The sequence below is a fragment of the Vitis riparia genome, chromosome 14 (genome assembly GCF_004353265.1).
Source record: "Vitis riparia cultivar Riparia Gloire de Montpellier isolate 1030 chromosome 14, EGFV_Vit.rip_1.0, whole genome shotgun sequence".
In the NCBI taxonomy this organism is placed as follows: domain Eukaryota; kingdom Viridiplantae; phylum Streptophyta; class Magnoliopsida; order Vitales; family Vitaceae; genus Vitis; species Vitis riparia.
The window spans coordinates 584,072-725,013 of NC_048444.1; the positions used below are offsets into that span (position 1 = coordinate 584,072).

Below are 140,942 nucleotides of genomic sequence, written 5' to 3' on the forward strand. Positions count from 1 at the left end.
AGAAGAAGTGAGTGGAAATAGTTAAAAATAGTACGAAATTGCACCCATTATATGCCTTTGCTTGGTCTCTCTAGGTACAAAAATGGCCTCCAATTAAATGACTCAACTGACTCCGAATCAAGATTGCCTATTCATAGGCCAACAAATAGCCACGTGGCATCACTGTGAGGGAGGTCCATGATGTGGGTCCGGAACACGCTCCTCCACCTAAAAGGCGGCGGGTGATGGCATGAATATCCTCCACATTCATTCTTAGAATTCCGGCACGTGGCGCAGAAATATTGCATGGGAAAGGTGACGTGGAACGAGGATATGGGGAGAGACACGCGTCGGGAGACTGTTGGGTGACATCCTAGTAGACGTCACCATTGGAACATAAACCTCGTGTGGAGTGGTGTACGGGCGTGTAGGTGGGCTCCATGGGCTGCTTATGGGCCGTTAGAGACGCGTGCCTAACTCCGTTATCTGAACATGGGCCCACCAATTTTTGGGTTTGGAGATAAGACTTCGATTTCCTAGGTTTACCCTCCTTTTAAAAAAAAATAAAAAATAAAATAGTAAATTTATATAACTAAAATAGATAAGAATTTAATTACTTTATATATATACACACTAATATGTTTATTTTATTATAAAAAAATAAAATTAAGAAAATAAAATAACATACAATATAACTTTAACTAAAAATATTTATGCATAATAATTTATTAATAAACCCAACTCCCAATATCATTTTTTTAAAATACATAATTTTTATATTTCAATATAAAAAGCTTTATATAGAACTACTCCCAAACTTATATTGTAAATAAAATTCAATAATAAATATTTAAAACAAAATGGGTTTTCTAAATATATAAATATATAATTTTGCGGATAAAGTAAAAAAATAATAATAATTAATATATTGTATCCTCAAAGGCCTTCTTCAATCATTCTTATCCCCTCGAGAGACTAGTGGATAGGGATGCAAGAGAATCATATTATTTTAAGAGTGAAGAATCTTATTGTATTTATTGTTTAATACAAGAACCCATCAAAGGAGATAAATCCCCCATGGAATATGAAACAACAATGGACAAAATAGCTCTGTTTTATTGATGGGGGCATTGCTTTAGTGGGGAGCTGTTTGACACTTGCACTGATTTTTTGTCTTTGGCATGCACTGAACGACAAAGAATGACTCCAAAATCATGAAGGGAAAAGAACTATGAGTTTCCATTTTAATAAAAAAGAAGGAAAGAAAAATCTGAGATGGTGAGGTTGATTTCGTGTAGGGGTGGGGCAATTGGAGGTTGAATCATGTGGAGGGAATGGGGGCTACGTTGTAGGGTTACTAAAATATACCTTTTAAATTTGCTCACATTGTTGATCTAGTCCTTGGGTCATAATGGAACATACCAATATTTTTTTTTTTTTTATTCCATTTTAAGAAAATAAAAATTACTCTTTTTGGTCATAAAATCATAACCTCGAGCCTAACATCCACTTTGAGCTTAATGGGAATTTTTACGATTTTAAAACACATTTAAAAAGTTAAAAGAAATCTATACTATATGAAGTATCATAAGAATTATTTTGTATTTTTATTAATATATACAACATCAGTCGTTGATACTAAAAGTTAATAGTTTTTAAAAATGGATTAAATCTTTTGAATTACTTCAAATTTTAAAATGTTTTAAACTAGTTTTCAATGATATATGATAATTTATACATTTTTTCATATTCTATATAAAAGCTTCTTTTTAAAAAAATAAAACAAAAAGGTGTATCGAATGAAGCCTGATTTTAATTATATTTTATTTTTTTTAATTTACATAGTAAATGAAATAAAATATAATATTATTATTATTATTATTTTTTTAGAGAAATAAACATAACCTAAATCTTCTAGTAGAGCTTTTTGGCTGGCCACCCTAAACTTTTACTTTTCAGAGAATCACATTCATATGTCATAGGCCTTGTAGCTCATGGGCATGTTATTATTGATTATTAACTTAACATGATATTGTATTCTTGATGATTTTTAGTGAAAGGAAAAGGGAGAAGAGGACAAGGTGGAAGTTCAAACTACAATTTTTGTCAAATTGGTAGGTTAACAATAATTTAAATATATAAAATATTTTCATTTTAAAATATTTTTCAAATAAATAAGAGGATTCATAAATTTTATTATATTTTTCACCTATTAAGTATAACATCCCTTTTTACATAAATCTTGTAAATGAAAAAGGAAAAGAATGGGTGAAAAATAAATAATAAAAAATAAAAAATTGATTTAAAATCAATAAAGTATTTTAATATATTATTTCAAATTCATTTCACCTATTTTTCTTCTTTTATTTAAATATTAAGATTACATTTAGTTCTCAGAAAGTATTAAAGAAATAAAAAAAAATATTAAAGAAAATGATTTTTTCATATTTGATTTCACAATAAATTTTTTTAAGAAAATTAAATATAATTAAAATTATTTAATCTTTGTATAATATAGGAAATTAAGTAAATAAGTTAGAAAAAAAAATATAAAAATAATTTATTGATTTTGAATCTATTTTTTATTTTCCTTTCTTATACTTTTCTCTCTATTTTTTTTCCTCACATTTTCCCATAAATTTTCTTAGAACCAAACATGACCTTAAATAACTTTAAAATATATATATATTTAATTAATTTTAATCATATTTGATTTTCTTTATTAAAATTCAATATGAAAAGATCATTTTCTATAATTTTTTTTTTTTCATTCATCAATAACTTTGGGGAGCCAAACATAATTTTATTGTTTAAATATCAACTAAGCAATGGAATTAAGGGAAAGCAAGTGAAGACAGGATTTCAATTTTTTTCCATTTTAATTTCATCAAGTTGGCGACAAAAGCAAGGAAGAGAAGATTTCAATATAAGACAATGCGTGAAACAAAAAAATTAATCGACCCATCAACATGGTAGTTGAGAGATGGAATTTGAGGAAAAACGAGCTTATTCTAACTTTGTTTTGTTGCAAAGGGCTTTTACAAGAAGCCATTTTAATGAGAATTATGTCATTTGTTCTTAATCATCTCATCCATTACCCTTCGGTTGGTGGCCTAACGTATGAACCTTAACTCTCATTCCTTCATTAACTAAACAGAAAAAATATTAAAGTGAAAGAGAGATTATAATACATGGATATTCCTAAGATTTTTTATATAATTTAGATTCAGAAAAATCTATACACACACGAACAATAAAAAAGCAGTGATAATCTCTGAATTTTTCATCTTTTTTTTTTTGACTTCTATAATTCTATAGACCATGCTGTTCTGCTTCTTCTTCTTCTTCTTCTTCTTCTTCTTCTTCTTGATTCCATAATTCTTATCATTCAGCTTCAGTAATTCCAGAGGCAATCAATGTCTACAGGCCCGGCTGAAGTGGATGGATCATTTTGATCTTCGAAAGACCTCTGAACCATTTCATGGGTTGATACAACTGAAGAGATATCAGTGTTGATATCAGTACTCAGCCCTGTTTCCTGAGAGAACTCTGCTTTCGAGGATGGTTTCATGTCGGATCCCTGGTTTTCAAGGAGAATCCTCAGTATGGATTGGTCAGGGATGAGAAAGGAGTCTGGAAATTGACAGTTTCCAAGGTTTGGTGGAATTTGGGGAGTGTGGAATGAGTTTGCGAAGGGGAATTTGGAGAAAAGCAGTGAAGCCGGGGAGATATCAGAGGGGTTTGAGGAGGAAGAAGAGGCAGCTAAGAGAGGGTTGTTGAAGCTGTCAATCATGTCCTCCTGGGGCTTTCTGTCCTCCATTTGGTTGGAGAAGCAGGTCACGTGAGAGGAGTCACCGACCGTTCTCGTTTCGCTGCTGAACGGAGAAGAGTCTGTCAATGGAGGCAGCTGTGAAGAAGAGCGTAATTCATCGCCGTAAGGGTCCATTCTCACCAGCCCAGAAATATGTGTTTTCTTCCCACCTGAGCTCTTCTGGAAGACCCTACAGATCACCCACTCATTCTGCAGAAGAACCAAAGAGAAAAACATCAGGAACAGAACACAGAAACAGAGTAAAAGCCCAAGAAAACAGACGAAAACGGAGGAAAACAGGGGAATAGTTTTCGATACCTTGGTTGTTTTAGGGAGATTGTACATGGAATGTTTCCCTTCTAATCTGTATTCATGCATGACCCAGTTGGTCTTTTCACCTTTAGGGGCTCTTCCTTTGTAGAAAACCAAGGTTTTCTTCATCCCCACCAATGTTTTCATCTTGTAAATCTCCTTATCTTTGCCTGTGGCCTTCCAATAACCGGCATCGGTTGCCCTGTTTGTCCTCAAACCAGTGGGATATTTTCTGTCTCTAACACAGAAGAAGTACCATTCTTTCTCACCCATTTTTGCTTTCCCTTCATTTCAACAATAAAAAAAAAAAAGGAAAATATGAAGTCAGAGCCATTGACAACTTGGTTTAAATACTCAAAAACAAAGAGAAAAACGGAGTGGAAACAGAGATTTTGATTTGCAGAACTCACATGGCAAATCCCAGGGTTCACACTTGTTCAAATCCACCTCTCCGATGGCTACAGCGCAGAAACCGCTATTCAGAACCTTTTGGGACAGGTAGTGAGTGATGAGCTCCTCATCTGTAGGATGGAATCGGAACCCAGGAGGCAGTTCCATCATCTCATCATCCCTACTCTGGTCAGGAGCCTTTTCCATTCCTTCAAAATCCTCTCTAAAACCCTGTTTCATTAAACAAAACCAGAACAAAAATTAACAAGAAAACACAAATGGGTTCTACAAATACCATCACAAGTAGGAAAATAATCCAAACAAGCCCCAAAAAAATCTCCAAAAAATCTCCAAAATATCAAATGGGTTCCCACCAAAACTCACCAAATTTCTATAACAATCAGGGGAAAACAGAGGAAGCTAACTGTCAAATGGTGTCAATATTGTTAGAAAGAAAAGATATAAAAACCAAAAAGCTTCTCACTCAGAGATTGAGGCTGTTAGGAAAAGAGAGAGTGTTGTGAGGAACAGAGCCCCATAAATACTGGATTTTGGGGGAAAGAGAGAGAGAAGCGTGGTTTGTAAGGCAACTTGGTGGGTAGTTTCAGGTTTTCAGCTCCTCAATTTTTAACCTTCTTGTGCAATAATTTTTCTTCTTCAATTTGACCAGAAACAACTCATCCCCATCCCCTCCTTTTGAAGCTGAAAACAACCCCTTTTTCTTTAATTTAATGGGTTGTGGCCACAATTATAATTATTAGGTAAGAGATTGAAAGAATACTTAGGTAGTTGTTATCTGTTTAACCAAAGCCATCTGCTTGTGCAAAATTAAATGATTTTAAAAAGGAGAAATGAAAAGCATACACATTTTCCTTGTTTTGTCTCCCGAAGAACATCCCCAAACAAACCTTGTTATCATATCTGTCTGAATGTGGAAAAAGAATACAAAATCCCGCATCCCATCTCTCAAAAATCACAGATGGGCTCTCCTCTGTTCCAGCTCTAACCCCAAAATTCCCTTCCACTCCCCTAGTAAGGGTTGCTTTTTCCTTTCATTTAATCAATTTTTTACTTGGTATTTTTCGAAGGGAAATAAAATGTTGAGGGGATGGTTTGGAAAAATGAAATGAAGAAATAATGAAAGGAAACAAACAAGATATTTAAGACCCGATAAATTTTTCCTGGACTGTGATCATCCAAATTTTTTTCCTTTTCATTTTTTTATGTAAAAAATTAAAATTTTGAAAACATACACATTATTAAATAATTTTTATTATGCATGGTTTTTGGAAGAATTTGAATTCCTTTTTTTCCTATTTTTTTCCCCTTTAAAAATACTTTCTACAAATGAGAAGAGAACAAAGCCACTATTATCTTTTGAGAAAGACCCAAGTTTTTAAAGTCAAACCCTTTTATTTTTCAAGTACCATTTCTCTTTATATCTATTATCCTTTTTAGAATTTAATATTGCAAGTTGAGAGGCTATTAAAAATTAAAAAGTCGTATATACTTAATTTTCCACTTGTTTTGTGACTTGTTGTTATTGGATATTTTACAAATAACATTGAAAATGAGATGTAAAATTGTTAGAACAAAAAAATTATGGGCTTCTAAGTAATAACACATCAAGGAGTTGGGATGAATTTTAAGTAGCATCCATCATTGATTGCTCATTGTATACCACACTAGCACCAAAAGAAACCAAACATATATAAATTTAAATCCTAAGTATACAAATTGGGAGAATGTCCCATTGAGTGAAGGATTCACACCTTACAAGATTAGACAAAAAAATCTTGATTAGGTTTATCACCAATTCATTGTGTTTTATAGTCATAATTTTGATATTAATTATATGTATATAACAATATATAATGATCATATTAATCAAGACCATAAATATTTTTAATTTTATAAAAAAAAAAAATTATAACCTGTCAATAAATTGATTAAAGAAGTATTCTAAAATGGTCAAAATATACATCTAACCCTGATGTGAATTTGTCGATAATTTTATAAGGGAATGTATAATATGATTTAAATTTTTATATTAAATGACAAAAGAAAATTATATTTTAAGGTTTTTCATTTGTTTTGTAAATGTTTGATATTGGGTATTTTATAAATAACATTGGAAATGAGGTACGTAAAAATATAATCATAATGTCAAGACAACCAATCTTATCGTTCACATGATAACCAATTTAAGGAGTAGGGATGAGATTTAAATAAAAATCCATTATTGAGGGAACTCCTACTATACAATATTAGCACAAAAAAGAACCCAACATATATAAATTCAAATGCTAAGTATCCCAATTAGGAGACCTTTTCCCACTCAATGAAGGATTCACACCTTAAAAGGTTGAACAAAAAAATCTTGCTCGAAATTATCAACAATTCACTATTTTTCTTGTTCATAATTTTAATATTATATATATATATATATAAGTGACTATATAAATCAAATCCCTCATAAAAATATATGCATATTTTTTTTATTTCATAAAAAATTATATGTTACTAATATATCGATCAAAAAAGTATTTTAAAATAATTAGAATATGCATCTAACCCGAGTTCGAGCTTCTGTATAATTGCATATGCAAATATATAATATACTTTTAAATTTATATAAAATGACAAAAGAAAATTATATCTTAGAGTCACTTCAATGAATTGTAATTTTTGTTCATAGACAAATGTGAACATGTTTTAATTAGGTGTGTAGATATTTTTAAAAGTCATATTTGTGATTTTTTTTAATAAAAACAAAAAACACATGATAGATTTTTAAAATGACTTTAATTAAAATATATATAAAAGTTTGTTTTAAAAGATATTTTCAACCTTTCAAAATCCATAGTTTAAAAAGACCAAAATACCCTTTCTTGATATTATGTTAAATTTCTTTATCATGTGATTTATTTATTAATAATTAAAATTATTTTTTTATTAATGCCACTAATCAAGCCCTTTCCCTTTCATAAAATAATTAAATATTCAATTACACGTGTCATCGTTAGCTTGTTTAAGGAATTCCGACGTCATTGCCTACATCTATGATCCGACGGCTCCGATTTAACCAATTAGTCAATGTGGCCATCTGCCACGTAGCAGCCACTGCTGCCGACTCGGAGGCAACAAGTACAATTCCACGTGGATGCTTTCCATTGGCTGAGTTGAAAAAAATGTAGAACCTCACCTAATTTTTCAGCTTCAAAGTTGACCAATGACCATTAGCTAACTGATTAGTTGGCTTTGGAACGCCCACGTGGCAGAAAGTGATCGGGTGAAAACTAAAGTTGGAATTTTTTAGGCAAGATTACGGTATGGTCATCTAGTTGAATTTTGAACCCTCACTATAGTGAAATGTGTCAATAGCTAATCCGAACATATCAACTTATGAGACCCTCATATAAAAAATTATTCATATATATATATATATATATATATATATATATATATATATATATATAAAAAAAAAAATAGTAGCATTTAATGCTAATGGGTCTATTCAAGCTTAATTTCTATATGATTGTTAATCTTAATGAAATAAGCATATTCATTTGGAGAAAAGATATATGATTTATTGATAATTGGATCGAATCAAAGCTTAATCTTTGTATGATTATTATTGCCTTTTAGCAAAAATGAAGCAACATAACCTAATTTCGTTTTACCTAAAACATGTGAAGCTTAGAACAATTCTTGACCAAAAAAAATTAGGCAATAGTAGTTACCAGGATTTTGAAAATTTTGGCATAGAACATGTTAGGAAATATCTAGCCAGTTGTCTCGTACGCTTCTATTAAAGATGAAGAAAATAACCTAAACATGTTTAGAAAAATTTGGCAAAAACTATTTCTTTATGTTGATATTTTCTAAAGATTAATTAATTTTTTAGCGTCAAACCTAAATTAACCAACACAAAATCATCTTTCACAGTATTGAACAAGTTTAACGGTACAATCAAGATATAATCCTTGAAAATCTTTGAAAAACTAAATATTATATTATATGGAGAAAGTCAATAATTTGAACAAATGAAAAATATTGATTAAAAAGGATAAGATTAATTATGATCAAGTAAATATTATTTTAAGTACTTGTTCGTACAATTAAGCTAATTTAATAGATTATGTTAATTCTATAAGATGAGATCAATACGCATAAAGTCTAAAGAATTGTATAAACTAAGAAGAAGATGGGAGTTGTAACCAACAACTTGTGTGGAATGGGGAGGATGTGTGAGAGATGGTAGATTATGGTTGGTTTATATTATAACAACCAAAGATCTTAGTCTTTCATAAATTCTTTAATATTTTTTTATTATTATTATTTTAATTTTTAATTTGAACGTGTGTAGCATGGATAAGGGGGTAATTGACTTGATTGTTGATATTGATAGTCACAATATTTTTAAAATATTTTTTATTTTATTTGAGTAGTTGTGGTGGTGTTGATGGATTGATTGTAACACTTTGCTTGTAAACTAAAAATGGCTTGCTTTGATGGATGGATTTTAATATATCCACTCTTTTTTTTTTCTTTTTATTATAAATTTACATATAATTTCACTTGTAAAATTTATTTTTTTTAAAAAAAAACGGATGAATATATATGGAGATATTGGCTGGATGCATTTTAAATCTTCATTTGTTATATGGCATATTATAATAACAATCTAAGGAAATTTTGGTCATTTCATTACTCAATTTTTAAAATAATTTTTCTATTTAATTTTGAAAAAAATAATAATTCTGTGTAAGTTAGTGTCAGCTAAATTCAATTTTAGTTTTACTGAAAAATAAAAAGTAGTTTAAAAATAAACCGTTTTTATTAAAATACACTATTAACATTGTAATAAAATCATAAATAAATTAATTTTTTGTTAAAAAAGATAGATACCATTTTAATGGTTATTGATATTATTATTATTATTTATTACAAAGGTTGAAAATTGAGCTTTGTTTCAGTACTATTTTTTTATTACAAATATACCATGTTATTCAATTAATAATAATAATAATAATAATAATAATAATAATTATTATTATTATTATTATTATTATTATTTTGGATTATGAAAAAATATAAATAATGATTTTATTACCTAGATTATGTGTCACTTAAATTATTGTACCTCAATTATAATTAAGAAAACTCAATTCCCATTCCTATATATACAATCTTGTGAAACAAGGCTAATTAGTTTAGGAAAAACATCAAAGGGGGTGAATTAGGTTTTTTTAAAAAAAATTGAAAATTACTATTAACAAACAATTAGAGAGCAATAAAAATAAAGAGATAAGAATAGGTAAACATTGATTTTATAGTGGTTCCGTCAATTCCACCCGTGTCCACTCTCCTCAAGTTCCCCTAAGTGAGGGCCTCATTAATTTGAATATTCAACCTAGCTCCTAAGTCTTTGCAATTAGATTCCTCCAATTGACACTATAACCAATCCTTCAAGTTTCATCCCAACTTAAAGCTCAACACTCAACTTTAATAAATAAGAATTCAAGGTCACTCGATCATTGCACAATTAATAAACAAATATAAGAAAGTCAGAATGAATAACAAAGGTGTACTAGATGAATTTGTAAGTGAAAGATTTAATGCACTAAGAAATAAAGAGAGCTTTGAATATGAGAAATTAATAGGTAAGAAGTTTAATGTAAGTGTTCTTTATACAATAAATAAATGAAAGCTTTTTATTTTTAGTTTCCAATCTCAAACACTAAAAATTGCTCCAATAGGTTTTTCCCAGTTAAGCTTTAATCGACCAAAATTGTTAGGTATTAAATGTTTAGTAGGTGATTGTTAAGAGTTCGATTAGACCTCGACCTAGAAAAGGGTATCTTTGATCAGGAAATGATACTTATCGACCAAGAAAACAAGGCTACTAGATGAAAGAGAAAATTTTAATGTCCCTTGATGGGACCTCAACTGGGAAAGGGTAACCAATCAAGTGATTCCCTAACCAGTTAAGTTAGTTGAGTCTACTCTTAACCAATTGACCATTTTTTATCCAAAATCTTATCTTTTTCAATTTTAAATCTTTCTACCATTTAGACAACATCTTTTAAGCACTTTTATAAAACCAAAATGAGAGGTTCTTGTCTAAGGTTTTGGATTAAACCTCATGTTTAAACAAATATTACTTTTAAACCTCAACAAGTAGGAAAATGATGCGTAAGTGAATTAAAACTCCCAAGTGCACCTAAGTGAACATCTTACCTCAAGCTCCTAGGGGTGAATGTCCTTTATGCATACTTGATCTTGCATTCTTTTCATCATTTGGTAAATAACTTGTTTTCCATTTGAATTTTTTTTATTAGCACTTGAAATTTTAATCTTATGTATTGTTAATTTTAAATTTTCTTATATATATTAATTTGAATTTTTTTTTTCAAATTGATAATATTACATAAAAACTAAAACTTTATTGGGTGCAACCTACATGTGCCTTGTATGTAGTTTTTTTTTTAATTAAATATTTTTCTCTTATATTTGAAAATTTGAAAAGAAAATAATATAAAAATTATTTGGATAAATATATTTAGTTTTTTAAAAAATAATTTTTCTATTTTGATTTTGTAAAAAAAATATTATTACCTTTAATAATAATAATAATAATAATAATAATAATTACTATTATTATTATTATTATTTAATATTAATTATTCCTCGTGCTAGAGGATGATTCTCACATGACCTAATTCCTTTTATAATTGAAAGGGACATGTACGCATAAAGGTGTCATAACGATTCACCATTCTGACTAACAAACCCAACCGGTTGCCTTGTAATCATTCTCTTTACTTATGTGTAGCCTCTGTGAGCCTTGCATGCAATTTTTATTTTTTTTCTAGTTTATAGAGTTTTGTAATTTTTAGGATTTTTTTTGTTATTCTAATCCTAATTTTTTGTTGTAGGGGTAATTTGGTAATTTTAGGTTTTAGAGTTAAGTTTTTTTTTTCTTTTAATTATTGTCAAGAATTTTAAATATTTTTTTAAATTTATTTTATAAGAATAATTCTAGAATTAAATATTTCTCCGTTGGATAAGGAGCTCTCAATTTTTTAAAATTTTTATAAATCTGAAATTGTCTATTAAGTTTCCAATTTGGACAATAAATATATTGAAAATTTTCATAGAAAATAATTTTATCATTAAAAGACATTAATAAAGAGATTTAAGGAAACTTAGCTTGTAGATGTTGGGTGATCTTTGCTTTGAACTCATTCTTTCTTATGAAAGATCGTTGCGCTTATTTTGGGCATTATTGCATAACGCCATCTACTCCCATTGATTAATTGTTTCATGTGTTAAGATCTTTATGCATTTAAGTGATCTTTATTTGTTTGGCTTTTATCCTATGATTTTTCGATATCCATAGCTCATATATTCATCGTTAGTTTCTTATTTCTTATTAACATGTTTTATTATATATTTTTGCTCTTATTTCTTAATATTTATGATCTACTAGTCAATTGTTATGATTTCCTTCACTTGTTTAATAACCTTTTTAAAATTTAGAAGAGTGTTACCTATGGTACTTTCTCAATAAGTATTTTGACTCCTAAATTTAGATTTGGCCTTTTACATATTAATATTTTATTTATTATTTTTTTTCTTTTAAAAATAAAAAAATAAGTGACAATTCCAACTTTTCAAAAAAAAATATATAATAAAAAATGAGTTTCATCATTGAGTGTGAACCGACATAAAAAAAAAAAAAAAATCGGGTCCACACCAACATATTAAGTCTTGATTTAAATTTAATTTACCTAGTAAAAAATTTAGAAAAGTATAATCATGTGTGAGAGAAACCAGTAACACAATTTTAAGATGATTTTCTAATACTAATTAGATTGATTTTTAAATTTGAAATTAATTTTTGAAAATAAAAAATTCTATACGCTTCTTATTTTTTATTTTTAAATTTTAAAAAAAAAAACTAATCCAATGGTAAGTTATTTTTTTGAATATAATAACTAAGGTTTCCTAGGATGCACTTCTTATTTTTTATTTTTTAAAATATAAATTTCTACATAAAAAGTAGAATTTTTTTTACAAAAAGTATTTATTTAGGTGGTATTTATATTTTATTTGAATAGAAAAAGTCAAAATATTTTTTTTTTATTCAATTAAAAATAACCTATTGATATCAACCAATATAATTAAATTGAACATATTAATAATAAGTTTACTTTAATTATATTGGTTGATATTTACTTTATGTGAATAAAAAAAAAAGTCAAATATTTTAATTTTTTTCATTCAACCAAAAAACAAATACCACCTTATTTTATATATTTAAAAATTATTTTCAAAAATTTAAAATTTAAGGCACTAAATTTAATACCTCAAATTTTTTTAACCACTTTATATTTTTAATATAAACTTTTAAGAGTTATTACATTTTAGACGTTAATATTATTTCTATTTTTAAAAAATAAAAAAATAATCAATTTGAATCTAACTCAATCCAATTTTTAACTCAATGTCCTCAACTCACGTCCCACTCAATGTCATTTTTCTAAATTGAGGTTAAGTTAGTTGAATTAAATTTGTATTAGTAGGTTTGATTAGATTTTATGATTCAAAATTCATTTATAATATTTATAAGAAAAAATGCATATATCTTTATATCAAAATTTAAATAGTAAATATGATAAGATTTTAAGATAATAATACATGTGAAAATAAATTCACATATTTTTATAGAAAAATAAAAAAGCAAATTATATGTATATAAATTATAAATATTATTAAACTAGAGTACGAAATATTCAAAATGATTGTTCAAATCGATAGAGAAAAATGGGATTGGATGGGGCTAATGTGTACAAGTTGCACCCTAACTAACTATACGGAAATAGACACATGATGAGTAATAAAAGCAGTCGGTTGGTTAAATATGTGAATGTAGACAATTGCGAGAGGGACACGATTTCAAAGTATTACAAAACACGTGGACGAAGCTAACTGAATGAGGTGCGTATTTGAATCGAAGAAGATTAAGTCGTTACAGGGCCGCAAGAAAGAGATGCACGTGAAATGATTTGAAAACTACGTGTAATGATAAGAAAGAGGTTGACTGACAAGAGCCCCAGCCGCCAACAACGGTCACAGCTATGGCGGAGTTGCACCACCATCGGAACACTGAAGCAAATCCACGCCTCCATGATCGTCAAGGGCTTCAACTCCAACACCTCTGCTCTCAGAGAGCTCATTTACGCCAGTTCAATCGCCATTTCGGGCACCATGGCTTACGCACATCAATTGTTCCCTCATATTACTGAACCAGACACCTTCATGTGGAACACTATGATCAGAGGATCTGCTCAGAGCCCCATTCCTTTAAACGCTATTTCTCTATATAGCCAGATGGAAAATGGGTGCGTGAGGCCTGACAAGTTCACGTTTCCTTTTGTGCTCAAGGCTTGTACTAGGCTTTGTTGGGTGAAGATGGGGTTTGGGGTTCATGGGAGGGTTTTCAGACTCGGGTTTGAATCGAACACATTTGTGAGGAATACTCTTACATATTTTCATGCCAATTGTGGGGACTTGGCGGTGGCGAGGGCGCTGTTTGATGGTTCGGCGAAGCGGGACGTTGTGGCATGGTCGGCTTTGACTGCGGGTTATGCAAGGAGAGGGGAGCTGGGGGTTGCTAGGCAGCTTTTTGATGAAATGCCGGTGAAGGATTTAGTTTCTTGGAATGTTATGATAACAGGGTATGCAAAAAGGGGGGAGATGGAGAGTGCTCGGAAACTTTTTGATGAAGTCCCTAAGAGGGATGTTGTAACTTGGAATGCGATGATTGCAGGGTATGTGCTTTGCGGGTCTAATCAGCAGGCTTTGGAGATGTTTGAGGAGATGAGGTCCGTGGGAGAATTGCCTGATGAGGTGACCATGTTGAGTCTTTTGTCGGCTTGTACTGATTTGGGAGATTTGGATGCTGGGCAGAGGATACATTGCTGCATTTCAGAGATGGGTTTTAGGGATTTGAGTGTTCTACTTGGGAATGCACTTATAGACATGTATGCAAAGTGTGGGAGCATTGTGAGAGCACTAGAAGTGTTCGAAGGGATGAGAGAGAAAGATGTATCAACTTGGAACTCCGTATTAGGTGGATTAGCTTTCCATGGTCATGCTGAGAAATCAATTCATCTGTTTACTGAGATGCGGAAGCTGAAGATTAGGCCAGACGAGATCACTTTTGTTGGAGTCTTGGTTGCTTGTAGTCATGCTGGAAGAGTTGAAGAGGGTCGTCAATATTTTGATCTTATGATTGATGAGTATAATATTGAACCAAACATAAGGCATTATGGGTGTATGGTGGATTTGCTAGGGCGTGCTGGGCTATTGAACGAAGCATTTGATTTTATAGACACAATGAAGATCGAACCCAATGCCATTGTGTGGAGGACTCTGCTTGGAGCTTGTAGAATTCATGGAAATGTTGAATTAGGGAGACGAGCAAATATGCAGCTACTCAAAATGAGACATGATGAGAGTGGGGATTATGTATTACTTTCTAACATATACGCCTCGCGAGGAGAATGGGATGGGGTTGAGAAGGTGAGGAAATTGATGGATGACAGTGGGGTGAGGAAAGAGGCTGGTTGTAGCTTAATTGAAGGAGATAACAAAGCTCTCATGCATTTCTTGTTTGATTCAAAACCCAAGTTGAATTCAAGAAAGCCATTCCTTGAGCTGCATAGAGGTTAGGAAGTTCTCTTTCATGACATCCTTACATTGTTTCGGAATATCAGTAAGCATTAAACAGATATCAGTCCACAATGTCAATGTCTTTTATTTTATCATCTTTAGAACCATGTTTATATGTATCATTCTGATAATCCTTCTCAGGACCATTGATGAATTCTGAGTTTATTTATCGAAGGAAATGATGACACAAGTTTTGTTTTGAAACAATTGCTGAAAGAAATTATAGTCGGGCTCTAAACTCTGTTCTGAATCGTTTTATTGACACTGAGATTACAAGTTGGTCCCTTGCCTTTTATGGCCCATATCTGTTGTTCCTGGCCAAAATGGATCAGCAACTTCATCTACTTGATTGACAGAAACATTCTGCTCCTTCCATGAGCATTTTGTGAAAACGGTTCCCTCAATCCCTCTATTTCTCAACCATGCTATAGCTTGTTATAAAACCCATGGTTCTAAGTCATCCTCACTAGTCACAAAACATTCTCTTCATTGCTTTTATGTTACAATCTTCACAGAATTTTATCTTGCATAGAGAATGATTCTCGATACTCAAGTCAAAACTATTACATCATATTACATTTGCTAGTGTTGCTATTGCAACTGCAACTACAGCTCTCTGTAGAAAGTGTTAATGCTTGGATGCTTCCCATTTTGTGCTGATTCTTACCACCAGTTAATAAGAATAATTAGATTTCTTAGCTTTCATAAAGTCCTTGTTTAAAGGAAAACACACATGCAGAATCTCTCTAGTTCACACTGTTTGAGAGAAGTAAACTTTCAGTGAAATCCAAATTCCATTACACAGTAAAGGAGAAAGAAACTTGAAAAAAAAGATTACACGAGTGATGCGCATTCACCCTCTCTCTTGCAGTAATGCAAACCAAGAGACACACATGCATGCACTGATCATAGGAAGCCATGATCATCATGCCATATCAACAGCGAGAAATGGACAGCTGACAACAATAGTGCCATGCAACATCAACAGCGGGAAAGGGCAACAGCAGACAACAATACTAGCAGTATAAACAAAATAATTCCTCCAAAAGATCCAATCAAAGAGCCAGAGATGCGCTCACAGAAGGAATTGAATTGTTGGCAGATGGCAAACCAGTTCGCCTGAGCATTGCCCTTGTGCGCCAAGTAGACAATGGCTGATGCTGCAGAAGCTGCAGCCGTCAATAGAGCAAGCATTGCCTTCACAATGGTAAACTCACTTTGGTAAGAGAACTTAGCAAGTATATGCATGAACTACTTTGAAACTTAGAAGCTAAGAACAGTGTTTTTTAGAAGCCACTTCACTCCTACCTATGCTTAGTTCAATTTCATGACAAACATCATGTGTTTATCAGATAGTTCTGTTTTCTCTCCATGTATTGTAAAACTTTTTGTTGGAAATTATCAAGCTTGCTGGTGATATTGAATATTGTTTGTTAAAGTTTCTTCCATACATGGCATAAGCAGGCCATGCAGGTTCATTAAACTGCATATTAACTTAAGCTCTACAAATCAAATTACCGTGTCAAAGAATATCAAGACTATTCTGCTGGCTCTTGCACCACTCCTCACTATATGTAAGATGGACATTGGGAGAGAAAGAACCAGGTAGCCACTTACAATGGAATTTGCTATCACAAAGAACCTGTCATAAGACAAATAAGAAGTTCAATGTACAGCTCGGATAATATTCAGCAAAGAAGAACACCCAACAGCTTAATGAGCAAGTGTACCCACGTGAATGTTGGAAGATCATCATACTCGGCTCTGAACTGAGTGAACTGGGTGAAGAAAGGTAGTGTCTCATCAGTCGTTCCCATGGCTATTGCACTTCCTAACGTGCCAATGATGGCGATGAGCCTCAGAATGAAGTCGAGTATAGAGATCCCTCTGTTCACCCCACCTCTAGGGATGGAAGTCTTGGACCCCTCACCAAGCTCAAGGGCACCAGCCTTCATTTTCCTGAGAGAAAAGAATAGCTTTGAAGCTCTAGGGAGTAGCAAGGAGTTATGCAAGAATCTTGGGCTGTAGGTAGATGATGAGAGGAGAGTGGGATATGCATTTATACATGAGACCAAGGTAAGATGTTCAGCATTCCACCATGTAAAGCGATGAAGGAGCATGGGAGGTTTGTTGGGCATTGGTAGCTGTAGAACCCCACCTCTGCAACTCACGTCGCCATGTGATACAGCGAATGATTGTACTAACTAAAGCAAGTTTAGAGCTTTGTTTTTAGGACTACCTGCCCTCACTTGCTCTGACATCTAGGTATTTTAATCCTCTTCCAAGTTGCAAGTCCACCAAGCTTGGCCCAAATTGGTGAGGTGAAGTGCCTACAAATTTGGTAAGTGTTTGATGAATCCCTTATACCATCCTTATTTGTCCATGTTCTAGGGAGATCTGGCACAATGGGGCAGGTGATATCCTAGGGCATCCAAGTCATAGGAACATATGAAGGTTGAGTTGGTGTATGATTGATGCACTTCACTAAACGAATCCACTTAGTTTTTTACATCATCCACAAGAAAGAACTAAAAAAATCCCTGACAAAGGGGCCTGTAACACTTGGTCCTCCACTTTGTAGGCATTTGGGTATGACTCTGAGCATAATCAATGGGAAACTTTGCCATGAAGAGGCTTTTCTGTGAAATATGAAAGAGATGAGAAATGGGTGGCGTATTTGAAAATTGTTCTTAAAAATGGTTTTTCTATGTTGAAAAGATAAATTTTGAAGTGAATATATTCTAAAATCAGGTGATTCTTAAAGGCAAATACAAATGTTTGTAGGTGTCTCTAAAATTAACTTGAATTATCGTCAAATACTATTCTAAAAAAATAACTTATTTTAAAAAAAAATATTATGAAAAATAAGTAGAGAAATACAACTTTTACATTATACATCAGTATACAATGTCTTTTTCATATTTGAGTTATTAATAAAATAGAATTTTTGTTAAGCACTGAAAACGGATGTTATCCATCAGACCCATAAAAATATTATATTTTCTTCATGATCAATTTCTAGTTTCGTTGATCTACTACCACACTTAGTTCAGATAGTTAGCACAAGAATTCAAATCTTAGAATCTCATTCATAACCCTATCTCAAAAATTTAACTTGATCATTCATGAGGTAGGAAATCCCCCAGATGCTGAACAGAAAAATCATACAGTAGCTTCATCACTCACATACAAGAAAATCAGCATATACCCCACACAAGAAAGCAATGACCTTTTTCCAAAATTGGTTTCCAAAACCCTGCAGGAGATCAAGGACCTAGGCTGGCAGGCATCCTTCCAAGAATACAGGAGGGAAGGAAAAGAATAGGTTTTAAAACCAAAAATCACAAACATATAGACGATAAAGTGTTTGCTTGAGTTCTTCCCACACATGGATATTTAATATTATATGCCTGGCAAAGGAAAAATCGTTAGAAACCCAGAAAGCAGTTGTTTGGAAAAGAAACTTTCATCTATTTGAATTTTTTTATATTTAATTTAATATATACATCGCTTCCTGGAATCAGCAGGATTACAGTCATCTACATTTCACATCATTGGGGAATAAAAAACCCACATTACAGTTCCATCAACTAAGCTAAAAATGAAGGTAAAATCAGAAACCCAGATTGCACAATTTTGTATTACCCTTGTTTGGAGCTCTTTCCTCGACTAAATCCACTTTCAGAAAGTAGCCTTGACAAGAAACCCCGGTTTGCACTGTCCTTGTCTTTAGAGCGGTTTAAGTTGCTTATGAGAGACCAGTGAGTCCCAAAGTCTGGTGCATGACCACTTAGTTGCATTGCCTGCAAGAGCTCAGATGCCTTGCTGAGATTATTCTCAGAGCGGAGCCTGTTAATTAGGGAGGTGTACATCTCCCTGGTTGGAGTTTCACCCATCTGAACCATAGAGACCAATAAACTTTCAGCTTCTGCAGTTCGTCCATCTTGGCAGAACTTATGGGCAAGTGCATCCCATGTTTTGATGCTTGGCCTTAACTTCCTATCCAACATCTCGGTATGAAAATCCATAGCTTCATCCAATCTGTTGACTGTGCAGAAACCTTGGATTACAGAATCATAACTAGAACAATTTGGGAGGTTTCCTTTCTTCAACATTATGTTTAGAAGCTCAACTGCTTTGTTCAGTCTCCCATGCCAACAAAATTGCCTAATTAGACTCTCGTAATTTATATTATCTGGAATTAAACCTTTTTCTACCATCCTGTCTAAAAAGCTTTCTGCTTCTTTAAGCTTACCATGAGAAAGAAGGCACCCAACAATTGCATTTTGAACAATTGAACCATGAATCCAGCCTCTTAATTCCATTTCTCGACTCAACTCCAAGGCCTTTCTAAGCATCCCACTATCACAGAGGCAGCTTATTACTGCCCTCAAGTTGCGGCTGCTCGGCCTAAGTTCCTTAGAAATCATAGCAGTCAGATACTGCACAGAAATTGGCACATCTTTACTTTGCAAAAACCCGTACACAAGAAAATTATAAGTGACTTCATCAAATAGCAATCCTTTCTTATGCAACTCACCCAAAATTACCTTCACAAGCAAACTGTTCCCTGTTTGGAAAAGATGGTAAATTAGAATGTTATAAACAATCAGATGCGGAAAGTTGTTTTCCCTAAGCATAAGCTCTTTCATCCTTAATAAAGGAAGGACCATACCATTCATACACAACAGACGAACCACATTTCGGTACACTGAGATTGAGAAGCCTAAATCCTTTCTTATCATAACACCAATTAACTCAGTGACTTTCTGCACGCTGTTAGCTTGGCAGTATCCAAAAACCAGCATGTTGCAAATTTCAATATCTGGAAGTAGCCCGTTTGACAACATATCCTGAAATAGAATGGCTGCTTCTCCAATTCTCCCTGTCTTACAAAACCCATTCATCAAAGCACTATGCACAGAGAATGAGTCTATGGACTGTTCCCTCAAACTAAGGTCCTTCAAAGCAATAGCTTTCTCAACTCTATTCGCCCTACAAAGTTGAGGAATTAACAGAATAGAAGCATCCAAGCATGGGACCAAGTTCTTAGCTTGCATACTCTCAAATATTGTGAAAGCTTCCGAGAATCTTTTCTCCTTACAGAAACCACTTATAAGATGGCTATGAGCTGTGTGATCCAAGATGCAGCCCTGCTGTAGAAATTCATCCACTAAAGCATGTGCAATACTAGTAAACCCCACAACACAAAGCTTTTCAAGGAACATATTGCAAACATCTAAGCGTAAGTGAGGGTAGGTCACCAGCATGCTTTCAAGGAGCTCTAATGCTTCTTTGAGAAATTTTTGCTGGCATAGACAACCCACAAGGACTTTACAATCTTTCAGTTCAAGTAACCATTTATCTCTTCTTGCAAGATCCCAGCAACATCGGATGGTTCTTGAGTTTCCTTTTTTGCATAAACCTGCTAATAGAGCCACGTATGTCTCACTCTTAACACTGAGATGCCTTTGGAGCATTCCATTCAGTATTATTTTGCCCTTGCCAATGAAGCCTTTTTTGCAGTGTGTTTGGACTAGCAAATTGAGAGTTTCCTCGTCTACCTGATTAACCAACTTTGGCATTTTCTCTAAGAGACCAGTAACTGCCTTGATAGAGAAACAAAATGCACAAAGCCCCTTCAGTAATGCTGAGAAGGCAGACAAAGACAGCTCTTGCCCCCAACGAACCATTTCATCTACCACCATCATTGCAGTTTTTACATTCCCACCAGCACATGCCCTTGTTATAAGCAAGTTAAAATCAGGAACCATTGAATCTTCAAGAATCCCATTTACTTTCTTTTCATACTCATCTAAGTCTGTTTCTAAATAAAGTCCATTCCCAAGATTGTCAAAGAACTCTGTTTTAGAAAATCCAACATCATTGTCCCTTTTTACCCTAATGGCCAGAGGATCAAGCTCCAAAACCATGAAGGCTTTAGAAAGTGGGTCCTCCTGTGAACAGAGTTGAATTAGACCATAATTCACCATCTCACCAACAGTTGCTTTCGCTTCATCAAATCGTCGATCTTTACAATAACCTGCTAAAAGAACTCTAAACGTCAACAGGTCAGGTTTTATCCCCATGTCAACCATTTCATGAAGAATATCTTGGGCATGCTTCCACAAACCCTCCTTAAAAACCCCACTGATAATAGCATTGTATGAACATATATCTGGTTTTAAGTCTCTGGACAAAATTTCAGACAGATAAATGAAGGCATTTTTCAGTTTCCCTTCACGACAACACCAACTAATTAGGATCCCAAAGGTTATTTCATCAGGACTGAAACATAAATGCTCCAATTCCTGTAAGAATAGGTCTGCTCTTTCTGTGCCAAAATCTCTGCATAAAGAATACATAATCTTATTGCCAACTACAACACTGGGTGCACAGTTCATTTCAACAAAGAAACTAAGAGCATCCTCAAAATCCTTCTTCTCACAGTACCCATTAGCAATCTCATCAAGGATTAAACTACTAGGGTTCAAACCTAAACCCATAACCTTCTTAACAAGACTTCTTCCTTCCCGAATCTTTCCGTCCCTACATAGTAGCTTAATGACATTCTCAAGATTAGCCCTTTCTGCGTTGCTCAAATCAAAACCCATCTCCACCATATCCAAGTAAACTCGAAACACCAACTGCTTTTCATTAGTTTGAACTAAATGATCAATAAGAATATTGTAACATGACAATGATGGGACTAAGCCTCGCCCCCTCATTTGATCATACACCGAAATAGCCCTTTCTGATTCACTTACACAAACATACCCTTCAACTAAATCACTGAAAATTTCATGACCATCCAACAGAACTCCTCGACTTTCCATCTCTGCAAGCAAGGATTCAACTTCTCTAAGCAGCCCAACCCGGATAAGCATAGAGGCCATGATCTCACATGACTGAGGCAGATGCTTGAAACCCTTATTCTGATCATTAGACCACTTGAAAATTCCCCATAAAGATTCAACCTTTCCAGATTCAATCTGGGGATTTTCACGATGAAATTGAAAACCCAGTAATATTTCAAGGACATCTTCGGGTTTCAGCTCCGAAACCCTCCGAAATTTACGTGTGGTTTCGGGCGATATGTCAGAAATCCCCAAAAGGTGCTCTTTCAGAGACGAGTAACCAAAGGGCTTAACACTGTTCGTCTCCCAAAGATGTGAACATCTCAGTATAACTGATTTTACAATCCTAGAACAGTCAATAGCAGACAAATCTACGTGGGTTTTGATTGCTTCTTCGTTCACTGAAGAAGAAGATGATGATTGTGATGAATGGTCTGCGAGAGAACTGATGAAGAAGCGGCTCTTGGTAGTGGAAACTATGAGGTGAGAGAAGAGAGAACCAACCTGTTTGATGTGAGGCTTGTGGATATGCGCATTGAAAAAACTCTGAAGCATTCGACTATCGAGAACTGAGGCGGCGGAGGCAGCAGTGATGGCGGCGCACATCTACGGTAGATCACATTTGGTGGATGTCATCGGAACTTCTGCAGAGTGCACAGTCACAGTCACCTTTGTGCCTTACCGTAAAACGACATCGTTCCATTTCTAACACTCTTTCCCAAAACGACGTCGTTCGCTTAGCAACAGTAAGTAAGGGTTGGGCCTACACAAAGCCCAGTTTTCTTTGGGCTTGTTGAGGAAAAAACTCTACCCTTGAGTTTGGGCTGGGCTTTACAGTAATGGGTTGAAAATTCTACAAGAATCTCATATAAAACAAAAAATAATCAGTCAGCTAATTGTTGAATTTTTCTTTTCCTCACATTGAACTTAATTATAATTCATACCTATCTTTTAATTGAGTCAACGCTTGGTGCATGCCATCTTTCTTAATTTACACTTATATTATATAATTGATAAAAGAGTTTGTTTTATTAAAGACAAAAATAAAATAAAATTTACAAAAACAAAAACTAACAATATTCTTGTCAAAAATTTATTAAAAAAAAAGGTTAGTAAGATTCATGCTTCCACCTCTTCTTTTTTTTCAGAAATTCTAAATTCATCGAATTGATACTTACGAAAAAATATAATACAGACCGTTCAAAATATATGATCGAATCTAAATTGTTGAATAAGGATGTAAATAAATGAAATTAAGTGTAGTGGTCCAACATTTGTTTTTCCAAATTTGCTTAAAATAGTAATTTCCATGAACAACTCAGATAGGGAAAAAAAATTAAAATAATCATAATAATAACAGTTTGTGCCACTAAATGTATGAATAATCAAGATCCACACCCTCCAACCCGAGTTGACTTTCTCATCATGTGGGATAGGTTAAAGCTTTCCTAATTCTTTCCTCTTTGAATCATCAAGAACCAGAGAGATAGTCTGACAAAAAGAAAAAGGGAGAGTCTACTCTCATAAACCCTCTCGACTACTCAGATAAAGAAGAGAGAAAAGGAGAAATGAATCAGAACATGAGTGCCTTTGTGATCGGAGTGGTAGGGGCAATAATCACCTTGTCTGCTTATTCACAGACTCTCATCTCTCCCACTCAATGTGTCACCGTTGGTCTCCTTGTTCTCATGTTTGGCCTCCTTGTCAGAGAAGGCTTCATCTCTCTCTAGCTACTTTAATTCCAGATCTTAGATATCTCCATCTCATGTAGATGGAAAAAATAAGAATTTCAGCTATGGGGTTCATTTTGGTTTTTACTGTTTTTTTTTTTTTCTCATCCTTCTACTTGGTTTGATTTATCTTTTCTGATGTAATTTGTCTGTGGTACAATTCTGACCCTTGTTGGGATTTGAGGGAAGAATATATGCTTACTGTTTATCAGATGAGATGTGGTTTTGTTTGCCTAGTGTGATGAAAGTGGAAGGAAACTGGGTTTAAAATGCTTCAAATCTCATGCTAAATTCCCAGTTCTCTCCTTCATAGTTTTTCTTTATTAATTCCTGAATCAAGAAGGTATATCGTATGAATGATTGAATTTCCATACTACTTGAGAGAAACTCAGAAACCCCATTTTCTGGTTCTCTCAGCAACTTCTGAGAAATTCCCATCTAATTTTTCTAAATGGAATGAAACCCAAAAAATCCCACAACTATGCTACACATGATTACAGTATCAGACATAGAGCCGGACAACCCCAAAAACCCATAAAAATGAGCATTGGAAATGCAAAACTGAACCTATTTTATGGCCATTTGTGAATTTTTGAGATTGCCAAAGGAAAAAGAATAGGGAAGAGCATCCAAGGGTACTCTTCACTTTTTCACGTCAGCAGTGGTACTAGTGGGGAAGTGACAACTATTATACAACTGTTACAGTAGATGTTGAGTTACTAGCCATCTCGTCCGTCCACCCATCAGCTTTCTCATTGATTACCCAACAACTGAAGCCTGCATGTGGTGGCCCAGCAGCCGCGGCAAACTGCTGAGCGAAAATCTTTCAGCATATTTGGTGCAGCAGAGCCAGTGGTTTTGAACTTCTGATCAGTTTCATCTTTATTCTATGCCTTCAGTTTCCTCCAAACCCAACATCAATGTGTATGCAAATATATAAAAGATTTAAGAGTGATTGGTATGGTTCTTGCAGATTGTTCATGCTTTTAGTCTCCAAAGTGGGATCATGTCCAATGGAAGAAATGGGAAGTAATAGAATCTTACTTCACTGATAATATTTCAAACAAGAAGTCCTCCTCTGTAACAAAAGAACGGATATAATGAGTCATAAGTGGATGAAATTGGTGATGAATGATGATACACCATAAATAGATGAGAAGATTGTGCAGCCAAACTTCCCAAAAGAGCCAGAAACCAAGAAAGAAACTTCACAACAAAGAGATATGCAGAGAGAATGTAAAGGCCAAAGCCAAGCAGCAGCATGCAACTTGGAAGTCTGCAGACTTTGATGAGAAAAGGCTTCGAAATCTGCAGCAATATAATAAGAATGTTACTTCCTAAAGGAAGAGTTCATAAAAAACAAGAGTGATCACCAGTCCACCATAAATAACAAAAAATATAAAAATAAAAATAAAAACCAAAAAAGAAACAAAAGCTAGAGATCTGCAACATCTCAGTCCTTGTATTAGGCATTATCATCATAAATCTAGCATGAGAAGATGAGGTAGAAATGTAGCTAAGAATGACTCGCCGACCACCATTTTTGCCACTTAAATGATGCCCACAACAGTATAAGTATGAGCATGCATGAGTACAATAAAGGGAGTTGCCGGCAAGTCATCCTTGGCTGCACCACATAACCTCATCCCCACATGCAAGACCTCAGATGAAGGAAAAGAAAAGGCAATCATTTGCATCAACCCAATAGAGAGAATCAATTTCAAAGGTGGGAGGTGGGAATTTTCCCAAAGGAGAAACCCAACATTCCCTCATAAGAAAAAGAAGGAAAAGGAAAAAACTAGCAATGTCCCAAAGAGGGGGTCTGTGAAAACAGGTAGAGAAGAAGAAGTGGATTGGACTGAACCCAATCTTAACAGAGCAATGGACGAATGGGGGGTTTTGGAGATGATAAAATATAGAAATCCCACAAAATTTATAAGGAAAATGGCAATGAGTTGCCATGGAAATCCAAGTATTAATGATGCTGGCTTGTACACAGAGGGGCAGGCTTATATCTATGGAATTAGTGTCCTTAACCAATGGGGCAACTCCAAAAAAGTGAGTAACTTGAAGGAAGCATGGAGGTGGATGTGACCTGGCAATGGGGTGCCAAGCCCAAGATATATGAACCCTAAAGATCTATCTGCATCAACTTTGCTTCTTTCTTATAGGGTCATGGACTTTCTGACTGTTTTCTCAGATCTCCCTTATTAACTCATTAATGGCCCCCCTCTGCATTTCTTATTTATTGACTGACTCCATCCAAAAGCTTGGTACCTTTGGCTCCTGATTGGCCTTGGGTGTTGAGTTTTGATGAATCAGATTTACAGATAGGAAAATTTTTTATTAGTTGAAGTTGATGAATAAATCTTGATGACTGAATAAATGTACACAAAGATATGAAGAAATGTGACTTAAAAACTAGATATAAGTAAACAATTTCTGATTAGGTGTCATATTTCGATATGGTACTCAAAAATGGTTTAATAAACATTTCTTCACAATGTGACAATTTGTAATTAGATTTATTTTTTGTCATGGTATTCAAAATTGGTTTTTCGATACGAAAAATATTTTTTCATTTAGACATCTGGGGAGCAAATTTTTACTGCAAACCTTTCATGTTTGTGTAGAAGGGGTCTCAATAGGAAAATTCTATCAATTCTTTATTTGGAATTTTTCTTTGTTGCCATATGTAGAAGGATGTATTGCCCATCAATAGCCTGCTCTTAATACAAAGGTATTGACTAATGACCCTTTTCTTTTTTTTTTCTTTTTTCTTTTTTGTGGAATAATGTTATATTTGTTACCAATCTCTTGACAAAATACAGTGTGTAAATTTCCCAAATGTGTAAAATTTATCATATTAATCGTTACATCTAAAAAAATGTGATTGAATTTATGCTTTTAGGTAATTATTGATGGGGGAAAGCATTCAGTACCTGGTTGTATCCATGAGGTACAATGCCAACTAGCAAGTTCAGTGAGGTCTGCCTGGCCCAAAAACAAGTGTATTGACCTTTACCTAAATTATCTCAATTATTGTGTTGCTGCAAATCTTGCCATATGAAACGATTATATAAAAATTTTAGGGTTGGAGGTTCATTTAGTAATTTTTTTCATATAAAAGTTGGGAAAAGGAAATTTTTCAGAAAGAATTGAAGCTTTCTTGCTAAGAAAAAAAATAAAACAAAACAAAAATATTTAAAATAGCCATTGGGACTCCTCTTATCATTTCTTTTTATCATCTTTCTTACCTCTTTATTGTCTTAAAACCCATTTACATTTACCTTCAACTTTTTTCCCATCAATTTATTAAATTTAAACATATTTTTCTTTCCTCATATTTTCTCTGAACAATATCACAATTTTTTCCAATTCAATGAAACATGAAGATTCTTGTGCATTTATGAAGTAAAATCATCCGTCTACCAAAGCAGAAATTCCCATGTAAAGAAAATTGAGTAAGAACTTGGAAAAGAATCACGAGTAGAACCACTTCTAAAGATTGGAAGCTCCAACCTCCATACATTCATTCAATATAAATTCAAAGTTTACCAGTTTCATAATCCACTTCGAACAAAAACTAATATTTTTATGATCATCTCCCCCCTCTCCTTAAGCAGGGATGGAGAGAACTTCAAAATGAACCCAGAATCAGGTCAAATACTGCAGTTTAGATTGTGATATGATATCTGCAGCAACCATGATTAACCAAGAAAACAGGGGAAGAGTATAGAATCCACATCCAGGACAGACCCATCAACTGCCCATCGTCTATAATGTGCTGCATCTGAGAGCAAAAAATTGTTGTCATGGTGATTCAGATCGATCACCATCCAGTTAGTATAGGTCATTTAACTGTTTCTTGAGTCGATCTTCAGTTAATCAGAGTCCGCGTCCAGTTCAATGTATCAGCAGCCTGGTGACTTTGCACAAGAGAAACAGACAAAAAGGGTAACAAAAGCAAACAAATAGAAAGAGGCGAATCCACATGCTACCACCAGAGGGCCCAATCTTCGGAAATTTTACAATTTGGTGAGGCATCTGCTTATACAATCAAGCAGCCCAAACAAGCCACTAGAAGGAATAACTCACAGTTCAGCAAGGAACACAATCAGAAACAAAGAGAGGGGGAGGAAGTTGGGGAGAAGGGGTGGGGAGATAAGGGAGAGAGAAGGCACTGACAAACAAAAAAGGAAAAGAAGCAAGAGCAAACCAAAGAAAGGAAAACAAGGCATTCACACAAACAAAAGACCAGGAAAAAGAGCGGGTAAGGGAGCGAGAGGGAGAGAGAGAGCCAAAGAATAGGAAAACTAAAAACAAGGCACTGACACTAACAAAGAAACACATACAGCAAGAGATGGAGAGAGAGAGAGGGGAAGGGTAACAAGCCAAAGAAAGAAAAGAAGGCATCAACACTAACAAAAAGACCGAAGGGTGTGGAGGCAAATCAGCAACAATGACATTCATTCACAGTCACAAGATAGAGGAAGAGAAAGCGAGTACAGGAAATTGGTCAATGCATTCATTTGTAGCCTCAAAAATGACTGGCCTGGTCATGATGTGCTTAACGAAGTGTTACCTGCTCTATATGCCAAGCAGAACATTATTCATTGGACCTGCCAAATTAATTGCACAATATAATCAAAAGACACATACTGTAATGACAATTTAAGCAGATCATAAATATACAGAAAAACCTATTACTTACTGATGGAGTCCCAAGATATAGCTATCCCAATCCAGATCAGCCTCCAACACTGATAAAGCTTCAAGCATGCATCAGAATGGTCCACAACATACCTTTCAAGTGAATCCTTCAAAGGAAATTTTGCTTTATAATTACAAGTATTTCACTCAGATGACGGCCTCAAAAACTAACCTGAACAAGCAGAAAACTGCCGGCACCATGCTGTTTTGAGAAATTTGTCTTTATAACCCTCCTTTAGTAGTCAATTCCATCCCATAAGTATCTAACTTTCAACAAATAACATTTCTGAAGTGATTTTAATTGAAAAGAGAAACACTAACAGTATCCAATTTTTATCTGATTGCATTTGCAAGTCAATAAAACTGCCAACAGCAGTATCTCTTGGAAGCATGGAATACGTCTACTCATAATGCATAACTGAAGTTCAAAGATATAGCACCATCCACAGGCAGATTAAGATTTCAGGAAAAAGAAGCCAAACAGGCAAATCATACCCGGAAATAAGCCACACCACATAGACAGGTTTAATAATAATAATATCCCTATCTGCAATATGAAACTGTTGCTATATTTCAGCCTAAGCCATTAAATATTCCAAAATAAGGCAAACATACAACTTAAAATGACAAGCTGGGAACAGTTTAGACTTAGAGTAAACCAATGCTGATACAACTGCAAGAGAAGGAACTAACATGGTATTGTAGTCACATGGAAGTTTGAGCCAAAAATAAAAGATAAGCTCCATAAAAGCATCAAGGTGTCTATATAGGTTCATGGGAGCACAAGCTATAAAGCTTGGCAAATTTGGTTTCATGGACATGGAAAATCTCAGTAGTAAATAAGTTCTTCAGATAAAGTTGGTCCTCCTAAACAAAAGCATCAAGGTGGGCCAGGAGTTTGTCAGACTCTGGTTCATCTGGTCTTCCGGTTTAGGCAGTAGGCTTCATCAAAAGAGGCAGTAGGCTGGCTTCAGGCTTCATAGATCTCAGCTGTTTTAATGGGAAGGGAAAGGCAACAAAAGGGAAAACAAGAACATCAGAATTCTATATACAGGGAGATTGGATAGGCTATGTTAGCAAACTTTCATATGCTAAAATGTGTCTACCACGTTTCAAGGAATTTCCAGTTAATTTAGTTGATAAGAAAAAAGATTGAGAAAAACAACAGTTTACCTGCAGTTCCCATGTCAAACTCTAGTATCCATAGCTTTTCCGCCGAGAAGCAGGGTTCTGACCAGATACCCTATAAAAATGAGCTAAAATTCAGGATCCATGGGAGTTTAAAAGCACCAAAAGAAATCAAAACGACAAGAAAAATATTGTTCTCACAAACTGCCTTGAAAATGAAAGTTACATGATTAAGGGGATTCTAGCACTTTTTTCACAAGAATAGCCTTATTGAAGTAACAATGTTTAGCTGGATCACAACTAGAAACCCTCCAAAACATGCAGAGGAAAGAATGGATATTGGGAAAACCAGCATTTGAACCCAAAGATACATAAATAACAATTGCCACATATCCAATCAAAATCTCTCCAGATTCATGATCATAAGGGTTTAACTAAAGGCTTCATGCCAGCCATCAACCTAATGCAACCCTCTGTTTTCTAGATCTGGCACTGCATGTCGACCAATAAGAAGTACATCTTAAACAGGCATCCTCAGACCAGGAGAAAGTAGTTAAAGAAGCACATCTTACCCAGAACCACCACCGCGTCCTGAAGAGTAGCCACCATAAGCTCCATAACCACTACCACTACCACCAATCTGTGATAATATACAAATACAGATATAATTATAACCAAAACAAGAAAAAGAAAAGTAGTAGCTGAAGAAAATAACCGAGCAACCGATTAAGCAATAACATTTCTTAAGCAGACTGCAAAGCAGCTTAGAAAGTGCATGGGAAGAAGATGTAAGTTAAAAACATATATGTATTGAACCAGGAGATGAAGCCATAGCCACCAGATACACCAACCACTAACTGAAACATCTTCTTAGAACAGATGTGAAAACAGGATGAGAACAACAGGATCTTTTTCTTTCTTTCTTAGTTTCTTTTCCATATATAAATACACTCTAATAAAGTACCTGTGAGCCATAACCTCCATAGGCATCAGCTGCGGCCAAATCACTTGAGCCACCATATCCACCAGAATAAGAAGGTCCACGTCCATGTCTTTTATTATCTCTGCCATCATATTTTAAACCATCTGAACCATCTGCTGCCATGGGGAGGTATGGAAGAACTGGCACAAATGCAGACACTGCACCCTCCCTATCAAACAGGTTTGCTCTCAATCGTGTTGTTACTTGTATAAGAGCATCCTTAGCAACATCAAGGTCTCCAGCAATCTATTACTCATGAAAAAAATAAAACCCAAAAAAAAGATCCAGTTCTTATATCAACATATTTGCAACCAATTTTAGCCTACAAAAAACAGTGAAATGATAAAATAAAAAAATAAAAAAGTACACATAAAAGCACTATATTGGTGACTACCTGAACCATTTCATCATCTTCAGATGCAACTTTAGGAAGATTTTCTTTAGAGAGTATGCGAATGTTAGCTTTTGTGAGTTTCCTCATCTCAGTAATGATAGCTCCTCCTTTACCAATAAGACAGCCAATCCGTGAGGTTGGCACAAGTAGGCGGGTAGTGAATGAAACAATGCCTGAATCTCTTTCAACTTTCTCACTGCATCGGGGTTGCAGGCGCACTGCTGCTTCAATAGTTGGGGAGAATGTGTCTTCAAAGAACTCTTTTGCTGAAATACCATTGGTTGAAATATTATAAAAAATCATCACAAGATCAGCAGTTCTATGTGCCCACAAAACTTACACATGCAAACAGGATTTATTGCTCACCTCTTTTGCTGAAATAGCTATTAAGCAATCATCTGCTTCAGCAGCTGAAGTACTATCGACTTTTATAGCTGCCCCAGACTCCTGCCTGATCTGATTTATGATGACACCGCCCTTCCCAATCACACCACCAATGTTTCCAATAGGACAAACCAAACGAAGAGAAAATTCCTTTGAAGATGCCTCATCTCGTGGGGCTGAGTAAAGGGAGCGTGACCAGTCTCCACTGTCACCTCTGTACCCTCCATAAGTACCAACCAATGGAGCTAGACCCATGATTGGAGCACCAGAAGTTGGACCCATAAGTGAACCACCAGATGAGTATCCAGTGGGCACAGCAGAAGCAAGCAAGTGTTGGGACCGGGATGGATTGTCATGAAGACGAGATGCAATTTGATAAAGAGCCTTCCTAACAAGGGAGGGTTCTCCGGAAATCTGAAGCCCAACACAAATAAAATAACGGAATAATATGAGGTTCATTTCCTTTGCAAAATCCAAATATAATAGGAAGAAGATCTGAACAAAAAAAGGGCACCCCCAAACCACCCCATCCCTCCAAATGCTATTTGAAATGAAAGCTGATGCATGCATCATCAGCATGGACCAAAACAGGTTTTTGTGACCAAGGACATAAAGTACAAACCCATGAGCAACAACTCATACAAGGATGAGAAGCATGTGCCTTATCTCCAAATATTCTTCCCTCAAAACAATGATCAAGATCTAAACAAAGAATTTAAATTACCGAACATAATGTCCAGCAAGAAGCATGTTACCTTTGATACTCCTAATAAAATACATAGCTTTTAACAGTGTCAAATGTTACAAGAATGGGATAATGCCTAAAGAAGCAGCTTATTGAAAAACCAAAAGATAACAAATTGCCTACACTTCTCATAAATGGTAGCACTATTTCATTCAGCAGGAAACTCTTTTATTATTTGAATCTAAGTGCCTAAATGAGGTGTTATTAGCAATTAAAAAAAGAGCAATGTAATTGCACAAGCAGAATAATGAAAATTGCAACTAAATTTGACCAAATTACCTGAACAAGCTCATCGGAACTCAATGCACAAGAAGGTAAGTGATCATCCTTTAGAATGCGAATTTGTGCACCACTTTCACTGCGTATACTCTGAATTATCTGTCCACCTTTCCCAATAACACATCCTATCTGATCAGATGGCACAAGAAGCCGAACAGTAACTTGGCTTGCTTCTTCAGAATCCTCGCCATGCACCTCCTCTGAAACAACTCTGTCATGCACCCTAAAGAGAGCATCCTGAGCTGGAGAAACAAAAGTATCTGAATCATCAAAGGCATTGGTCTCGTCACTGGAGCTGTAGATAGTGACCACACGCTCCTCACATCCTGGCACAGTCTCACCAATCCTAATCTTAGATTTAGTATCTACCCTCAGTTGCTTGACAATCTCCCCTCCCCGCCCAATTATACTTCCAATCTTTCTTCCAGGGCATAAATACCGATATACAGTATCCTCTGGTTCAATGGTAAATGGGTCCCTATCATCACCAGGATTTCTCCTCTTATTTCCTCCATTATCACCATAATCAGATTGGGAATGGGCTCGCTTTCCATAACTATTCCTCTGACCAGCCATCGTGAAAAAAATGACTTGCTATCTGTTTCCCAATCAAAAACAAAACATCATAACAACAATAAAAGAAACACAACCAGCAATTAATAGCTGAAAACAATGTAAAGATATACAATCAGCGACTTAATGAGTCAGCAATTTCAGCCCACAAACTTCTCTAGCACGAAAAAACAAGGAGTCGACTTTACTCCAAACCAAACTATGACATAGGAATAAAATATAGAATCAAAGAAGAATCTTCTTTAACTCTTGCTTCCTGTTGTAAACCCTAGGGGAAATAAGGGTTCATACATTATCCACACAAAAATCTATGTTCAGAGGAGTTACCCAAACCACATCTCCCCATGAAACAAACCCGAATCGCACACTTCAGTTCCAACAGAAATTTCACCCACATAGACACGACACTTCACCCTCATCCTTCACGGCCCGCATACAAGAAAAATAAAGTAATAAAATAATCACTCGTGAGAAACATTTTCGCTCCGACCAAACAAATGCAAATCACACAACTTTAAAGTCCCAAAATCTCCAAGAGCAGCTCCAAAAAACAAATAATTTTGTAAACATTAGTCAAACAAACAGAACAGCAAAGAACGTTGAGGAATTGCAGATCTGAACAAATAATTAACCTTAAACCCTAAAACAATAAATACGAAACCAAAAATAAATAAAATATATACGAGATAAATGAATAAATACGGTGAAAAAAAAAAAACGAACAAACAAAGAAAAATAATGGATTTGAGTACCTTGAGGTTGGGGATGGAGATGGAACCACAGGGGGTGAGATTTGGGGGAAAATCGGTTTTCTAGGGTTTTGACTGAACTCGTTTTGTTTTTATTTTTATTTATTTTTGGGCTCTGGTTCTCTGCTACCCACTCGGTAATATCGGATGAACCGGCCATCTCATGGCCGTCGGATTAAGCGAAATTGACTATGATGTGGAAATTACTAAATTAGGAAGGAGTAAGTTGACTTATCGCAATTGCTGTATGAATATCTCATTGTATAATAAACATTTTTTCAAGGAAGAAAATCCACAAATTCTATTCTATTTGAAGATATTTCCAAATCTCGAGCCAAAGTTGCCGAACTTTGTAATGTTTTTAGAAAAATTTGACCTTCGAATCGTATACCAAGCTTCGTATATGCTTATTTTAGTTAATAATTTACTAGTTTATTTGCTTTCTTCTAATAAAATAATTAATTATTCATTCTTGGAAATATGATATAAAATAGAAATATAAATTTTTTTAAGAAGCAACTTTTTATAGTATGTTATATAATAGAGAAAAAGTATTTTTTACTAATTCAAAATTCGATTAAAAAAACCTTCAAAAACCTTATAAAATTTGCTTTAAGTAATAGTATATTGTCGTTTCTAATTTGACTTTTAATTATTTTTTAATTCAAATATATATATATATATTCATTTTTTACCAAAATTTTTCTAAAAATAAGCCTTTCCTTCATTTTATCTCCACATTTGAAGATGTGCAACAAGGGATTGGCTTTTTATAATTATGATTTGATCCAATGGTTTATTCTTGATGTATTTAAATAAACAAAATTTGAAAGTGTCTAACACGAAAATAAATAAAGTGAAATCTAATTTTTAATAAAAATCAATCAACGCATTTTATTTAAAATATCTTTATAAGATTGTTGGTACATTAAGGTCACGTATTTCATTTTTACTTAAATACCTAAATTTGTCTAAGTGTTAAATTGTTTTTAATTCATTTATAAATTATATGAAAATTTGAATCGAGGAAAAACCCATGTTTTTCCAAGGTTGATGAGCTATTAGCGAAGGTTTTTCGACCTTAATCTGATTAGGATAGAAGGACCGAAATTGAGCTGAATAAGCTCAATCGATCAAAAATGCTATAAAAAAAATGGCAAAACCTTGGTTTGACCGATCAAGGCTAAACTCAATGAGTTGAGTCAATTGAGCAATGATAACCATAGCAACTAGTAGTTGTTCGAACTCAAATCGCATTCAATGACTAATTAGCTTACAACTCTTATTTAAAAAGCTTAAAACTTCTCGTATTAATGATGAAACGGTTCTAAATTATTTTTTGAATTTTATTTTACCATTGATAGAGTGTTTTTAGGGTACACTTGGTTTTTACTTTAAAATTTGCATCTCATTTTAGTGCACCACTCAACCTTAATTTATTTGTATTTCATTATATCAAATTGTAAACTATGAGTTGTATTCCTATTAAATATGTTGCGACGGCAAAAGCTTTCATGCAAATATCGTTAATCAATAACATATGATGTACACGAAGGTTTTAATATGGTTTAGTCGACCATGTTTACATCAATGGATAAGAGATAATCATAACCAGATACGATTATTAGGTTTCCGAAACATCCCATATTTCCCTACTCTTCGTATTCCTACCATACTGAGATAATAAAAGTTATGCTTAAAGGAGAAAACACTCAAGAGGGGGGTGAATTGGGTTTTTAAATAAACTTTTTCAATACAACAAATTCAAGCACAATGTAAACAAAAAATAAAAATATAGAATTAGAGAATTCAAATTCGAATTTTATAGTGGTTCAGCACTTCTTTGCCTACGTCCACTCTCCTCAATCTCCTAACCGAGTTATGGTTCCACTAGTTCGAAGTTTCAACCAAGCTTCCAATCCTTTACACTTGGGTTTCGGCTCTAATGGGCTATTACACAATCTCTCCAAGATTCACACCACTTGAAGTCTTTGACACTAAAGTTTTACAATAAAAAATCTCTCAACCTAGTTCAAAAATAGCTCAAATACAAAACAAAGCTAGGATGACTCACAAAGGTGCACTAAAAGATATGCAAGTGATGATTTAAATGCACTAATAAAGAAATGAGAGCTTTTAAGCCAAAAATATGTAAGTAGACAATTGATTGTAGGTGTTAACTCTCTCATAAATGAAGTGAAGCTTTCAATTTATAAGTTTATAAGCTTGGGAGCCAAAAACAACAAAAGGCAGCTTCAACCTAGTCAAGTTGGGGATCGATCGGTTCACTAGTCGTTTGAACATTTAATGCTTTGGCAAGTTACCGTTGCCTCGACTAAAGGTCAATCGGGAAGGGGTGAACCTCAACCGATAAGAGAAAGCTACTGGATGAGAGAGAGTGTTTTTGACACTCCTCGATTGGACCTCGACCAGACAAGGGCAACTGGTTAACCGGTTTCCCAACTGGTGAGCCGGTTGGCCAGAGTCTCGACCGCTTCAGCCTTTTGGCCCCAAAAACCTATCATTTTCAATTATTTTATTTTCTAACATTTAGGCAATGTCTTTATGTAAAATAATATGTCAATTTTAAAACGTTTTGCCTAAGGTACATTTGATAAAACTCGAGTTTTAATGAAACTGAAATTTTAAAGAATAAATTGAGTTTTCAAATATGCATGAAAATGTATGAAAAACCCAAGTACACTCATGCATTCATCTTACATTTGTTTCCTATGATAAAAAGTCTTCCAATAGTCTCAATCGTGTATCCCTTTGGTTATTTGATGAATTTCTGAATTTATATATGAGATTTTATATCATTCAAACCAATTAATTACTTAACAATGGTTTATTATCATCAAAATCTGATTAGAAGAACCCCTGGGCTAACACATACCACAAGCCATCTTACTCCACCGGGTACATCTCGTTTTTCCTTATATCTCTATCCACCTCGTATGGTCTTTACAGGTCCATCTCTATCTTATAATTTGTTCCTCTCATGACCTAGAATATTTATAGAGGTATTTCCAACAATTGTTATATTTTATAAGGAAATCTAATATTACATTAATATATTAACTTTAAAATATTCTATATAATATTATTTAAACAGAAAATTACACTAATTAGGAATTTGAAACATTTCCTAACAATCTCTACCTTGGACCAAATTCTATAAAGTTAATATTTAAATTTCCCATGATATAAACTTTTTTGTATCATATTACTAAGAGAGAGCAATCGACTCCACCTTCACTGAAAATTCATTTTGTCTTCATCTTGTGTGCTTTGTGATATTTCATTCTTCCAAAAATCTTCAACCCAAGTTTTGAGACCAATTTGTTACGATGATAGAAGCTTTCATGCAAACATCGTTGATCAATAACACAAAGACAAAATAATAACACATATGGTACACGAGGTTTTAATGTAGTTCAACTAACCATGCCTACGTCAATGAATGAGAGATAATCATTCCACTGTACAATAGAAAACAATGACATAACCAGATACAATTATTAAGTTTTTGAAACATCTCATGTTTCCCCACTCTTCATATCCTTACACTACTATAAGCTATTTCGCTCAACCGAGTTACTCCTGTTATTCCTCACATCTCTATCAACGTCGTATAGTCTTTACAATTTTATCTCCATCTCATAATTTTTTTCCATTATAACCTATACTATTTATAGAAATATTTTCAACAATCTTCCTTATTCTATAAAGAAGTTTGATACTACAATAATATATAAACCTAAAAATATTATATATAGTATTATTTACAAAAAAAATAAAATTATATACTAATTAGGAATTTGAGACACTTCCTAACAAAAATATTTTATTATATAGTTGACTTAAGTATTGGTTATTACTCGGTGAGTTCAAGAGTCAAATATCTTTTGAGAAAATTATAAGTAATAATTAAAATCTATTAGTCAAAGTGTAAAACTTGATTTGATTTAGACGCCTTTGTATAGTGGAATCTCAAATTTATGATTGGAGTTTTAAAAAAGTCGATGTTGATCAAGTTATGACAAACCATTACGAGGTACTGAGTTTTTATGAGTTTTTTTTTCAACTACTTTACATTGGTTTTTATCATATTATCACTTATATTGTCATTTATATCATACGATTGTAAAAAATTATAAAAAAATGACCATCACCCCATTCACTCCCCTATTATAATTATCATAGGTTAGTATAATCATAATCCTAATAAAAAACAATGTAATTCATTCATCACAAAACTTTTTCAAGATAAAACATAATTTGATCGTGTTAAACACATTCATCCCAAACACCAATTATCGTTTCTTTTATTTAATTTTCCTTCATTTATTTATTTTCATGTTACAATTTTTCCTCCATTATTTTTTTTAAGTTATATATATATATAAAATAAAATAATTAATAACACAAATTTTATATAAATTCTAAAAAGGAATTTTCGTTATACTTGATGAATCATATCAAGTTGGACTACACCATTTTGATGACTTATGAAGTACCAAACACCCAAAATTTCATAATAAAATCAAAGGAGATATATATATATATATATATAAAATAAAATAAATTGTTTTTATTATATGAAAAAGGGGAAAAATATGAAGAAAATCCACATTAAATCCAAAAGATCCTATCCTCACAAAAAAGAAAAACAAATCGAGAAAGGCAAAAAGAAAATGTCTATTGTATCCGACCTTTCCTTCAAAATTACCCTCGCCAATTGAGGGTATAAAAGTAATTCAGTATAGAAGATTAAACACCTAACAATGACCTATAAAAGTGCACACAGACAATCCATAGCTCTTTCCAGATAACCAAACAGCCCCACCGCAGCCACCGGCAACCGGACACAGCCACCGTGTAAGAACCCTAATCTGCTGTCTCTGCGTCGGAGCCCTACCCTATCAACCGGAGCGATGTCCACCTCGGGGCAGCCGCAGTTCCGATACACTCAGACCCCGTCGAAGGTCCTCCACCTTCGCAATCTTCCATGGGAGTGCACCGAGGAGGAGCTTGTGGAGCTCTGTAAACCCTTCGGCAAGATCGTCAACACCAAGTGCAATGTCGGCGCCAATCGCAACCAGGCCTTCGTGGAATTCGTGAGTCCCCCCCCTTTTTTTTTTCTTTCTTCCGATTTCATCCGTTTGTTCCACGATATATCTTCATTTATTTTTATTGGAAGGGGTTTCTTCTAGAAAGAATTTCTGACGAATCAAACAAAGGCTTCTTGAATTAGGGTTTTAGAGTACTAGCTCAATGTTTGTGGTGGTGTTTTCCTGTATGTGGATGTGTCTTGAGGATTATAGTTGGGTTTTCTTAATGGTAAACGGTTGATGTTTCGTGGTTCTGTGGTGACGTAGATCCAGGTTATTAAATTTATTTCGAGATGCAGTTTTCTTTTTCTCTTTGGTGGTGGCTATATGCTGACAAAAGGTATATTTCTTTGCAGTTGGACCTTAATCAGGCCATTTCTATGGTTTCATATTATGCTTCATCTTCGGAACCTGCACAGGTTCGTGGTAAGACTGTGTATATCCAATACTCGAACAGACATGAAATTGTCAATAACAAGAGTCCGGGAGATGTTCCTGGAAATGTCTTGCTGGTAACAATTGAGGGTGTAGAAGCTGGCGATGTGAGCATAGATGTTATTCACTTGGTAAGTACTTTTTGCTTGGAAGCTATTTTCATTTGGGCTCTCTATTAGATGTTTCAAATCCTCATATTGTCTAGCTGATATAGTTTGCAAAAACGAGTTATGCACCCTCTTTGATGTTATGTTTTTTGTAAACACGTGTTTATGAGTGTAATTTGACATTCTAACTTTCCATGGCAATTTAGATAATTTAGATGGATCTTCCTTTTCAAGTTTTGTGCTAACCTGAAGGAATCTCGCTCAGTGTATTGCATTGGGAAGTTGTCTCTATTTCTAACTTATTTCCTTCTGTGAATTCACTGAGAAAGAAATCTTTTCATAATACCGGATCGAGGGTATTTCATTCCTACCTGGTGTTCTATACCCACCTCAAGTTTTAGTGTCACCTTGACCTGTTTGGGAATTGTTTTTAAGTCCTGCCAAGAACTATTGTTCCTCATAACTGGGATCTCCTTTGTCCTATTATAATTGATATTCTGTACCTTGGGTGCTCACACCTTTTTAGAGTTCTTTATAGAAGAATAGCTGGGTAGTGTTTTTTCATTAGAACCAATCCGATGTTTTTCTTTTCTTACTTATTGTTTAGAGATCGTGCTCTGATTGATGTATGTGTCAATTTTGATTGAAATCAATTGAATCACAGATGTTGATGCTTCTTATTTAGATTCTTTTGTTGGAGACAGTTTGGAAATATTATCATGTGCGTCATACTCCTTTCTAAGGTCTGTCTTCACGCATATATATACAGGTGTCATTCTGCACTTATTTCCTTATCTGTTGATTTTTTCTTTCCTGCCCCCTTGTATTGATGCCTGGCGTGATTTCTGATGTTTTTATTTTCCCTTTTCATTTTTTTCATGTGGAGGTTTTTATTGATGTTGCCTCATGTCTAACTAAATTTTATTACAGGTGTTCTCTGCTTTTGGATTTGTGCACAAAATTGCTACATTTGAAAAGGCTGCAGGTTTCCAGGTGAGACTTTAGGAAGTTATTTTGGATCTTTTTAAGATTAAACTTTCCATATTGTTCTCAGTTATATAATGTATATGGGCAGGCCTTAATCCAATTCACCGACGCTGAGACTGCTTCTTCAGCAAGGAATGCATTGGATGGAAGAAGTATTCCCAGGCATGCACAGCATCTTTTGTTCCTTCTTCCCTTAATTTTTTTTTTTTTCAGTTTCTAAATTCTGGGCCAGCAGGCTTTGGTTAATGTGGATGATTTTTTAAAATTTCAGGTATTTACTGCCAGAACATGTTGGTTCATGTCACTTGCGTATCTCATATTCTGCACACACAGATCTGAATATCAAGTTCCAGTCTCATCGAAGCAGGTAATAATGGACCCCTTTTACTCATCATATCAAGAAGCTAATGTTTTCTTTCTTTATTGGTTTCCTTCACTTTTTTCTGGTTCCATGCATGATTATGTCAATTGCTCTAATCCTCACTATAATGATTGTGTGCTATTGAAATGGAGGTTTTGTTGATTGATGTGTGCATTATGTCATTTAGGGTTTAGTGTAACCTGATTGACCGGAAACAAAGAGGTGTTTGTCATTGCCACTTTGTAATTTCCTTCATTGTATGATAGTAGTTTGTTTGTTTCTTAATGTCATTGTCATGGAGTACTTAGGAGTTCATTTACTTGTTCTGGAAACTACATTGATTGAACAAAGTACCTGTTTGTTTCTTGCTGCTGAATCTTTTCAATGATCTTGGATTATCATTCTGGAAACACTTCCTCTTTCATATACAATTTGGTTTGGACATGTGTCATTTGAATAACCAAGTTCTTTGCACTTGATTTTTATTTTATGGGATGATTCGTTATTATTGTTTTTAATCAGGTTGCATGAGCAGAATTCCATGCCCAGTTCAAATGGAACAACTTGTGAGATTTCGTCAACTTGATATGGGATCCTTTAATTTGTCTATTAGAATGGTTTGTTAATTTTCAAAACATGGATTTTGTCTTTTGTGTTACTCCTTTTCCACCAAATTCTCAATTTTCTTGGATTGTGATTTGCCACCTTACAAAGTATTTAACACAAGTAGACATTAGCTTTCTTGAGGATTATTATATGCTATGTTGTAAGGATAAAACATAATCTATTTTTTCCACTTCCTTTTCTTCCAAAGCCTTTTATAAATCCTAGATATTAGGGAGTGTCAGGTGACCTTATCTAAGCAGATTTCTTGATGTTTTGCTTAGCTGCTTTGGGTGGCTAAAAAGACTAAGGACCGAGGTCATAGTGGTGGTCTCTCTTTTTTTGGTATTTGATAGGGGACTGTAATCCTCATGGTTTCAGCTTTAACTCAAAGATTTTAGTCCAAGAGTAGATACCCTTTTAGCACTTTCCATATGCACTGCTTTGCTCATAGAGCATTAGGACCTAATTGTTGTCTAACCAAAAAAAACTGCGATATGAAGTTAACTGGTCAGATAATTTTCATGGTTCCCTTTTTCATAGTGGTGGTCTCTCTTTTTTTGGCATTTGACAGGGGACTGTAATCCTCATGGTTTCAGCTTTAACTCAAAGATTTAAGTCCAAGAGTAGATACCCTTTTAGCACTTTCCATATGCACTGCCTTGCTCATAGAGCATTAGGACCTAATTGTTGTCTAACCAAAGAAAAATGCGATATGAAGTTAACTGATCAGATGATTTTCATGGTTCCCTTACATCTAACCAAGATCTGGTTGTTCACTAGCCTATTCTTTATATGATGATTACTTTTTGTTAAGCATTTGAAATCATTTTCAAATTGGTTGGGTTAGGTAGTCAATTCTATGGATGAGAGAATTGAATGAACATACTCTTTCACCTTGTCTAATACTCCAATGAATGGTGATATATTTATATGACTTGGAGTTTTTATATTTAAAAGAAATATTGATAAATCATGGCTAGATAAATTTGTTTATTCTATGGCAAAATTTTATCTTCAATATATCTATATCTATATATATGTATCTTTCTTGATAAATCAAAACCAAATTATTTCTCTTATATGATTGGGGCAATTTGGTTGAGTTCTCGAGCCACCTTATAGGACTCATCTCTTATAGGTGGGTTCCAAAGAGACATACCCTCATAAATAGAGGGTAATGATCCATTTGTTTTGTCTAGTTACATGCACTTGCAATGCTTTTTTGGAAAATAATATATGAGTACTGCCAATGAAGGGTGAACCCACCCTTGTACAATGATGGTATCAAGGAAATTAAAAGGAAAGGAAGGCTAAAGAAAAATTGGAGGCCTACCACAAAAGCTTTAGGCTCATTTCATCATTGCAATGAAAACTAGAGAAATGGAAATTCCTCTCCTAGAGAATCTTTGGACCATAAAAACCAAAACACGAGGTATAAGTCTTCCAAACACCTGCGATTCAAGCTTGGGTATAAGTTCTAACCAAAATAATGATTAACCTTTTAACTTAATGGATATATCATGGATTATCTTGATAGAAGGAACTATACTCATGTTTGTTGGAAGTTCTTCTCACATTTAAAATTAATTTAAATGTTCTTATTAATTTTTTCATGTATTAAATACTAATCATCAACATAAGTGTGAATTTGGTGTATACATACATACATACATACATACATGCATACATACATGCATACATGCATACACATCTAGTTATATGTAAATATGACTATGTAAGTATGTTTGCATTTGTGTATGTATGTATTGGTGGCATCAGGTTTGCTTTTAGGAATTGTCTTGTGTAGGGATACCCATTTGTGTTGGCAATGCCCAAATTCCTTGCTTTCATTGGCTTACAGTTGAGCTTTAGGGGCACTCTGTTTCTTTCCTATTGATAACGTTATTAAGCTTGAAATAGATGTATTAATGGTTTTCTCTGATTTTTGTCATATAACATGAGCGTACATGCTAGGGCTGCAACTCATGTGGGTTGTGTTGGATTGGGGGCTTATTGGTGGCCATCCTAAGCCCCCAATCTAGTCTCACCTCTGGTTGAAAAATTTCAATAATAGGTCTGTTTGGTTTTGGCCTGTTCAGGTTAGATGACAAGTTAGATACATTGCATTCATTAATACTGGAACGATATTTTTAGTTAATTAGAGCTGCCTAAAATCCAGGTTTTTAAAGCAATAGATTTATGTGCAGAAGTTGAAGTGTGAATAGGCAAAACAAAAAAACTTGTAATTGATATGAAATGAAAATAATTAACAATAATAGAAACAATTGATATATCAATTTGAATTAAACTTTCCTTTCATGTTTACAATTTTTTTTGATAAATAAATAATCAAATTGAATTAAAAAGAGCCACCAAAAGAGGGACCCAAGAATCATTTTTATAATGGGGGTGGATCCATTTTGTACTCCTTATTTCCCCTTTTTTTTTTGATAGATAAAAAATCAATTGTATCAAATTCGGTGAAAGTGAAGTTGATTATTTTACTTATTTTGCTTAGTTTACTTATTTGATTCATGTCTTACATGTGGAGAAAGTGAAGTTGATACTTAAATGTAAAACGTAATTCATGGTCTCTAGCAAATTTAAGTTGTTGTTTGTAATTATGCATATATGGGGTTATATATATTAAAAAAAAGAGTAAAATCTTATCGTAGAAGCACCAAACAGACTTTAGACAAAAACGAAAGAATAAAGGAGGGGCTTGAAAAAAGGAGTGAAGGATGAGGTTATGGGTTTCTTAAGAGAATTCCATGAGCATGGTAGATTTGTAAGAAGCTTGAATGCTACATTCTTGGTTTTAGTCCCAAAAAAAGGAGGGACTGTGGCCTTAGAGACTTTAGATCTATTAGTTTGGTGGGAGGCCTGTATAAGTTGTTGGCAAAAGTGTTAGCTAATTGGCTAAAGAAGGTTGTGGGTAAGGTGGTGTCTTCATCCCAAAATGCTTTTGTTGAGGGAAGACAAATTCTTAATGGCACATTAATTGCTAATAAGGCCATAGATTCTATGTTGAAAAGTGATGAGAGTGGAATGTTGTGCAAGTTGGACATAGAAAAGGCGTATGATTACATTAATTGGACATAGAAGTGGGCAGGTTGGATATAATCTGTTGCATTTCTACTTTGACGTTCTCTATTTTGGTTAATGGCACACCATCAAGATTCTTTAACAACACTAAGGGTTTGAGGCAAGGGGATCCTTTCTCACTCTATTTGTTTGTGATTAGGATGGAGGCTTTAAGTAGCCTTATCAACAAATCAACGAGTGAGGGATTTTTGATAGGTTGTAGGGTAAAGGGGAGGGGTGGAGATGGGGCTATAATCACCCATTTGTTGTTTGCTTATGATACACTTTTATTTTGCGAGGCTTCTCAAGATCATATGGCTTACTTGAGCGGGTTGCTAATGTGGTTTGAAGCTATCTCAGGATTGAGAATCAATTTGGACAAGAATGAGATTTTACTGGTTTTGGCCCTCGAGCTTGGTTGCAAGGTAGGGGCGTTTCCTTCCTCTCACTTGGGGCTTTGCTTGGGTGCTCCATATAAATCTATGGTTGTTTGGGATGGGGTAGATGAGAGGTTTCGTAAGAGGCTAGTCACGTGGAAAAGACAATATATGTCTAAAGGAGGGAGAATCACTCTTATTCGGAGCACTTTATCTAGCATGCCCATTTACGTCATGTCTTTGTTGTGTATACCAAGAGTGGTTAGATTGAGATTAAAGCAAATCCAAAAGGACTTTCTATGGGGCGGGGGGGGCTTTGGTGCGGAAGCCTCATCTAGTAAAGTGGGCAGTTGTTTGTTTAGATAAAAGTAAGGGTGGCTTGGGTGTTAGATGCCTTTCTATACTCAATAGGGCCCTTTTGTGTAAATGAAATTGGCGCTTTTGCGGAAGAAATGGGGGCTCTTTCGAAGCAAGTTATTAATAGGAAGTTTGGGATAGAAGAAAGGGGGGGTGGTGTACCCTAGAAGTGGGTGAGGGGTATGGTGTGGGGTTATGGAAGGAGATCAAGAAGGAAAGGTCTTTATTGAGTAACAAAATTGTGTTATCCGTGAGGAATGGTAGAAGAGTGAGATTTTGGAAGGGTAAGTGGTGTGATGACAATGCTTTGTGTGTTTATTTCCTTTCTTTGTATGCCTTGGTGGCTTTAAAAGAGGCATGGGTGGCTGAGGTTTGGGACTCTTCGGTTGAGGAAGGAGGTTGGAATTCTCATTTCTCTAGGCCTTTCAATGATTGGGAAATGGACTTGGTGAAGCGGTTCCTCTTGACAATACAAAGGAAGAAGTTGATTATCGATTTGGAGGATAAGGTGCTATGGAAAATTTTCTGTTAAGTCCCTTTATGGTGCGTTGGAACCTAGAAATGCAGTCCCATTTCCGAGGAGCATCATTTGAGCCCTTGTGCTCCTCCCGCAATGGGCTTTTTTGCTTGGGAAGCTTCGTGGGGTAAGGCCTTAACTTTGGATCAGCTAAAGAGGAGGGGGTGGTCCCTAGCTAACATATGTTTCCTTTGTCTTGCCGAAGAAGAATCTATTGATCACATTTTAATCCATTGCACCAAGGTTGGTGTTTTGTGGGAGTTATTATTTGCTCTTTTTGGTGTGACATGGATCCTTTTTTTGTTGGTTAGAGAGACCCTTCTTGGTTGGCATAGTTTCTTTGTGGGCAAGAAGTGTAAAAAGGTTTGGATGACAACTCTCTTTTTTTTTTAGATGGTTTGGAAGGAAAGAAACATGATTGCCTTTGACAATGAGGAGCTTTCGATTCAAAGGATGAAAAATTCTTTAGCTTGTAGTTATTGGTATTGGACTAAGTTGTTTATAGATGAAGGATCTTTACCTTTAATCAACTTTTTTGATTGGTTGGGTTCTAGATGATGGCAGGTGAGATTTTTTGTATCTCCTTTTCTTTTTTGTTTTTTCTTATAGGGGCTTGTTGTATACTCCATGTATGCTTTGGGTTGGCCTATGAGCGCCCTTTATTCTTTATATACATTTTTTTCTGTGCTTTTACCCATTGAAAAAAAATGACTGTTTACTCCTTAAGCACTACTAAATGAAATTTATGAAAGAAAGACTTCCTTCTCCTACTGACCTTGTTGTCATTCAAAAAAAGAATTCAGTGGCTTTTTTTCCCCAGAATATATATTTTTTTCATCTGCAGTTCTGATCGATCCAAGCCATCAAAGATACTCCTATTGCATTCCTTCCTTCCAAATACTTTCCTTTTCCCCTTTGAGGGACAAATTTTGTGTTCAACTTGGGTTGCCAAGGGCTTGATCCATGCTCAATCCAACTTCAACCTTAGCTCGGTCTTTGTTTTAGGTTTGGGTTTAACTTGTCTTAAGTTTCATTCCTAGTATATTCTTTGTATGGCTAACAAACTGCAGGTTTTTTTTTTCCTTACATGAATATCATTCTATGTTGACCATGCGGGTTGCCTTATTTGGAAAATTGACCATCAAAAGACGACATGAAATGCAGAAATGCTTATATTAGCAATGTTATGCATGTTAGAGGAGGAATGTGCAAGTTTTTCAACAGCTGAAGTTTGCTTGTCTTGTGTGCAAATGGATCAAGCTGTCTTGGAATTCAATAGAGGCTTTTGGACATCCAATCAGTTTTTTCTAGTACCACTCTCTCTGGAGAATTTTCTATCTTGCAAAGAAAAACAGCATCCTGAAGCAAACCAATGACTTCTTCACCTGACTGTTTTTACTTTTTTGTGAATATGTTGCTTCATTTGTTCTTTTGTGACCTATTTACTTTTTATACATGTTTATTCCTATATGTCAGTCTTTGTCTTCAGCTATGAACCAGATATTTTGCTTGTCTCTGATAGTGTCCAAAACTTTCTCCCATGTTATTTTATTTTTTATTTTTTTTGGTTGTTGTGCTTCTTTGTTTATTTTTTGATTTGGATGTTATAGCACAAATTTATGAACAGTGGTTTCTATGATGTTCACTTGATATCTATGGTTTTGTTTATTCAATCATGCAGGGACTACACAAATCCATACCTTCCTGTGAATCCTACTGCAATTGAGGGAATAGCACAGGTAAATTTTTTACAGTTGAATATTTATTGAAATTTTTACCATGTACTAACAGGTTGTTCTATCCAGCCTGCTTTAGGTCCGGATGGCAAGAAAAAAGAACCTGAGAGTAATGTTCTTCTTGCTTCAATTGAGAATATGCAATATGCTGTTACAGTAGATGTTCTTCACACGGTGAGGAATTCTATTTATGATTTCCTCCAATGATCTTTTTTATCATGTGGGATGTACTCATACTGTGATGTCGGATCACCTATTTCAGGTATTCTCTGCATTTGGTACTGTCCAGAAAATTGCCATATTTGAGAAAAATGGTGGGATGCAGGCTCTAATTCAATATCCTGGTAGTTCCTCTATCCCTATGTTAAGCTATCTACCGTTTATCATTTTAGGACATCTTTTGTTCATTTTCATTATCCTGATTCTAAATCAGTGGCTGTTTAGTTTTTGCAATAACTGATTAAGAAGTAGATTTGGATTCTTAGCTTTTTTGGCTCTTCTGTATATTCTAATAACGACATTTTGTCCTGTACTTTAAGAACAATCAAGGATAATATACTAGCCGATATTTTGAGAAATATATAACAAGCATGTTTGGAGATGGAAACAAGTAATAATCTACATAAAAAGCTGTTTTAAAAGAAATCAAAGCAATGAATATTTTTGGTTAGAAAAATAAAAAATAAATTTAACAGGACAAAGGAGAAAATCCCTAAAAGGTAATCCTTCCACCTTGTGCTTTTTGTTCAAACTGCCTAATCTGGTGTAAATGGACCTTGTTTCAGGGGGGTTCTTTTCAAGTGGGCATGCTTTTTTTTAGTAAAATTGTGCTACTGTGAAATATTTATAAAAAAATTACTTAGCATTCTGAACAAAAATTTTGAATAATGGGATTATGAGTGAATGCATCATTGTATTTAGTTGCAAGCTTTGGAGGACTGGAAAAGAGTTGGGCATGTGCCTATGACATGGTTAGCCTAGTTTTTCTAGCATGAATTTGGAAAATAACGAAGGTGCTTGGCACAAATTTAAGAATACTGCCATGAGGTGGTTTAGATCCACTGCCACTGCTGGTAGTAACTTTGTGATTGATGCTGCATAGCTTCAGAGGAGTAAGGTTAAGTTACTACCTAATCTAACTTTGTTGTTTATTGATCTTTTTCCATTTTGGGGGATAGCCATTGGATGCCTAATCTAACTACTGCCTATGGTCATTTACCATAAATGAATGGTTTAGATGCCTGTCTTGAAATTAACAATAGTGGCATGAGGTGTTTTTGGTCCTTGCATATGCTATCAACCTTCTTGTTGGTGCTATACATCAAACATGATTATTCCTAGAGGAGGGAGAAGTGAGGTTAACACATCAATGGTTGACATCTCAACTTGCAAATGGGAGAAATCAACCGGCCAAAACCCTTCCTTTTGCATGTTGGAAATTTGAACTTTCTTCACATACTGCAAGAGAAGCAACAGTGTAAATTCATGTCATTTCATGGCATTGAAATGGGTATTATAAAGTTCTGTTTTTTTTTTTTTTTTTGTATGATTTTCTAAAACCTAACTCATACGGTGACTCCACCTTACTAACATGAACACAGTTGTTCATATTTAACATTTCATGGCAGATTTTATATGGTCCGTCTTTCTTCTTCCTAGTCAATTTTATTTCTACCACCATAGGGAATGGTTGGCAATTTTATTTATATCTCATCCCTCCACTGCTGGGCAGACAAATGATCTGTTGTTTTCTTTCCAGATGTCACAACTGCAGCAGTTGCCAAAGAAGCTCTAGAGGGACACTGCATATATGATGGTGGCTATTGTAAGCTTCATCTATCATACTCTCGTCATACTGATCTCAATGTAAAGGTATAAATGTGATTTTGATTAATATTCATGAGAAAAAAATAAGAGGGGAAAAAATGTAAAGTCTTCCTTGGAAGAAAAGTGGATCCGTTGATCGAAAAAAGATTTGGTCCTTAAAATGTATGCTTCTTAACACTTAATGTCCCTTCTAATTTTTGGAGCATTATTTTTTATTTGTTTATGCAACTCTTGTTAGTGACTTGATTGGTTTTTTATGTCTTTGTAGGCACATAGTGATAGAAGTAGAGATTATACAATCCCAGATTCAGGTCTGCTTGCAGTGCAACAAGCACCTGGTCACCCAGGTGCTACAACTGTATGGCAGAATCCTCAGGCTGCTCCATTGTATACTGGGCATGATGCCGCTGCTGTGCAAGTGCCATCATGGGACCCGAACATGCAGGCAGGTAGATCAACCTTTGCTTCAGCTGCTAGCGCATTTCCCAGTCAACCATTTGCATCATCTTCTATTTCTGCTTATCCGGCTCCCCCTGGTTCATCACCCTTGACACCAGCTGTTCCGCCGAATGTGCGACCTGGTGGTGCTTCACCTCCAGGCCGTCCTCCTTATTTTGGTCAGTAAGTTGTATGCTTTAACTACCAAAGAAAGGGGGAAAAATGGTAGCCTGCTCTGCATTTGTTTTTCTGGAGCACACAAAGTTCATTATACCTGAATCCATCTTGCAGTAGCTTGATTCCAGCACGGCTTTCTTACTTTTTCATGTGTGGACCATTCAAGCTGTATTTGTGTTGAAATTGAAATGTAGCATTAGAAATTTTGCTAACACTGCCTTTTCTCCTCTATTCTGGTGGAAATGAAATGAATTTGGTTTCTTAGCAATCTGGGCTGTTACTTCGTCTGGTCCTTCCTAGATTGATGTACCCCTTGATATTCCAGGGTAAGGTTGTGGGTTTTCTCGGGCTTGGCCCCTCACCAAACCAATGAAGGAAATTGCCTTGAAGTATATGAGATCGTAATTGACACTGAGCCATGCTCTGGTGGCAGAAAGCCATTATGTCCTCAGGTTAAGTAATTCTGATAGTAGAGAACCATTAGGTTGTCTCCTCAACTTCTTCCCTATTAAGTCTTTTAAAATAGATCCCCTCGACTGTGTTAACAGTTTCGAGGGGTTTCTCTGAAATCTTTTGCTGGAAAAAAAAGAAGCTTTCCTTCACTTAGGTATTGATTCTACTCTCCAGGGAAAATAAAATGAAGATAAAAAAACCCTAACCTCCTCTCAGTTTAGTCTCTAAGAATTGCAACGAGGTTGGCCAAGCTCTTCCTCTCTTTTGTATCAAGATCTGAAGTTGAAACAATTTCAGATTCTACTGTTAATTTTGGTTGCTAACAAGGATGGGTGAGCCTAGGCTCGAATTATAATACTGTCTTAGCAGGTGATGTATGCTTGGTACAAGATTATTGATTCTTGAGTTTTTGGGGTGCTACTTTAATGATTACAGGGAGAGACTATTGTTTGTTCAAGTACATATTCTCATTCTTATTCTCTTTTTTACTGGATTGAATCTTGGTGCTTCTCCTACCATGCCAGCTGCCAAAATTACCATGTCAACTCATAGTAGCAGTTTAAAAGTTGAGAACACTGAAGCCTATTCTTTGCTGTTCTTGTGACAAATAATGTGTTTTGGCATCTCTACTGTGGCCTTAATGACAACTTTGTGTTACACGTATTACACGTATCGCTTTCCTATTATTCTGCTAACTCCTAAAGTTTGATTATTGAAGGCCTTTTAGTTGGTGACAAACAGAGGTGGCTCTATTGCTTGGCCATGTCACAAGCCACAAGCCACAAGCCGAATGCCCTGGAGATTGCTGGGTCTCTGAATGAAAAAGGAGGATATCACAGTACCCTTAGAATCTCACATGAGATCTCTGGGGTCCATGCCCATATAGAGACAGCCACATATCTTTTCCTAAAAGGTTTGTGCACTTTCTACTGGAGACTTTTGGACATTCTATATGGGTAGAGTAATCTGGAGGTGACACATGTCTAACATACCACTTGGGCAGTGCTGAAATTAATTTAGATTTTACTATTCCATGAAGGAGAGGGTGTTGAGTTGGTTAGAGAGAGAGAGAGAGAGAGAGAGAATGGTTCATATATTCATTGTAGAAGGCGTTTTCTTCAACGAATGGATCCAAATGGGGTTGTCCCTTGTAAAGACCTTCCCAAAGTAACCTACTGAAAAATGCTTGAATTGAAAGATGAGGGACTTGGTGGGCCAGATATTCGGAGCTCTGACTATAAATTCATTCACTGTAGCCATGTGACCTCCCATGTGCCTCTGTGGGTTGGTTCTGAAATGTACCCTGTTTACTACACACACAGGATTAAAAAAATAATAATATAAATAATCAAGCAGTAAACAAATGTACTATTTTAAAATTCAACAAACAATTATGAACCCCTATCATTAGAAAAATATCTCAACTTTTCTGGTGTAGAATACGTGAGACCCCCTTTTTTTTTCTTCCATTTAAATAGGTGTTGTGGCAAGTTTTTGGTAGTGATTTTTGAAGATATAAAATGTCTTTTATTTTTTATATAGAAGTTTTTATTTTTATTTTAAAAAAGTGTAGCTAAAAGAAATTAGCCCAAATTTTTGCCATAGCCTTATGTTGTGTCATGACTCATGAGTGATGACAATCCTCTATGTGAAGCGTTACTTGGTTCGTCAAATAGAAAGTAAATCCAAACGGAAATGTAGGTCTTCACTTATAGCTTTTGCAATTGGTTTCGGTTATTAGCTTTAATTAAAAACGGAAGTAGAAATCAATTGAAAGGGGATTTTCTCTTTTTGACTTTTCAAAAATCAATTCTTGATATTGGTATTTATGAAGGTAAAGTTTAGTGGGCATGATAGTGGGGTTGGGTGGTGGGTTGCTCATGAATTATTACATGAAAATCCGTGACATTAAGAAGATAATAGTCGAGAATCGGAGAATTTGATTTTGAAAACTCAAGTCAATATCATTGGGGAAGACATGTGTTGTTGTCTCCTCGATGTTACGTCAACAGTGATATATAGAGAGCTGGACTCCTTGATGGTCTTATCAAAATGTGTTACCACTTCTCAATGTCCATGTCTCCTCGATCTTTACTTACGAGACTACAAACATCTTTCTTTCAAGGGGATCTTTAAATTTCTTTTTTTTTTTTTTCTTTTAGAAAATACCCTGGTTTCATTGCACACATGTCAAATATTTAAAGATCGATAAATTTGGAGTTATATTAAGTATCAATGATTTTGAACAATCTCTTGCTTTCTATTTGTTCATTTGTTCTTTCAAATTTTTTTAAAAAGAAAATTATTAAGATATTTTTGGAATTTAGTTTTTCCAATATCTAAATCATATTATTCTGGTTACTATCTGTGCAATTAATAAAAATAAATAAATAAATAATAATATTTTTTATTCATTTTTATAGGGGTCCATCCCTCAACACTTCCACTTTACTCCCCATGTGCCTACTTAAGTATGTAGTGCCCCCCTTTTGGTGGTGGTTGTCATCTTTATAGTGTATGGTCCATGCTGTTATCCCAAACAAAGAAAATTTTCTTCACATTTAACTCTTTAAACATCAAAATACATCTTATTCATAGAGAGAAGAATGCTTCTCTGATGTTGGGGGGTGGGCAGACCACATTCAAATGAGGACTGATCCTATGGCCCTGTATTTAGTATCAAGGGTCATATGTTAGAACCCTACTTGTGCCCTTTTTATTTATTTATTTTAAACCCATAAAAGTTTTCATGTAAATTATTTTTTTTCCTCATTTTATTTTTCTAGATAGAGAAATTTGAAGCCTGACATTTGATGTGTGGTGGTGGATGGTCCATAGCATGAGAGTATAGTTCACAGAGGACCTGTAAAAATCACAAGAATTTAAGGGTAGTACTGAATAATTTCTCAGAAGTACTTGTTCCTATGCTCAAAACCAGCAGGCATGTGCAGATGCAAGAATGAATTATTGTTCATATGTACCAAATAGAAGCCATGATGGATGCAAGTCCATTTCTGGTCCCTTTTGTTTGATCCAATTCATTAAAAACCCCAAGGCAAGGTCATTTTCTATGACAGCATCTTCTCACAGCTTAGGATCAAGGGGGACGGGTCATTTTCCACAGTGGCACACTGGCCATAGCTACTATTGCTTAAGAGCATTGGCCCTCCTTTCCTATGTGTGTACTAGATCGAGTTGGTGGGTGAAATGCCCTGAAAATCAAAGCCCCTCATGTTATGATTTTTAATGAGAAATAGGGTTATGTTGTGGAGCTCTCAAGGCAAGCTGGATGAGAGGGACAGAGATGGAGATGGTGAAGTGTGTGTTTGACAGTTGGCTCTCCATTATAGCCTAACACAAACCTCATTTTGCAATTCTCCCCTTTTTGTATCATCCTCATATGGTTCATTGATGGAGGACTTTGTATCCAAGGGCTCATTGTTAAAGTAGAATCTAACCGTAAATTATGGATTATAGATAAATAGATGAGGAATGGATAGACAGAGATTTGAGCTTGACACCTGTAATCACTTAGAGTTCTCATACTACATTAATTTATTAATTTGAGCTCAAGACCTTGATGAACAAGATTAACGTGATCTTGATATCATGTCAAGTAATACGACCATGACACCTAGAAATATTGTCGATTGTTAAATTCAATGAAGATCATGATGTGTGAACAAAAATAGTTTAACTCTAATATCATATTAGATTACCAATTTTACCTTAAAACTTAAGATGTTAGATAATAAGACAATATTCCTCCTATACTTTGGTGTTGGATACTTCATGCAAACCCTAAAAAAATTCAAAAGTTCATGAGCCTTTGCTCTTTCCCTCTTTTCCAATTGAAATTCCAGTGCTTTTACAAGACCCAAAAGGTAACTAAAATCACAAAAATCTAATAATGCCTTCAAATTTCTCATAATAGGGGGTGGTTAGTGAATTATTACTAAGGCCCACTCAATCTAGTACCAAATATTCACCTTTTTATTTGTATGTCTTTTCTTCTCTGAATACTAGGCAAGGGCAAAAGGCTTTCCCCTGATCACGGGCTTCCATGAAATCCAAGCATTCCAGGACAAAACCACTTTTTTGTCTCTCTATCTCCTTTTTAATCAAATCTTTATACCTTTTTGTTCTTTGTTAAGTTTTTGAATATTTAAAAGGAATTGTTTATTTTAAAATCATAAGACCCGTAGATCCAAATTGGATTATTTATTTAGATTATGAAAAATGACAGATGATATAACACCACATCCTTCTGTCCAAAGCCCCAATATGGTTAATATATATTATTCATCAACTTTTTAATAATTTAAGTTTTTAAAAAGTTGATTTGTCTAGCATAATATCACGGTCGAAGGCTTTAATTTAAATTTTATCAAATAATTTATTTTCCTCGTGACTCTCGTGGATAACATTTTTCGTGGGACGGGTGTTGAGGCTAACGCTGAAATATTAGAAATATAAGGTATTATGATTAGAGAACGTCGTGTTTGTATAAAAGGGTGTAATATTAATTTTAAGTTAAAATAATTTTTGAATGATTGATAGGTGGAGAGGGTAATTTCATTTTCAAGAATTCAGAGAGCAGCAACTGACTATTTATCAGTCAACTCTCAGAAACATTGATAAGAGACCACCAGAGGAAAGAAAAAAAAAGAAGCAAAATCCTTTCCAAGAATTATGTCCATCAAAAAGCAGAAGTGCAAAACCCTTTTTGGATCTTCCAGGGTAATAAAGGGGGTGATGTTTAATTTGAGTCACCTATCAATTATCATTCCCTTGGGTCCATCCTGTGAGAATTACCTGATGTATATTGTTGGGATTGAACATTTAATAGTAAAAGATTTTGGCTCAATTTATAGTTTTAATATAGTATTATAACTTTGGTCCCAATGTGGAGCTTCCCTTGTCTTTTTACTCAATTTCCAACAAAGAAAGATAAGTAAATTGATAGATTTGTAGTTTGCTCACTCATTTGTGGGTGATCCATTCTTTGTCTCTCCATCTTGGAACATGATAATTTAAGCTTTTGGGTAATGGTAGTTTTCTTCAAATAAAATTAGGGTGAAAATTTTTGCAAACTTGATTAGTTGTACAACTTGCAGAATATATATCTCATATTGGTGAATTATTTGAATTAATCAAAACCATTTGATCCACACCAGAGGAGGATGTAATAAAATCTTATGTTCGATTTTATAAATCATCTTGGTGTTTGTTATTGACAAATTGTTACTTGGAGATTGAAGCTAATATCATTTTATATGATTGAAGTCAAATTTAATATGATTTAAAAATATATCTATACAATTAAGAGGAATCTATTACATATATTCTGTTAGAATTTTGCTTTTTGTGACCGATGTAAGATCATGTATGCATATGAAGAATTTGATTGAATGAAATGGAAGAATCATTTAGATCAACTTAAGAATGAATTGGAGTTTGACATGGATGCTAATATAGTCTACAAACGGCATTGTGTAACTTGAAAGATAAATATTAACAAAGGGGATTTATGTATGGCAAAACTTGAAATAGGCCACAAACTCATATGTCTAATGGTGTATAAGAATGTATATATGATTCCCGTAAAATGATCTTTAAGGTTATGATTGGTTTTCAGAAAATTTGAAGGAAAATGTGAGGAAAAAAAAAAGAAAAAAGAAAAAAGAAAAAAGAAAAAAGAAGAAAGTTAAAATAAAAAGATTTAAAATTAATGAATTATTTTTATATGATATTTTAAATTCATTTCATTTAATTTAACTCTTTTATATAGAGTTTAAACAAGTAAATTTTTAACTAATTTTGATTATATTTATATAATTTAACCCTTATATATATATATATATACAAGGTTAATTAATAATTTAACTCTTTTATATATATATATATATATATTTCTTAATACTTCCCCAAAACTAGCCTAAGAATTTTTGAAAGATCAACTGCAGAATCAGAAGTTTTCAAGTTTTAGAAAGTGTAAGGCAACAAGCTACAGTGTGTAGATACTACATTTTCCTTGCAACAGTGGCATACATTGCATGACAAATTCAGGGTGATCAATGTTGAAGAACCCAAATCCTTGTCATTAAGCCAAGAGATCAATGGTGATCTCCTATCACCCAAAAAAAGCTATGACACCCTTGTCTAGGACTCTAGTGCCCTTTAAGATTTCATTGTCTCAAGGCCCTATTCTTTTTCCTGATTTAATTTTCACTCTCATCATATTACTGCATGCTGCAATCTAGCCTAGGATGAAAACCATAGTCACATAATTCAATGGGGGTAATGTGCCTAATTTCAAGATACCAATTGAGTAAAAATATGTCGGAATACTAGAGTTGAATACCAACAGGAAACTTTCATGAATCCTTTTTACCAGTAGAATTGCTCATGGGGAAGCAACAGTCTACAGGAAGTTACCTCCTTTTGATATTCAGCCAGAACAGCAGTAATGTCTTGTTTCTAAACTGGTCCTATATATGAAGTTTCCGTTTGCCATGTGGGAAAAACAATGAGAAACTTTAAGTTTCTGTTCTTGTGTAGGAAATTCAATTGATAACAGTTCTGCCCTTTCACAAATAATGGCATGGTCTCGTTGTTTTTGGGATGTGGTTGGACATAGCCAGCATCTTTTCACGATTATGTGATTTCTTTTATAGAATAAGTTAATGAGTAATACTGCAAAATCTCGATGATAAACACTTCTTTCTACTTGAATAAATTTCTTCGATATTAAATGAAATTCATTAAATGACGCTTCTATGTTTCATTTTTGTCGCCAAGAAAACAGGGGTGGCCATACATTTGGGGCAGTTACTTGTTAGCAACTGAGAGAGCTTTTGATCTCTCACTCTGTGCCCCACTTTTTGGATTGAAGAGATTTCCCAAATGGACAGCTACAAAACCACGCGGTTTCATCCCACAAGTCCGCTTTCAACCCCATAAATATGAATTTTTCTCCACATATCACTGCCTCAAAACCACTACACTTAGCAGTTTCAATGGTCCCAACCGCTTCAAAGATGTCAGATGATCAGCCATCTATGATGTTGACTGATATCTATTTATTCCCCTCAAACCCCCCTCTCCATTTCCTCACAAACTCCCCTCAACAAGGTTCATCCTCCTCCATTAGTCTTCTCTTTCCCTTTTCTTGTCTTTCCACTCTTATCTTCGCCCACTTCAAAGAAAGGTCAACTTCAGTAGCATGTCAAGAAAATGCTCATTATCTGATTTCCTTTTTGCAGGAAAATGGCTCTTCTCGGGTTTCTCTTGGTGGGCATTCTCTCAATGGTCTCAGCTGTGAATGGGTATTATGGTGGTTGGATTAATGCCCATGCCACCTTCTATGGAGGTGGTGATGCTTCTGGGACAATGGGTGGGTTACAGTTTACACAACTGAGTTCATCAATAAATTTGGTGTTACTTTCATACATAAAGATAAATATCTGCTCCCTTTGTCACTTCAATATTGGTATTTGGCAATTGTCTTTTGTAGGTGGAGCTTGTGGATATGGAAACCTGTACAGCCAGGGGTATGGGACCAACACTGCAGCATTGAGCACAGCTCTTTTCAACAATGGCCTCAGCTGTGGCGCCTGTTTTGAGCTTAGGTGTGTGAATGATCCCCAGTGGTGCCTCCCTGGCACCATTGTCGTCACTGCCACTAACTTCTGCCCACCAGGAGGCTGGTGTGATCCTCCCCAGCAACACTTTGATCTCTCTCAGCCTGTCTTCCAACACATTGCTCAGTACAGAGCTGGGATTGTCCCTGTCGCTTACAGAAGGTATGCCAACCGCCCAATGCCCCCAATTCACCGTTCCAGCATTTCTTGTACTGATTTCTCTTTACTGGCGAGCTCACAATGCTTCTTCCTTCATGGGTTTTGTAGGGTTCCCTGCAGAAAATCAGGAGGCATCAGGTTCACCGTCAATGGCCATTCCTACTTCAACCTTGTCCTCGTCACCAACGTGGGGGGCGCCGGCGATGTCCATGCTGTTTCCATCAAGGGTTCAAGAACTGCCTGGCAGCCCATGTCAAGGAACTGGGGCCAAAACTGGCAAAGCAACTCCTACCTCAATGGCCAAAGCCTCTCCTTCAGAGTAGTCACCAGCGATGGCCGCGCCATAGTCTCCTACAATGTTGCCCCTGCAGGCTGGTCCTTTGGCCAGACCTACACTGGAGGCCAATTCCGCTAGAAAATCAAACTAAGTTAAAAACTTTTAGCAGGTTTTTCACCATATAAATAAATATATATAAAGATTGCTATATATATATATATATATATATATGCTGATATTTATATGCCTAAGCTAAGGGTATGGCATAAAGACTAAGGTTGGATAAAGCAAATGTATAGTAGAATAGCTTCATATATGTAAAAAATGAAAAGGGTCAATTTTGAATGGCCCTTTTTTCCATTGTAATTTGCTTGTGGCTTTTTGCAGTTCATGGCTGGCTTTGTGCTGAAAGCCCCTGCCACTGCTGAGGAGGTAGACGTTAATTTTATTATCAGTAAATGTTCCCTACTAAATGCTCTAGTAAAGAGTGTTTTTGCTTAGTCTATGTGAGGTCATTGTAATGCATATGACTCTGTTGTACTTGAGCCATTATGAGAATGTGAAAGTGAAAATCTTCAATTTGGTTAATGATATTTCAAAGATTTATCTATCTTCTCCACTTGCTATAACCCTACCTACTCATCGGGAGTATTTATGTGTTGTGTTTTAACAAATAACGTCTCATAGAATTTTGAAGGTGGATACACCGACAAGGTATGAGGTAGGAACAAGTAGGGAAGAGAAACATAAACATAAATGTTCGGGTTCATCTATCTGCTATGCAACTTCTCTGGGGGAAGTTTCGTTAATTTCTTTGTTGAATCCTCTCGGAAGTTGTTGGATCTGCAGCCCTCTCATGAAAAACCAACCATGCCATTTATGATTGAGATCTCAAAACAGCACTCTCTCAAATTTACCGTGATTTTCTTTTGAGATTTAAACCATCACAGAAGGAAAAGCAGACACAAGAAATTCATAGATGGACAGTGCCTGATCTTTTGGTTCTTTTTCCTACAGATCAATTTAGAATTCACAGTTTAGAGGTAAACTAACCATTCAAACACATTTTATAGGCATGAGCTTGTTGTCCTTTCAAATTGGACTTTACATCAGCTGGTGGCCCTCATCTGTAAATGAGACCGACCAAGTGGCATATAAAAAGCCGCGACTACATTAATGGAGTGTGAAAAAGACGTCTCAACGCTTCGCCTTCGCCCTCTCTCGTCTCTCCATGTCTGCAGATACTCCAAGCTCTCTATATCCATGTTTTCACCTTGTCGGCGACCAATCTCCCTCATACTAGCCAGCATTTTTACTAGGCCTTAATGATTCAACCATGTTAATCAGATAACCTTATTGCTGATTTGATTAATTAGTGCTATTATGACGTTTGTCTAATGCATAATCACTAAATTCTTTCAAATCAGAGACAGCAGCCTAGTAGCAGCATCAGCATCTAGGCCAAGCTGTGAACACTCCAAATTGTTGCATGGTTGTTGCAATGTCACCGAGTCCATGCGCCTGCTGGCTTCAACTGGGGATTTTCTTTCACCAATTCAGCAGTGAGTTTCTCCGCTGATCATGGGTGCCTTTTCTGTTTGGTTGCCTAGAATTTGACTGGGTGCAATGTAGAGAAAGTGTGGAGAAAAAGAATTGTGATCCTTCACGGGTTGCATTGTTATCTGATTGACCATAGCATGAGGTCATTTTATTGGACCATTTGTTAGTTAGGTTACAATTACAGTCAAGCAATGATGGCTTATAGAGAATTGTGGGTTGGTGCCCAACTGCTCATTCAACCTATATTTGTCCTCTACACCTACAAATATTTAAGGTTATTTATCCTACTTCTTCAAAACAATTGGGACTTTTTCGCAATATAAGGGTTGCTCCCCGACATTTTCAAAAAATATTCCTAAAAAATAATTTTTAAGAATAATTATTATAATAGTTCTTAATTTTTTTGTTTTTGTTTCGAGAACTAAAATACTAAGAATAGTACTTGTGCGATTCAAAAATATTTTTAAAAATAGTCTATTTACAATATATATATTTCGATAAAAAAAAAAAATTCAACAAAGAGACACCATGGGTTGGTAGAGGAAATCATGGTTCGCATTAGAGCTTGAGTATGAACAATACCCACCATAATGTTGAAAATCCTCAAGGGCCTAAAGGTTTATCTAGAAGTTGGATAAAGTCTACTTAAACCTGCCCTGGTTCATCTCGTTATCTCCTGTCAGGTTGTCTTGAAATTTATTAAAAATAATCTTATAAAGTGGCAATTTTCTAAACATATATCCTTTTTCTTGTAAAAGGGTGATTTAGGAATTATTTTAGGTAAGACTCGATGTTTCTTGTGTCGTCAAACTTTGATATCATATTAAACTATTAATTAAACTCAAAAATTTAGTCTGTTGGGTGATTAGGGGTCTTAACAATTTTCTCATATGAAGATGAGTCGGATCCATTTTGGAGGGGAAATTTAATTAAAAGGATAAAACAGTTGTATATATAGAAGGATAAGATCCTTTTTTTTTTTAAGACATGGGAGGCCCAGGCCAGCCCAGGCCAGTCCAGCCCAGTCCAGTCAAGGTTCAATGGGTTGGTATTTGAAGTTTAAGCTGGGCAACCTATGGGCTGGGTTACTCTGATATTGTGGGCCTCATTCAAGGCTGACCACACCAAAAAAAGAAGAAAAAAAAGGTGAAAGTAGGACTAGAAAGCATTGCCCATAGAGGCTCCGGAATGAGATGAGTTCATTTTGCCTTATTGTCACATTTTTTTTGGGGGGCTCGAACAATGCCAAGAAAATAATTGAAACAAAATTCTTCAAAATATCGGCATTGTTGCACCTCTAATAATCATTTTTTTTTTTACGCTCTCATGGGCCAAGACTATCATTCTTGGTTTAATTATTGGACTCGGCTTTAACCATTTTATCTACAAACTAATTGATATCTAATAAGAATAGATTAAATTTTTTATAAGATAATATATCTTTCGATTATATTTTAAGAATCATTATTTGAATGACCCATTTTTCGAACTTATGAACAACTTTTATGCACCAAAAATGAATTACAAAGAGAGAATAAGCACCTGATTGTAAGGATGAAAACTATAAGCCCCAACAAATTATTGGACACAAATATGGTATAAAAAATTTAGAAACAAATAAGCAAATATTACATGGTGCCCTTTGATAATAAATCAAACTTCTGATTTTACCGGTTCTTGTATTGAAGTTGTGTAGGATAGAGAGATGGACTCATATAACCAGGGGATTAACCCCCCTTCATGGGTGTGTTCCCTCCCATCAAATTGCAAAGTTTCAATTACCTCATAAAAACTGAGTCCATTTAAGAGAAGTGAACAGCAATGGACTCAAACTATGATAAAGTACCAAAAAATTTATGAGATGGGTGCTTCAATTAAGTTGTGGTAGCAGCTGAATGAATGGACATTTTGGATGGAAATGCCATTAGAATTCTACCATTAGTTACTTGCTTCAGATTCTTTTATCCAGTATGGGAATTCACAACTTTTAAGTTTTACCACACTTTCCCTTTCCTCCCCTTTGTCTACATCTGTACTGTACATGGAAAGGACAAAGGTGGCACAAAACCCACCTTTCTAATCCCATTAATGTTTGATAGTACTGTTTTTAAAGAACAATCAAGTCTCTCATACACTTTCTTCTTTTCCTTTTTTATTTTTATTTTTTATACCCTCACTTTAATTATCACCTATGTATGAATGTTGTAGTCTATCATATCAGTCTATGACCCTTGTTTCATTCCTTTTCTAGATAAGTTTTTTATTATAAATCAGGAAACCCATTTGCAATCCATCGATATATTCTCATTTACCCCATTCTCTCTCTCCCTCTCCTCCCCCCTCTCTCTCTCTGACCTGCTAGGGGGGGAGCTGTGACTCTGCAGTTTTGTACTGTTGATAGCTGTGTGGTGTCCTTGACCTGGTCTAGTGTAATGTACAAGTAACAGTGCAAAGATACAAGCTTTGTGACTTCGAATACTTAAATGCTTTTTGTGACCCCATTTAAAGAAAACAAAATCACATGTTGCTTTGACAGTTTTGGTGAGGACACTGTAACTTTCTATTGTTAAAATTAATAATGCTTGTGGACTGAGAATGGGGACATTTGATAAAGATGGAGGATTTGATGTGTTCCATTTAAAAGAAGTTGAGGTGGAAAAACACACCTACTTCCACTTCTTCATTTTCAATCATTTACTTTCTAATAAATAAAAGCTGACTAGAATATGGGACATGATCATGAAACCAATAAGATTTTAAATGAAAAGGAGAATTACAGCAATAATCCAATCAAACTCTAATAGTGTGGGAGCTGCTGAGGAAAGTTCTCATAGTTTTTATTTAGTACCGTGTCCCATTTTGCATCTAAATCCTCCTTTATGTGATTAGAGCTTTCAACAAATTAGCTCCTGAGGAAAGTTCTCATAGTTTTTATTTAGCTTTGTGTCCCATTTTGCATCTAAATCCTCTTTATATGATTAGAGCTTTCAACAAATTATTAAGTGTTGGGTGTCTAATCTTAAGTTTGAAGATAGATTGTCTAAATAATGGCTCTTAAAAGAAACATGTGGAATGTGATATTGAATGTCATAAAAGTTTGACTTACTCTCATTGAACATCAATTGATTTTCAAAGTTTGATCATAACATTAGTATAAGAGTTAAAAGGATGCCGATTCAAGTTATATAAATATCATATTAGGAGGGAGATTGTTGAATACTAATTGATTTTTGGATACAAAGATACAAAAAAATGAGACTTTAGTTATAAGATATGAGAATTAAATTCCAAGTAATAAAATTATTTATTAGGTAGAGAGCAATGGTATTGTTTTGGTCATGTCTTAGAGACCCTTTTCCCTGTTCTCAAATAGATTTTCAGAGGAGGTAAAACTGAGAATGAGAACTTCAGCATATTATTACTATTCTTTTTTTCTCACCGAGGGGTGAAATTTTTTAGGAAATGTGAGTGGAAGCTAAAAAACATTCCTGCGAATCTGAGATGTGCCAATCCTTTTACTGTTGTTGAGGAGTTGGTTTACTATTTTGAGCTCTGTGGAGCTTTAATTAGCAGTTACCAACCATGTTTTCTTTTACCTTGGAAATGGTCTTGCTGGAAAATAACAGTGGAAATGTACAAGAAAGGAAACATAGGACTTGTGTTACAGAAAGGGAAATACAGGAGGAAATGGAAAGTGATGCACCCCATGGAGAGGTTTTCCAAGATTACTTCTTAAATGCATATCTTCTTACACCCCTTTAATAAAATCTTTTGTAAAATGGACACTTAAACAGACTTGAAAACTTCTCTTTTTCTGATTTTCTGAGAAGCAATAAGTTATATCTTATCTCAGATAAAAAGCTTGAATCTTCTCACATTGCTTTAAGAAACCCAACAAGGGGGAGCAATATCTCTCACTTTGTGAACAGTATGAGTGAGATACTCACAGTAAAACAAACAAGACAAAAGCGAAATTTATTATCCTGCAGAACAACCATGTGGGGTAGTCCAAAAATCAGAAAAATGAAATCCATGAAGATGGGTTGGTGGTTTAAACTTTAAACTGAGCATGACTTGAATGCAGAAGTTTGGACTTTGGAGTACCTTTTAAGGGCAAGGCTCAATGACTCTGTAGGAAGAACATGAAAAAATGCATAATGTAGGGGGCAGTTGCTGCCTTGCTAGTTTGGTTACGGCCCTTATGGGGCATTTGATGTAGGGTCCCCTTCAGGTGGTTAACTGATTAGCCCCAGGTTTAGGGTAGCTCTAGCCCTCTGTTCTGACCCAAACCTAAAGGAGAGATGGGCTGATGGAGATTGAAAGCTACATGTTATTTATTATTGTTGAGGTGGGTTTGTGTGACAGAAGGTGTTTTGTCATGCTCTTTTATTTCCTGCCATTCACTCTCAATTGGTGTATATAAGCCTTTTGCAGTCCCCAACCTTTGCAGCCTCTCACAGTACCCTTCTTTTGCCATCCCAGAGAGGGACAGCCCTGAGACTCAGAGCTGATCAGAAGGGGGCGTGAGTAAGAGTGGAGGTTGTGGTGGTGGCTCTATCAGCCTCTTCCCTCAGCCTTTCACACGTGACATGAGGTGACACCACACGTGGGAGTGGAGAAAGAGAATCTTTCACAAGAAATGGAGGTACCACTTGCTTTTCAGGTGTGTGAGCCACACTTTCTTGTGGGTGTAATGGGTGTGGGGATCACGTACTTTGAGGTGGTTCTGATGTTGCAGCCCTCAGAAGGAGTCAAAATAGAGGTCAGGGCCAGTCAGGGTGGTGAAGAAGTGAAGGGCAGAGAAGAGAAAAGAGGAGAAGGAAGCGTAGTCGTGTGGGTTTCTGTTAAAAAACCAACACTAGTGCTAGCTGCTTCTAAGGTTTTTTCACTTCACTCTGCGACTCTTCTCCTTTCCCTTAAGCCCTCTCTTTTCTCTCTTTCTTGGTTTCTCTTCCACTTTCTTTTATTTTTTCTTTTTTCCAGTCATGAATGTGACATTGCAACAGTTAGACAGCACCTTCTGTCACCAAGAAAACGATGGCATGGCTAAACAATGTCATATTTACAAGCCGTTCTCTCCCTCTTCATCAATGGGAGTGTTTGAGGACATGGGTTCTCTCTCCATTAGCCCAAGCTACGGAGCTTACTGTTGTAAGAGTTCTGATCAGAGGGGGCTGCACATGGGTTTTCCATTAATGGGGAACTGCAGCAGTAGTTTGGATGACACCCAGAACAGTGAGGGTGGTGGTGGAGATGGCAAGGGGTCTGAAACCAGTGATGGGTTTGGGGAAAACAGTGGCGTTGCCATGGAAATCATCAACAAGGGCATCAACTTAAATGAAGAGAGACCAAATGAGAGCTCTGGATTAGATGGTGGCCAGTCAAAGCTATGTGCCAGAGGGCATTGGAGGCCTGCAGAAGACTCTAAACTCAGAGAACTTGTTGCTCTTTATGGCCCACAGAACTGGAACCTTATAGCAGAGAAGTTGGAAGGAAGATCAGGTAGGTTCAGTTGAAGCAAACCCCAAAGCTTCTTCTTTTGAATACAACTAACTAGTTTTACCCATATATATTTCTTTTGTAAAGTTATAACCTTTTGTTTGATTGAAGGTAAGAGCTGCAGATTAAGATGGTTTAACCAGTTGGACCCAAGAATCAATAGAAGAGCTTTCACTGAGGAAGAAGAAGAGAGGCTAATGGCAGCTCATAGATGGTATGGTAACAAATGGGCCATGATTGCTAGACTCTTCCCAGGAAGGACTGATAATGCAGTAAAAAATCACTGGCATGTTATAATGGCAAGGAAATACAGAGAGCAGTCTAGTGCTTATAGGAGGAGAAAGATGAATCAAGCTGCTCACAAAAAGTTGGAGGTGGGTGGTGGGAGCTATGTGTGCAGAGATACATCCATTAGAACTGAACACAACTCTCTCAATGTCTGCAATGGCAACAACTTCATCAAATCTTCTCACCACTTCCCATTTGCAGCTCATATGGGTGGTGGTGGGTCTATTATCAATGGCTCCCACATGACCAGTAGTGAAGAAGCAGTGTCAAGTGGTGGTGGTGATTGGTTGGTGGGTGCTTCTTCAAGCAGCAACACTATGTTGCCTCCTCACCACACTGGACCTTGTCCAAGCCAGACACCTTTTCATTTCCTTTCTGGTTTGTCCTTTTGATCCCTCCATTGCCTACATTCTCTTATGCTATATATATATGCTGTTTGTGCATTTGGGTTTCTGTGCTTTTTCTCATTGGCTTCTTATTTTAAATCCCACCAACATCCTTTTATCTTTCCTGGTGTCCATGTCCCTGCTTGCCCATTTCCTTCTTGGATTTTCAATCATGCTCCGCTGCAAAGATTAGCTTTTTGTATGGCTTTTAGGTTTTAACACACTTAAATTACTCTCCCTGTAAAAGACTAACTTCTTCATTATTTCCCTTGCTTTGTCTTTCTAAGTGTCAAACAACAGACAGAGGAACCGTTCTTAAATCTCTCTTTTTTGTTCTAAATTTTTGTGGATTTCTAGCATTTTTTTTTGGAAATCTTTTTTTAAAATCTTTGTGAATGGGCCATTGATAGTGTATCTTTGTTGTTTCTCAGACTCTGTTGCATCAACATCACAAGTCTCAGTCAGTGAACCATCATCATCAACATCAGCTGCAGAGAACATGGCAAACACCCATTTTGAGGCCACCATATCACCACCATTTATAGACTTCCTTGGAGTAGGAGCCACATGAAGGAAAAGAGTTTCCAAAAGCTAGTTAAAAAAAGATTTAGAAGACGTAGTTCAGACAGGTGACACTCCCCCAAAAGAAAAAAAGAAAAAAGAAAAAGAAAATCATCATCTGTTTCCTTGTACCCATTCCCACAAGAAACCATTTCCAAAGCTGAAACAATAAACTTTATCTTCATCATCACTTCTTCATGTTCCTCATTCTTCCTTTGTTTTATTATATAGATTAGTTTAGGTTCAAGAAGTACCCAAAACAAAGTATTCTTTATAATATTGATTTGGGCAATGCTCTAAAGTCCTATCTCTGTGTGGAGGGAACCTTTTGAACATCCCCTTCTCATGGGCCTGCAAGATTCAGGCAGAGGTTTTACTTGTGAGCACCAACTTTCTCCCATGCATTAATGATGGTGGCATATCTTCAGCCTCTTCCAAAGGGGCTCTCGCCACCATATTGTCCTCCCAACTCATGCCCATCACATGGGTGTTGGGCCAGACTATTTGAATGCTTTTGTCAGAAAAAATAAAATAAAAAGGAGTACCCTTTGTGAAGTGGGTGGGTTGACGTGGTCCCATACACCAGGATCTCCTCTAAAATCCATGCAGCACTTGGACAGCTTTCAGAGGGTGTATCACCTTTTGTTCCAAGTTGACATCCACCTACTGAAGTGGACTCAAATTAAGAATAAGAAAAATGTCTTTTGATTAACATTCATTACTTGAGATTGGGTCAGCTTTACCTCCTATATGAAAGCATTATTTGAATATTCTAAGAAGATGCTTTTTGACTGGCTTTCATTTTTTTGATAGGAACTTTTTATTGGCATTCCTTGGCATGTGGGTTTTTGAGTTGGGCCAAAATCAAAACCCAAAACCATCACCTCCTTTTGAACCCAAAACAGAAAAGGATTTGGGCTTAAACCCTTCTTCCTGAGGGGTTCATCAAGGTGGGAAGGTGAGTGTTTAGGTGACCTCAAGGTGAAGCCATTATTGGCTTCTCAAAATTATTCTTTCCAGTAAGTTGGAGCACAAATTTCTTGGCCTTTGATAAAAGCCATAAATGGGTTGGAATTGGAAAACCCTTGCCTGTAATGAACTAGAAGTAATCTAGGGTTTAGGGACCAAGGATAGGTCAAATTGATACCATAATAATTCAAAACCGAAAGTAAACATGTAAAGTTTATTATTCTCCATATGATATTAAGAATTTTGTTGAACAAATATTATAAATAAAAAAAGAAAAAAGAAAAGTTAAAGGATGAATTTGTTAGTTCAGATGAGGCAATTCTCTGTGAATTTTACAAATTCATTGAAATCAATCCTTCCATCTCTATTTTCATCATGAGAGCTGATCATCTTCTTGCAATCTTCAATCCCAGTTCCTTGTCTGAAGCCCAAATTCCGAAGAACTCCCTGCAACTCCTTTGCATCAATAAACCCATCCCTGTTCGCATCAAACACAAGGAAGGCTTCATTCAGCTCCTCCAAGCTAGGCTCCTTCTCCTCAAACAACCCTGCTAGCTCCTCAGGACGCAGTCTCTCCTGAAGCTTTTCCCCTTCCGGGTTGCAAAAAATCCCCAGCCTTTCCATCACTGTCTCCATATCTTCTCTGCATAAGCTTCTATCATCCACCTTTACATTCTGGCTAAGTGGCCTGCTGGGCACCTCAAAGTCCTGGCTCTTCCTCTCGGCCCAAAGCTCTGTGTTGCAGAAGAAGCTGAATTGGGACTGGAAGAAGGACATAGACCTTGAGAAAAACCCCTGAATTATTGTGACCCACAAGCAGATTACTTCAAATCTTAATATATCATCCAATATAGATGATGAAAAAAATGGTTGGATCATTTCTGGTGATGATCTCTCCCCCATTATGTACTGAATTCTTCTAATTGAGGTACTTCACAATTATCCACAAAAGGCACTCGGAGCAATATGAATATGATATGGAGGATGGAGGAGGGGAGTATATTTATACTGGATTGAGATTAGCCTCAGTTTGAAGCCACCAAGAATATTGTGGTCAGCCTTTGTAAGGAGGTGGGGAAAGTGCTTGCGGGCTGCAGCAAAAGGGCTTGGAAACAACATGAAAAGAAATGGTCACTTGAGAAAATGTCAAAGGAAGTTTCTCTACTCCTGCAGCCAATGGAAATATCCTCTGTTTTGTTTTCCCATGTGGGACACAGGTTTGGAGGCAGGCTGGCCTGCCTTTCATTTACTGGTCTTCCTTTGTGCAGTTACTTGGTCTTTGCCAGGAATCTCCAAGTGATGTGGGGAGAAACAACGTATGACCCTTCTTGGAAGTGAGACTTTTCTATTGACCCTTCTTTCCTTTTTGCATGGATACATTTTCTTTGCCTTGACCAAGGCAATTTCACCATTGATATTAGGTACATATGCGCGGTATCAAATACTTGTAATCAATCATACCTCTTATACCTTGTTAAGATACCAGTTTTAATTAAAAGCTTAAATTATTAGGTAATAGATCAACGAATATATAATACTACATTAAGATATTAGTTCAATATACACACTTAAAATTATTAAGTAGCATAGGCAAAATAATTTGTTTTCTCAAGCCCTTTTACTTATTTGTTTTAATTTTTTTATTTTTATGGATAAGCAAGTAATATATAAATATTTTTATTTAAAAAAGAAAAAAGAAAAAGGAGGTGGTCTTTGGAAAATTCTGACCCTATTGAAAAGATAAGTGGAAGTGGAAAAACATGGGCATGTATCTTTCATAACAAACCAAGGTTGGAATATGTAAAATCATAATAATAGTGTAGATGGAATAAACCATTGCAAATCTTCCAAAACATGTCAAATGGGGTCTAGACTCTGAACGTGAAAGAAGGGGGCTTATTTATTCTCTCCTTGATTCAATTCACATTTGGGCTTGGAATTCGTTGCCCTATGCGTGGAAGCCGGCCGGTAGGGATCCTTTGATGAGGTTGCTATCACAACGGCTTCCTTGAAAGGAAACACAAGGAAAATTTCTTCCATCATTACTTTTCATTGAAGTATAGATTACAACATTCCTTGATAAAGCTTTAAGAATTCTCTCTTCTTCATTTTGTCAAGTCATCTAATTTTTTTCTTTTCCACGTTTCTATCAAAATAATTAACCCTATTTACAAATGAAAATTCATATCAACTTAGATGTTACGAAACCATCTCCTAACTATTTCCCATTTATTCCGAAATAATCCTTTTAGGGGGGACAATTTTACATATTTCTACCAAATTCTTCTTAAGAACATACTATTAATGAAAGATTATTTTTTATTTTGTCTATGGTTCTTGGTATGTGAAAGGGCTTCCAATGACTTTTACTTATGTTAGAATTAAAATATCGAAGAAAAAAAATATTTCTACATAATAAAAATATTTCTAGTTTTAATTGTTTTTGGTGATAACATTTTGTAAAAAATGTTAGTATTTGGATATAAACAACAATTTTTATTTTATTTTTATAATTTCCTACATAATAAAAAATAATTTTAAAAAGAAACACCTATTTTTCTCTATTCAAAATCACTTATGTAATTAATTAAACACAATAAATGGCTAGAAAACACCCAACTATTGGGCTGCAATAGAACAAGTTGGCCCACCACTGAGAAACCAAAACAGCTCATGGGCTGGTTTGGTGGGTTGGTTCAAAAAAGGTTGGGCTTCTGTTAGAATTACCAAACGACATTAGAATTCTGCCTCAAGCCGCCTCATCAAAATTTTTTGTCATAGAGTGTTTGATAATAATTTTAAAAATTATTTTTAGTCTTTCTAACACTTCAATGATAAAATTTTTCAAATGTTAGAAAGGCTAAAAACATTTTATAAAAATAACTGTCAAACAAATTCTAACTTTTTAATGAGAGATAACATTTTATTTCCATTGTGGATCAAAATTTGAATTCGAACCCAAAATCATAATTAATAGATAATATTGATATTATAAAATTTTTATTAAATATTAAATATATATTTAGTATAAGTTAAAATATATACTTTATGAAGAAAAATCACAAAAATTTATGCTATAGTATTCCACCTATATATATATATATTTTTTTTTTATTTTTTTTTTTATTTTTTATTTTACTTAAATGTGATGTAAGAAGCAAATTTTATTATTAAATAAAAATATTTTTAAAATATAGCTCATAAATGTAAAAGAAAGAAAAAAAGAAAAAAAAGAAAAAAAAATTAAAGTTAATAAATTATTTTATTTTTTTAAACACATATTATTTTTTTTATATAAAGATTAAATAAATAATATAATTTTTTAATTAATTTTAATTCTATTTATATTTTTCATATTTTTTTCTATGATAAATCAAATGTAAAAAAAATCATTTTCCTTCTATTATATTTGTTTTCTCAACAATTTGAAAAAAAATATAAAAAAACTATAATAAAGAGAACAAATGAAATAAAAAATAAATTTAAAATTAATAAATTATTTTTATATACTATTTCAATATTATTATTATTACTTTTCTTTCCTTAGTGCCTAGTAGGAACCAAACACAATCTTAAGAAAAAAAAAAAAAATCAAAACTATATAAAAAAAAACCATTTTTATTTTCATTCCCAATTGCAAATAATGGAGGGTATCCATGTCGGTCACACTCATAGCTAAAAAAATGTTTAATACATAAAATAAAATTGTCAAAATGCATTTAAAAATAATAAATCCTTAAAAATTATGAAAAGAAAAAAAGAAAAAAAGAAAAATTAAGAAAAATCATAAGAAGATTGGATACAACTCATATAGGAATTAAAAAAACATTATGCTTAGTAAATTAACAAACATTAATTAAAGAAAAACAAAATTTAAGTGATTCAACAAGATACAGAGAGGACAAATCCATATAATTTTTTTTTTTTTCTCATAACATGATTAATATTCCTAATCACAAATTACAATTGGTCACAAACATTAATCAACAGGCACTATACTTCACCCATCAAGCTCAACCAAAACATAAAAAAATAAAATAAAAAATAAAAAAATACATTTAAACTTCCTTATTATTTGGAGAGTTATCCTCAATCAGCCCTGTGGAGGAGGGCTGAGGTAGTAACCGGATTTAGGGTTGGTGTTTGGCACCGGTTCTTCATAATCCATCATCTGGATCATCACCCTTGCTTTTCCTGCACTTTCCTGGGAAACAAACAAACAAACAAATAATGATGATTTTATGCCCTGGAAAATGGAAAAGAATGTTCAAAGAAAAAAAGATATGCAACCAACCTTTACAAGAACGGTGGAAGAATCTTTAAGCTCAAAACTTTCCATGGCTTTTCTCCCGAATCCTTAAAATTGAATGGAGAAAGTGTAAGAAAGGGAATCAGAGAAAAGACAGCACCAACCAGAAAAGAAGATTCCTGGAAGGGAAAAATAAGTACTGAAAACAGTAATAAATGAGCTGGCAATAGCAATACCCACCATGAGAGGAGGAGAGAAGCAGAAGAGCTGAAAGAAACAGCGCCCTAAGGAAACAAGACCGACCCATGATTCTTCTCACAGTTCTAGGAAATGGGTTGCTATCAGATTTCTGAATCTCAGCTTGGATTTTATAGGTGCTGAAAATCTCAGAAAGAAAAAAGAAAACCGCCTTTGAGTTTCCAGGAAAACCGCTTCAGCTTCAGATCCAATGAAGCCTTTAATGTTTATACGGTGGAAAATAAAAGCAACTTCTTTTTTTTTTTTGGGTTGCAGACAATATGGGCAGTGGCCTAGTGGGTACACACAAACAGGAGTCTTAAGGTTCCAATTTATACCGCCCCTTTCAATTCACAAAACCACTTTTCAGCCATTTGAAACCACTTTTGGTAGTTTGGGTCAACTGATATAAAAATTAGCTTCCAAATTTTGAGCTCTTTAAAAAAAAAAAAAAGTTTATCAAATTTGCTCTTGTGGTTAGAGTAGGAAGAAGGTAGTGTCTTAAATTTGAAGCATTAGATACAAATTTTTTAAGATTCCGATGCTTCAAATATGATTTCATTATTCATGCTCTTGGTTATATTTTTTGTATTGTGATGATATTTCCTTTTTAATCTTTAGTCACATTCCTTATCATTTTGATGATTTTTTTTTTTGATCTTTTTCTAATAATTTTAGATATTTGATGCAATCTTGAAGATAAATCTCTAAAGTAAGAAGGTGGCAAAATACTTAAAAGAAAAATGGCTCTACATAGACTACATACTTTATAGAAGGCAAGGTGGGATTCACATGTATTAAACCTAAAAATGATAAAGTAGAAGAGTTATCACATGAATTGACCTTTGAGACTACTTTATTTAGGATACAGTTTTCCTTTTACATTAAATTTTGCCAATTTTCTTTTCTTTTCTTTTCTCCCCGTCAAAACTTCTGTGATTTCAAATCAGTGTGATGTGATTTTACATTCACTTCAAATGGGCTTTAGATAGCAATTCTTTTGTGACCTCCACCCCACCTAATATTATGCTGCCATCACTTTCCTAACCATTTACAAAGTAGTAATCCAATATTGATGTGGTGGTACACCCCAATTTTTGTGAATTTTGTTTTTATTTATTTATTTTTTATGGATACCCAAATCTAAAAAACAGTTTCAAAATGTCAACTAAATAAGCCAGGATTAAAAAAAAAAAAAAAAGGAAAATTTGTTTTGAAAAAAAAAAATTGTTATTAGAAAATCTCATGCATAATAATTAATTTGAATTTGATGTATTTTTTTTTAGTTTGATTGGTTGGCTCTTTATTGATAGTTTATGCACCAAGGCAACCTAATTTTAGGCATCAAGTCAAATGCTCAAAACTAATGGTTTATCATTTCTTTTCCCTACCCTTTTTTCCATAAATAAATAAGATTGATAAACTAACTAGAAGGGTAACACCATCCTCTTCTTTTTCTATCTTTTTGCCCCCTCTTTTTAGATATGGAAGACAACTCATTTCTCCCTCACATTAGGTATCATTGCATTATAGAAATATTTTGTCTTTATCCTCATGAGCTTTTCATACTTAAAGGAAAAATGGGTTGTATTCAAATGGTTTTCCATTCTAAACATTATGGACTTGAAACAACCAAAATAATCTTAAATTTATTTAATGTGAGACTTATGAGAATGGAGAGTGAAAGTAGCAATATGCATCTCCCTAAACAACTATGGAGTAGTTTATTTTGTTTGATTGTGGTGAAAGAAATGAAAATGAGATAGAAATTAGATAAACTTTAAGCATATTTGGCATGTGGAAATAAGAAATATTTTTTGTTCAAAGAAAAGGATAAAAATTATGTTAGGTAATTTTAATTTAAAATTTGGTTTATGAAAATATTTTTAAAGAAATTTTCATTTCCAGAAAATATTGTAATATTATTGTTCATGCGTATGTTTTTATATTTTCATTCAAAACAAGTTTCATATAAATATTATTGACTTTAAGTCGTTACAACCCTTATGACTTTAAAATGAATTTATATATGTTAAATGAATTATCTAAATATTGAAAACTTCTCTCCCTCAAGAGGTAGGAAATATCATATTCACCCTCTCTCGTGAAGACATGATGTTTTAATTGTAAATATGAGGATTAATGGGTAATTAAATTTTATATATATATAATTGTAAATATGACTCTAATATCCTTTCTCACAATCCTTGTAGATATTATCTTTGATCGTATTAATTCTCAAAGCTTAAAACTTCTTATATATATATATAAAATAATGAACAATTTTTTTTTAATAATTTTTTATTCTATCATCTCTTCACAAATTTTTTATATAATTAGAATTTGGATCAATCCAAGATGCATGAAAGAAGAAAATACATAGAATATTATAGACACATTCTTGAAAGTGCCTCCATGTGCCCTAGAGTAAAGCACTAAGCACTACTAATTAAACAAGAAGAAAAATTTAGTTTCAAGTTGATAAAGCTTTCTTATTTCTTTTGCATTGTTAATATCTTAGGATTAGCTTTATATAAACAAGAATACATAATGGACTTTGTGTGATGAGGTTTGTGAACTTCCCAATAATAACATTGAATTGCTAAAGTACCAACTTTTACATGGCAAAGAGTTTGGTGTTCTAGCACTAACCTTGAAAAAAAAGCAACTTGAAATTAAAGTCTACTCTTTGGAAAGTGGAGATTAGTGAGGTTTCTCATTCCCACTTTTCATTTGTGAAATGGTTTTGATGGGAAGTTCTTTTATTTTGTGTTTGTGAATATATATTTTAATTTTTTTCTATGACACTTTTGTTTAAAATAAGATCATATGATTTTAATTAACTTAGTGCCCATCACCCTCAATAGATCACATCTAGGGTTTCAATCACCCACTCATGTGGAAATTGGGTGGAAGTGGGGAATGGGGATGCATATGAGATCATGGAGTTTGCTTGTTGGCCATGAAAGCTACATGTTCCCTATCTATGCAAGCATGGTCCTTTATAGTAAAAGAGGTTTTTGAAATTGCCATTAATAGTTATATTTTTTCTTTTATGTAATGGAAAATGAGTTAAAAACTTATATATTTTTAAATTATTTAATATAAAAGAATTTTAAAAAATGAAATGTGTTTGAAATTGTATATAAAATTATTTTATTGATTTCAAATTTATTTTTAATTTTCGTTCATTATCACATATTTTTTTTTCCTATTTTTAGTATTGTTCTAAATCAAATATAACATTAACAATAATAATATTTGAGCAATGTGTCTTCTTTGGATTACTAATCATACCTTGATGACATAAAAAGAATCGCACTTGAAATGAGATAAGAAGTGGAGGGTTGACCGAGTCGTCCCAAATCTCAATATTTAGGTCTATTTTAAAGAACCTCAATTATGGTAGTGTCTAGAGCTTGCCAAACCTAATTAATTATTTTCTTTATCTTTCTTATAATGATGTTGTACATGACAAATAGATGGACATAAATTTTAATGGCTTCATATATTGTCTAAAACTATAAAGAGAAAGAATAGAAAAAAAGTGATATGAAGTTCGATATTAAAAACGCATCTCATTTTCTGAAAAATTATAAGACATATCATTGTATTTAATAAGCAAATAATTTAAAATTTATTCAAATATATTATCATTTTTTAAAATAAAAGTATAGAGCTAAAAATGAAAATAGGTTATTAAGGTTTTTTTTTTTATGTATATATATAATTCAAGGTTGAAAATGAGTCTTAACGTTTGTGTGAGATAAGATGAGTATAGAGGTGTTTGCTATTTGGTAAAACTTAAAATTTATTATTTAATGATTAAGTTGATTTTATATTAAATTGTTTACTTTAAATATTAAGGTTAATTGATAATGTTGACTTAAAATTTATTTTAAATTATCAAATTGATATAATTACTTTTACTAATATTTGTATTTTCACTAATTTTAAGTAATAAAATTATTTATTTTACATGAATAAAATAACCATAAGAATATTTATTATAAACGATGAGTTGTACATACATGAGTTATAGTTGTAAAATATGTTCTCACTACACATAGGTAAATAAGGTAAAAGAAATTTAATATTAAGAATAAATTGTCTATTTTAATTTAATACTTAAAGTAATTTTTTATTTCAAATCATGTTATTAAGTTAATTTATTTAATAACTTAAATTAAGTTTTTAAATCATACTCAATTATCAAGTTAATTTACCCTACACTCTCTAAACTTAAGAATCAATAGGATCAAAATCACAGGATTTGTAAGTAGATATTGATTGAATAGCTAGAATTTAAACCAGTCTCCCTTAAACAATTATCACTAGATTTCTTTTACAATTCTTAAAACTGAAATTGAGCACCCATAAGAAAATGGAAGAGGTTCACTGAATGTCGAGGGCCGAAAAAATTGAAAAACGATGAGAGAAAAGTAGCAGAAGAGCCAAGAGAATTCATGGCATCACATGCTTTGGGTCCCATAAAACAACTCATCTTATAGAAAAGCAACACATAGCCCATAGCAAAAAATGTATGAAAATGTTTTCTATTGGCAGCATGCTCAGGGAACACATAATCATTCGATTTGGAGAAAATAAGCTTCAACACTTACGATTATATATAGATAAGTTTTAAAGTCGTAAAAATAACAAATTTTAGACCAATCATATCTATACAAATAGAAAGTACGGTTCTAATATTTTAGGATCGACCTATTTTATTGTAGCCTATAACAAATAAAGATAGACTAAGCTTTCACCGTAAAGTATTTTAGACTTAGAAGCACATAAAAAACCAAAAGAGTTTGATTTTTATTTCCAAATTTATTTTATTATGGTACATAAAATCACTTTGTTTTAAATTTTAATACACCACAGAAAATGAGAAACATTTTTTTTTTACTTCTTTATTACCCAATGATAACAAGATTACAAAACTTTCCCTAATCCCTAAGTATCCCAACACTTAGATTTTTTTTGCCTAAAGTCACAGAATTGAGATGCCACCAATCTCCTACACCCTTTCAAGGAGATGAGAGGGCCTACTTATATCAAAGGCTACCTCCCTTGGCTTCAATTTGAATTCAAATTTTGATGGTTACGTAACCACCCAACTGGCCGGCCACACCCCTTCCCCCTTGAGGTGTCTCTTCATGTCTCACACAGCCCACCCGCAGCCCTCTTTGTTGAAACTTGAAACCCTCTCAAGTTTAAAAATAAAATCTTAAATCCACATCCAACCGTTAATATGTTTTTCGAAATCACTCCTATTAGCTACAAGACGGAACTTAGAATACCGTGACGCTAAAGTACAACTTTGCACTTTATATGACGATGCTTTGGGTGCTTTAGCACTTAAAAACCCCTACTTGTTTTGGCAAAGTGGAGAAGAATTAGGTTCTAAATGAGATTTCATTTTTTTAATGGTTTTGATTAGAACTTCAATTATTTTATTATAAAAATTTTAGAATCGAGATTTTAGCATATTTATGTATTAAACATGTTGAATGTGTTTTTGAGATAACCAACTTATTAGAAGTTACAACTATATTAAATAAGTCCTTATACTTGTTGCAAGAGAAGTTTATGTAATATTTCTAGTAATTAAAGTATTTTTAAAAATTATTTTTAAAAATAGTTTTATGTTTAGTAAATTTTAAGTTAAAATTAGTTTTTTTTAACAATTTATTATAAAAAAAAAATGTTTTTTTAAAACACATATTTGAGGTATTTTTTTGGGGTGTTTTGTAGAATATTTTTAGAAATAATTGAAAATATGATGAAAAATAAGTCAAGAAACTTATTTTTCAAATCTGAATTAACCATTCTCAAAAAGCTAATTTTTAAGATTTTTTTTTAAAAAAACCTTAATAATATGCAAGATTTGGATGTTTTTGTAAAACATGTTACATGGATGCTACTTTTAAATATTAATTTTATTAAATATACTTCAGTGGAAACTAAAGATGGCCCTAAACCATTAACAATTTATTTTTTAGATGGCTTACTTTTTGAGAGTTGGATTAGCAAATTAAGAATGGGAATCTTGATCTTATGTGCCTTTCCAAGCAAGGGAGACATGAACTTTAATAGTAATAATAATAATAATAATGGAGCAATATATCTTGTTTGGATGACTTATACCTTGATGACATGGAAGAATTGCCCATAGAATGAGATAAAGAAGTGGAGGGTTGACCTAGGAGTCCCAAATCTCATTGTTTAGGCCTACTTTATTAAAGAAACTCAATTGTATATGGTTATGCCTCAAGCATGGCAAACCAAATTTACATGGTCCCTAGTTATCTAAGGGTCTTTTTCTTTATTACAGTGATGTTGGAAATAATGAAACGGAATGACCTAGATTTCGACAAATGGATTCATTTTATGAAACATCGAAAGGTAAAAAAACAAAAAAGTAGTATATTATTTCACGTTCAACTTTAATCACATAATTTAAATGAGAAATATGATGAGTCTTTATTCAGTTTAAAAAACACATCTAACTTTCTCATAAAATATTTGAACATTATATAAGCTTTGTTTGGATAAAGTTGGTTTTCATGTTTAACGGTGAAAAAAGCATGATGGTGGTTTTTAAAATTTTAAATAAAAAAAAATACGATTTTTGCTTTGTATTACCTTAAACGAAAAGTAAAAGTCTTGCTATTTGTCCAAAATGTGAATAAATCATATTGGAAATTATGAAGCCTTGGTGGAGAGTCTTATTCAAACACTTTTATAAATTATGAAAAAATCTATAAAGCTCTCCCGAATAGGGTTATATTATCAAACCCTATACTATTTGTGGTAGTCGGATCAACTTGACCCGATGATATGGTGCTCAAATCGACCTATCATGCTCGATGCCATGTGTCACCCAAAGGGAGAGTATCCTTTCAATGTATTAGTTGGGTGCAAAGGTGCAAACCACATCATTAGAGAAGTAAATCACTAGAGGAGAGCCACATGATTTACAAGTGAGGTTTGAAGAGGGGTTGCCATCAAGTATTACAAGATGGGCATTAAGCCTTAAGACAACAGGGTCAAAACCACAAATTTTTTTGGCAGATATGGATTGAATGGCTAGTATCAAAACCCACCTGCCTACCTTGAACAAACTTCACTAAATGTCTATTAAAGGTCTTAAAACTGAAATGAGCATACATACGAAAAAGGAAGGAGATTCACCCAATGTAAAAAGCCAAAGAAAACACATGAAAATGGAAGAAAAGTAAGGGAGGAGGCCAAGAGAATTAATGGTATCACATGCATTGGGTCCCATAAACAGCTCACCTTATACAAAAGATGGTTGCCTTCTTAGTCTATAGCAACACAGTCCCAGACACAAAATATCTGAAATGTTTTCTCTTGGCCTAAACCTCAGGGAACACGACCATTCTATTCTGAAAAACAGACCAAATGAAGTAATTTGACATGAAAACCGCAGCCTCATTAGTCAGAAACATCATTTATAAGCTAAAAATGAAATCCCACTCCTCAAATCTATCAGGGTTTTAACAGGGTTTAAGGATCATGATTGTGTGTGTTTGCTGTTAATTGCTCTATTCCATAGAAAATAAGAGGTATAAAAGGAACCCAAAAAGAGGAGAGGACAAAAGCAAGAAGAAATGGAAAAAGAAAGGAAGACTTTATGATCAGCTTTCCACCTTTTGGTGCTGGTTGCTTGGATTCTTTGTTGTGGAAAGAGAAAGGTGCTTGTCCATTTGTGATAGAATTCAAGCCTATCCAAAGCAGCAGACCCCACAAGCACTTTTCTATCTTTTGAATCAACCCCTCTGCCCATTTCCTTTATGCTCAACTATAGGTAATGGAGTTCACTCCTTTGGCTTCATTCAGGTCTGTTTTAACTGTAGTCTTGATTCTTTTCAAACGCATGCACGAGGAACAATCCTCAATCCTCAATTTTCCATCCTCCTATGAGCTGAAATTAAGATAGATACCAGTCTAGGAAAATTAAGGTAGAATGATTTGTCTGTTATTCGATTCCTATTAGAAGCACATAAGAAGAAATGTTTAACTTATAGTCCAAATTTATTTTATTACATCTGGGATTTTGGTACACAAGCTCACTCTGTTCTAGCTCTCACTATTCATATATATAAGTATGTACACAAACTAAAAGCTCAGCAAACCATCTACAGGAAAACAGAAGGCACTTTTCATACAGTCATCCAAAAGAATCAGTGGCTACTTCAGCTAAAACTAAGATAGCTCTTTTCACCTAAGAGGGAATTACAGAAGAATCCACCGCTCTGCTCTTATGGTCTGTTGGACTGCTTTGCGAGTTGTTTGCTTAGAATCGAGGCTGGTGATTCAATATTGACCAAGTGGCATACAGAGTTGGTGTGGTTGTGTGAACATTGAGCACCATGCTCTTCCTGTTGCACTAAAGAGCACCATAGGTAACAGTTACAGGTTTTTAGCCTATCCAATTATGAGCTCTCATGGAAGTTGAGTGACCTAGACAATGCTGCAGGATTGGCTTGCAGTACTGGAGAGGTTTCAGCTATGTGATTCTTTTCATCAGCTTTTGATTGGAAAGACTTAAAGAGTCGGCCCCCGCTAATTGGATCAGCCTTGTCATTCTTGATTCCTAGCGTTGCCCATATAGAGCTCCTTGCAGCTTCTCCTGGATCATCAATCCTCAAGGTCTTTGGAATCCAAAGACACCTCTCAGAATTGTTCTCTTTCTGTGGTTCCTCTTCCCCAAAGTTGCTTGCTTTAAGCATATTCTCGTCCCTTGAATGCTTACCTAAGGTCGGAGAGTTAGGACCAGAGCTTGGGGCTGTGTGGTTTAGCGCAGATGGCTGAGGAACCCATGGGATATTCCAAGCTCCAGGTACTGTACAACCCCAATAAGCAGCTGCAGGGTAGAATGGCATAGGAAAACCTGAAGGACAGAAAGCAGGAGGGGGTACTGGAGGGATGGCAGGTACTGGAGGGCTCCACTGAGCTGAATTCCAAGGGTAAGGCCAAGGAGCCCCAGGAAAGCATGGTATCTGAGGAGGAAACCCATGACAATTTCGCATCACTTGATCTGGCAAGGCAGTTTTGCCTGCCTCCTCCTTTGAATTTGAAGCCGTGACTGAAGATTTGCTCAAGTGATCATCACCATTTTCTCCACCTCCATAAGGAACTGGAATTCTTAGCTTTTCTGGTTTATGAAATCCATTTGGAGTGCAGTTTCTCATTGTCTTTTCAGCAAGGTTCAAAACAGAAGCCATTGATTCACAAAGGGGGGTGTCTGAGCCAAAAGTCAGGACGGTGCCATTGGTTTTCAATGCAGGGTGGTGGATTCCATTGGGAACTTCAGTTCGAGCACTCTGAAGAGCTTCAGAGACAGTTATGTGCCGATAGTGAGAGGTTGAATTCTTGTTCTTACGACGACCTGCACCCACAGGCACGTTCCTCATGGTTCCCCCGGCTGTCCAATATCTCTGACAGTTCTTGCAGAAGTGTCGGGGTTGGTTGACATTGTAGTTGTTGTAATAACAGAACTTGGTGTCCATACTATTACAGCGGGGGCATGGAAGTATCTTGTCTGGTTTCTTCAGGGTCTTCTCTTGTGAGATACTTGTCTCACTCTGTTCCTCTTCATTCTTCGAACACTTTAATGTTGCAGTTTCTTTGTCGGCTGATGGTGTTTTAGGATTTTCATTTACCCCTGAATTTGCATCCGGATCTGTAAACTCTTCTGACGTAGAAGATCGAGCTCCATCTTCCTGTCTAGTGTCAGTAACTTTTCCTCCTGAAGTGTCCTGAAACGATCATAGAAATCATTGACAAACACAAGCGTTAGAGCTCATTTTTTCCAGAAATATGAACACAACCATCTTATATTAACATGAAAAACACTCTCACAAAATTGACTATACGATGAACAACTACAGGGATTGACCATGAACTGAAATCCATATAACTGCAGAATATTAAATTTGAGTGACATCACATTCCGGTAACCCAAGTTATTAACTAAAAGCTTTCCAAAGTTGCAAGAAACTTGTTTCAAGAAATCCATAACTGTTTGGGGTCAACCACACAAATCTTAAAGAAAAAAAAAGAAGGAAAACCCGGAATATTAAAGACTTGAGCATTCCTCAATGCTCCATTGGATCGAAATAAAAACCAAGGAAAACATATGAAAATCCGAAATTTTACATGTTGCCCAACAGAACTAAAAGAAGAAGCAAGTTCAGAAGCATAAAGGTTGAAACTACCGGTATTCGAGAATCAAGAAAAACATGCATGAGAAATATAAATTCGAGCTTAAAACCCTGTATCTAGTTGATCATACTCTAAATTAAGAAATCAGAACTTCCACGTAAAACTTAAAGAGACTTGTATTGAAGAACAATCTTCTACAGCGGCCGCTACTAAAAACCGAATTTTTCGTGGTTTAATTGTGAGGCAGGGAAATTAACAACACCAAACTCCAAAAGATTGCTCTTCAAATCCAATTAAATACAAAGGATAATGAAACGCCCCAATAAAATCACTAAAGAAGAAGGCAGGACCTGAAAGCCAGCAAATGAAAAAAAAGGGATCTAATTGAAATAGCGAAAAGTTCAACTCCAATTGAGGAATCAGATAGCTTGAAATTAAGCAAATCCATGAACTTGGATCAGCACTCTCTTAAACCAGTTAAAATAAAAAATGCTTGTTTCGAAAAAACCTCAATAATAAAACACTCTAAAAAAAGCAATTAAACTAACTTAAATTCCCAAAAACCTGAAATTCTTTCCAAAATCAAACCGACCCTTAACAAAACACCTCGAATTCTGAAACTAGCCGACAAATTACCACCTAGTAACCCCAAAAATCAGGACACCAGCACCTGGAAACAAACCAGGACACACATAGGCAGGTCAACAAAATTGCCAAACCGCGCCTAACAAAGATTGACCCATCATTCCTCTCACTCTTCCAAACAATGGGTACCTTTCACAACCAAACCTAATCAATCCAATCCAATTCAATCCCTTACCTTATCCACTTCCCGCCCTTCCTCTCCGGCTCTGACGCAGTCCTCCTCCGGCGAAGAGTTCGTCGCCCGATTCTGATCCATCCAATCCTCACCTCCCCCACCACCGCCGCCAACAGTAGCACCGGAAGGAGAGTCGTTGCATGCCGCGGCCGCTACCTCCGGCAGCGGAATCGTCTTCCCAAACAGCTTAATCGCGGGGTCTTTTGCTTCCGCCATTTTCTCCCCTCAGAGAGAGAAAAGAAATATAAAGAAAGAGATCTGACAAGGGTGTGGGTGTGTCCAAAGAGGAGTGTCTTCGTGCCCTCGTGGTTTGGGAGAGAAGAGAGAGAGTTCGTCTTCTTCGTCGTCAATTCGAAGTTTTTTCCTTTTTTTTTTTCTTTTCCCTCCGTTTAACCAGGTGGGGGTGCCACGTCATTGCCCAAATCGATTCTCAGCCACAAATTCTATGTGGCCTTGAGATCTTCTCTTTTCTTCTTCTTTCTTTTCTATTCTTTCTCTTTTGATATTCTCACACCTATTGGATGTATCCTGTATCCACCCGTCTTCACGTCCACGTCAGCACTTTCAATTCCTCGCCTCCCCCCAACCCACCACACAGCCTCAATTACTCGCCTCACCTTTTCCTAATCACCTTTTCCTTTTTGTACTTTCACTTTTTTTTTCTTTTATCTATTTAATTTGTGGATGGGAATTGACGATGTTTTTATAAAATCAAAAGCATTTTTTTTTAAAAAAATGTTTAATTATAATCGATTGCATAGCTCTCTTTAATTTTTTTTTTGCTTTTATTTTATATTTCATATTTCATATTTCATTGTACACATCAACAACTCTTAAAAATCGGACAAATTTTCCTTGACACGCTGGCTTTCCAAAAAATTAAAATATATTATTTTGACTTTAATCTTTGCTTTATCTAAAGTTAAAACACAAAAGTGAGCTAAAAACTCTTTTTAGGGATTTGATTTGAAAAGGGGTTAAAGGGAAGATGTGGAATGTGTAGCTGGGAAAGTGATGTGCAATAAAGATTATGTTGGAGAGGGCAAAGAAAAATGAAACCAATACTTTCTTATCAAACAAGTCAATAAGATGAGATAACACTTCAATATCCAAAAATTGATATTTTAATGTTATCTTTCACATGAGATGTAAAGGGACTTACAATTCCGTATTCAATTATTATTATTATTATTATTATTCAAGAAATTAAAAAAAAATTGTTTTATTATTTACTTGCTTTTGCATAATACTAATTTTCAATAAGTTTTTAATAATAATTTAAAAACAATTCTCAATTATTCTTATAAATAAAATTTTGAAAATACAATATATTTACGTTTAAAAAAAGATGTTATCATAATATATTTTCAATTATTTCAGGATAAAACTAGTTTTTTTAAAAGGTAATTTATTTTTAAAAATTATATTTAAAAAATTGAAAGTCAAATGATTCCCAAACAGGTTCTTTATATTATAAATTTACATGTTAAAGGCGATCTAAGCGACCTTTTCGTTCAATAAAAAATTAAACATCTATATCCATTTTTAGGGAGTTTTTGGGCCGAAAAAAGAAAAAAGAAAACACAAACAAGAGAGAGAAGGGTGGGGTGGCGGTGGGGGAGCAAGTCAATTGAGGCCATGGAAGTCCACGTCAACATCTGGTACAGAAACGACACGTGGGGCATGGCCCCACCAAAACCCTTATCAGACTGCAAAGCAGTTAATGAGGCTTTGTGCCATGTCAGATCCATATTCCACGTGGGCCACCACCATCGCCCCCCACCCCAAAAAGTAAACTGAAAAGCCCCCCTTACGCCATCCTCTCCATACAAATCCCACACGTGTCCCTCCCGCCCTCTTTTTCAACCTTCACACGTGCGGAGCATCTGAATCTCCCCTCCAGTGGCTTTACTTTTGCCTGGTTTTCATCGCCTATCTGACACGTGTCCCCTCTGATCAAAAGCTGGAGCATATCTTTTTCTTTCTTCGTGTTTCCTTTTCATTTGGCTTTTATTTTTTAAAAATTTAATTTAAATAAGTGGTACTCCTTTCAGTAACAGCGGGTGCGTGGATTTTCTGTGCAACCGTCTCATGCCGACACGTGGGGATAGGTTAGTTGCAGTGGACAATACCTTTCAATAAAATAATATATTATTTAGGGCACGATTTTTTTTCTAATTAATATTTTATTGTAAGGATTTTTAAAAAATAATAACAATTTTTTATGACTACCTGCAGAAGTGGGCCAAGGGATGAGGTTGGACTTTTTTTTTTTTGTACTTTTAGCCATAGATTGGAAGTAGTATGGAGGAAAGATCAAGAGTTAAGGTTTAGGGAATACGAGAAAATGCGAGAAGAAAATTAATATGTATAAGAAAAAGTTAAGAGTGGAAAAAAAAGAGTATATTTATTTATTTATTCCTAAAAAATATAAGGAAAATTAAGAGAAAAGAAATGAGAAAATTCATTTTGAATATTAATTCTTTCATTTATTTTATTATTAAAATATACTATAAATTATGAAATTTTTTTAAATTTAAAATAACAATATTAAATTTTAGCACGACACTCTAATACAAGATGTTAGATAAAATACTATTCTTATAGCATAGTTACGAACCATTGTTGTTTAGAAATAGTACCTTCAAGAATGATGCAAAAATTGACATTAGAAATATCACTATCATATGGTGGTAACTCCTATTGATTTAAGAATACTAAAAGATTATGGTATTTTTCTTTTAAGAATATGGGTATTTTTAGCTTTTGGAGGTGCTCTAATGGGCCAGAGCCTCGAAGGTTGAAGCTTACATGGGCTTTTAATTTAGATGGGGCTTAAGGTTTGGAGTTGAAGCCCAACAAGATGGACAAGGCCAAATGGGCTTATGGGTGAAACCAAATTTGATGTTCGCACGCCAACCTTCCCCCTCTATTTGGTTTTGGTTAGCTTTTCACACATTTTGAAAGCCCAACATACCAAATTAAAAGTAAAATGTCCAAATTGTGGGAGGTTCCCTCCACGTGTCCCTTTCAAGCTCAAGATCCCTTGATCGTTTGAGACAATTATGTAACTCTTCTAGGATCATTTCGCTCAGGCCAAAATAAGTTATGTCTGGTACTAGAAGTGAGAGGGTTCCTTTCCCCCATAGAGTCAAACGATATCGAGAGTCTGAACTCTCAGACAGGAAGATTTGTCCAATAAAATATTTAAGACTTTTGGTATGCGTGATCAATCATACCTGACATCCAAGTGGTCGATGAGATTCAATTTAGCTTATAAGTCTATGTTAATTAATTGCTGCACATAATATCAGATGTTGACAGACTAAATAAACATATAGTTGTACAGTCCGAGATATTGGCACGTCAGCAGATGACAGTTACCAGCCACCCTTAACTGAGATGATTACCTAGCTATCCTAAGGACAATCATTATTATAAAAAATGTTAGAGTGCATTGTCAACACTACAATGGCGATATCATCAACTCTATATAAACCCTCCAAAAAGTACGAACAAAGTACGTGCGCACATATACTCACTATCTCCCACAAAATAATTAGTGATACTCTTGTTTGACTTAAGCTTCGGAGAGACATACCTAGGCCACCCATTCAGACATTCTTTTGTGTAGAAAAGAAGATCGTCTGACTCCATTATAGTTGGACGGACTCTTCAAGGGCACGAAGTGAGGAAGAGGTCCTTTTAACTTCAACGAAGCTAAACAGACCTAACTCTAGTTGACTTCGCTTCAACACAAATTAAATTTCTTAAGTTATTAATTTGACTTAAAAATTCATCATATAACAAAAAATCAATAATATATATATAAGTGATTTGAGTCATCAATAATATTTTTAACTTTTTAATAAATTATTTTCTCTTTATTATTATTTTTTTAATCTCAAAACTCCTTTGCCTCAAAACTATTGGCCCACATGGGCCAATCATGGCATTGGTTGTGAGGAAAGGACAAGCTAAGATGAGAAAAATCAATGAAAATTATGATTCAACTACAAGTTTGAGAGTTTTAAGGTTCTTATACTTTCTTGGTATGGAAAAATTGAGAAAAAAAAGAAAATAAGAGTTGAGAGTTAGTGGAAAAGTACTGGAATTTTTATTTTTTATTTTTTTATGATTAAGACCCTTCCAATTTGCCTATGATTCCCACTTGAGTCAACCATTTTCCCTTCTCATACTTGGATCTCCAAGGCCTTGAAAGTACTTTTAATTAAAAAAAGAAAAAAGAAATACAGGACACCAATCACACAAACCATATGGGACTAGTGCTTCAAACTGGGTTTTAGAAAGAAAGTTGGTTCAACCACTTAGAGGAACGAGTCAAGATATGACCCTAGTGGAGGAAATGGTGTATCAACTGAGTCAAGCATTTCCACACACACTTCTAATTTTAGTTTTGGGTTTGCAAATGTGGAATAGCGCAAAACATAATATGGCACTTTGACAGTTCATGGGTATTTTTTTACTTTAATAAAAAAAATTAAAAATATAATTTACAAATGTAACGTGAATTTGTATTCTAACTTCTTGTTAATTTTTCATATAACTTTATAATAGACGAATACTTATTTGATACAAAATTTATTTAAATATTTTCTTAATTATTATACCATTTTAATGGTTTTCGACAGATAAGATCGATATGCAAAAGTCTAGATATTTGTCTCCTCCTAACTTGCCCCGGATATGACAGTCAGCAGAGATTATTTGAGCCAAGCATTATCATAATCAACCCTTAGGAAAATGTTGGAACTTTCTCAAGAAAATTTGCTCAATATGTCTTTAATTTCATCACCAAACCCTTCCTGTGACTCATGATTTTAACTTGTGAATGGCCGTCTTCCTAAAAAATGATGGGTATGGACCTAAATTTCTAGGGCTTATGACACTGTGAGCCCCATTTGAGGACTTTTTGCAATTGCCCAAAATAGTTAATGGGAGGGTGGGTTGACACTGTGCCACCATCTTCTTTATGTCTCCATAGCTTGAAAGCTCCACACTTTCTTTGACAAAAATCCCAACCCTAACAGCTAACACCCATGAATTCCATGTATTCATGTCAAAGGTAGGCTCATCATTCAATTTTTTCAACTCATGCTCAAAATGAAAGGAAAAAAAAAAAAAATTAAAAAGTTTTTTAGACAAAGGTTATCTTTATTATTTTGTTGAAAGTCGAAATAATAAAATAATATTTTATATTATTGTTTAAGAATAATATATGCAATTTTTGGCTCAATGATCCCATAACTTCTCATTTTATGATATTATTATTATTATTTTTTTTTGAAAACTCTAATCTATGTTTAATTCACCGTTTGACCTTGAAATAAGCTTAATTTGATGAATTTTAGCCATGTCTAATTTGAAATTTAATATTTTCTTGGATGATAAAAATGAAGAAATTGAGGTGGGCCAGGCCCAAGAAAGTGGCCCACAATGAAAATGCTGTAGTCTATTGTGGCCCAAAACGAAGTGACGAGTCCAACCCAGATAAGGGGGATTTTGCATTTCCGTGTGAGACCCTCTCTATAAACGAAGCAATGAGATGGAATTGGCTTCACACAGAAGATTGTGATAACTCGATGACTCTTCCTTGTCCTCTCTGCTTCTTCCTCTGCCTTGGAACCATTCAAGCCGGCCTAACCCCATAATTCACTTTTTTCTAGATTGTGAAGATCCCCGAGAGCCTATATTTTCTGGGGTTAATTCAGTTTCTAAATCCTATATTCAATTCCGGGATTGATTTGAGTTCTGAAATTGAGGAATTTTGCTGCCACCGACAGGGCTCAAACCCTCCAATTTGCGGTTCTTTGATAGGTGGGTCGATCTGGGTTTAGCACAATTGATCCATTTTGGAGGTTTGATTGGTGGGCTCGCGGCAGAAACTGGTTTTCATTTGTGGGTTTTGTTTGAAATGGTCTATTTCCATAGTTCAATTTCGGTCTGCAACTCCGTTGACCAATCGGGAATCATGGCAAGTTCTTTGAATTCTGGCGAGGCTTGTTCTAAATCGAGGCAGAATAATCATGCATGCAGGAATAGGAAGACGCCCAATTCTCCTAATTCTGCGAAAATTCCGGATTGCAGTCGATCTCGATCGGCTGTGATAGATTTGGTGATGTTGATTGCGGTGGTTGGTGCTTGTGGGTTTTTGTTATTCCCCTATGTGAAGGTTGCAGCTAATGAATTTGTTAAGCTTGTTGGAGCAATCATATATCTGACGAAGGAGGAAGTCTCTCGTGCTCCAATGGTTTATGGGTCCCTTGGAGTTAGCGTTTTGTTTGCAGCGATTGCTGTGTGGGGAATTATGATATGCACTACTAGGAAATGTGGAAAACCCAATTGCAGGGGGCTTAGGAAGGCGGCTGAATTCGATATTCAGTTGGAGACAGAGGAGTGTGTGAAGAATTCAAGTTCTTTGGTGAAAGATGGTCTGAAGAAGGGCTTGTTCGAATTGCCTCGCGATCATCATAGAGAGTTGGAGGCTGAGCTCAAGAAAATGGCACCCCCTAATGGAAGAGCTGTTCTAGTGTTTCGAGCAAGGTGTGGATGTTCAGTTGGCAGAATGGAAGTCCCGGGTCCGAAGAAGCTTCGAAAGTTTAAGAAGTAGGGTTGATATGATTGTTAATTGATAGGAAGGGATATTCACAGGTCTTAATATAATGGGGAGGAGTGCCTTCTATGGCGATCTTCTCAGGAACTATAGTCTTTAAAATAAGCTCATGGCAATAAGATGTAAGGATTATACACCATTGGTTATACAGGGAATATAAGAATCCTTTCTTTCATCAACTTTACTATTTTGTAATAATTTCTTCCTATGAATTATTGCTTAGGTTCTGAAATTTATTCTTATATTCTTGAATATCATTATTCTCGAATATCACTGTTTGCGGTTCTGCAGATGCTAGCGTCTCTATAGATTAACAACTTTGTTGAAGTTAGGAACTACAACCTGGGTTCCAAATTGTTTCTAATTTCATATATTCCATTCTGAAGTATAAAATAGGCAGATTTGGTGAAAAGTGAACCATGGTAATCCTCCATCCAATAGTTTGTTTTGTGCAATTCCCTTTTGGCATGAATTAAAACCATTTTTTATGCTTTCAATCATGAAGCTTTGAACATTCTTTAGATTTGTCATATGAGTATTAAAGCTTGAGTCATCTCAAAAAGCGCCCACTGTGACATTGAGGATCATTCAATCACACTTCTTCTGCTGTGAGGAGAACTTTCTTTGTAGCAATTTAGTCTTGTTGTTTGAGATGTGGTAAGAGTTATATAGTTATGAAGGTAAGGGCATGCCAAGCCATGCCACACTGTTTTTCTTGAATTGCTTCTATGATATGTTGAAACACAGTTGTTTGCAGCTTATGTGCTTGCAGCTCTGTAGCCAATCGATATGTTAGAACATTCTCTATACCTGCACTTCTGCATATGGACTGAACATATGCACTTGCAGCTCTGTAGCCTATTGATATGCTAAGACATTGGTAATTGAAATCTGTAAACTTCATGATATGATTTGCAGGTTGTAGGGGTAGTGAATTCAGCTCATGGTTGAGTTGTTGGTTCTCTGCAGGCATCAAATCAAATTTGTGCTCTTCATGATGGACTACTGTTCTTTTTGTGGAAAATTATCTGTAGTATGTTTTCTTTTAAATCTGTTAGGTGGGAACCATTTCCATTCTTTCTTGTTTGGCTGGAAAATTTTTAATGTGTTCTTGATGCCTGCAAGGAGAAAAAAGGTTCTTAAATTAAGAACAGCGTGCTAAGCCACTTTAAATGAGAATAGCTTTGAAAGTTTGAGAGAATTTTCCTATACTCACCTAAGAAGGCATATTTATTTATTGTCTGAAATTGGAGGGTTCAGTTGATATCTCCTTGACCTCAAGCTGCTACGAGCACGATTATTTTCTTGAGTATTATTTGCACTATGTCATAGTGAACGTGCAATGATTCATTCTCAGGTCCAGAAGAACCTGACATGTTTCTGTAGTCTCCTATGAATACTTCAAGATGAATTCTCTTTCCTTTGATTTAGAATTCCACTTGAAGAATCTTCCTTAAGTATACTCTAAATTGAGAGTGGCTCTAAGCTTGTAACTGAAGCAAATATGAAATTATTTCTTTTTCTAATGGTTTTAGGTTTCCACAGAAGATCTCATTTCAAGAGTGAAAGAAGTTTAGCTGAGCCAGTAAAAGCCTGTCCCTTTGGCTGTCAACCAAATTAATTCATGCATATTTTTGTGATTCTCAATTTCTAGTTTGTATGCATCCCTTTGAGATTGTAGTTCTGGCGATATTTCGTTTCATTTTTCTTGAATTTCTGAAACTATGCCCCATTACACTCATTCTTGCTCTTCTCCTCCCACCCACCCACCAACCATAAACCAAATTAGTGTCTTTATGCTTTTATATTTCTAAGCCTGATACTCTAAAGTCTAAACATTTTAAGGTGAAAATCATTTGGGCAATATATATTATAAATTCATTTATTCATGCTGAGGTCACTTACAGAATTCAACAGGGCCTGCATGTGCCGTGTTCATTCAATCAAGGCATCGCTATGTTCTGAATTTGATTCTTTTCCTCTCATTGACACCAAGTTTGACTTTGATTCTCTTTATTCTGGAGCTCCTAATGAACAGGCTCAATTCTGGAGGGTTTAAATCCCAAAACCACAGTAGTTGGATCATCCCAGGTTGAAGTACTGTGAGAGTCATTTTCTTATCAGTGACCTACATTCACATCATTGCAAAATGAGTGGCTGAATGCCATCCATGAATTGCGGTTATATATTTGAGTTTATTTCCTTTCTGTGTTTTTTGTGGGACACCATATCTGGTCCAGTTACTTTCTTGCTCCTGATTCTTGCATCCTCATCTTTTGCATTTAGTTACATCACAACTTGTGGACCCTTTGGAGATATAATTAATAGATTGCTTTTTCTAAGCTTTCGATTTTCTGGGCCTTCACTTCCCAAACTAAAAGTAGGATGGTCATCCCGCACCATCCCAGAATCCACTGTTCTTGTTTTGAAATATATTAAAGCAGGAAAGGCGCAGAACAGGAAGTTAAAGAGAAAGGTATTTCAGTTACTCTCCTTTTTCCCTCTCTTGGTCCCTCATAATTGTGATCCTGTCAAAATCCAATTGCTTTTCCGCTGAGGAATAATGAAACAGAGGATTATTGGTCATTACCATCCATACTCAATTTCTTATTAGCTATTATATTGTGCTAAGAGATACTGTTAGGAATTTTTGTCATTCTAGCTTGGCATATTTTCTATGTATGTCCAGTGAACTAATATTTATTTGAACATCGATACATGATATGATTTATGACATTAATTTTCTGTTCTGGATGCTCTCTGTTTTATCACCCGGACTTCATAAAATGTCCTTCATCAGATTGTCACTTGAAGCCGATTGGACAGGAATCAGCTGAATACTCTTCAATCCAGTGTGAGTTTTTGATACACTTTTGAATCCTCAAACTTTTCCTCAGTGCAGAAAATCAATGAATTTATGTTGAAATAACCATACTCTTCGCTAAAATCAATTCACAGGACACCATTTTGACATAAAACAGTGCAGGTTTACTAAAAAGCCGGCTATATTGTAATAGAAGCAGAAGCGATGCGGATTATTCAAGACCCAAAGTCGTTTTACCTTATAAAAAGAAGATATTTCAATGAACTTATTTGAAATGATTTCACGGGAATCAACCAATTGTTTTGCTCGTTGAATATCATTGACAAATAGGAATCCATGTTATGAAAGGATTTCATTTTTAAATTCTCATATGACTAATTTCTTAGGTAGATTTGCTTGTAGATCATGGTTTGAATTATAATATTTTAAACTCTTTATTTGAATTGAATTCAACGACTCCTCAGTCCTTTATTTCTATTTCCAATTCTTTAATTTTCAATTTTGAAAAATTTCCTTTCAAGTCCTTTTTCGTAATGGTTTTAGAGAGAGAAAAAGTTGATACATTTAACATCTCTCATCCTTTTGTCATCACAAAAAACCACAAGGGGTCAATATTTTTCCTTTTTTTATACCATTTAAATTTCATTTTTATAAGCAAGTAATAAGTTGATGTCATGCTTAAAAGGACAATAAGGAATAGAGACAAATGTAGCCGAATGAGATGCAGAATATAAAAAATAAATAAAAAGACAAAAGTGAAGAAATAAATGACAAATGTAGTCAGGCTCAAGATTGTCTCTATTCTAATATTAAGGGGAAATCATTCAAAATATTTTAAAATAAAATGTTGAAAAAAATCATCTGATTTTTTTTATAGAGAGAGAGAGATTTAAAACCTTCAAAATAAGACTGTTTCCCAAACTAACAAAGAATAAACTCCCCCAACTAAAGACATATATGTTCTTAAAATATATATATATATATATATATATATATATATATATATATATATATATATATATATATATATTTGCCTTTGTTAATTTATGTGGGAGAATAGGAGCTGGATTTTTCTGAGAGTTCTGAATTTGAGAAGGGGAAAGACATCTCATGGAAATAAATCTTACTTTAAAAAATAAGCGCAAGATCAAAATATTTGATATATTTTTAAAATTGAATTTCTTTTTGTTATATGAGTGGAGAGTAGGTGTGAAAATTTTGTAATGAAAGTATAATATTTTGAAATTTATTTCATTGTGTGAAGAAGGATTTTATTGGTTAAAAAAAGGGAAAAGATCGAGTTATATGTTAGGAAAATTTTTGTAGGTTTTGTACCGTTTGTTTGGTTGGTGGGAAAATGGAAGGCTAATTCTGTGAGATTTTTATTTTTCTTGAATTAAAAATTATACATGATAACGAAGTCCTACGGTTAAATAGAAGGAAAATTTTACATTTCGCATGTAAACATATTTGAAAGAGGAGGTGTCATATTCAAAATTAATTAGGAAATTTTATAAGGATCAAATGATCCCAGAGGACTAGTTGATTGATTTTGATATATAATTAGACTTGTCACTTAGTTTCAAACTTGCCTACTAATATGTCAGCCCTATGCTAAATCCAATATGATTGTGTTAGAAATTTTCAATCCACGCCAAGTTCATAGGCAACTCGAATTCCTATGAGTTTTTACGAGTTACCAAGTAAAAGGTCTATCATGGAATCTTCAAACGAATAAAATACTTATTTAAAAATATAAATATAAATCATATTCTAAAATCCGAATGTCTCAAAGTCAAAAAGCATATTATTAATTACCAATTTAATACAAATGAGAACTCTAAACTCAAGTTTTGATATTTAAAAATACTTTAATAATTAAAGAAAAGCGATGAACTTATTAGTCTAATATAATTAACATAGAAAAAGGTTAGAGTTCTTTTACTAATTTTTTTTATTTTATGTTTTCATATTTTAAATAAAATAATTTAATAAATAACTATATATGAGTTTGATTTTGACAAGTTGCTTACACCTTAATTAGTGTCAACCCTAATATCTTAAGACTGATATTTTTCTAACCCAAGTCCAACCGTAATTGATTCACACCTATTAGCCAAGTTCCTCTTGGTTTTAATTCGATGATTACAAAATGAAGTTAATATATCTAATGTGCTTTTAAGCTCCTTGGTTTTAGTTTTTAAAGAATATCAATATGTCATGACTCAAGAGTTGAAGGAGATGAAAAATTCATTATGGAGTTTTCTATCAAGTTGAAAGTCTTTTTAGAATACAATTTTTTGTAAGGTTGATTGGTATACAAGGTTCATGTTGCATTTCACCTTCTTTTTTTCAAAGCACCTTAATTCATCCAAATGATCTTAAATTGATTTTATATTTTTATAAATTGAATAAAAATTATTTTGAAGAAAAACCTACCAAATAGATCAAGAATATCTTTAAAAAGGTTTTTCAAACATGATCTAGAGTTCCATAATTGATTTTTCCATTGGATTTGAGCTAAAAATTGAAAAACATTCAAAACCTTCAAAGTGGCAAGGGGATTAGTCGATTGTTCACGTCAACCAGTTATGGTGGTTTGATATGTCTCTCGACAATGACCGTTGGTTAATAGGAAGACTTCAATTAGTAAGGCACCAATTGATCGGTACTCCAACTAGTTAAGACAGTTTTTTTCCCAATTATTACCTTTTATATCTCATATCATAAAGAGTAAGTGAATTAGTTGACCACCAAGTCAACCAATCGCGCTTTGAAATGTACTTAATGACTATTTTGTGATTTGAACTCATATATAAGGCCTCTAAACTTCATTTAATGCTGAAAGAACAACCTATTTTCATTTTTCATTGAGTTTAAGAGTTATTACAATTGTTCTTTTGAGTGCCTTGATCCACATTTGCATATATTTGAGTGCATTATTTTAATCATAATTTTCAATTGTATTCATTTGGACCACATTTGTTGCTAGGATGTTGTCCCTTTGTTTTCTTCTTTTGCAAACCTTATCAAAATGACTAATCCATTAAGCTAACCTGATCATATGATAGGGTTCTCAATCAACATAACCTCTCATTCTTTACTAGTAATCTTTAGAATGTCATTCAAAATGACTCTCACTTGCTAACCAAATAGAGAATAGAGTGGGTATTAGTAAGCCAAACAAAGAATAGATTGGGCTATATAACAAAAAAACTCAATTGAATATATGAGTCATTTATTATCTTTATTGTGTCATAGATAGAATAAGTAAAATAGAGTGTCAATGTGAAATCACTAAGAACATATGGAGGCTTTTATAGATCACTCATGAAGGAACAAGTCAAATTAAAGAATCTAAGATGAACATCTTTGTGCATAGTTATGAGTTATTTACTATGAAAGATAATGACTATTATTGAGATATTTAATTACAAGGTTCAATGATATAGTAAATAGTCTTCAAGCCTCAGGTAATATTTCCATCAAATTCAAGAGAAGCCAAAGTCATTATCACACAAGAAGCCAAAGATCTTATCAAACTCCCATTTGAAAAGCTCTTTCAGTAATTCATAACTCACGAAATAATCATACATGAAAAGTTTCAAAAGGTTAAAGAAGAAAAACTTTCAAAATTAATAAAAAAAAATCGTTATGCAACAATGAATCTTTACAAACTAAATACAAAGTAACAATCTAACAACATTTCCAAACCTATTGTAGAAAGTTAGTACAAAAATTCACTAAATAAATTAAAAATAACAATGATATAAAATAACAATCTTTTCAAATAAAATCCACGAAATAATCTAAAATTGCAATTCTTTTTTTGGAACCTTCAATCAAAATATGAACACCAAAGCTCGCTAATAAAATAAAATTCACTCTTAACCTTCGATCATATTATATTTATCAAGTAAACTAAAAATTTTGAAATTCTTTCATACCCTAGGTGACAAAGTAAGCACAAGATTCACTAATTAAGTAAAGTTAATCAATTAAAATAAAATTTTAGTAGCCTTTGAAAAATAACTCCTCTAGCCAAACTTAAAAGTCTAACCATGCATCTTGTCCAACCTTACATGAGAAAGTGGGCAACCACACTAAAATTTTAGTGGTCTCTAAAAACTAAGTAAACTAACTAAATTAAAAACCTAACCATATTTCTAAGCATTACTTAAAATCATTCACCCAACTCAACTAAATGTTTGAGTCTTTCCATGCTAAATTAAAATTCTAATAATCAATGAACCCGGGTTCGAAATCATTCACCCAACTCAACTCAACGATGCTCCCTCTGGCATCGTTCACTCCGTCCGTACTCAGATTCGACAGCGAACCCGGGTTCCTCCCAAGATCTTCACGGCGGATGACCCTCGATAGAAAGCTCCTCCGACCGGTCACCCTATCCAGCGGTATCATGCGCCGGAAAACTGGGCAGGACCCGTGAATTCCCAGCCATCTGAGGATGCAGTGGGAGTGAAATCGATGCCCGCAGGGCATCTCCCGAACCTCGCCACCCACCGGGACCAGCTCCAAACATATCACGCAGTCGGTGGCTTCGGAAAAGACCACCGTGGGCGTCGCGTTTATCACCTCCGCAGGTGCCACCCTCGGCCCGTTTCAGCTTCCGGCCCCCACCATCAGGGTCTCAGCCGCACCTGTCTCGAAGACCACAATGTTCCTGTTACCCGAGCTTATCAGGAAAACCCTGGACCGATTCTCCGGTCCCTCACCTCGAAGCGCAACTCCCTGAAACGGCATGACAATAGCGAAGGCATCGCTGTTTCTCCTCAGGTAATCCTCGAGGGACCAGTCTCCAGAATTCCCTTCACCTCCATATGCCATTGCTGAAAGCAACTGAGATCTGATGGTGAAGGAATGAAGGAGTGAAGGAGTGAAAGGGTTGAAGTGTGAAGGGAGAAGAAAACGAGGGCAAATGTGAGAGAAAAGGAGAGAAAATGAGATAAAATGGAGTGTGTGTTGCACTGGTGCAGAAACTGAAGTGGGGTGAGGGCAGATATAAAAGGAGACAAGGGGCACTAGTGCAATAATATCATCTTATTTTCTAGAAATCCTTATCACGTAGCGTAAAAGAGGCCTCATCACTACATGGATACACAAGAATTTGTGCATTAATTAATGGGTTTCTTTATTATTATTTTTTAAATTAAATTTCTGATTTATTGTAATTGTGATTTGAGGGCAAGTTATTAAATTTGTGTCTAATTGAAGAAGGGGTCTGAATTCATTGAGGTTTCATTTGAGTTATTTTAATAGGTTTTGCTATGTTTGGTTGGAAAAAGAAAAAATATGGATTCAAAGGTGGGTTGAATTGTATGTTTTTTTGGTTAATGAAAAGTTAAGAGCTGGTTTGGCCTTGTGATTTAAAAAAAGTTTTTTTGTTTGTAATAACATAAAACTATTTAAAAAAAAAAATCAACATAATTTTTAAAGCATAAGTAAAAGTTATTTTCATTGGTTTTTTCTTTTTTTTTTTTTTAAAAAAAAGAAAACAGAGACGGCTTGGTTATGTTTCCCGAAACTTGTTTTTAATAACTTTTTTTATATTCTTTAATTTAAAAATAGCTTTTAAAAACAAGTTTAAAGAAATATAGTCAAATGAGCCATAAGAATTTCCCATTATTCTTTGAGAAAACAAAGACTATGCTTAGTTAAGAAAAACACCCAAAAAGGGGGGGGGGGGTGAATTGGGTGTTTAAAAATTTTTTCAATCACAACAAATTTAAACAAATTATAAGCAAAGTAAAGAGATAGAATTTAGAGAAATCAAACTCGGGTTTATAGTGGTTCGACACTTCCTTGCCTACGTTCACTCTCCTCAACCTCCTAACCGAGTGAGGGTTCCACTAACTTGAAACTTCAACCAAGCTTTCAATCTTCTTACACTTGGATTCCGACTCTAATGGGCTCTTACACAACCTTTTCAAGATTCAACTCTCTTGAATGCTTTAACACTCGGATTGTTACAAGATATAATCACTCAACCTAACTTAAAGATGACTCAAATACAAGATAAGGCTAGGATGACAAACAAGAGTGCACTAAAGGATATGCAAGTGGTGATTTAATGCACTTAAGAAAGAAATGAGAGCTTTTTGATTAAGAACAAGTAGGTAGGCTTTGAATGCAATTCTTCTCTTGTCAATAAATGAAGCGGAGCTCTCAATTTATAGGTTTTTAAGTTCGGGAGTCAAAATCAGCAAAAGGCAACCTCGTCCGGTCGAGCTAAGGGTCGACCGGTTCACTAGTCGTTGGAGCATTTAATGCATGACAGGTTACCGTTGCCTCAACCGGACCTCGACCGGTCCTCGACTTGAACTCGACCGGTAAAGGAATCACCTCGACCAGGAAGAGAAGGCTACTGGGAGAGAGAGAAGGTTTTTAACCTTCCTCGACCGGACGACCTCAACTCGTCGACCGGTTGGCCATAGCCTTGACCAGTTGATCATTTTTTACCCCGAAAAACCTATTTTTTGATTCCTTTCTTTTCTAACACTTAGACAAGGTCTTTAGGTAAATTATTAATCCAATTTTGAAACATTTTGCCTAAGGTAAATTAGTTAAAAACTCGGGTTTTAATGAAGTCGACGTTTTAAAGAATAAACCAAGTTTTCTAAGATGCATGAAAACGTATGAAAATCCTAAGTGCATTCATGCATTCATCTTACATTAGTTTCCTATGATCTCAAGTCTTCCAAGCGTCTCGATCTTGTATCCATTTGGTCATTTAATGAATTTTCAAGTTTATACCTGAAATTCTTAAACATTAAACCAATTAATTACTTAACTGTGGTTTGTTATCATCAAAACCCGATTAGGAGAACCCTTGGGCTAACATTCTTTATATCTCTATTTATGCTATATAGTTTTTACAAGTTCATCTCTATCTCATGATTTTTTCATCTAGAATATTTATAAAAATATTTTTAATAATATTCTTTATTGTATAAAAAAACTAATATTATAATAATAAATCAATTTTAAAAATATTTTATATAATATTCTTTACAATAATGAATGTATACTTATAATTTGAAACACTTTCCTCTAATAGGTATCATTATTTATTTAATTGTAAAGTCTTTTACATGTAATTAAGATTTGGGTAAGCGAGGAGTCAATAATTTTCTCCATTTTGATAGCAAAATAAGCTCTAATTGGGTGAACATTTCCTTTTGATACCATCATTTTGGTCATAGTTTGACGAACCAGGAGTTCCATTAGGCCCATTTTGGTTAAGGTGGGTTTGGGTCTTTAGTTTAAACCAAAGTACATAGTCTTGGCCCAGCCCAATCTCTCTCTCTCTCTCTCTCTATATATATATATATATATATATTTTAAATCCTCCTCTTCTATTTTTTTTATACTATTAAATTAGGGAAATGGTCCATATAATTCAGGCTTAATTTTTAGTCAAATTTAACTAACTGTAAAATTATAGTCACAAGGACAAACTACTGGGCCAAACTATTGGGCCAATTTGGCCCATTTTATGTATTTTGGGCTGATTATATAAGAAGTCAATGAAACCTGTTAAATGACTTTGGGAATGACTAAAATGTATAAATATTTCTAATTTTATAAAATATTACATATAATTATCTATATATTAAATATATGAATATATTTAATTTAATAATAATTACACATTATTATATTTATATTAAAAATAATCTGACAATATAATAATAAACTTATCAAAATCATCTTTGTTACGAGAGTTTTTCACCCTACTAGGAACTCAAGAAAATTTCAAATCTATTTCTCCAAATTTATGAAAACTTCTTAAAATTAGTTTTTGAAAACATTTTTTAAAAATAATTTTTAATTATTAAAAAAATTAAATATGAAAAAGCCTACTTTATGAATAATACCAAAAATATCCAAAACACCTATAATTTTACTATACAAAATCATCATAATTTAATAATGAATTCTTAAAAAATTGTTTTCAATTAAAAGTGATGAAACATGATTTAAAAAAATTATTTTTAAAAACAATTTCCAAACAAAGTTTCCGGTTATGTTTGTTCCATTCTCAAGTGCTTGAATTTATGAAATCTCCCTTTTGCAGGGACCTATCATCGACATACCATTGAGTCATTTTTATTATTAATATAATGACACCAAGCTTTTATTGTAGCTTGTGTTGTTGAATTCATTGTTTTATTTTTTATACCAACAATTAAGAATTGTTTTTCCTACTTGTTGCATAAAAAACTAAATATTAAGAAAAAAATTAAAAGAAAATAGTTTTTTATGTCTAATTTTACTATAAAAAAAATGGGAAAGAAAATCATAACTAAAAACATTTTTTAAAATAATCGTCAAACGCACTTGTTGTTGTAAGAGTTTAAAGTATATTTCATACTTAAAAATAAACCAAACAAAATTCAAATTATTCTTTTGACCCCATTTTAATTAAAGAACAAAAAATTTTAATGTGCAAATTATCTTAAAAAGAGGATAAAAAATGCTATAAAACTAAAAAGTAAATATACAACTAGAGAATTTAAATTTAGAAGGCAAATAACCATGGTTTTTAAAACTGTACCAGATCGGCCGGTGTGACCGGTTTGATTGTCGGTCGATTAGGGTTCCGGTTTGATCCAACCCAATTGGACCGAAAAGTAATCAAACTGGAATCAGATCGTTTGAACCAATGGTCCAACTGACCAACCGGTCGATTCCCTTCGGATCAGCAGCTCATTTTCCTTCTCTTTCCCCATGTGGCTGGTATCTCCATTGTCGCCTGGAGCATCATCCCACCGGCATCACCCCACGACATTGGGAACCCCACCCCCCAAAACACCGCAAATCCCACCATCCCATCAGCAACACCCTCTAGCACTGGGAGCCCCGCCCCACATTCCCCCACTGTGCTATGAAAAGCCCTCCCATTTCGCCCCAAAAAAGTTGCAAATCTCGTCGTCCCATCAACAGCACCCCCCAGCCCTGGAACCCCCCTCCCCGAGCCACGCTATAAAGCCCTGTCACCTCCTACCCCTGACGACGCATTGGAAAGCTTCCCCCCTCCCCATGGCAAAGAGCCCTCCCATAAAGAAATATGAAACTTCCCATTCTTGAGCTAAAACATTTGTGATGATCCACCTGCATGCATCCTTCCCTTTGGGCTCTTAATGGGAAGTCGGGCCTTTCCACTTTTTTGTTTCATAATTTCTTTCATGGGCCTCCTCTTGACTTCTCTTAACTTGTTTATGTTGATGATGTGTGTTGATAAGTTTAATATTTAATTTTTTTATTTTTATTTTATTTATTGTACATTGAAATTTTAATTTATTGAAATTATTAAAAATATTAGATTGATTGATATTTACAAGTAAAAAATTTTGTGAAAAAACTCAATAAATATAATAAATAATATCAAAATTTAGATATAATTTATTATTTTTATATAAAATATATATTTATGACCGTAAATTGATCGCCAGTTCGACCAATGAATCGTGAACCGATAATTTTTCCGGTTCGATGACTTGTATGGTTACGAAAACATTGCAAATAACAACAATGAAAAAAAAGAAAAAATATTTATGAAACAGATCTCATGATCTCATATGTGGAGCTCAGTGTGTATATATAAATACATATGTGAGTCATTACCGATAAGTTATGAGCCAAAAAAACCGAAAACTTGGCCGGACCGACATATAGATCCGATTCGCTCCGATATTTCGCTAGAAACAGTGGCAACTCCTCATCTCTCCCTTTCTAGTTCTCTATCCTGCTGCGTGTGATATACACAGACGAGAAAACATCTGCCTCTGGTTTCTGTGTTTTCGAGCTCCGTCTAGGGTTTCACCGGGTCCCAAATTCTCTCTCTTATATCTCTTCTCGAAACCCTAGCTCCCCCGATTGCGTCCTCTCATGGATTCCTCCGGTTCTCGCGGCTTCGATGTCTTTGAAATTTACAGAAGCTACTGCGGTAACCTTTCTTTCTTTTTATTTCTTTTTTATTTTTATTTTTTTGTGCTTCGAATTTTCTTGCTTTTTTAATAATTTTTTTGATGTGTGGGTGGGGTTTCCGTGATTTTCTCGATGAGTGTTTCTTTGAGGATCTCCAGTTCTTGGTTAGTTTGTGGTGTTTGTTTGATCGATTTGGACGGTGATTTTTGAATTTCGGTGTGTGGAGGAGTGGGATTTTTATTTATTTATTTATTTTGGGTGTGTTTTGATGTGTGGAGAAGAGGTTTTAGGGAAACTATTAAGACTTTTTTTTTTTTTGCATTTGATGATTTGGGCATTTTTGGTTGCTGATAGAACTGAAAAGAGGAGAGGAAGAAAACGGAAGCAACTTGGAGTGCCTTTGCTTTTTCTTTAAATGTTCTTTCTCTTTTTGGTTGTTGCATGAAGTGAAAAACTCATTTTTATTGCGTTTCGTAGATTGTATGGTTCAGGGCATCAGCCATGGAATTCAGTGAATCAGTTCTCGAATTTCATCAAAGATTTGGAAGGGGATGGATTGTAGTTCAATTTTGGTGGTTAAGTTTGATTTTTCTGTTTCCCTTTTCTTTTCATTTTTAGCAGCTATTTGCAGTGTTAGGACTAAGGTTTATATGAAACTGCAAGACACATGGATGGTATCGACTTTTGATTCTATCTGCCAAGGTTTTGTAATATCCCGGTTACTCAAATGCAGGGGACCCTTTTGTTACTCCTAAAAAAAAAAAAATTAAATCCTCAGTTGATTTAGAGAGCACTAGTTAGAATCTTCAAGCTCAATCATGCTTCAATAACTTTTCTCCCCCACCACACCCTGCGCAGCCGCACCCACCCCCAACCCCACTTTATAAATGTTTTTATTTATTTATGCTCACATGTATATGACTATTCTGTTTTTTGGTTTGAATACTGGATTCTATTTGGTGAGATGCATTGACCTTATTAAGTTACTTAGCTTGTCGATGAAATCAAGATTTTCCTTAAAGACATTGTTTGATTTGTGATTAGACCAATGAAGAAAGATGATTTGATTATGAACTCTTTCTTTCAGACATTATATCAGGAAATGCATACATATGTGTGGAGGAAGGCTGCCAAGGGGATGAGGAGTTGCAAAGGGCTAAGTTCTTAAGGGAGGGATTGGCTCAACTTTTAAAATTGGTGGAATCAAGGGTTTATACAGGGTATCGTCTCTTTGAGCCATATATGCGATATCTTGAAATTTTGAAGTACAACTAAGGCAGGAGGAGGCTAATTGAGCCCAAACCTGATGTTTTTACAATGTGCATGTAGCTTAATTTGGTGACATGAGTTAAAAGTTGGTTTTAGGAGCTTTGCAGTTGATGTGAGTTTATATCCGTAGTCATATAATAGATAAAAGTCTAGATTAATATGACCCTGTTTGATAATTGTTTTTGAAAATAGTTATGAAAAATAGTTTTTGAAAACTATTTTTTAATGTTTTGTGGAACAAAAGTCTGTTTAACAACTTGGAATATTGTTAACCTGTTTTTAATATTCTTAAATATATTTTAAAAATAATTTTATATTTGTTGCTTTATTTTTAATTATTCTACATGTTTGTATAATTATTTTTTAAAACAATCCTAAAAAAACAAGTGAAAACAACTAAAAGATGTTATTTGAAAATACTTTGTTATCTGTTCTTAAGAATAGAAAACAAAAAATAATTTTTTGGTTATCAAACATGTTTTTCATTTTTTTTTTCCTTCCGGAGAACAAAAAACTGTTCTAAAAACAGTTGCTAAAGACCCTATCATTCTGCAAATTTTATGTGGAAAGAGTGGGATCTCTAGTTACTTGGAGGACCTAGGTTGGTTGAGAGAAAAGGCTGGAGTTTGAAAGGCTGTCTTGCATCTTAGCTGTTTTTCTGAATCTCAATTCCTTTGTTATTGAGCTAGAAGTTGATTGCATTGTTGAACATCTTTTCTGTTATTCCCAGATATATGAAAATATGGTATTTTCTATGGCAGGGTTTCAATTTTCGATGAACTTCTAAGGCTCATGTTACGCCTAGACTTGACGGTGAGATAAATTTTATTTTGAAGATTCACATTCCGTATTTTCTCTCATTTTTATTTTGTGTTTGAATGAGCATTGTCACTGTTAATTGAAGTGTATCCACTTTTACGTGCAGTTGCTTTGTTGATTGTATCCTCTTATTTTTGTGATCAGCATATTAGAGATTCTATGTTAGCTGTTTTTTCTCAAGCATTCTTTCTAATCTTGTATGCTTTTGTTTTCTCTTTTGTAGGTGGACTTCTCTGAATTCTCACGCTTCTATGATTTCGTCTTCTTTATGTGCCGTGAAAATAGTCAAAAGAACATCAGTAAGTAATCTTATCAAACCAATGTAGACATCAAATTGAAATCTCTCTCTTTCAATACAGGCATAGAGCATGTGCTTAGCATGCTTACACACACGGGTTAACATTTCCTTTTTAAATTATTGTCAGCTGTAAGCAGGGCCATTACTGCCTGGAGAATAGCTTTAGCAGGAAGGTTTCGACTGCTTAATCAGTGGTGTGACTTTGTTGAGGTACTACTGTTCATGCTTTATCTTGTAAAAGTGGGTGATGCTGTATATCAGTTTAAATATATGTAGCTCTTGTTTCTGTTAAAGATGATTAAAACCAAGAAGTCTAAATTTTATTTTTCAAACAGTTCTTGCAGAGTTTCATTAGGGAAGCGATTTCTTGCTCTTATTCTTTTCCTACCAATCACTAATCCATCATTGTAGGGTCTTAGTTATACAATAACAAACTTGTAACTCTGCTTGGTTCTTCTTGTATACATTGTTATAATTTTGGATGATATCTTAATAATGTTGATTTATGTATGAGTGAGATAACTAAAATAGAAGCTTTTGCATGACATAACAATTCAGTACTAAAATAGAAGCTCTTGTAGATTATTCCTTCTGTATCATTAACAAGAGCCTGCATCTTCTTTTATAGATCTCATTCCTGACAGGAGAATAACATTCTCAGGATGAAAGATTTTCAGCGTCAGGAGTCTTGTGCCTGGTCTTGACAAATATCATAATCAAAGAAGTGCTTGAAGATATTATTTTATTCTTTGGGTTCTTTTTTAATCAAGAATGGAGACATTTTTTTTCTGTTGTTCTGATAACCAATGGATGTGTGGAGGATTTTAAGAATCTGATGAATCATGGGTGGCATTGAGTTTAGGTTTTAGGAGAGCTGGTAAGATTGTAGATTGGACCTTCCAATATAGGTCTGATCTTCCTATGCTATAGGTTGTGCAAGAAGGTTTTGGTTTTCTGTGAAGGTAGATTTATGATTTTGTCTCTTTTTGCAGTTCTTGTCAAGCAAGAAACTAAAGTCGGTTTCAAGAAACTAGGGCCTTTTATGCAGGCAATCTCCTCACTTGTGTTGTTTGTGTTAGTAGTGGACATCCTTAGTAGAATGCTTTGTTGATTGGTTGAGTTCCAAGTAAGGAGAGGAAGCTTGTTTTTTGTTCGATTGGTTGAGCTCCAAGTGAGGAGAGGAAGCTTGTTTTTTGTTCTCTCTTTTGTTGGATAGCCTATTGACACATTGTATACATTGTGTGTACTTCGGTGTGCCATTTCTAAGGCACTGTTAATATATTCTCTTTTATTGCCTATCAAAAAAGTAAAAATAAAAATAAAAATAAAGAAAAAGAAAAATCCTTTGTAGAATGCTTCGAAAGGCTCAAAGTTAGGGATTAGATGTAGTGCTTTCGGTCTGAAGGAGCTATCTCTTTGTGGACAATTGTTCTATGGCCAAGCATATGATCAGATTGATACTTTTATTTTCTTCCTTTTATTTGAAGTGTTTTCAAATTAAAAAATCAATCTTGCAGAGTTGATTCTGGTAATTGTTGATGTCAGCAGTTCAGTCTTGGCTCTTTTAATGAGTCCTGAGTTGTGCAACGAACAGGAATGGAAAGAACCTGGATTTTTCAGGTAAACTCACCCAGCTTGAATCCACCTGGCTCTGCATGGGGTGGGATGGGGTAACTATAAGTGAATAGGGGTTGTGATATGAATTATGGTGTAAACCATACTTGGTTTAATTAGGAGTTAGGATTTGGGTCTCCTTAGCACAAACCCTATGACACAAGGCCTTTGACCAGGCTTGTTCAGGTAAACCCACCCAGCTTGAATCCACCCGACTCTTCATGGGCCGGGATGGGCCAAGTATAAATGGGTAGGAATTGTGATATGATTTCTGATGTAAACCATATTGGATTCAATTATGAGCTAGGATTTGGAGTCTCCTTGGTACAAACCCCAATGACACAAGGCCTTCTTCAAAATTGATATATGAACTTTTGGTCACATTTTTTATTTAATTTTTTTAATTTTTATTTGTTCCTCTAATGGGGTCTCCTTGTTGTAACCATACTTTTGTAATATACAGAAGTGATGCACTGTTTGGTTCCTTAATCATCTAGATAGTGACTCATATGGCATGCCATTCTTTATGTCAATTTGGAAAGTTCTATGAGTTTGATCTATCATTGTTTCTTTTGTTGAGCCTATAAATTTGATGTTTGAATGGGAAGGGTTTAGCCTCTAAGTTCTCGTATTGTATTCCTCTATTTTATTCTTTTAATTTATTTAAGGCAACTAATCATTGGATTCTTCTTAGAAAAATCAGCGACATAATATCTCTGAAGATACTTGGCGGCAAGTTCTAGCCTTCAGCCGTTGTGTACATGAAAACCTTGAAGGCTATGATCCAGAAGGTATTAATTTCTCCAAATATGTGTTGTTACTTCCATCACAAGCATGTAGTTGCAATGAATATTTAATCTTCCATAGTATACATTTTATTGTATTTATCCTAGTCATTGAGTTTGGCATGGATAATTTTGTTTTATTATCAAATGCGTAATCACATTGTCATGGTATTTGTTGTTCAGTTATTGATGTTTGATTTTTATTGTGGGGATCACTTGGATTAGTGGGTATTAGGAATAAGATATTATCAATGAGCAAAAATTGTAAAAATGAAAGCAAACATTATAAAGTTTTGAAACTCAATCTGTGTTTTAACAGCCTTCTGGGGACTTAACCAACAGGCTAGTTGACCCCTTCAGGTTCATGATAGGAAGAGGCTGCCTGGATAAAAATTTTGGCATCTTTCAGATGTAACATGCAAGTCTTAGCTGTCTCTCTAATGCTTGTTAATTTTGATTCTATTGCAGGTGCTTGGCCTGTTTTAATTGATGATTTTGTTGAGCACATGTACAGGTTTGATTTGCTTCCCTGGAATTACTTTTCATGGAATCTTCTAGATATTTCTTTATCATCGTTATTAATAATATTATTACTTTTCATCTGAAACTTTTTATCAGCCGTTTCATTTGAAATTCAATCAGAAATTCTCTTCAAATTGGAATTGTTCAACTAGTTGGCACTGACATTGGTAAAAAAGGATGATGGTACTTGGGTATGTTGTATCTACAGTTGTATGATGAACCAGAATCTATAATAATTGTTTATTTGTGAGAGGGCTTGTTGAATGTTATTCATGAAATTGCCTTGAAGGTAATTGAATGTGTCTTCTTGCCAAACTTGATAGGGGATTTTGATCTTGAAGGCTATAGGTGTATTGAATTTTGTTGGAAAAAATATGTGTACTAGTTGTCCTCATGTTGTCTGGTGTTTCTCAGCACATCCCTCATCTTTCCCTTGTGGGATGGGCTGTATGAAGAGAAAGCATTAAATAGGCAGAGGTACCAAACATCTGAAATACAATCTTAATTGTTATCAATCTGTCTCCATTCTGGTGGTTAAACAGTTCTAGAATATGGTTCGTAAAACAGATAAGATGTTCGCAAAAAAATTTAAAATTAAATTTCTTTCTGTTAAAGAACCTGGAATTATTAGAATTCCTTTCTTAGTGGTTTAACATGAGTCACCACATTTTCTTTTGACTACAATGATTTTGAAGTCATGATTGGATTCTGAAACAGGACTGCCTTTTGAGCATGCATGAACTTCCTTGTTTTGAAGATCATCAAGGGTTCAGAGTATAGATTATTAAAAAACATGGAGTGGCTTGATGTGATTTGTAGAGTTGGGAGGCGCATAAGAGTAGTGAAGGGTCTGAATTCCTAATTCCTGGTGTTTGCCCATCTCCTAGGAGAAATGAAGTTTGGCCCCCTTCTCTATTTTTATTTTATTTCTGCAGGAATGCTGGGAGGTTGGAGTGCATGGAAAAAGAGAAAGTGCATAGGTTTTCATGTAGGGGTTGTTTTTAAGAGTTGATTGGAATGGGAATTGTATTTCCATTGAACATAACCTGACATCAGATTATTGCCTTAAAAAAAGAAAAAGAAAAAGAAAAAGAAAAATCCTGATTAGATTAGAAGATATCCCCTCATCAGAAGGGTGTGTTAGTTTGAACTCACTGGGTATCTTAGGGAAGTGTAAACTGTGTGCCTTTCCCCCTCTCCACCACACCCACCCCCCCCCCCCCCCCCCCCCCCCCCCCATTTTTTTTCTGGCTATGCTATCAGAAAAAGAGCAAATTTTCCATTCCAGATCTATCATTTGCTATGACATTGACATTTCACATTGAACATATCTATCATCTTCCTTGCAGGATTGCTGGATCCGATGACAATGCCAAGTTCTTCTGTAATTGTGGTGATTCAGAAGGCCAGTCATGTGAATATGATGACTCCCTCCCTGGTATGTCAATCGCTTAGGAACACTGGTTCCTTATATTTTTCAAAACTTTTACATTATGTTTGGCTCCTAGAAAATTTGAGGGAAAGTAAATAGAAAGGAAAAGTGGGAGGAAAGAAAAAATGAAGATGAAAAAATAAATTTAAAGTTAAAAAATTATTTTTGTATGTTATTTTAAACTCATTTAACTTATTTTAACCCCTTGATATAAAGATTAAGTAATTTGAAAATATATAAATTTCTAATTAATCTTGATTATATTTAATATTTTTGGTTTTTTCCATAAGATAATTAAATATGAGAAAATAATTTTTCTTATCATTTTTTTTCCTTCGTACTTTTTGGAACCAAACATAACCTTAATGAATTCAAATCATGTGAAACAGTCTGACCTCTGATTGTTTGGTGGTTCGATTGCAGGATTGAAATTCTACCCTGGCTTGAAGAGAAAGTTGCACGAGGACTCTCAAAGACATGAACTGGTGTTGTCAGATACCCGCTTCCGTGACTCCATAGACTTGAATGACAAGTTGAATTCTAAGAGAAGCAAGCAAAGCCTCATTGCCGGCAGATCTGTGTACTCGGAGAATCCACCAGGAGCTGCTACTGATGACTGCATGGAAATAGTAAAACATAGCCCATTGAGTTCCTCTAAGTCTCCATGTGCAGTTGAAGGTTGTCTGTCAAAGGGCTTTGCAGGGCTCTTCTCAACTCCATCCTGCCTGCACTTTGACCGAGAAAGGAGAGTATCCTACATATAGAGCTCCCACCATCATAAAGACAAACATGGCAAGGTATCCCATTGTGAGTTTGGTATGATTTGATATATTTGCACGCCTTTGCTTGGGTTTTCAATTTCATATTCCCCCATTTTCTTATGGTTGTCCAGCAGGTTGTATTGGTTTCATAGTTGCAATTGATAAGGTCAATAAAAGAATAATCCGATTTCTTTGTTTTCCTTCAGTTTAATCAACGTATTTTTGAAACATGATTTGTCAATGAGTTTGGTTGTGGTCCTTGTGGAGGCCCATAGAAAATAAGAATCTGTTTGGCAACGTTTTCAGAGTTGGTTTTGGTGACAGTTTTTAAAATTAGCTTTTAATTATTTTTACCTTAAATATGAAAAACGCCTTCTCATTACCCCTGAAGCAGTAACGAGTTTGATCTCGGTAATGGAAGCCACGGAAAATAAGAATAATTTTCAAAATTCCGGTTTTGAGAATAGTTTTAATGAGTAAAAAATCTGTTTAAAAACTCCAAAATTGAAAACACTCCCTCAAATTTTCATATTTTTAATTATTTTTCGGAATACTAAAGAAAAATGCAGCAAATCACTCTTGAATTCTCAAAAAGCCGTTTTTATCACATAATTTATCAGAGTCTCCAAGCAAGCCTTTTTATGCCATGTTTGGCTAATCCAGAAATGGATTTAGCTCGAATGGGTGAAGCCGCTATCAAATGACGATGGTATTGTTAAGAGTTATAATTCGAGAAACACTTACCATTTGAGAATGGTTGAACTCTAAATGTTACGAAGACTTGTTCAATTGTAGTACCATGTTATGCTGTGCTCTGTTTGGTTGGTGAGAGAACACAGGAAACAAGAACCAGAATATTAGACACAATAATATTTTTTACCCAAGACAAAAAAAAAACAGCAATGATTTGTTTGGTTGCCGTGAAAATGGGCCAAACAATTGGGATTTTGTTTTTAATCCCTTGTATACACGAGACAAAGACATGCATCATGAAGAAGTGATAAATGGAGCAAATGAATTCAAATACATGCTTAAATCCTATTCACAAAATGATTATTGTTTATTCACAGCAACTCAAAAGTCAAAACCACTAAGTAGAGAACATATTCTGGCTTTAGGGACTAAAAGTTCAGCCATTGCATTCAACCTCTGGACTTAAGGATTAATTCAACTAGAGAAATGAGAAATAACGGAAATCAGAATCTAATCCCAACTAATCCAAAAAAGCAAGAGTGAAGAAATACTGACTGCTGAGAAAACAACTTCGAAGCTTCTTTCCCCTAATGAGCAGGGGCATTGGCATGTCTCTAGTATGGATGAACCCCAAATGCAACAGCCTGTTCAGGAAGTGTTTGCAGAAGTTGAGATATTATACACACCAAGGGTCAAAAGACTCACCACTGGTACTTGGCAGCAACAAGGACTTCCTCATAATTCTGTGCAGCATGGTCCCAGCTGAGGTCTTGCATCATCCCTCGTCTCTGGAGACCTTCCCAGCTCTGTTTGTACTGTCGGTAAGTCAGCAAGCAATTCCCCAGCGCATGTATCAATCTGTTTGCCTCAGCCCTGTCAAATGTCCAACCTAATCCTGATTCATTATACGGATCAAAAGGCTGCACAGTGTCTCTCAGCCCGCCAACAGCATGAACAACTGGGATGGTTCCATAGTTCATAGCATATAGTTGGTTCAGTCCACAAGGCTCAAATCTAGATGGCATAAGCAAAATGTCTGCACCAGCAGTTATTCGGTGAGCCATCTTGACAGAAAAACCAACCCATCCCCTGATTTTGCCCTGGTGTTGGCTCTCAAACTGCCTCAGCATCTGTTCCAGGTCATTTCTCCCTGTGCCCAACATGACCAGCTGCACGTCCTGACCCACCATCCAAGGAACTGCCTCAGCTATGAGATCAACACCTTTCTGATGGTCCAACCTACCAATGAACCCGATTAATGGGACATCCTCACGGATGGGCAAACCAAGCTCCTTCTGTAATGCTGCCTTGCACTGGGGCTTCCCAGTGTGAAGTGTCTCGAGGGAGTAGTTAACATAACCATCAGATTTTAAGTAAATGTCCAACTCGGGGTTCCAGTCTTTCACATCAATCCCATTCACAATACCCCTCAGTTTCCAGTCATTCTCATTTATGATCTGATGCAAGCCCCAACCACCTTCTGAAGTTTTCAGCTCCCAGGCATATCCATGACTGACAGTAACCACACGATCTGCTGTCTTTAGCCCAGCTGCGAAGATGTTGAAGTGCTCACCTCCGACAGGGTCGTACATTTTGAAAAGGTCCAAGTAGTGCTCAGGAAGATCTGTATAGATGAATTCTTTCACTGGTCCACGTCCCTGAATATTTTTGCATGTGTTGAATATAATTCAGAACACCTCCATTTTAATTACAGAGAAGAGCTGGATACTAGACAATGATAGTTAAATTGTAAGATGACCAAACTATTTTTTTTTTTTCTTGATAGGTAAATTTTTTTCCCCATTGGGACTTGAACATGGAACCTCCCACAAACCCTCCTTACCACTCGAGTCAGGCCTCAAGGGTGTATGATGACCAAACTATATAACATCATAGTTTGTAATACTTGGTATTTTGAACTTAGGATGCTTGATAATTAACAAGTGTATCTAAAGTTCACAGTCAACTTGAGAACCACAACAATTTAATCAACATTCTACCTCAAGGTTTTTTGCATCTAAATGTAACGCAAGGTCAAGTGGAATGACTGAATTCCAATGGGACAAATGGATGGCAAAACTAGCTCTCCATTTATAACTGAAAAACAGGTTACAGCATAACATCCATTTCAACAGATTTCCACAGTAAATCAAGATATTTGAGCATTTACCTATTTATTTAAACTACCTATTTTTTGACGGTTTTGGAAAAAAAATGTTGTAGCATGATTAAGCCAAACAATGATTATTCTTGTGTTGATCACTCATGAGATTAACTTGCTATCTAGCATCCAGAAAAGATTTCAACAAAAAGCATCAAGATCATATCATCTCCTTATTGACAAGTGAGGAGTCCATTTTTGGCTTTGAAACACATCAGTTAAGGAAATATCCATGAATGATAAAATGGGGAAAAAATCCTACTAAAAATTTAAAATTGTGAGCAAAAATGGGATGAGGTATATGGAAGAATATCATTTATGACTAGGCATCTTCACTCCATGTTCATGCAATTTAGATATACACCTGTTTTCCCACTCATGAAACTAAAAATTGAACTGTGGAATATTAGAAAATATGGAGAATAGAACCAGTATTTTCCTACAAAAAATAATGTGTGCCCACAAACCAATGTAAATAGGAACTGACACACACCCACTTGATATAGACTTAAGCATTGCAACTTGACTTATATTTTCACTCATCAAGGTAGAAATGAACTGCAGGGTATCATTAAAAACTATGTTTGATTTCCTCATTTAGGTTTTCAACTTGGCAAAATATATAAAATGATTCTAAGCCAGACAAAACAGCTTATTGGTGCAAACTTCAGGCATTAAATTAAGTAATTGCAAGACTTAGAGAGCATACCTGATGGGCTATGTTATGAATTACAAGAGCTGATCTTGTATATTGCATTAAACCATTGTCCCGATAATATGCCTTCAAATATACTGGCAACAATGCAGTATGCCAATCATTGGCAATGAAAACTAGATTCCCATCTCCATAGCAGACACCACCACATGGGACATACCAAGGAACCTAAAAATTCACCAGCTTCTCAACTTTATACACCATTTGAAATGAATTTCAATTAATCAATCTGTTGCTACTGTTACCAAAACTTAAACAAGTCAAAAAACAACATTTTCATTGCCATATTTCAAATCATTTTTTGTGGCATATTTCCTTAATTATATTAAAATTATTTTTTCTGATATTTACTTTTGTTAGTTTGATATACATTGATCACTATAGAAGATTTATTGTTTTTCTAGACCATATCTAGTACCTTTATTTTAACTGCATGGTTCTGCTTATGTGAAAGTACTATGAACTACTCTGTGGGATATATTACTAATTTTAAGAAACAGGTTTTACTGTGATGGACAAACTAAATGGACAATCGGTCAATTTCTTGAACCATTCTTCTCAAGGCCGTGTCAGAAATCATACCTCAACAGCTGCCTTGCAAAATAAAATCATGCGCTTTAAAATGTCCTGCATCAGTCAAAAGATACTTACAACTGAGAGTGCTTACAACTAGTAATATAAGAAATGCTATCCTACTAAAATGGTAATTTACGTAACACTTATTAACATCAAAGGTCTCTGTTTCCTATAAATGGAACCCAACCAGTGCAGGCATACAAGAACTCATAAACAAATAGATGCTTGTAGATATCTTATATCACCCTTTAAGATGTTTAAAATAAGCAACAAACAATTGTAAGAGCTTGAAAACTAGGTAGCACATGGTTACAACCATTATAGGTAAGATATTTAAGTCGAGAATTCTTTAGTGATCAAGTGTCAAATGATGGATTTGCAAGGGTTTATCATTATCATAAATTCTATTTACTAAATTAACTTTAATTTTAAAAAAAGAACCATCTTGCATTATGATGATTAAATCTCCAAAAAAACTTATTTAAACTTACATAGTAAAACATGGGATAGAGAACATTAAAAATGCAAGAATAAAAATTGATGACTGACGAGCCATTATGTAATTGTCTCTAATTTTAACTTAAGAAGTGCCCGTATTTCAGAAAATAAAATTAAGAGTGTTTGCATTTTATTAAGAAAAATTCTGAAGTGAATAATATTGCAAAAATCAATGACTCAAGATTTAACAATTTTATATTTCATTTCATGGATATTCAAGCATGTTCAAACTTTAACAACAACAATAATAATAATAATAGAAACTTCTCACCAAAATGAATTCTAACTCGTGATACATTGTCAATTATGAAGAAAGGATTGAAAACCTACTTAAAATTCATCAAATACCTCTTACTATTGGTGCTTTTCAGTTTTTCATTATTTAACATTCTTATATGTGATGACATGAAATTCAAATGAAGTTGTACAAGTAAACAGAGGTAGCTAAATTGAAATTTTCCTTTTGAAAAGACAAAGCTGCAATTCATTTACATTCTGATCGATTTATCAAAGATAAAGTTGGAATTGATTAGTTTTCTAAAGAGATGAAGTTGTAACCAGCTCGTTCTTTTGACTTGATGAAGATTTGTTAATGATAATATTAACATTATGGAAACTTTGTACATGGCTCAAACACTAAAATAGGTGGAATGGCAATGGAACAACCATTCTCAATACTTGATTCCATAATCAATGTGGCCTAACATTAATCATCCATCAGACCTATTATGATTGTCCCTCTTGAAAACTAACTGAAGCTGAAACCATGGGAAAAATATCTTACCATTCGGTTTCCTCCATATATATTCTTTTCAATATGGCGAAACATGGGACTATCGATAAAAACAAAATCCACACCATCGATATAGGCGTGGAAGTAAGTTACTTCCATGTCCTGCAAAGTTTGACATTGTTAAAGACTTGCAAAGTAACATAATCATAGGGTTCAAGTAGGAAATAAAAATAGCTAAGATGCTGCTACCGCTGGATACCTGCCCATCCACTTTATACTTCTTCCGAACTCCAGTTTCTTGGGCCTCAGCATAATTACCATATCGAGGTGCCACAACCTATCATTAGTAAGAACAGAAAAAAATAATAATAATAAGCAAAGGATGAAGATACAAAAGCCTTCTTAACTAAACCAAGAAACTCATGGGTTTTCATGGCCATGGGTATGCAAATTACAAAGTCAAATATACCTAAAAGACTAAAATATTTAAATGCAAGTGATTTAAAGGCCTTAAATCTCTAAATTCTTATCATGGGGAGCTGATAAAGAGGAACTGATGAGATGCAAAGAATTTTCTGTTTAGTAACAGATTTCAAGAAGAAAAAACTACTGCTTTTAGAAATGAAGACAGATCTGCTAAACCTAGAGCAGTCCAGGTCAGTCCCCCAGCAGAAAGTATAAGAATTTGGATATTATCTAGGTTAGAGCATCGCATTTGTAATGCGATGGTCATCGGTTCGATTCCGATAGCTGGCTTTTCTCTATTTGTTTGGTTATTGATAATGTCTCTTTAAAATCAAAGAATAAAGATTATTCTCCTTTCTCCAAAACCGATCTATTATGTCGTAGGAACTTACAACTATGAATCAAAATAGAAGGAGTTAGATCTCTGCAGAACAAATCAAGAACAATACAAAAGGGTCTGGATATTGAGACAATTCATCTCATTATTCTTTGTAGCTGAATGGAGCTGCTTTGTAGAACAGGGAAATTTGGGGACAAGTTTTCTGGTTCATTATTAATGCTCCCATGTTTAGTTCACTGTATGAAAAAAAAATTACCATGACTCTATGCCCACGCCGAGCCAAAGCCTTTGGCAAAGCCCCAGCAACATCTCCAAGCCCACCTATGAGAATTCACCATAATCAGTCTTTTGATCAGATATAAATGTGTGTGCATGTGTATGTCTGTTTTTCGTTCTTCCTCTTCTATTTTTTCCTCTCTTTCAGCCAAGCCCATTATTGAACTATGTGACTTTGTGACCCTAAAGCCTCATAGTTAACATTTGGTCTGGAGGAATTACTGCCACATATATAAAAAGAAGATCTTTCCTAGAAATGGTATCCAAACTCATGATTCATGGTAAACACCTGTTTTAGACCAAGGAGCACATTCAGCAGCTACCAATATTATATTCATGACATTGGTCCCTGCCAAAGGAGGGGGCTTAACATCTTCACCCATAGAAACAGCTGCCTCATTATTCACCTCCTCTGAACTCAATTCTCTAAAATCTTCTTGCTTTTCCTCTTTTGGACTGGCTGTTTCCACGGATTTTGAAAGAAATGATGGAAGAGGATCAGACCAAACTGTCTTTGGACTAGTGTCTTTCAACTGTTTGGGGGCCTCTAAATCCAAGGAAGGATTTTCAAGAGACAAGTCTTTTCCAAGTTCCTTCTCGCCTTCCCCAAAACCTCTACTAGTAGCTGAAGACAGGGCTGCTGGCACCTTGTCTGCATTTGAATGAACATAGTTTCCAGAAAGAATGCCGCCATTATAGTCTTCATCGCCACCACTGTCACCAGTTGAGGTCAGATCCATATTTGGAAAAGAGCTGTCTCTGTCTTTATAAGAAACTTCATTGTCTTCTGGGTTAATTATACTACTTTTTATAGATGAAACCAGTTTCCTTCTTTCAGCAATCTGCATAGGAAGAATAAGTTGAACAAGAACATTCAGTTTCAACCATTTATGAAAAAAGGCTCATCCAATGACGATAAGATAGACTGTGAAGTTATAAGATTCAATTACCTAATACGGTAATACCATATAGAGACACATTATTCAAATGAAGCAGATTTGAATTCTATGGTAGATGATCACAAGTTTATGTAATCTATTATAATAATAAACATATCAAACTTTCACCACAAATTTCCTATGAGGCTAATCATACTGGTGTAGCTTGCAACAACTCTAGGCAATCCCTAATGACCTTTCTATGGCCACTTTCAATAATGAAACCACTTTAAAGGGGTAAAAAGAAGAGAAAAGTCACTTTGTAAAATATAATTCCAAAAATCAGGTATTTGCACAATTTCATAATTAGCCCCTTTATTGGCCCAAAAATACTGAAATTAAGGCAGGTATTAAATGAAACTGGAAATCTAACACTAAAAATGTGTTAGTAAATAATGGCATTAAAGACTTCAAGCTCCTGAAAAGAAAAAAATCGCCATTAGGCTAATGAATGAGGCAAAATTTGTCATTTTGACTTGACAATAAAAAAAATTACAAATAGGAAGTGGATTCAATATTCAATAATAAGTAATTGGGCTCCTTAATTTTTAGCTCAATCCTGTGAAAATGGAAATTTTAGTGATTGCCATAATAAGTTATCACATTCGATCTCCAGCACTCAATGGACTCTTTAATTTTCAGCTCAATCCTGTGAAATGGAAATCTTAGTGGTTGCCGCAATATGTTATCACATTCATGAATGGGAATTTTCAATAGTTAGCAGTCAATTGTGTATCATACATTCCCAAATAAACCTAAACATACTATATCAAATATAAGATACTAGAATCCTAATAATTTTTTTTGATAGGCAAATAGTTAATTTATTAAAAGCGCCTAAAAGGAGGCACCCCAAAATACATACGAAGTATACAAAAGATGCCTACCCTAGGCAAGAATAAGATATACATAGCAACCTTCTCCTTGAAGCTCAACCAAAACTAGAACCCTAATAATGATAACGAAGAAAAGTTAAAGCTCATTTTTACCATAATGATTAAACTCAAACCCCTTTATCAATAAATATTAGTACAATACAATAAATGAAGATATACTCTCCATGGTCTCTCCTCTTTCTCTTGAATGCCATCTCTTCCAGTATCAGTAATTGGATCTACAGAATCTCTACAAAAGGTAAAAGACAACTTAAAGCTCTTCTTTGTATACTGCTAATGTGCCATTTTAGTGTGACTTCATGATCCACAATTGTTCATGCTTTATGGCAAAGAACATTGGGCAGTTCCATTGAAGGAACCTAGCTGACATGAGGATGTTGGGATGCAAAGAAGAAAAGTGAAAAGAATAGAATAAATGAATGTGTTTTTTAGAAGCTAGGGGACAGCGGTAACCAAGTGGAAGATTAGAGAAGTGCACTACAATGTTTTGGTTGTACACAACAAAGATCAGTTGCTCACCAGGGTCACCAATGAAAACCATCTAGGTATAAGGTACAACTGATAGATATTGGGCCATGAGTAAATGGGAGTTGGGGTGGTAAGACCAACAACAAAAAGGGATCTACAAAAACTGAGGAGATAGCTTGCCAATACATCTTGCATTTCAGTGAGCTATGGCCCACTTAAGAGACTTTTGGCAATACTTACAAATGAGATGGTCTCTTTCTCAACAAAGAAGTTCTTTTTTCCTTTGAACACCAATCCATCTTATTAAGTTACAGCAGTGCATATTGGAAAATATACTGGTAAATGTTTTTCCTAAACTTCTTAATTCCCCCCCTCCCCATTCTTTTAAAAGTCAGGCTGGCTGTGCACATATATTTGCCCTCTGAAAGTTGGTCCGTGTTTGTCAGTTCTGGTAAACTGTATTAACATACCAGTAAGGACTTTATTTTTGGCAAACCTAGTTCCCTTTTAAGATTAAATTGTACATATACATGCCTACAATACAAATGTACACATAGTTCTTTTTCAAAAAAGAACTAACTGATATATTAAAAGTAACACTAACAGAAGTAGCCCCAACATCAAAATCTTGCTCCCTTCCAACTTTTGGATCCTCATGTCCTTCATTCTACAAACAACCAAAAGCATGGCTCCATCAATCCACCTATAATGCCAGAATATTTTGCATTATTTAAAGTTTGTTGGTATGAATAATAGGCAACGTGGATCAGTTTTTAAATCATAGAAACACAAAAGGGATGTAGTTAACTGTTAAATTGATGGTAGGGATAGTTTCTTCCGTTCTTTTTCTAATTAAATTCATTCTGTACATTAAAAAGAGTTACAAAATTATATACAAATGTAATTTTGGAAATTTAGTGTGGATACTAAGGTGGAGAGTGAAGTGGGTCCTCACACAAAAATATAGACTATATATGGTATATGTAGGTTCTAATCAGAGGGTATTCATTGCAAGGAACTACAGCTCAACTCTTTATTGGCATACTTATTTTTCCAAGCCAAAAAAAAAAAAAGAAAAGGAAAAGAAAGGCAATGCTCCATGCCATATGTTACTTTGTGCAGGGTTTTTTCCACGAAAATAGCATTTTCTCCCATGCTTCCAATTATGCTCTAACCTTCTGAGACAATGGCCATGACATAACATTTTACCTTAGAATCAAGAAAACCAACATTTCATCAAAGATAGCAAAAAATTAAAAATCCCATTTCAAGCATCTAATGGTACCTAAAAAGATGGACATCTTAACTAAGATGTTGTAAATGAGGTTATTTAGCTACGTCATACTCAATCTGAGTAGCCTATTAAGGCCACAGGTAAGAGGAAGCATTATAGAACACTTTCAACAGAAAGTTCCATGTCACTTGTTGAAGCAAGAACTAATTGAAGAGCCACGAATTAGCATCCAATAATTCCCTTTTATAAGTCAATCCATTTTTCTCTATAGAGTGCAGACATTCAAGATATTCATACCTAAAAACTTAACAATTATAACAAATTGGAAGCAGCGCTTTACTTTTAGGTATTGGTTTCATAAAGAATCAACCCAAAAATCCCCATAATATAAAACACAAAGAAACGCAAAACCCAGAACCGGAATTCCAATCCAGACAAATACTAAACACTCTAAACAAAAACAATGAAGAAAATTACCTGTTGAAGCAGGTCCCTTTGCATAGCAAGAACCTTCTTGCTCTTCTCAATTGTGGCGTCAAAAGCATCTTCTAACCTGTCACCATCCTCTCCTTCCACAGAGCCCTCACCCCTCGCTCTCACACCCCTACTCCCCAAAACCTGCCTTCTGCTGCATAAAGAAAACCTCATACAATCTTCCCTCGAATACCCAAATATCGAATCCTTCGAAACAGCACAACCCGGAGACATTCTCAGCCTATACACCGGGAAAGAAAACCTGGGTCGACGATCCCTTCCACTCCAAATCGATGCAGCCCTCTCTGTCACAAAACTCACACACCCCACTGAGGCCATTGACGTGTTCGACATTTGCCTCTCCGAACAAAAATAAAGGAAAATCACAGAATCCAACCAACTGACACGAATTCACTGGGAAATGAAGCAGCAAGCCCAGAAGTTAGGAGCTTCGAAACTGCAAAATTAAGGAACAACAAAACGGCATGGGACCCAGAAACGGGGAAGTCATGGAGAAATTTATGAGTTTGAGATTGGATGAGAATATGCAAACATGGACAAAATTTGGGGAAGATTTGGATGATACCAGATATCATTCACCACAAAATTTGGGGAGACGGTTCACAAAGCTCAACGTGTTGCTCCACACAGTACACTAGTGGGCCTTACCTACGAGATTCAAGAATTAGGCTCCGCCATAAAACTTTTTTCCACATTTTTTTCCTCCTTTTTCTTCTTCTTTTTTGTGAACATTGCACGTGTAAGATATAGAATAATTTTTTTTAATAGTTATCCGATCTCCGATCTCCCAAGTTGATGAACTGAGAAAAGTATTTTTATTTTTATAAATGTTAGGAATCCGAGGAGGTCAGAGATGGATGTTTAAGCTCAGGGGTGGTTAAACCTCCTGCGTTATGTTGGAAAGGTTGGGGATGGTTAAATCTTGAAATAATGTGACAAGATTTAGGGTGTGGTAAGTTTTAAGACACTGTTTTGGAAACATTTTGTTTTTTTAAAGTAGTCCGAGGTGTTTTAAAATTAAAGAATTAATGAAATTCTTATGATATATTATTTATTATCTTTTAAGAATTATGACTTTAACGTTAATTTTTAGTTTTTATAAAACTTTAATAATTATTTTTAAAAGTAAAATTTTATTTGAGAATTCAAATATGGAAAAGAGTCTTCTCTTTTCAAAATATTTTTCATATATATTTTTTATTATTATTCAAAATATTCAATAAAAAATAATGAAAAATACCTTTAAAAAATAATATATTTTCAAAATAAATGTTTAAAACCTTTTTTTTTTTTTTTGGTCAAAAGTTAGAAAAAAAACTTGTTTTTTAAATTAGAAAATTATTTTGTATTTTAAAAAAAATGTTTTAAAAAATCAAATAGGCTATTGCCCTTCTTATAGTGGATAGATTCAAGTTGGATTGGGATATGAGGGGACAAAGATTGATGGACAATGAAAGAAATTGAGAGAAAAACAAAAAGATAAATTTTAATATTCAAAGTGGTCTCTTTCAAGAGGAAATCATTTTATGTAATTATTTTGGTTTTTAGTATGGATTATTAGGATTGGTAGGAATGCAGCTGTCACGGCTATAGTAATATATAAGAATATGAATAAAAATATAATAGGCATGGTGATGACTAGTAGGATTTAATTTTTATATTAATAAATAAATTTTTATGTCATCGTTATTTTAAAAAAATAATTTAAATATATTTATTGCCGTCTATTCTAATATTTAAAACGTGAATTTAGTGATTAAAACTATATTTGACAATGATTTTAAAAAATATTTTTAATATTTAAATAATAAAATATTTTTAAAAATTACTATCATTTTAATATTATATTTATAAGTATTTTTACTATTTTTATTAAAAGTAGCATTTTAAGAGAATCACTTATCTAACGTTTTTTCAAAAAAATATTACAACTGATTTTTCAGTACCAAAAATAATGTTTTATAATTTAAAAAATGTTTTTAAAATTTTTTGAGACACCTAATTTTTATTTTTATTGTTTTAAAAGGCTTTTACGCTAATTTATTTTAATATTTGATATATTAAAAATCCATTTACTATCTCTTTAGTGAGGGGTTAGTCACGTGGATGAATGACACATCATGGACAATTTCTAATGTCCTAGATTTGTGCACCTTTGGGTTCCCTAGATTGAGTCATTCCAATCTATGAAGACTTAGGTTCCAACTGAAAAAAGGATTAAAAAATTATTCACATTTTAAGTTATTTCATACATCACATTTTCCATGTTTTAAATTATTGTCTTAATATTTATCACATTTTTCATACATTTTTAAATTCACTTATCTCCCTATGATAGTGCTTTTAAAAAAGATTTTTACCATAAAAAACTTTTTTGAAGAATATTTAAGTATTTGATATTTTTTTTTTATAATTCTTGAAGAATAACGCAATAGATGATTATCTAAATAAACTATTTCAATTAAAAATACTTTGAATATAAATATTTTTAAATACATTTTAAAAGTTTGATTAATGATGTTTTCAAATAGCAGTTCTAAAATTAATTTTTTTTTTATAAAAAAATCATATTTAGCAAAACTTAAAAGTACTTTTAAAAAGTTGAAAAGTCACTTATAATTTTTTTTTAAAGAAGAATATAATAGATATTTCTATAAAAACACTTTTAAAAAATATTTTCATTAAAAATATTTGGAATAAAAATACTATCGCAAACACTTTAAAATTCATGGTGTTGTGCCCTTCAAACAATCGACCTTGTTTACCGGGGTACATCTTCTAAAGCTGTTGAAATTAAATGAAAGAAAAGGGCAACTCTTCAATTATCGGGGTACATCTTCATTCGCGATTCATGATAGATCAATGGGTTGACATAAACATACACAAGCAGACTAACTTAGTCTTCTTTCTTTACTTTATTATTCCTTATATGGTTAATACAATTTGAATAATTCAAAGCCACTTTATAACAATTGTATTTTTCATGCTTGACTAGTACCATAGTCTATGCATTGCCTTTTATCGAGAGAAAGACCAACCATCAATCACGAGATTTCTTGTTTTGATGTGTAAAACATGTTAGCTAATCTGTTTCATATGAAAAAAACTATTAAAAAATGGGATAGTTTATCAAGCCACTAATATCTCCGGAGTTTGCTCTCTAATGAAATCCGTCTTTTTTTGTTGGATTCAATTTTTATATATTCCACCTAACTCATATATTCCACCTAACTCATGTTGTACCCAAGAGAGGATTTCAGATGGTTCAACATAGCATTTCAATACGTTATATTTTTTATTTTACATATATTTAAATAGGATTGAACACAAATGTTCCATACAAGATATGATCAACACTCATATTATTAGACAATTTTTATTTCCAAAATTATATTACATAACATCACTTATTCACTATCACTTGAACTTTATATACATTATTAGTTAATTTCATTCACCTTCCGTTAGGTTTTGATTAAATACACTTAGTTTTTATTGATTTGAAATTCCATCAAATACCTTTCTTATCATTTTCACTCACTTCTCCTATCATTCAAAATAAGAAAGGTGGTTGATAAATTTTCAAACCAATGAAAATAAAGGTATGCAACTAAAACCTCTAAGAAAGTGAATGAAATTATTCCTTTTTATCTTAAATGAAACCCCTAAAATTGGATTTCATTTTTCTTGGAATACTCATCAAGATGATGGGAATAAAGGACTAGTGCATTCCCTGATAACATTTCCTTCCTTGAACTCTATGTTATCAAGCTTCTCTTGGCACCAGTTAAGTTGAGAAGATGAGATGAGAGACATGTGGAGCACCCTTGACACTAGCTTCATGTCTATCATTGTAAACAACATCTCCTTCTTTTGAGATTCTCCAAGAGGGTTTGCCATTGATCTCTTCAACCAACACCGCTTCTTCCCTTGTAAATCTTTCATCCATAGCTCCTTCTGATTCATTACAAAAAAAAGAAAAAAAGAAAAAAAGCCCACTTTAATTGGTTTCTAATCAAATCTTATGATAAAGAAAAATAGATAAAGAAAAAAATGAGGAATTTAGCCCAATGATAGCACTTTGGCCTTTGATATCGATTCATTGGCTACCTGATAATAAATCACAGGTCCTGAGTTTCCCATAGAGGGACGGGTCCATATCACCAAAAGTTTGTTTCACGACAATGAAGACAAATGTCTCTCTCCAGACACAGTCAGATTTGAAAATTTACTAACATTTTTGTGGAATTTACCTTTTGGAGTCTTTTGGAGAGGTCAGCTAATAGCTCCAAATCTCTTGGGTCTTCCACAGGTGGATGAGTCCACAAAAGACTTCTAAACTTGGGCCAACACTTCTTGTTGTCTGTTTTTACAAACACCCAAAAAGCCTTTATGCACTTCTCTATGGCCTTCAACACTTCTCTTGGCCTCATTGCTTCTCCCCTAACACCTTCCTTCTCTGCCTCCACAAAGCCTTCCAACAACCATAAAACAACAAATTTGGTCATGGGTTGTCATGGAATGCATCAAATCTGCAAACTCAAAAGGAATATATACTAAAGAAGATAAAGAGAATCCTTCTAGATCTCATTCTTTTTTCCAAACAAAACAACAAATCTTGTCAAATTACGAATGAGGATACTCTTAATATGTTGTGATTGATGGCTAAATTTTGATTACTTTAATAGTCAATTTGCCCTCTTGAAGGTCTTGGTCCATTGCATATGATTTTAGTATTATACCAAATGGAGGTTTGAGCAAGGAAGAGCTTAGAATTAGTACCTGAAACCTCTGGAACTTGGAGAAGACTCTTGAGGGAAAACCTCCCTCGAGCATAATTGGTGAACCTTTTGCCCTCACACCTTTCATCCTCCATGAACCTCTCTAACAGCACTTGAAACTTCTGAAATTTCCCAGCTACATTGTTGTAGAAAAAACCAGTTTGGGAGCATGCAAGAGCCTCAACTCTTCGGTATTGGTGATGGAGGGCCTCCCAGGACAAGCAGGACTGAGCCACATAAACCATTTCAAAGTCACTCTCTAGGCTTCTCAGCAGTTTTCTTCTAGACATTTTGCTCCATGACATGAAGGGAATAGAGAAATCCACAGGCTCTATGCTCTCAAATGAATTAGGAGCTCCCAACTGCTTATTCAACATAGCACCTACAATGACCAGACCCAGTAGAATGTTGATACAAATTTAAATGTCTTGTTCTAGTGAAAAAAATAAAAATAAAATAAAAATAATAATGAATGGCATGGCTTGGAAGATGATGCATGGAATGAATTACACACTTATTCCACAGGTTCTTTCGTTGTTGAGGACATCAAACCATCCCATTCTTTCAGTGTACTTGTTGTAGAAAGGATCTGATTCTTCGTTGTCGTCTACCCCATGGGATACTAATTCCCTTTCCATGACAGGCAAGTTGGTGCAACAATCTGATGGAAAATACACATTCATCTCTGGATCATTTGCAGGTGAATTAGAACTAGAAATGGATGAGAAATCCTCGACTAGATACTCATCTTTGAGTGGGGAATTGGAGCTACAAACTGAAGACAAGTCCTCATTCAAGTTTGTATCTTCATGATCAATAGGAAGGACTGGTGGGTCTTCTTCATAATCATCTTCCTGATCATCTAACTCAATTCTGTAGAGTACTTCAATGTCCTTAATGTTTCTCTCTATGGTTGCTACCCTAGACCAGCTATACTGAAGAAAAACTACTTGATTTTGACTACAAATTTGTGGAGTTTCAAACCTCTCAATCTCCTGTACAGGTACTTCAGCATCGACCAATCCAGAAAATGAGAGAAAAGAGAAGACTAAATGCCTTAAAGATCTAAAAATACGCAAACCAACAAAGAAAATGAATCTAAGAGGAGAAAAAACTAAAAGGAAAAGCCATTTTTTTAGCAGTATGAGCCAGAGGAAAATCCGGCAGAAGAAAAGCAGAATAGGATGGATGAAGAAGCTCAGAGAAATCCACTTCTGAAATCCATCACGGATGATGACAGATTCAACTATAAACCAACAAGATGTGAGCGGAGTCATACTCAAAACTCACCCCACCATGGGAGGCCTAGACCACTAGAGAAGTACTGCTAGAGGCAGAGGGGAATTGGCTCAGTTTTCCTACCATACTATATATAAACTTGAAAAGGTCGTTAATCAATTGAAATATCCAAGGAGGTAAAGTATGGAAAAGTTGTCCCTTAAACATTAAAAATAATAGTAGTTAATGGGTCATCCAGGGATTCAATTGGGAGTTTCACTTCCTTTTCAATATGACCAAAACTTGGCTTATAATATACTTCTGTGTAATATTCTTTGTTCTAGCTCCTCTGGACTGATTTCCTTTCTTGATAATGTTTCAACAATTAATTACTTTTTTGCTTACTTGGATCCTATCTAACCGCAATTCACCACCAGACACTACCAAGAAAACCCTTAATTACCCTTAATTTATTTCTCTAATCGCTGTCGATATCGACATATTTGTGCTAAAAACAATGTGGGGCGTCATCATTTGGACACAAATGCAGCAGATTGTGTGTTTCGTGAGGGATTCGAATGAATCAGATGAGAGTTTTGGCTTCATTTTCGCCTTATTATAATCTGAAAAATGTAAGACCATGTAGCAAATCTTTGATTAAGAAAATGCAACAAGGCATGAAGGGTTGGAAGGCGCTGCGTCATGGCCTATGTCTGAGCTTACCTCACTGTTTTTAGAGGATAAACATGAATAAGTCAATGGCTTCTACGATGATAACAACCCACCGATTCCTGTCCCCGGAGTCTCTGTTCACACACACACAAATCCATTCAATGCAAAAGTAGAAAACTGACCAGTCCAGCCGGCATAGCCATTGATCAGAAGTCATTGGTGGAAATTAAGAGCACATGCAAATGCCTGGAAGCTTCAAGGATTTGACACCAACCCTTGTATTACTTTGGTGCGCTGAGAAAATTTCTCAGAAACTCAAAATTGGATTTTTTTGAGTTTCAGGAATATTCTCATTTATAGGGTCCATTAAATCATTCATTTGAAAGGAAAAAGAAAAAGACAAAAAAGAAAGAAGAAAACTCTTCTTATTGAATGATCACATGTTCAGCAAAAATCAAAATTCTTGATCAATGAAAAAACAATATTATCTTAAGAGACATATTTTTCTCATTCATGAACCTTGAAAAGAAAAAAGTGTTAGGAAAAAAATTGCAAGTGTCATAGTCTCAACTACTTGTGTCTTAAATTAAATTGGACAGTGTAATTAATTCCAACGCATTAAGCTCGTTTACGTATCATCAGAGCTATGGTTTTTATCAAGGAAAAAAATAAATAAATAAAACAACTCGGGTTTTAAAAACATTCATTTGACCTAATTCCCAGTTTTGGTGATCACTCGATAAGTTATGGCTCAGTGGTACCCACGAGCTTGCTAATTACTATGATGTTGCTATGAATTTTTTTTTTCTTTTTCCATCATCTTTTGGGTTTGAGTTCATGCATGACAAAGACCCTCAGAAACAAGTTGGTCTTTAATCGAAGTCTGGTGGTCCTGTTTGGAAATCATGAAAAATGCATAGAAAATTTGCTAATTACTATGATGTTGCTATGAATTTTTTTTTTTCTTTTTCCATCTTCTTTTGGGTTTGAGTTCATGGATGACAAAGACCCTCAGAAACAAGTTGGTCTTTAATCAAAGTCTGGTGGTCCTGTTTGGAAATCACGAAAAAATGCGTAGAAAATTTGCTAATTACTATGATATTGCTATGAGTTTTTTTTTTTCTTTTTCCATTTTCTTTTGGGTTTGAGTTCATGCATGACAAAGACCCTCAGAAACAAGTTGGTCTTTAATCAAAGTCTGGTGGTCCTGTTTGGAAATCACGAAAAAATGCGTAGAAAATTTGCTAATTACTATGATGTTGCTATGATTTTTTTTTTCTTTTTCCATCTTCTTTTGGGTTTGAGTTCATGCATGACAAAGACCCTCAGAAACAAGTTGGTCTTTAATCAAAGTCTGGTGGTCCTGTTTGGAAATCATGAAAAATGCATAGAAAATTAATTCTTCTGAAACCGTACTTTTTGACATAACTACCCCCCTCTTTCAACTAAAACTCCAGAAAAACCCATCACAACAGTACCAACGGCTAGGATCAATTAGTAACCGTCAATAACTGCATCAAGTTCAAATTCAAATGGGTTAGACAAAACCCTCCTTATATATCAAACCCTCAGAAACTAAGAAGCCAAAACTCCTCCAACCCATAACTGAGATCAATTCAAATTCAAGGGATGGAGCAACTTGAAGATCTAGGAATCAAAGTCTACAATGCAACCCCACAAGAGGCCTCTCCATGCCCATCTTCCTCTCCTCGGTTGGCTCCTGAACCAGGCCGGAAAAGGCGTGCAGTCGCAAAGGGAGTGCAGAAAACACTCTCCAAAACCTCCATGCTTGTCAACTTTCTTCCCACTGGAACACTTCTCACATTTGAAATGGTGCTCCCTTCCATATACCGCAATGGAGAATGCAGTTCAGTCAGCATTCTGATGATCCACATGCTGTTGGGACTGTGCTGCCTCTCATGTTTCTTCTTCCACTTTACCGACGGTTTCCGGGGGCCCGACGGGAAGGTGTACTATGGCTTTGTGACAACAAAAGGGTTGGCTGTGTTCAAGCCTGGACTTGAAGTGGAGGTTCCAAAGGATGAGAGGTTCAAGGTTGGGCTGACGGACTTTGTACATGCGACAATGTCGGTTATGGTGTTCATAGCCATAGCCTTTTCGGATCACAGGATTACGGACTGTTTGTTTCCTGGACATGAGAAGGACATGGATGAGGTGATGGAGAGTTTTCCATTGATGGTGGGGATAGTTTGCAGTGGCCTGTTTCTTGTGTTTCCCAATACTAGATATGGTATTGGGTGCATGGCTGCATGATCATGAGAATATGCAGACCAATTACTGTAAATGAAATCACCTTGATTTGATTGATTCAGAAGTAGTTTCAAGATCTGTGGATTCTTAGCAATAATTAATTATGCTATCAAATTTGTATTGGGTTCTTATTATTAGGTTCTTTTATTTGGAAATTTTTTGGGCTAATAATATATCTGTTAGATCTCATCGTAAGGTTATACATGGTATAATAAAAGTATAGAATACTCTCCTAAGAAAATACTCATTTGCCTCAAGTCCTTGTGTGTTTCCATTTGAATTCACGACCAAAATTTAAACTTTTAAAAAATTTAATAGCTTTCTCAAAATTCATATTACTTTTTCTTACTGATGTATTTACTAATTAAAGGGACTTACCAAAATTTTTAGCCATGATTTGAGGATTCTGCCCACTTGAATCCAAGTTCAACAACATTAGCATAATTGGTTCTTTTTCTTTAATTTATAGAAAAATTTAAAAATAAGCCAATAATATTCCAAAAACCAATCAGTCAGACATATACCCACTCGTGGAATTTACCGTATTTGCATTCCATTGTCTTTTTTATAAATGTGGGGTCTGCATATCCTTTTAATCAAAAATAAATCTAAATATAATATGAGATATGTTATGTCATATTTATATTTAATTTTCAAAATAAATAAATTCAATAATTATTTAAAATAAAAATTATGTTGCATTTTAATATTTCTTATTAGAAAAATATGAAATTTCTCCTACATTTAGCATTATTTGGAAATTTTTCAATAATTTAATATGTGGTAAATAATTATTTATATATTTATCAACTATATTTATGATTAAAATATTTAAAATTTAAAAATAATTTTTTTAATGTTATATTATTTAATATATAAAAATAATTTATATGTACTAAATAATACATACATTAGTATTATTTTACAATATATTTTATAAATATTTCTTTTTTGTTTTTTTAACTACAAATTAAATTTTTTAATGAAATTTTTTATTTTTTAAAATAACTAATATAAATATATATATATATATATATATATATTTATAATACATGAAATATATATATAAATATATTTCATCTTATCTCATCTTTAGTTGAACATTTGATATGATAAGTGTGAGGACAACTTATTATATTCCATTGTCAATTAAATATGAAATAAGATATGTTATTCTTTTATTATTATTTTTTTTATCTCATGTTATATCAAGTCTACCAAATATGATCTTAATATTTTAATTGAATATTTAAGGTAAAAAATAATCAAATTTCGTAATAAAGAAAATTTTAAAAATCCTTTTCATTTTCCATATTCTTCTTCACTTTCTTAAGTTAATGATTTTCTAATTAGTTAAATCCTTTAATAAAAGAAATCATTATAAAGAAATACTAGTTCATAAGTTTGCTAATTTTGTTGACTTTCTTATTGAGAATAGTTAGCATGAAATTCATATTCTATATTATACTTTCTAAATATTTATATTTCTTTTAATGTAATTTTATTTTTTTATCATTAAACATATGTTCTTCTTAGATAATATATGTCATTATAAGGAGTTGTTTTAGTCGAATTAATTAAAACTTAGATCGAAGGAACAAAAATAATTAAGACGAAAATAAGAAACCTTTCAATTATTAAAATATTGATTCTAAAATTTTTTGTAATCCTTAAAACATGAATATGGTCTAATCCCATTGTAATGATCTACCTTAAGTCCTTGTGTTAATATTTCAAGTGGCAAGCAAAATTTAAACTTTGTAACTTGAAAATAATTGTTTATGACCATTTTTTTCTATATAAAATATTTTTACCCTCCATTCAACCAGCAATGATTTGAGGATCCTACCCACTTGAATCCAGCAACATAACCATAATTGGTTCTTTCTTTTTAGTTTATAGAAAATTTTAAAACTTACCCAATATTAATATTCCAAAGACAAATCATGACGTGTATCCAACTGTACAGTTTACCACATTTGCATATCACTGCTCTTTTTAAATGTGGGGTTCCCCCAAACACCTCTGCATATCCTGCAAACTGAAAATGGCTGCAACTACTAGAATGGTGTTCTTGTTGCTCCTGGTGTTCTTCGCTTCCTCCATGCTCAAGGCTGAAGCCAACCCTCGCCTTCCATATGTCATCAAGGCATCTTCATCTACTACTGGAATTGTAACAGGTTTGATCACATATATATCATCTCCAATTAACCAAAGTTTCTAGTTCTAATATACATGTATATCTTCATTTGATTCCATTTTTTTTTCCTAAATGTAGGCTGTGGTGACACATGTGATGCTTGCTGCCTGTGTGTGTATCTTCCGAAGCCTCACTGCTTTGAGTGCTGTTCCACATAACTGAAGCCCTGAGTAATCTATGCTGCATGGACTTGTAATTAGAAAAAGGTGTATCTACCATATAAAAAATAAATGGAGAAATGTTATCACCAATATATAAATAAAACTAAAATTTGATTATTATTTTGGGATCATTATGTTCGATAATTTATTTCTCTATCGTGGTTCAAAGTCACGATCATGGTCATTGACTCGGAGGGTCCCAAAACATATTGATCTCAATGTTTCAACTCGATATCAGATGATATGTAAAATAAAATTAAAAAAACTAAAAATTAACAAAATCATCAACTATATATACATATTCTAAGAATTTTAAAAACTAAAATTGAAAATAAACTCAATTAAAAAAGAAATGATAAGTAGTCATGTGCTCCTTAGTGAACTTCTCAACTATTTGAAGAGATGAAGTCAACCATTTCGAACAATTGCACTTAAAGCATGGGCTAATTGGGAATATATAGAGAATAATGACAATAAATTGTAGAGTGTTCGTGTGTCAAAAGCACGATTAAAAGGTGTATTGTAAAAACTTTAGTGGGTTGGGTAAGGATAATTTCAAGAACTCTAAATAAAATAAGTTAATCACAAAAAAATTCATTACAAACCCTTGAGAGCCCTTCAAAATCACTTGAATGCTCCCACTAAAATTGTTATATTTTTCAACCCACTGCATGACATTATTCACCAAACATATTCAATTATACTTATGTATATCATTTTATGCATGAATTCAGCATGATCTTGCGTTTTCAAGGGCGATGTAAAATCTAATAAGTATATGAAGTCAAATCTAAAAATGTTTGAAATAAAATTGTCAACTTAAACTAACTAGTTTGGGTAGCTAACAATCCCCTCATTTTGACCATTTTGTAATAAAATAATAATTATATAAGCCTTACAATACTCTCAAAATGATTTCATACATCATGCAATTTCTCTTGCCTAAAAGAAATGACTTATAGGTAAACAACAATAAAAAGCATTGTATAGGAAAAAAAAATGTATAAACCATGATAAATAATAAAAGTCACTATCTAATCATGATGTGATAAATAATCAAATATAATCACAACCATAATCAAAATAAATCATCAAAAGTAGTTTCAAGAGCCGTGGATTCTTAACAATATTTAATTGTGCTATCAAATTTGTATTGGGTTCTTTGATTAGGAGAATTTTTAGGCTAATAATATATCTTTTAGATCTCATTATAAGGTTATATCATAATATATTGATATGGTACAATAAAAAGTATAGAACACTCTCCTACGAAAATACTCATTTGCCTTAAGTCCTTATGTTTCCATTTAAAGTTACGGCCAAATTTAAACTTTTAAAAAAATTAATAAGTTTCTTAAAATTCATATTACTTTTTCTTATCAATGTTTATTAAAAGGAACATACCAAAATTTTTAGTCCGTTCAACTAGATAATGATTTAAGGATTCTATCCACTTGATCAATCCAAGTTCAACAACATTAGCATAATTAGTTCTTTCTCTCTAATTTATAGAAAAATTAAAAAATTACCCAATAATATTCCAAAAGCACATCAATCGGAGTACAACAAATAAAATCATGACATATACCTACTTAAACAATTTACAACATTTGCGCACCACTTTATATATATATATAAATGGGGTTTGCATATCCTTTTAATTGAGAATAAATGGAAATATATTATCTTACTTAGATATAATGAAATATGTTATGTCAAATTTATATTTAATTTCTAAAGTGAATAAATTCAACATTTGATAATTATTTAAAATAAAAATTATGTTGTATTCTAATATTTCTTATTAGAAAAATATGAAATTTCTTATTACTAATAAAAAAACATATTTTGGATAATAATTCTCATGAGTTTCACATATTTTGAGTAGTAATTATACCTAAAATACCCGATTAACATGTTGTTATCCTTGCAAGAGTTACTAACAAGTTTTGTGAAGTTTGAAGACATTTTAAGGTGTGATTTTGATGAATTGAGTTAACAAAGAGATTAATCGATTTGAAGAAAGCAAATAATATTGATGATGATTCAAATGCATAATGAAAGAAGTAATGAAATTGGTTTGGATTAGGATTTGGACTTATTGGAGGTAATTAACTTAGAGTTAAAAGAAGAAAATTGAAGAATTGACAAAGAAGAGCTAAAAACCTTATATTGCAATTTTGCATGACTATGTGAATCAAACTAGAAAGAGGAATGCAATGAATTTGTTATAGTGAAAATAATGGATTTCGCACCACTATGCAAAATTTTGCTTGATGTTGCGAAACAATCTAGAAAACCTTTATTGCTACTATTGCTTGACTGAATTTCACACAATCATGCAAAATTGATAGTTCTCGTGCAAATTGGCCAAAGTTCATGCGAAATCTTGATTTTGATGATAAACTCCAAATTTGTAAATCTGGAAGGTTCTAGAAGACCAATGAGAGGTTGCCAAGTGTCCACTTGACCTTGGCTTATAAATTGAAACTTGAATTTCTCATGTAAAGGGGTTTTTTTTTTTTACACTTTTGATTATAGAGTTTTCTAGATTCTCTTTCTTAATAGAATTCTCTATTTTCCTTCATTTTCCCAAATTTTCTCACTAGCCAAACATGCCTTGTGAGATTAAATCTCCAAGGATGAGTAACTAATTCTTGTTTTCTCAAAGAAAGGAAAATCTAAAAGCAAGATCTATGGTGAATTAGAGAAATGAGTTTTAATTTCTAAAGTAATTTGATCCAATTGATTGATTACTTGGATTTTGAGGATTTTTCTTTTCAAATTATCTTAAATGACTATTATATTGCAAACTAAGTAAATTTATTAAATTCTTAAAATTATATTTGATGAGATCAAATAATTGCATTGTATGAATCATTGGAAGATGATTTAAGATGAATTGAATATATAGTTTAAATTGATCTTTTAGATTAAATAACATAATTTGAAGAGAAATTAGGTTTAGACTTAAAGTTAAATCTAAAATTAGTTTAGATGTAAATCTAGGTTTTCAATCTAACTTGATGAAAAATATATCTCAACATCTATTCACCATAGATATTGTTTTCTAAAAAATCCTAACTCCGAGAATTTCTTTTCCTATTAATTTTCTCTTGTTTTACATTTTATTGTTCTTCTCAATTAGAAATTATTGTTATTTTGATTTTTCATCATGAATTGCACTTTATCACAACCATTTCTTTTCCTCCATTTAAGCCTTAATTACCGAGAATAATTTATCCTAATGGATGACACCTAAAAACCACTATATTATGATAGTTTGTATTAAAACCAGTTTTGGTTGGGTACAAATTATTATAGAATAGTGAATTTGGTTATAAATTGTGTTTTGATGCGGTAAAAGATGAAAAATCAATAAATCAATTTTCATTACATTTAATGTTATTTAAAAATTGTTCAATAATTTAAAATGTAGTAAATAATTATTTATTTATTTATTCATCAACAATATTTATGATTAAAATATTTAAAATTTATAAATAAAATTTTTTATGTCATATTATTTAATATATAAAAATAATTTATATGTACTAAAAATAATACATACATTAGTATTATTTTATAATATATTTATTAAATATTTTATTAGTTTCTTTTTTAACTACAAATTAAATTTTTTAATAATTTTTTTAGATAACTAATATAAAAATAATAAAAAATATATTTATAATACATATTTATCGTATTCTATTGTCAATCAAACATAAAATAAGATATATTATCCTTTGTTTTATCTTATGTCATATTGTATCCCTTTTACCAAATATGACCTTAGTATTTTAATTGAATATGAAGGAAAAAATAATCAAATTTCATGATATAGAAAATTTTCAAAAATCCTTTTCATTTTCCATATTCTTGTTCACTTTCTTATATTAATGATTTTCTAATTAGTTAAATCCTTTAATAAAAGAAATCATCATAAAGAAATACTAGCTCATAAGTTTGCTAAATTTTTTTAATTATCTTATTGGGAATAGTTACCATGAAATTCATATTCTTTATTATACTTTCTAAATATTTATTTTTCTTTTAATATAATTTTATTTTTTTATCATTAAACATATGTTCTTCTTAGATAATATATTTCCTTTTAAGGAGTTGTTTTAGTCGAATTAATTAAAACATAAAAGGAAAAAAAATTAAGACTGAAAATAAGAAAACTTTCTATTATAAAAAAATTGATTCTAAAAAATTTTGTAATCCTTAAAACATGAATATGGTCTAATCCCATTGTAATGATCTGCGTTAATATTTCAAGTGGCGAGCAAAATTTAAACTTTGTAACTTAAAAATTATTGTTTATGACCATTTTTTTCTTTATAAAATATTTTTAGCCTCCATTCAACCAGACAATGATTTGAGGATTCTACCCACTTGAATCCAGCAACATAACCATAATTAGTTCTTTCTTTTTAGTTTATAGAAAATTTTAAAAATTACCCAATATTAATATTCCAAAGACAAATCATGACATGTACCCAACTGTACAGTTTACCACATTTGCATACCACTGCTCTTTATAAATGTGGGTTTCCCCAAAACACCTCTGCATATCCTGCAAACTGAAAATGGCTGCAACTACTAGAATGGTGTTCTTGTTGCTCCTGGTGTTCTTCGCTTCCTCCATGCTCAAGGCTGAAGCCAACCCTCGCCTTCCATATGTCATCAAGACATCTTCATCTGCTATTGGAATTGAAGCAGGTTTGATCACATATATATCATCTCCAATTAACGAAAGTTTCTAGTTCTAATATACATGAATATCTTCATTTGATTCCATTTTTTTTTTCTGAATGTAGGCTGTCAAGGTATATGTAGATGTGGTCCTTGCTGCCTGTGTGTGTATGATCCGATGCCTTCCTGCAAAGAGTGCTGTGCATCCTGTGATCCAAAACTAAAGCCCTGAGTAATGTATGCTGCGTGGACTAGTAATTAGAAGGTGTATCTACCATATAAAAAATATATGGAGAAACTTTATCACCGATATATAAATAAAACTAAATTTTGATTATTATTATTATGCAATTGCTATTCGAAACACCATTTTTACTAATACAACATTTTACATTCCTAAATTACCTTCTCTCCTCTCTCCTCTCCCCTCTCATCCCCAACCTCACGTCCCAACTACATCCTTTTTTGATTTTTTTTTTTCCCAACCCCCCACCCCATGTAAACTTTGTTTTGTTTTTTTTTCATTTCTTTTATTTTTTTCACACTCAATTGTTTTTCATATTCTTCTTATATTTTAAAACAAAATAATTTATTTAAATAATAAATTATAAAATGATTTTTTCACTAAAAGTATATTATGTAAAATGATTTTATTATATTCAATGTTTTAATGTGAAATAAACAATAAAAAAATTCAATTTTTATAATTATTATAAGCAAAAAATTTAGCCCAACTATTGCCGCTGGTGGTCGCTGACTTTCATTCATGCTCCAAACCCTAACTGATGCCTCCCAGGACACTGGAGCCCCACCCAGGTTGCCTGTTTATTTTTTTTTAATTATTTTATAAATATATATGTTTCTTTATAAAAAAAAAAATGAAAGTTATAAATCTTATCTGAAAATTGTCATCAAATAATTAAATTTCGTCATTCATTGTATTTCGTATGTGACAATGAATATATATGTTTTTTTAATTCATTGTATTTTATAAATATATAGGTTTAATACGTTGAGAGAAGGTTAGAGAGAGTTCTTTATTAAAAAAAGTATATATGGAAAAATATGATAAAAAAGTGTTACGTTTAATAAAATGGATGTTGCAAATAACAACCCCCTTATTAATATTATTGATGTTTGATAATTTATTTCTTTCTCTCGTGGTTCAAAGTCACAATTGTGGTCATTGACTTAGGCGACCTCAAGACAAATTAGTCTTAATGTTTTGACTCGGTATGAGACTATACACAAAATAAAATAAATAAATAATTTTAATTATCAAAATTATTTAAAAAATAAATAATTAAATAAGTTTTAAAACTTAATAAAATAAAATCTTAGGAAAATTAAAATTATTCAGAGAATTTTAAATATTAAATATTACAAACCTTAAATAAAATAAAATAAAAACACTCATATTCAAGTTCATGATGTACATTGTACCCATGTACTCAGAACTCCTCAACTATTTGAAAGGATGGGGTAAACCATTTTGAACAATTTCGGTGGAAGCATGGGCTAATTGGAAATACACATAGAGTAATGAGTCTAATGACAATAAACTCTGAAGTGTTCATTTGTCAAGATCACAATTACAAGGTGTATTGTAAAAACTTTAATGGGTTGGGCAAAAATAAATTCAAAACTCTAGATAAAGTAGTCTCCTTTGCTGATATAATGATTAGATGAGTTTGTAATAATAGCATATTTATTGTATTATCTTCTTTTTCTCAACCTTAGTAAACTTCACCTCATTTTGTAATTATCAAAATTTGATTAGAACAATCTTTGGGCTAATAATATATTTGTTCGATTTCATTGTAAGGTCATACCATGATAAATTGATATGGCACCATAAAAGTATAAAATACTATCCTAAGAAAATACTCATTTGCGTGAGTCCTTGTGTTTTCATTTGAAATCACGATCAAATTTTGAATTTTTAAGAAAATTAGTAGCTTTCTTAAAATTCATATTACTTTTTCTCACCAATGTTTACTAAAAAGGACATACCAAAATTTTTAGCATGTTCAACTAGAAGATGATTTGAGGATTCTACCCACTTGATGAATCCAAGTTCAATGACATTAGCATAATTGGTTCTTTCTCTTCAATTTATAGAAAAATTAAAAAATTACCCAATCATATTCCAACAACAAATCAGTCACAGTATAACAAATAAAATTATGGCATGTACCCACTTATACAATTTATAACATTTGTATACCACTATTTTTTTTATATAAGTGGGGTTTGATCGAAAATAATTGCAAATATATTATCATAGTATATCTAATGGAATATGTTATATCATATTTAGATTTAATTTCTAGAATGAAGAAATTCAATATTCGATAATTATTTGAAATAAAAATTATGTTGCATTATAATATTTCTTATTAGAAAAATATGAAATTTCTCTTATATTTAATGTTATTTATAAATTTTTCAATAATTTAAAATGTAGTAAATAATTATTTATTTATTCATCAACAATATTTATGATTAAAATATTTAAAATTCATAAATAAAATTTTTATGTTATGTTATTTAATATATAAAAATAATTTATATATACTAAATAATACATATATTAGTATTATTTTACAATATATTTTATAAATATTTTCTTAGTTTCTTTTATAACTATGAATTAAATTTTTTAATAAAATTTGTTGTTTTTAAGATAACTCATATAAAAAATAATGAAAAATTATGTTTATAATACATGTATATCCTATATTTCAAATTAAGATATACATGTATTATCTCATATCAATCAAACATGGAATGATTTCATATTATGAACTTAGTATTTTAATTGAATATTTAAAATAAAAAATAATCAAATTTCATTATAAAGAAAATTTTTAAAAATCCTTTTCATTTTCCATATTCTTCTACACTTTCTTATGTTAATAATTTTCTAATTAGTTAAATCCATTAATAAAAGAAATCATTATAAAGAAATAGTAGTTAATATGTTTGCTAAATTTTTTTGACTCTATCTTATTGGGAATAGTTACCATGAAATTTATATTCTTCATTATACCTTTTAAATATTTATATTTCTATCAATATAAATTTATTTTTTTTGATAATTAAACATTTGTTCTTCTTAGATAATATATTTCATTAAAAGGAGTGGCTTTAGTTGAATTAATTAAAACATAAAAGGAAAAAAAATTAAGACTGAAAATAAGAACTTTCTATTATTAAAATATTGATTCTAAAAAATTTTGTAATCCTTAAAACATGAATATCGTCTAATCCCATTGTAAGTCCTTATGTTAATATTTCAAGTGGCAAGCAAAATTTGAACTTTGTAACTTAAAAAATCATTGTTTATGACTATTTTGTTCTATATAAAAATTTTTTAGCCTCCATTCAAACCGACAATGATTTGAGGATTCTACCCACTTGAATCCAGCAACATTAGCATAATTGGTTCTTTCTCTTAAGTTTATAGAAAATTTTAAAACTTACCCAATATTAATATTCCAGAGACAAATCATGACATGTACCCAACTGTACAGATCACCACATTTGCATACCTCTGCTCTTTATAAATGTGGGGTTCCCCCAAACACCTCTGCATATCCTGGAAGTTGAAAATGGGTGCAACTACTAGAATGGTGTTCTTGTTGCTCCTGGTGTTCTTCGCTTCCTCCATGTTCAAGGCTGAAGCCAACCCTCGCCTTCCATATGTCATCAAGGGATCTTCATCTACTACTGGAATTGTAACAGGTTTGATCACATATATATCATCTCCAATTAACCAAAGTTTCTAGTTCTAATATACATGTATATCTTAATTTGATTCCATTTTTTTTCCTTAATGTAGGCTGTGGTGACACATGTGATGCTTGCTGCCTGTGTGTGTATGATCCGAAGCCTTACTGCGTTGAGTGCTGTTCCCCATAACTGAAGCCCTGAGTAATCTATGCTGCATGGACTTGTAATTAGAAGAAGGTGTATCTACCATATCAAAAATAAATGGAGAAATGTTATCACCAATATATAAATAAAACTAAAATTTGATTATTATTATAGGATCATTATGTTTGATAATTTATTTCTCTCTCTCATGATTCAAAGTCATAATAAGGGTCATTGACTCAAAGGATCCCAAGGCAAATTAGTCTTAATGTTTTGACTCAGTATGAGATTATACAAAATAAAATAAATAAAATTTAAAAGGTATCAAAATTATTAAATGAATAAATAAGTTTTAAAAACTAATAAAATAAAATATTAGAAAAATTAAAACTATATATTGAGAGAATTTTAAATATTAAAATTGAAAATAAACAAAAAAATTTATTACAAACCTTAAATAAAGAAAAACTAA

At 33.8% G+C, this 140,942-nt stretch overlaps 17 protein-coding genes across 32 annotated transcripts; 8 read left to right on the top strand and 9 right to left on the bottom strand.

The window, feature by feature from the left end:
• Nucleotides 1-3,100: 3,100 nt before the first annotated feature.
• LOC117929674 (NAC domain-containing protein 100-like) lies at nt 3,101-5,111 on the bottom strand. Its single transcript, XM_034850039.1, has 4 exons — nt 4,877-5,111; nt 4,513-4,723; nt 4,109-4,386; nt 3,101-4,000 (listed from the first exon to the last, which is right to left on the bottom strand). The coding sequence occupies exons 2-4, from the start codon at nt 4,697-4,699 to the stop codon at nt 3,374-3,376; spliced, it is 1,092 nt and encodes a 363-aa protein (XP_034705930.1). The 5' UTR covers nt 4,700-4,723; nt 4,877-5,111; the 3' UTR covers nt 3,101-3,373.
• Nucleotides 5,112-13,439: 8,328 nt separating this feature from the next.
• LOC117929750 (pentatricopeptide repeat-containing protein At5g15300) lies at nt 13,440-16,659 on the top strand. The gene is made up of 2 exons (XM_034850147.1): nt 13,440-15,230; nt 16,107-16,659. The coding sequence occupies exons 1-2, from the start codon at nt 13,583-13,585 to the stop codon at nt 16,139-16,141; spliced, it is 1,683 nt and encodes a 560-aa protein (XP_034706038.1). The 5' UTR covers nt 13,440-13,582; the 3' UTR covers nt 16,142-16,659.
• LOC117929751 (casparian strip membrane protein 3) lies at nt 16,134-17,324 on the bottom strand. The gene is made up of 3 exons (XM_034850148.1): nt 16,970-17,324; nt 16,754-16,877; nt 16,134-16,432 (listed from the first exon to the last, which is right to left on the bottom strand). Exons 1-3 carry the CDS (start codon nt 17,188-17,190, stop codon nt 16,217-16,219), a joined length of 561 nt encoding a protein of 186 aa, XP_034706039.1. The 5' UTR covers nt 17,191-17,324; the 3' UTR covers nt 16,134-16,216.
• A 1,382-nt stretch (nt 17,325-18,706) lies between these two features.
• On the bottom strand, nt 18,707-22,728 carry LOC117929534 (pentatricopeptide repeat-containing protein At5g15280, mitochondrial). Of its 2 annotated transcripts, XM_034849844.1 has the most exons (2): nt 19,911-22,728; nt 18,707-19,805 (listed from the first exon to the last, which is right to left on the bottom strand). In XM_034849844.1, the coding sequence occupies exons 1-2, from the start codon at nt 22,696-22,698 to the stop codon at nt 18,877-18,879; spliced, it is 3,717 nt and encodes a 1,238-aa protein (XP_034705735.1). In that variant the 5' UTR covers nt 22,699-22,728; the 3' UTR covers nt 18,707-18,876. The 2 variants fall into 2 exon arrangements, with proteins under 2 accessions (XP_034705735.1, XP_034705733.1); XM_034849842.1 differs by having other exon boundaries at nt 18,707-22,728.
• Nucleotides 22,729-23,532: 804 nt separating this feature from the next.
• On the top strand, nt 23,533-24,052 carry LOC117929899. The gene has a single exon (XM_034850345.1). It carries the CDS (start codon nt 23,661-23,663, stop codon nt 23,820-23,822), a length of 162 nt encoding a protein of 53 aa, XP_034706236.1. The 5' UTR covers nt 23,533-23,660; the 3' UTR covers nt 23,823-24,052.
• A 3,258-nt stretch (nt 24,053-27,310) lies between these two features.
• Nucleotides 27,311-33,874, bottom strand: LOC117930387 (KH domain-containing protein At4g18375). 9 transcript variants are annotated; one of them, XR_004653920.1, is made up of 10 exons: nt 33,773-33,874; nt 32,448-33,045; nt 31,406-31,837; nt 31,040-31,297; nt 30,628-30,891; nt 30,236-30,303; nt 29,709-29,778; nt 28,708-28,768; nt 28,537-28,585; nt 27,311-28,444 (listed from the first exon to the last, which is right to left on the bottom strand). XR_004653920.1 is itself a non-coding variant. In XM_034851021.1 (8 exons), the coding sequence occupies exons 2-7, from the start codon at nt 33,021-33,023 to the stop codon at nt 29,730-29,732; spliced, it is 1,647 nt and encodes a 548-aa protein (XP_034706912.1). In that variant the 5' UTR covers nt 33,024-33,045; nt 33,773-33,874; the 3' UTR covers nt 28,996-29,095; nt 29,709-29,729. The 9 variants fall into 9 exon arrangements, 2 of the variants coding, with proteins under 2 accessions (XP_034706912.1, XP_034706911.1); XR_004653921.1 differs by having other exon boundaries at nt 28,537-28,594; XR_004653918.1 differs by having other exon boundaries at nt 28,708-28,798.
• Nucleotides 33,875-38,593: 4,719 nt separating this feature from the next.
• On the top strand, nt 38,594-51,583 carry LOC117930388 (polypyrimidine tract-binding protein homolog 1). Of its 4 annotated transcripts, none has more exons than XM_034851022.1 (11): nt 38,594-38,889; nt 39,240-39,449; nt 40,130-40,168; nt 40,356-40,418; nt 40,501-40,574; nt 40,684-40,779; nt 47,396-47,453; nt 47,520-47,624; nt 47,713-47,794; nt 49,210-49,322; nt 49,546-51,583. In XM_034851022.1, the coding sequence occupies exons 1-11, from the start codon at nt 38,707-38,709 to the stop codon at nt 49,900-49,902; spliced, it is 1,380 nt and encodes a 459-aa protein (XP_034706913.1). In that variant the 5' UTR covers nt 38,594-38,706; the 3' UTR covers nt 49,903-51,583. The 4 variants fall into 4 exon arrangements, with proteins under 4 accessions (XP_034706913.1, XP_034706915.1, XP_034706914.1 ...); XM_034851024.1 differs by having other exon boundaries at nt 49,210-49,275; nt 49,546-49,636; XM_034851023.1 differs by lacking the exon at nt 40,130-40,168.
• Nucleotides 51,584-57,407: 5,824 nt separating this feature from the next.
• Nucleotides 57,408-59,034, top strand: LOC117929504 (expansin-A10). Of its 2 annotated transcripts, XM_034849809.1 has the most exons (4): nt 57,408-57,479; nt 57,611-57,741; nt 57,862-58,150; nt 58,256-59,034. In XM_034849809.1, exons 2-4 carry the CDS (start codon nt 57,615-57,617, stop codon nt 58,560-58,562), a joined length of 723 nt encoding a protein of 240 aa, XP_034705700.1. In that variant the 5' UTR covers nt 57,408-57,479; nt 57,611-57,614; the 3' UTR covers nt 58,563-59,034. The 2 variants fall into 2 exon arrangements, with proteins under 2 accessions (XP_034705700.1, XP_034705699.1); XM_034849808.1 differs by lacking the exon at nt 57,408-57,479 and having other exon boundaries at nt 57,526-57,741.
• A 5,813-nt stretch (nt 59,035-64,847) lies between these two features.
• Nucleotides 64,848-66,908, top strand: LOC117931072 (transcription factor MYB117). The gene is made up of 3 exons (XM_034851928.1): nt 64,848-65,486; nt 65,595-66,149; nt 66,589-66,908. Exons 1-3 carry the CDS (start codon nt 64,970-64,972, stop codon nt 66,726-66,728), a joined length of 1,212 nt encoding a protein of 403 aa, XP_034707819.1. The 5' UTR covers nt 64,848-64,969; the 3' UTR covers nt 66,729-66,908.
• A 965-nt stretch (nt 66,909-67,873) lies between these two features.
• On the bottom strand, nt 67,874-68,705 carry LOC117930904 (probable calcium-binding protein CML46). Its single transcript, XM_034851691.1, has one exon. The coding sequence runs from the start codon at nt 68,588-68,590 to the stop codon at nt 67,994-67,996; it is 597 nt and encodes a 198-aa protein (XP_034707582.1). The 5' UTR covers nt 68,591-68,705; the 3' UTR covers nt 67,874-67,993.
• Nucleotides 68,706-80,195: 11,490 nt separating this feature from the next.
• Nucleotides 80,196-83,572, bottom strand: LOC117930850 (cyclic dof factor 2). The gene is made up of 2 exons (XM_034851606.1): nt 83,191-83,572; nt 80,196-81,964 (listed from the first exon to the last, which is right to left on the bottom strand). Exons 1-2 carry the CDS (start codon nt 83,404-83,406, stop codon nt 80,639-80,641), a joined length of 1,542 nt encoding a protein of 513 aa, XP_034707497.1. The 5' UTR covers nt 83,407-83,572; the 3' UTR covers nt 80,196-80,638.
• Nucleotides 83,573-88,765: 5,193 nt separating this feature from the next.
• LOC117929587 (uncharacterized protein At5g19025) lies at nt 88,766-90,092 on the top strand. The gene has a single exon (XM_034849913.1). The coding sequence runs from the start codon at nt 89,126-89,128 to the stop codon at nt 89,819-89,821; it is 696 nt and encodes a 231-aa protein (XP_034705804.1). The 5' UTR covers nt 88,766-89,125; the 3' UTR covers nt 89,822-90,092.
• A 6,792-nt stretch (nt 90,093-96,884) lies between these two features.
• LOC117929938 (probable E3 ubiquitin-protein ligase RHC1A) lies at nt 96,885-97,496 on the bottom strand. Its single transcript, XM_034850386.1, has 2 exons — nt 97,310-97,496; nt 96,885-97,207 (listed from the first exon to the last, which is right to left on the bottom strand). The coding sequence occupies exons 1-2, from the start codon at nt 97,494-97,496 to the stop codon at nt 96,885-96,887; spliced, it is 510 nt and encodes a 169-aa protein (XP_034706277.1).
• A 4,795-nt stretch (nt 97,497-102,291) lies between these two features.
• On the top strand, nt 102,292-110,310 carry LOC117931243. The gene is made up of 9 exons (XM_034852173.1): nt 102,292-102,618; nt 103,687-103,819; nt 104,630-104,681; nt 104,911-104,986; nt 105,113-105,195; nt 107,294-107,390; nt 107,853-107,898; nt 109,256-109,344; nt 109,762-110,310. The coding sequence occupies exons 1-9, from the start codon at nt 102,561-102,563 to the stop codon at nt 110,100-110,102; spliced, it is 975 nt and encodes a 324-aa protein (XP_034708064.1). The 5' UTR covers nt 102,292-102,560; the 3' UTR covers nt 110,103-110,310.
• A 776-nt stretch (nt 110,311-111,086) lies between these two features.
• LOC117931242 (granule-bound starch synthase 2, chloroplastic/amyloplastic) lies at nt 111,087-121,345 on the bottom strand. 3 transcript variants are annotated; one of them, XM_034852170.1, is made up of 10 exons: nt 121,153-121,345; nt 120,570-121,023; nt 119,439-119,525; nt 116,846-117,398; nt 116,537-116,601; nt 115,735-115,812; nt 115,527-115,637; nt 114,251-114,295; nt 113,663-113,836; nt 111,087-112,450 (listed from the first exon to the last, which is right to left on the bottom strand). In XM_034852170.1, exons 2-10 carry the CDS (start codon nt 120,918-120,920, stop codon nt 111,494-111,496), a joined length of 2,421 nt encoding a protein of 806 aa, XP_034708061.1. In that variant the 5' UTR covers nt 120,921-121,023; nt 121,153-121,345; the 3' UTR covers nt 111,087-111,493. The 3 variants fall into 3 exon arrangements, with proteins under 3 accessions (XP_034708061.1, XP_034708060.1, XP_034708062.1); XM_034852169.1 differs by lacking the exon at nt 121,153-121,345 and having other exon boundaries at nt 120,570-121,146; XM_034852171.1 differs by lacking the exons at nt 119,439-119,525; nt 121,153-121,345 and having other exon boundaries at nt 120,570-121,146.
• A 2,575-nt stretch (nt 121,346-123,920) lies between these two features.
• Nucleotides 123,921-126,720, bottom strand: LOC117929614. The gene is made up of 4 exons (XM_034849953.1): nt 125,883-126,720; nt 125,370-125,750; nt 124,841-125,061; nt 123,921-124,544 (listed from the first exon to the last, which is right to left on the bottom strand). The coding sequence occupies exons 1-4, from the start codon at nt 126,643-126,645 to the stop codon at nt 124,287-124,289; spliced, it is 1,623 nt and encodes a 540-aa protein (XP_034705844.1). The 5' UTR covers nt 126,646-126,720; the 3' UTR covers nt 123,921-124,286.
• Nucleotides 126,721-128,863: 2,143 nt separating this feature from the next.
• Nucleotides 128,864-129,590, top strand: LOC117931334 (protein DMP9-like). The gene has a single exon (XM_034852281.1). It carries the CDS (start codon nt 128,888-128,890, stop codon nt 129,530-129,532), a length of 645 nt encoding a protein of 214 aa, XP_034708172.1. The 5' UTR covers nt 128,864-128,887; the 3' UTR covers nt 129,533-129,590.
• Nucleotides 129,591-140,942: the final 11,352 nt, after the last annotated feature.

Bases quoted from the DNA above. Each gene is read 5' to 3' on its own strand.
- LOC117929674 (XM_034850039.1), bottom strand. From the start codon at position 4,699: ATGGAAAAGGCTCCTGACCAGAGTAGGGATGATGAGATGATGGAACTG. The intron at 4,387-4,512 runs GTGAGTTCTGCA...GTTGAAATGAAG, and splicing joins TGAACCCTGGGATTTGCCAT to GGAAAGCAAAAATGGGTGAG. The intron at 4,001-4,108 runs GTATCGAAAACT...GTTCTTCTGCAG, and splicing joins ATCTCCCTAAAACAACCAAG to AATGAGTGGGTGATCTGTAG.
- LOC117929750 (XM_034850147.1), top strand. From the start codon at position 13,583: ATGATAAGAAAGAGGTTGACTGACAAGAGCCCCAGCCGCCAACAACGG. The intron at 15,231-16,106 runs GTTAGGAAGTTC...TCTCTCTTGCAG, and splicing joins ATTCCTTGAGCTGCATAGAG to TAATGCAAACCAAGAGACAC.
- LOC117929751 (XM_034850148.1), bottom strand. From the start codon at position 17,190: ATGAAGGCTGGTGCCCTTGAGCTTGGTGAGGGGTCCAAGACTTCCATC. The intron at 16,878-16,969 runs GTGGGTACACTT...GTCTTATGACAG, and splicing joins GATGATCTTCCAACATTCAC to GTTCTTTGTGATAGCAAATT. The intron at 16,433-16,753 runs GTAATTTGATTT...ACCATTGTGAAG, and splicing joins TCTTGATATTCTTTGACACG to GCAATGCTTGCTCTATTGAC.
- LOC117929534 (XM_034849842.1), bottom strand. From the start codon at position 22,698: ATGTGCGCCGCCATCACTGCTGCCTCCGCCGCCTCAGTTCTCGATAGT.
- LOC117929899 (XM_034850345.1), top strand. From the start codon at position 23,661: ATGAATCAGAACATGAGTGCCTTTGTGATCGGAGTGGTAGGGGCAATA.
- LOC117930387 (XM_034851021.1), bottom strand. From the start codon at position 33,023: ATGGCTGGTCAGAGGAATAGTTATGGAAAGCGAGCCCATTCCCAATCT. The intron at 30,892-31,039 runs GTAGTCACCAAT...CATGAGTAATAG, and splicing joins AAGATGATGAAATGGTTCAG to ATTGCTGGAGACCTTGATGT. The intron at 29,779-30,235 runs GTAAGATGTGCT...TCATTTTTATAG, and splicing joins GGACGCGGTGGTGGTTCTGG to GGTATCTGGTCAGAACCCTG.
- LOC117930388 (XM_034851022.1), top strand. From the start codon at position 38,707: ATGTCCACCTCGGGGCAGCCGCAGTTCCGATACACTCAGACCCCGTCG. The intron at 40,575-40,683 runs GCATGCACAGCA...TTAAAATTTCAG, and splicing joins GATGGAAGAAGTATTCCCAG to GTATTTACTGCCAGAACATG. The intron at 47,625-47,712 runs GTGAGGAATTCT...CACCTATTTCAG, and splicing joins CAGTAGATGTTCTTCACACG to GTATTCTCTGCATTTGGTAC.
- LOC117929504 (XM_034849809.1), top strand. From the start codon at position 57,615: ATGGCTCTTCTCGGGTTTCTCTTGGTGGGCATTCTCTCAATGGTCTCA. The intron at 57,742-57,861 runs GTGGGTTACAGT...TGTCTTTTGTAG, and splicing joins TGATGCTTCTGGGACAATGG to GTGGAGCTTGTGGATATGGA. The intron at 58,151-58,255 runs GTATGCCAACCG...TGGGTTTTGTAG, and splicing joins GTCCCTGTCGCTTACAGAAG to GGTTCCCTGCAGAAAATCAG.
- LOC117931072 (XM_034851928.1), top strand. From the start codon at position 64,970: ATGAATGTGACATTGCAACAGTTAGACAGCACCTTCTGTCACCAAGAA. The intron at 65,487-65,594 runs GTAGGTTCAGTT...GTTTGATTGAAG, and splicing joins GAAGTTGGAAGGAAGATCAG to GTAAGAGCTGCAGATTAAGA. The intron at 66,150-66,588 runs GTTTGTCCTTTT...GTTGTTTCTCAG, and splicing joins ACCTTTTCATTTCCTTTCTG to ACTCTGTTGCATCAACATCA.
- LOC117930904 (XM_034851691.1), bottom strand. From the start codon at position 68,590: ATGGGGGAGAGATCATCACCAGAAATGATCCAACCATTTTTTTCATCA.
- LOC117930850 (XM_034851606.1), bottom strand. From the start codon at position 83,406: ATGGCGGAAGCAAAAGACCCCGCGATTAAGCTGTTTGGGAAGACGATT. The intron at 81,965-83,190 runs GTAAGGGATTGA...TGATCGTTTCAG, and splicing joins AAGGGCGGGAAGTGGATAAG to GACACTTCAGGAGGAAAAGT.
- LOC117929587 (XM_034849913.1), top strand. From the start codon at position 89,126: ATGGTCTATTTCCATAGTTCAATTTCGGTCTGCAACTCCGTTGACCAA.
- LOC117929938 (XM_034850386.1), bottom strand. From the start codon at position 97,496: ATGGCATATGGAGGTGAAGGGAATTCTGGAGACTGGTCCCTCGAGGAT. The intron at 97,208-97,309 runs GTGCGGCTGAGA...TCTTTTCCGAAG, and splicing joins CATTGTGGTCTTCGAGACAG to CCACCGACTGCGTGATATGT.
- LOC117931243 (XM_034852173.1), top strand. From the start codon at position 102,561: ATGGATTCCTCCGGTTCTCGCGGCTTCGATGTCTTTGAAATTTACAGA. The intron at 104,987-105,112 runs GTAAGTAATCTT...AATTATTGTCAG, and splicing joins AAATAGTCAAAAGAACATCA to CTGTAAGCAGGGCCATTACT. The intron at 109,345-109,761 runs GTATGTCAATCG...GTTCGATTGCAG, and splicing joins ATATGATGACTCCCTCCCTG to GATTGAAATTCTACCCTGGC.
- LOC117931242 (XM_034852170.1), bottom strand. From the start codon at position 120,920: ATGTCGAACACGTCAATGGCCTCAGTGGGGTGTGTGAGTTTTGTGACA. The intron at 117,399-119,438 runs GTTAGTTCTTTT...CTTCCTATGCAG, and splicing joins GTGTTACTTTTAATATATCA to ATTGCTGAAAGAAGGAAACT. The intron at 114,296-115,526 runs GTAAGATATTTT...TGACTGATGCAG, and splicing joins TATATGGAGGAAACCGAATG to GACATTTTAAAGCGCATGAT.
- LOC117929614 (XM_034849953.1), bottom strand. From the start codon at position 126,645: ATGACTCCGCTCACATCTTGTTGGTTTATAGTTGAATCTGTCATCATC. The intron at 125,062-125,369 runs GTACTAATTCTA...GGTTGTTGGAAG, and splicing joins CCAAGTTCCAGAGGTTTCAG to GCTTTGTGGAGGCAGAGAAG. The intron at 124,545-124,840 runs GTAAATTCCACA...GTAATGAATCAG, and splicing joins TCTCCAAAAGACTCCAAAAG to AAGGAGCTATGGATGAAAGA.
- LOC117931334 (XM_034852281.1), top strand. From the start codon at position 128,888: ATGGAGCAACTTGAAGATCTAGGAATCAAAGTCTACAATGCAACCCCA.